Source organism: Rana temporaria, chromosome 12 (genome assembly GCF_905171775.1).
Source record: "Rana temporaria chromosome 12, aRanTem1.1, whole genome shotgun sequence".
NCBI classification, from domain to species: domain Eukaryota; kingdom Metazoa; phylum Chordata; class Amphibia; order Anura; family Ranidae; genus Rana; species Rana temporaria.
The window spans coordinates 93,152,768-93,296,946 of record NC_053500.1 but is presented as its reverse complement, the minus strand read 5'-3'; the positions used below and the strand labels follow the sequence as shown (position 1 = coordinate 93,296,946).

The window sequence follows — 144,179 nt, the reverse complement described above, 5'->3', positions numbered from 1 at the left end:
AACTTACCTAAGATAGATGCTCAAGTAACCGCAAAAATGGAGGAGCCTATAACTGAGGAGGAGGTTAGCCTAGCCCTAAAAAACTCAGCTAAGGGGAAAAGCCCAGGTCCAGATGGCTTCACGACCTTTTATTTGCAAAAGTTCGGTACCATTTTGATACCTAGACTCTGCAACTACTTTAATGGGTTGGGGGCTGAATATGAGATGAGTCGGGAGGCATTGGAAGCAACAATCACAGTTATAAAAAAAGAGGGAAAAGACAATACACTATGCTCAGGCTTCCCGCCCATCTCATTATTAAATGCAGATACAAAATTGTATGCTAAGATTTTGGCCGAACGCATGAAGGGGCTAATGACAACTATAGTACATCCTGACCAGGTGGGCTTTATACCTGGCAGAGAGGGTAAGGACAATGGGGTCAGGGCTCTCCTCCTCCTTCGGCAAATTAAAGAAGTGGGTCCCCCAGTCTACTCCTGTCAGTGGACGCTGAAAAAGTGTTTGACAGGGTAGACTGGGGGCTCATGATTCAAACGTTAGAAAATATAGGCATAGGCCCGAGGATGGTGAGGCGGATTAAAACTCTGTACCACCACCCATGTGCTAGGATTAAAATCAATGGGTCTTTATCCACTCCCCTAGAGATGAGGAATGGGACTAGGCAGGGGTGCCCCCTGTCCCCTCTCCTATTCGTTCTTTTGCTGGAACCCCTTCTGGCAATGATACGTAACAATTCTGAGATTTTGGGAGCCAAAGTTGGAGAAGAAGAGCACAAATTGGCCGCCTTCGCGGACGATATCCTATTCTTTATAAGTAGCCCCAGAAATACACTCCCGATTCTAATGGCAGATATTATACAGTATGGTGAGGTCTCAAATTTTAAAATGAACGTATTCAAGACGGAGATTCTGAATGTCAATATTTCTAAGGCGGAAAAACGATACCTTCAAATGACATTCAATTTTTCCTGTAAAAAAGAAATAAATTATCTCGGCATAAAACTCGTAAACTCTCTAAAGAAAATGTATAGAGTAAACTATATCCCCCTGTTAAACTAAATTAAACGAGAAATTAAAACTATTTATTTTCGGCCAATTTCATGGTTCGGTAGGATTAATGTTGTAAAAATGGTCTTAATCCCAAAAATAATTTATAAATTTCAAATGGTCCCAGTAGCATTGCCACAGACGTATATTAAAATATTAAACTCCCTTCTGATGAATTACATCTGGAAAAACAAAAAACAGAGGATTTCTGCTTAAGTATTAAAACAGAATAAGAAAATGGGTGGACTGGCGGTCCCAGATATCAGTAAATATTATGTTGCAACGGTCCTCGCACGGGTAATAGAGTGGGCCAAAGAAAATCCAGACAAAAGATGGGTGAATATTGAATGCGCACTTGCAAGGGCACAATTGGGGCGAATAATTTGGAACCCACCACAACATAGAACCTTAGACACTTCGGCACATGAAATAACATTTAATGCACTACGGGTCTGGGATAGATTACACAAACAATTAAAATCAAAATGTAATTCCCCACTAATGGACCTCAAAGACAATGAATATTTTGCACCCGGGACTGAAGGGGTGGGAGGGAATTGGATTAAAAATAGAATTCAAGTTAGGGATATAATACAAAAGGGTAAGATATTGACATCACGAGATTAAAGTAAAGATAGAATCCATGAGGCTGGATGAATGGAGATATATGCAGTTGGCGCTTTTTATTAAGCGCCTACCGCTACCTCTTCGACCATGTGAGGAATATACACCGATTGAAAAACTCTGCACTACTGATAGCTCTAAAGGTAACATCTCCAAAATTTACAGGTGTCTGTTTAATAGGGAAGAGTTAGAGATCACAAAATACATCCTAAAATGGGAAAGAGAATTGGAAGCACCCAGAGGAAAAACGTCAGTAACAAGAATAATAAAAATGACTCATACCTCTGCAATAGACGTAAGGACTGCCGAGATGAATTTTAAATGCTTAACGGGGTGGTACGCTACCCCAGACAAAATCAGCAAATATAGAGAAGGGCAGCAGACTGTTGGAGAGGGTGTACAGTAAGGGGGACAATGGCTCACCTATGGTGGGACTGCCCGGTAATTAAAAACTACTGGAAACAAATTCTGCCACTGATTAAGGTAATAACTAAGAAAGAGATAATAGAAGACCCATGGGTAGTTCTGTTCCATGGGGGGGAAGATAGTATAAAAGCATATAAAAGATCTCTGACTCCCCATCTACTTAACGCAGCCAAACGTCTGATACCAAAAAAGTGGAGGGAAGCAGAAAGCCCACAAGTGTGGGAGTGGTTGGAGTCTGTGGAGGATACCTACAGGAGGGGAGGAGTGGAAGGATGGGGCGGACGAGGAAAACGTTGACCACAGGGGCAAATGGGCAAATTGGATAGAGTTCAAAAAAACTAGGGGATTAATGGAAAATCTGAGGGAGATATAGAAAGTTCAAGTAGCATCTGGGATAAATTAGTAAAGTGGAGTCACGAGATGGTGGGGCGGGGGGAACGTTGGGCTTAATTTATGTATTCCCTTATTTTCTTGTTTGGTCGTAAAATTAAATTTACTCTCTATAAAAATAGATTATATATACTTAAAAACAAAAAAAAAAAGAATAGCATGAAAAACATATACAAAGGAACCATATACCCGCAGATGATGCTAAAACTTCTTCGGAGACGATGGGGGACCATCCTCCATGAGAAAGTCACCAAGAAAGTTATTGACTGAGCGGAAGAAAAAAAAAAAAAGAATCATCTGTATCCCTTCAGCCTCCAATCTGTGGAGCAGGTGAGGAAGCAACTTCAATGGGGGAAAGGCATAAATTAGCCGATACTGACCCCATGGGGCCACCAACGTGTCCGACGCATCTGCCCAGGGATCTCTGGACCTGGCCACAAACCGACACTTTGCGGTTGAGGCGAGAGGCAAGATCCACGTCCGGTGTGCCCCACCTCCTGCAAAGGAGTTGAAACACCTCCGGATGCAAAGACCATTCCCCCTGGTCCAGCATCTGGCGACTCAGGTAGTCTGCCTGCCAGTTTTCTACGCCCGGAATGTAGACGGCCGACATGCTTCTTTCCGCCCACCCTAGGATGTGAGCGACCTCTGACGCTGCAGCCGAGCTCCGTGTTCCCCCGATAGTTGACATGGGCCACTGCCGTGGCGTCATCAGACTGGATCCTGATTGGGCGACCTTGCAACCTCCTCGACCACGAGGAGAGGCATAGCCTGATCACCCTAAGTTCCAGGACATTGATTGGCAGACGGGATTCTTCTTGAGTTCATCGACCCTGGGCCGACTGGACACCCCCAGACTCCCCCCCAACCGATGAGGCCGGCGTCAGTCATAATCACCATCCACTGTAAGGAAAGAAATTAATTCCTGGACCGAAAGAGCCAGGGATCTCAGCCACCAATTCAGAGAGACTGACTAGGTGGCTTACCTGAATCTGACGATCCAAAGACAATGGAGATTTGTTCCATTTGGACAGAATCTCCTTCTGCAATACTCGTGTGGAACTGGGCATACGGCACTGCCTCGAAGGAGGCTACCATCAGACCCAGGACTCGCATGCAAAAAAACGGACAGACGACCATTTACGGGATGCCAACAGCTTCACCGCAGACTGAAGAGTCTGCAATTTTTCCAGGGGAAGAGACTCTCGCCTCCGAGGAATCCAGAATCAACCCTAGGTACTCCAAATGCTGAGTCGGTACCAGGACCGACTTCTGAATGCTCAACACCCAAGTCTTGGCGGGTCTGGCTGGCTATAGACACATTCACCTCTAATTCTGAGCCAGAAGCTGCTCTCAGAATTAGATCATCTAAGTAGCCCACGATGGCAATGCCTCGCTGTCTCAGCAAAGCTATGATCAGTGCGAGCACCTTGGTGAAAACCCTTGGTGCTGACGCTAGTCCAAAAGGAAGGGCCACAAACTGATAGTGGTCCTCCATCGCAAAGCGCCAAAACCTCTGGTGACTTGCGCAAATTAGGACATGCAAGTATGCGCCCTTGATGTCCAAGGGCGCCAGAAAGTCCCCCGGATGGAGCGCAGCCACCACTGAGCGAATGGATTCCATGCGGAACTTCCTTACGCTCACAAAGGCATTCAGGGCTTTGAGGTCCAAGATTGGACGCACCCCGTTCTTCGGGACCACAGATTAGAATAAAATCCCTTAAAACCTCTCGTCCTGTGGAACAGGTAAAATTACCCCGCAACTTAGCAAGTCTTGCACTGCCCCCAATAGAGCAGACCGATGAGCCGGAAGGAGAGGGAGACTTGAGGGAAAGAATCTGTTTGGTGGATCAAAAAAAAAATATCTTGTATACCAAATAGACCACCTCGCAGACCCACTGGTCAGAGAGCAGGGAGGTCCAACGAGCTGTTAACCTGCATAGCCGTCCCCACCCATGAGTTGGGCAGGGGCAAAACTTCATGCAGTGGCGTGTTTGGATGCTGGTTTGTTCGTCTTACGCAACCAGGGACATTTCTGTCCCCCAGCTGAGCCTTTGTCGGCCTGGGAGGGTTTATCCGTAGACCCTGACTGACAAAAATACCCGTTCTGAGTGGGAAACGAAAGACCCGGCGTACGGCGTGGCTCCTTCTTTTTGGTGGACTGAGGGAGGAGAGTGCTCTTACCCCAGTGACATCCTTAATAATGTTGTCCAGCGAGGTACCAAAAAGCCTCCCACCCTTGAAGGGTAAATCTGCCAGGGCTTTCTTGGATGCTTGGTCAGCAGACCAGTATTTCAGCCAAATCACGCGGCGTAAAACCACCGCCAAAACAGAGGCTCTGGATATCAAGGGGGCGGCATACAATGTAGCATCACAGACATATACAAGGCCCTGGACCAACTGGTCGGCCAGTCTAATAAACTCGGGAGGGAGCTGGTGCTCCTCCAGTCTGGTGCAATTCAGTGAGTGTCTGAGACACCAAGGTTGCAGCCACAATAGGCCGCAATGCAGACCCCAGTATGGTAAACATGGAGCGGGTCAGCGCCTCGGACCTCTTATCAGTATGGTCCTTGAATGCAGGGGGTCCCTTCTATAGGGAGAGTGGTCACCTTATTTAACCGGGCGGTCAACCACCGGAGAAGCCCATTTATTCAAAAGGCTGTCCTCAAAAGGGGTAACGGACCGCTAGGTGCCGAGGAACCACAAAGGACTTCTGCGGATTTTCCCATTCCTTTTCAATGAACTAGTCAATAAAAGGACACATAAGCAAAAACCTTCACAGATCGTTCCGACTTGCGAGACCCAAAAAAGACTGAACCCTCAGTGGATGCCTCAGCTGAACTATCCAGCTTAAGAGAGTCCCTTACAGCACTAATGATCACGCTGACAAGTGCACTGTCCTGTACTGACCCAAGTGAGGAGTCTTCCTCACAAGGAAGGTCCTGGTCCACATCCTGACAACCCAGAACCGGGGTCCTGTGCCGTAGTCAGGCCCGGGTCTGAGTCAGCATTCCCCAGGAGATGGCGGGGGAAGGGGGCACTTTGTAAATGTTTCCAAAACTGCCGACAAAGTGTCCATGGGAACCGCATGTGCAGGGGCACCAGCTGCCATGTTTAGGAAAGAAGGGCCAGATACTGACTCCATAACCACAGACCGCTCTCAGGGACCTATTCAAGATCTGAAAAAGCCCACCCTCCCTGCTGCGCTGACCAGGGGGGTTACCCCGGGGACTCACCTACCCATGAAGAGACTGCTCAGCGCCGCTGCCCGCCCTCTGTACACAGCGTGTGCTGTGAGGAAAAAGCTGTGAGGTAAAAAGTCTGAAGAGATATGTGCTGCGCGCCGTTCAGAAGCCAGCACTAGAGGCCAAAACCCCACACAAAATTGCCACCGGATGCCTCAGAGATAACAGAACACGGCCACAGTAAAATGGCCGACCGCAATAACAAGCTGCGCCATAGCGCGACAACAAAATGACCGCCAATGGGAATTTTCAATGCAAACAGCAGACTGCAAAAAATGGTGGCGAAACGCCGCAATGTCGATGAGAAGGCTGCAAGGGAGCCTCCCCAAGGCAAAGCACACCCCCACAGCTAAAAATGGGCCCAGACACCGCACAGTCCCCCAGTGGGAAAAGGAGCCCGCCCCACAGGTCCACCCCGGTAGCAGCGGTAGAGCAGCAGAGGGAAACGTGAGAGCAGGGAAAGGGAGGATATGAGGACCCCCTAACCCCAGCCGTACTGACCCGCAGAGGTAGGAAGGACTGTACTTACCCATCCATGCGAGGACCCGCTGGGGAATTCCTGACAGGCATACAACCACGTTGGAGTAGCTGTCAGCTGGTCCACTGAGTGAGACAACACCACAGCCCAGTCATGTGTGGACCCTGGAGCAAAAATCCCACCGGCCACCCCAGGAGAAGGTCGTGGCAGACACAGCCCTTGGCTATGGTGTGCTCACGCTCGCTGGCCGGACTGAGGAGACTACAAGGATCTATATACCCAGCCGGCAGTTGATAGAAGAGGCAGGGAATAGGGTTATGTCCGGAGGGACCGCCCCATGGGCAGGGCTGTTCAACTCTGTTAAAGTAACATGTATTTAAATATCCAACCTGTTCTTGTGTGTATGGTATCTCGCGCCAATAAATTAAAATTAATTTATATGTAGTGTTAAGCTGCTACCCAGTAATAATCAGATGATTATGCAGTGAGAAAATATATGGAAATGGGTGCGCTAATTATTAAATGTGATACATACTTGAAAACAATCAACAAATATATATAAAACACCTGTAATTACTAAAACTAAAGTAAAAAAGTCCTATAATACTGAGCTGTGTTGCAGTGATGAGTTGCTCAGGTTGCTGTGCCAAACAAATTAAAAAACTGTGATAATAAAACCAAGTACTATTAATATATATTGGCATTCAAGTGAAAGTCTATTTTCCAAATAAATCCTCAAGTGATGGAGAGAATTTGCATGCTGTTGGATCAGATAAAGTGCTGCGTGCTGTATATTCAAATAGAGTGATGTTTCCACCTTCACCTTTAAACTATCACCAAAAGTGAATGAATTGGATGGCTTCTTACCAGATGGTAATGTCCCTTACTTTGATACCAAAAAAGGGAACATTACAGCTTGTAACAGGATCACCTGTAAAGTTAGTGCCGTCCTGGCAGTAATGCTTGCGATGTTCATTAAGTGCCCGATTTATGCATGTAAAACAGAAGTGATGCCAAACATAGTGTAATATGTTTTTTATTTGAGTAAAAAGTATGCAGAGGGAGCCAAGTGGCCGCCTACCGTTTAAGGTGCCTTGAACCCGGCACTGGGGCTAACTCGCATTGTAACGATTGGGATCCTGGACGCTGTATGCCGCGCTCGTTGCCCGGGCGTGCGTTCCACCTCAGCAGTGTTGAGAACCAGCGGTACAGGAAGTGACGATGTGCGTGCGTGGTTAGGTACCGCCCCGACGTACGTTTCGTTGTAAACGTCTTCAGGAGGCGTTTACAACAAAACGTACGTCGGGGCGGTACCTAACCACGCACGCACATCGTCACTTCCTGTACCGCTGGTTCTCAACACTGCTGAGGTGGAACGCACGCCCGGGCAACGAGCGCGGCATACAGCGTCCAGGATCCCAATCGTTACAACGCGAGTTAGCCCCAGTGCCGGGTTCAAGGCACCTTAAACGGTATGCGGCCACTTGGCTCCCTCTGCATACTTTTTACTCAAATAAAAAACATATTACACTATGTTTGGCATCACTTCTGTTTTACATGCATAAATCGGGCACTTAATGAACATCGCAAGCATTACTGCCAGGACGGCACTAACTTTACAGGTGATCCTGTTACAAGCTGTAATGTTCCCTTTTTTGGTATCAAAGTAAGGGACATTACCATCTGGTAAGAAGCCATCCAATTCATTCACTTTTGGTGATAGTTTAAAGGTGAAGGTGGAAACATCACTCTATTTGAATATACAGCACGCAGCACTTTATCTGATCCAACAGCATGCAAATTCTCTCCATCACTTGAGGATTTATTTGGAAAAAAGACTGTCACTTGAATGCCAATATATATTAATAGGACTTGGTTTTATTATCACAGTTTTTTAATTTGTTTGGCACAGCAACCTGAGCAACTCATCACTGCAACACAGCTCAGTATTATAGGACTTTTTTACTTTAGCTTTAGTAATTACAGGTGTTTTATATATATTTGTTTATTGATTGTTTTCAAGTATGTATCACATTTAATAATTAGCGCACCCATTTCCATACATCCAACCTGTTCTGCCTAGTCCTCTCCTATGAACAGGAACATAACCACTTGTCATGACTTGAGAAGGCTGTGTCTGTCATGGACGATGAGAGAAATACGTTTATTGTATTTTTTGGCTGTGAGCATTGTGGGCTTTGCATATCGTCTTTTTATATACAGTCTTTGATTGTCAGATTGATCACCTGTTTGCCACTACCTACCATCTCTTTCCACCATGGCTGAATATGGGGGAAGAGTGGGACAGCCCAATGACCAAAAAACGGCCAAAGACTATGACACCAATGAATTAATTGAATCCAAGACCAAGTTTGCCTTTTTAAATCTGACACATACAGTACAGAAAAAGGCCTCACTTTTTTGGAATATTAAATCGTTCGAGGACTATCAAAAGAATGACAATCCATTTGGATGTCGGGTTCAGATTTTTTCCACCTTTGAGAAAAATCGAACCCGAATTCAAAGTCGCATGGGAGAAAATACTCAAGCACTGCTCATCCGAACTAATGAATCTATTCATGAGTATCGCAGGAGAATCACAGAGCTTGATATTAAAATTGATACCCTAAATCTCCAACTCAAAATTTAAAACACATGCCCTCCATGACGAGCTGGAAACCCAATTAAGAGAAAGATTTTAGAAATTGAACAAGAATTTTTTAATTAAAAAAAGGATAAGAAATTCTTCAGGGATAAAAAGGCGGAGCAGGCCTACAGGTGGATTGATGGGTATCGAACATCCAATAGTAAATCCACTGCTCCTCAATGGGTTAATACCCAAGGAAAGACATCTAAAAATACTAGCATTCCAAAAGCTTCACAACCTTGGAGTTCATTTTGAAGCATAACTTTTCTTCATTTGACAATTCCCACTACACCCAGGTGCAGGGCGTCACCATGGGCACATGCTGTGCACCCGCGTACGCCAATCTGTACCTGCTGGGAGTGGGAAAGACTATTGTTTACGGATACTGTTGCATGTAGCTACACCAGGCATACCAAAGCCTGGTATCGCTACATAGACGATGTCATGATATGGGACGGCCCCATCACATCCTTGTCAAAGTTTTTGGACTACATTAACTCCAACAATACATTTAATCTCCAAATTACAATGATCTATGAAACATCCACTATTTCCTTTCTGGATTTAACCAATCACCAAAACTGCTGATGGTTCTTTCCAGAGTGAATTATTTAGAAAGCCCACAGCAGGCAACACCATTCTGGAAGCAAGCCTTACTGTCCTCCATCCCTTTTGATCAATACATTAGGGCCAGACTAAATTGTTCCAGCGATGCTCTCTGACAAAGAAGCTGGCATACTCCGCCTGAGACTACTCGAATGGTGTACTCAAAAAAAAAAAAAAAAAAAAAAAAGCACATAAGAGGGCCAGGAACAAGTGAAAAAAAAAAAAAACAATTGGAGAATCCTCTCCTACACGTGTGATTACTAGATATTGCCAACACAGACAAATCAGAAAAATACTACAGAAATATTAGCATCTATTAAATATGGACACTACCCTAGCACCATATGTATCTACACAACCTCTTATCACATACCAACAAGCATCTTTTTTATGAGATAAACTCGCACACAGTGAATTTCAAACCAACAGACGTGACCGCAATAGACTGACTGGCACCTTTAGATGTGGCAATTGCAACTATTACCAATATATGGACATCATTGCCGAACAGTTCAGATCTAGATATCTAGTGATTTGCCGCAAATAGGGCATAGTTTATTTGATGCAATGCGAATGTGGGTGTTATTGGCAAAACCAAAACTAGCCTTTTGGCAAAGAATCTATCGTCACATTGTTAGCATTAATAAAAAAAAGGACCCCAATCTCCCTATTGGTCGACATTGCCGTATAGTACACCCTGATAGTACTCCCAGGGTGCGCTTTTTGGCTTTGGACCATATTTCCTCCAGTCCGAGTTGGCGACTTCAATAAAGCACTCTTAGAGTGAATGGAGGTGGATTTTTCACCTCAATGCGGCATTTAATTTTAACCACTTGACCACTGGGCACTTAAACACCCTTAACCACTTCCATACCAGGCACTTAGGTAGCTTCCTGCCCAAGTCAATTTTCAGCTTTCTGCGCTGTCGCACTTTGAATGACAATTGCGCGGTCATGCTACGATGTACCCAAACATTTTGTTTATCATTTTGTTCCCACAAATAGAGCTTTCTTTTGCTGGTATTTGATAACCTCTGCGATTTTTATTTTTTGCACAACTAAAAAAAAACACGTAAATTTTTTTTTTTTTTCTGTTAATTATTTTGTAAATAAGTAGGTTTCTTTAATTACGGGCACCGATGAGGTGGCACTGATATGCGTCACTGATGGGAACTCATAGGCGGCACTGATGGGCACATATGGGTGGCACTGATAGGTGGGCACTGGGCATGGATGGGCACTCAGAAGTGGCACTGATGGAAACTGAGGGGTGGCACTGATGGACACACAGGTGGCACTTGTTTATTTACAATTTTTCCAATCAGTGCCCATTTGTGGGCACTAATTGGCATCTATTGTGCATATTTTTTACATGTGGATGGCCATGGGGGATGTACCTGGCCCTCCACATGTTTCCTCCAATCCCTGGTGGTCCTGGCGGCTTCCCTGTGGTCTAGTGTGGGCAACCGAGGGGGCTGCGCTGATAAACAATCAGCGTGAACCCCCCCCCGTCAGGAGAGCCACCGATCGGCTCTCCTCTACTCGCGTCTATCAGGGATAGATGATCGGCTCTTCCTGTTTACATCTTGATCACTTCCCGGACGTCAATTGTCCATTTCCCAGTGGACGCCTTGTACGCCTCCACGCCTTGGTGGAGCCAAGGACTCTGACGTCATAACACTCCAGCTGGTCTGGCGTGAGCCGCCGCTGGTAGTCTGTTTTTAGATTTGTTATCTTTTTTGGATGTCAGTAACCCGCCTTATTCAAATAAAGGGTATCTGTGTTTTTGATACTGCACCATGAAGTTCTTCTCTTTTTTATTATAACCCTAACTGCTCACTGAACGCCCCTTTCACTGTCCTGAGAGGAGACGGTGGATGTGCACTATAGATCCAGCTGATACAAGGGAGTGTTCGGTGTCCCATGGAGAGGTGAAAAGGACTTTCTGCTGTGGATCAACTTCCATGTTATGGAGCCGGGTGAACCAATCCCTGTGTGCTGAGCTCGTATGATCTCCGTAATAGAGGTCCATCTGAGTCGGTAAGCAGCCATTTATCTACCTTATTTGATGGAAGCATAATACTGAAGATTCATATCCCTGCTCCTGTGTTTGTTTGAATACCTGCAGGTTTTTTGCTACATCTTTTTTGCTACTTTCTGGACAAATTGTTATTTGTTACATAGTTACATAGTTAGTCAGGTTGAAAAAAGACACAAGTCCATCCAGTTCAACCACAAAAAAAAAAAAAACAGTAAAATCCTATACACCCAACTCCATACCCACAGTTGATCCAGAGCAGTGTTTCTCAATTCCAGTCCTCAGGCCCCCCCCAACAGGTCAGGTTTTCAAGATTTCCATTATTTTGCACAGGTCATTTGATCAGTTTCACTGCCTTAGTAATCACCACAGCCTTTTCATCTGAGGGAAATCCTGAAAACCTGACCTGTTGGGGGGGCCTGAGGACTGGAATTGAGAAACACTGATCCAGAGGAAGGCAAAAAACCCCAGCAGAGCATGATCCAATTTGCTACAGCAGGGGAAAAAATTCCTTTCCGATCCCCCGAGAGGCAATCGGATTTACCCTGGATCAACTTTACCTACAAATCTTAGTACTCAGTTATATTCTGTACATTTACTTTTTGGACTCCTGTGTTTTTTTCTGTTTGGACTTAAATGACCACACAGGATTTTTGCTGAAGGGGTGCGGCTTTTGTCATTTTATTTACATTGCTGCTTGCCTCCATTATTCATTGTATTGAGATCATATTTACATGAACATTCCTATATATGATTAAGTTTATATATTTTTTTTTAACAGAAAGATGTTTTTATTAACAAAACAGCATTACAAGATATGCATTAGTCGACAATCAGATTTGCATATAAATGGTGACAGTCAGAAACAAGCAATTTCAGCGTTTGCAGATTATAAAACAAAAGGGAAATCAAAAAAAGGGCAAATAATAAAAGTAAAGTAAACAAACGAGGTGCAAGTTCATAGCTCTCCCACCCCAGAACACCCCAACCATAAACTACCAGGCGCAGACCCCATCGGAGTCGTCCTCAGAGTACACTAGGGCAAATGACCGTCGCCCCTGCGCCAAATCCTCATATCCAACCAGAACGTGTAAGTAACTCAGCAGCCGATCGAAGTGGGTGGCGTCCCGGGAGAGAGGGGGGGGGCAACGGCCCCCATGCCAGGGGGGGGTGGAGTCCATCTCTAGTCCCCCCAGCCCCGCGCATCTACTCAAGCCGACCAGACCTTATCATACTTAGCAGGGCACTGCCTACTCTCATACGTGAGTTTGTAAAGGGGCAAAGCCGAGTCCACCGCCTTCCTCCAGGAGCCAAGGGTGGGGGGTCCCACCGACTTCCACCGTAGCAGTATCTTCCTCCTAGCATAAAACAGTGAGTATGTAATACATAGCTTAGTATACCGGTCTCCCTCGACCTCACCCAAATGACTCAGAAGGAGCACCATGGGATCCAACGGCACCCTGGTCCCTCCTATGTCGCTAAGCCTCTCTGCCACCCCCGCCCAGTACGGCCGAAGCTTCGGGCAGTCCCAAACCATGTGCCAGAAGGTCCCCACCTCGACCCCACACCTGGGACTGTTCGGATCCAGATGTGGGTATATGTTGGCAATTCTATGAGGGGTGAAGTAGGCCCTATGTAGGAACTTGAGCTGGAGGAACCTGTCTTTAGCTGGTATCATGGACAGGATGTAGGTGGAGACACATTCCTCCCATTCCTCCTCCCCCAAAGCTGGAATGTCCCCCCTCCATTTATCCATTACCCGGGTGAGTTTAACTTCATGGCCCACCGTCAGATACATATACAGAGTGGAAAGGGGCTTCCCCATTGCGCTCAACATCAACAGTCGCTCAATTGAGTCAGGTTCCAGGGTCAGCGCGTCTGGGAATTGGGCCCTCATCGCATGCCTCAGCTGATAGTATTTAAACTCGAGGGAATTAGGGAGGGAGTACTGTCGTCTCAGCTCTTGAAATGGCTGGATCCTACCATCTGCTATGACATGTTTGAGGGTGGTGATCCCGCGTCTGGCCCACTGTGAGGGTTCAGGCAGATCGCAGAGATGAGGCAGGGTGGGATTACCTCACAATGGGGTGTGTGGAGAGATACAATTTGGTTTAGAGTAAATAGCTCTGGCCGCTGCCACACTCTAACAGTCGTCTTCATGGACCCCGTCAGAGGATGAGGGGCACCGGGACCCCTGTACACCAGATAAGTCAATCCAGCATATGACCCCAGTATGGCCGCCTCAAGTCTCACCGCCGGGTTCTGTCTGGGCGAACCACCAGCGCACCGTAACTAGGACAGCCGCCCAGTAATACAACAGAAAATTTGGGAGAGCCAGCCCACCCCCCGATAAGGGGAGATATAGTATCTGTCTTGCCACCCTGGGTGGCCTCCCGGCCCAAATGAAAGAAGTCAGCACCCCCTCCAGTCGTCTAAAGAAGGATCTGGGGATGTGGGAAGGGGTATTGCGAAATAAATATAAGAACTTAGGGAGGAACACCATTTTGAGCAGGTTCACCCTGCCAACTGGGGTCAGTGGGAGGGTGCGCACCAGGCCGTGCATTTGTCAGCGAGATGAGAAAGGAGAGGCTGTACGTTCCCCTTGATATATTCCTGTGTGGCGTTACTAATCCGAATGCCTAGATATGTGAAGTCGTCCACCCACTGGAGGGGGGTTCCAGTATCTACTCTTGGAAGCGAGGGGTGCAATGGGAAGAGAACGGACTTACCCCAATTTATGCGGATTCCTGAGAACCGGCCGAATTCCTCAAATAGGTCAAGTGCTCTCCGTAGCGACTGAGAGGCATCTGCCAGATAAAGTAGGGTGTCGTCCGCATAAAGGGACACCTTCTCCTCTATATCCCCCACCGCTATGCCCTTGACCCCGGCCTCAGCCCTCAGGGCAATGGCGAGGGGCTCGACCGCCAGGGCGAAAAGTCCCGGCGATAGCGGACAGCCCTGGCGAGTGCCCCGGCCCAAGGGGAAAGTATCCGAGGAGGAGGCCATTCGTGCGGACCCTAGCCCTGGGATCAGCGTAAAGCATCCCAACCATGCCAGAAAATTTGGCCAGAGGGCCGAACCGCCCAAGTACACCCCACAGGAACTCCCACTCCACCGAGTCGAAGGCTTTTTCGGCGTCTAGGGACGCCACTACCCCCGCCGACTCTGGCCCCAACCCTGTCCATATGTGTGAAAAGCCTTCTAATGTTAATGTCCGTTCCCCACCCCGGCATGAACCCCGTTTGGTCTGGATGTACCAAAGCAGTTATGACTGTGTTTAGTCTCCTGGCCAAGACTTTGACCAGGAATTTCGCATCAACGTTTATCAGTGAGATGGGGCAATATGAGGAGCACAAGGTCGGGTCCTTACCTGGTTTAGGGATCACCACCACCACTGCCTCACCCAGGGAAAGCGGGAGCTCCCGCACCCTCTGCGCCTCTGTTAACATACCAACCATTTTGTCCGTCAATTCCTCAGAGTATTGTTTGTAAAATTCAACCAGTATACCGCCGGGGCCCGGCGACTTACCCGATTAGAGGGTCTTAAGAGCTTTCAAGAGTTCGTCAGCAGGTAATGGGGGCATTGAGCAGCTCGCGGTATTTAGTGGTCAGAACTGGGATGTCAATGGGATCTAGATAGGAGGCCAGGTCATCACTAGAGTACCCAGCCCTGGAGCTGTAGAGGTTTTTATAGAAGGAGACGAAGCAGTCGTTTATCTCGTCAGGGGCATACAGTAGGGGTCCCCATATGCAGGGCACGCACATCCCCCCGGATTGTTCCTGTAACAACCAGGCCAGTAGCTTCCCGGATCTCTCCCCCTGCTCGATTATACGCTGCGATTGGGCGAGTAAACGTTTTTGGGTGAGAGAGGTGCAAATTCGCACCACCTCCTCCGTCAGGGACTGAAGTACGTCATAGTCACAGGGATCCCTGGAACGGACATATTGCACTTCCTGCAGAGCTGCCCTCCCCTCTGCTCCCACCAAGTCAGCCCTCCTTTCCCTCCGGACCCTAGCTATTATTGATTGATACCGACCCCACGTGTACGATTTAAAGGCATCCCATACCGACAATGGTCCGGCCGAGCCGGGATTGACCGCCCAGTATTCCTGTAGCGCTTCCCTAAAGTGACCATCCACCGCCTCGTCCGACACCCAAAACCTGGACAGCCTCCATAAAACTGTGCCCGGGGCCGAGGAGAGCTCCACCGTCAGGAGAAGCGGCGCATGGTCTAAAATGCCCCTAGGGAGAATCCTAATGTCCTGAACCTTAGGCAATGCCAGGCCCCCCAGGTACGCCAGATCTATTCTAGAGAAGGACCTATGAGATGCAGAGTGACAGGTGTAAGCTCTGGAGTGAGGATTCCTCCAGCGCCACACGTCCGTCAAACCATACAGTTCCGCCCACTCCACCAGACCAGAGTGGAAAGGTCCACTCTGGGACATCCTGTCCATGCTCTGGTCCGGGACCATGTTAAAGTCTCCCATTATGACCAAGTTATCGCTAGCAAAATTAGCTAATTCCGAGGTGATCCGGTGTAGAAGAGAGATCGATGCAGGAGGGGGCAGATAGACCCCTGCTATAACCAACCTCATGGACCTGATCTGTGCATGAATTATGACATACCTGCCATCCGAGTCAAGTGTCAAGTTGAGCAGCCTAAAGGGAAGGGACTTGTGCACCAGGATGCTAACTCCCCTGGCAAAGTTTGAATAGGTGGAGTGATAGTGATGTCCTATCCAGGGTTTTTTCAGGGCCAGCCTTCTACTACCCATCAGGTGGGTCTCCTGGAGGATACAAATATGTGGGCTGTGGGCCCTAATGAATTGAAATACCAGCGACCTTTTCGTTGGAGAATTTGGACCCCTAGTGTTCCATGACAGTATGTTAAGAGCCGACATACCTGCAGCTGGGGGGAATTATCTCAGGATGAAAAAAGGGCGCCCACCCTCTGAGACCGCTCTCTTGACTCGGAAGGGACAGCCAAAACATATACCCGACACTGACTTACGTAATGCATATTCAGAACCTACTTGCAAGACACTTTTTTGGAGAAAACAAAAATAAAACACAAACCATCCCCAACACGGGAACCCTCCCCTCCCACCCCACCCAACCCCTTAAAACTGAGGCAGGTTTCCATCGCAAAACCAAAAAACAGCTCGCCGGCTGCAAAGGGCGGTCCTGTGCAAGAGCCGCTCCCAACCCCTCACAAGTGAGGGTCAAGGAGTGAGTTGCGCTATGTCCTCCTGGCTGTAGCATCCGCCGGGATATATCTTAGACTGTCGGGAACAAAAAAAATAGTAACAATTCAAAAAAGTATATGTAAATTAAGGTTCCCTCCAGTAAGAAAGGGGAATAAGTAAACCATCAACTCGTAAGGATTGCAGGCCTGTCTATCAGATCCTTGGGCGACAGGAAGCCGCAGCTGCACAAGTCTCCTGGTTCGTCTAACCAGGGGCACCATCATAATGTGGGGAGTACCTGGGCTCTAAGGACGGGGCCCAGTGCATAATAAAGGTCGTCAGTGGGTACTCATGGCTCAAGCTCTTGGATGATGATCATGAGGCAGGGACTCCAGCCAGGCAGAAGCGTCTCTCGGGGAAGTGAAGAAGCGGGTTGTCTCACCATCCTGGACTCTCAGGCGGGCTGGAAAGAGAACGCTGTAGCGGATGTTGCGAGCCCTCAACGTCACCTTCACATGATCAAACGATTTCCTCAATTTCTGCGTTTCTATAGAGTAGTCAGGGAAGATCATTAATTTGTTGTTCTGGAACCTCAAATCCCCGACCGCCCTAGATGCACGGAGGACCTCATCTCTGTCCCGGAAGTTGAGGAGTTTGAGGATAAGTGTGCAGGGAGGAGCTCCCGGAGGGCCAGGCCTGGGTGGGATCCTGGGAGCCCGTTCCACCGTACAGGTGTGCATCAGGCAAAAGGTTGCGTAGCATGTCCTCTACAAAGGACGTCGGATTATTGCCCTCTGCCAGGCCAACTATGCGCAGGTTGTTGCGTCTATTTCTGCTCTCTGCATCCTCAGCTCTATACTCCAGGGCTTTGACCTTAGTTTGAAGCGAGTGAAGTGCCGCACTGTGTTCCGCGACTATATCCTCTGCGTTGCTGACTCTGTTCAGTCTCTGTCACCCTGGACCTGAGCTTGTCCATGTCCTGTCTGATAAGGCCAACATCCATTTGCACTGCCTCTATTTTAGCCGTGAGTGTGGATTGACACATGGCTATAGCCGCCATAACTTCTGCCAGCCACGGGGGCCTCTCTCCTTCAGCTTCCATTGGGCCCATCTGTGACGCCCTGTGCTGGCTGCGAGTGGCCCGAGGGGTAGCCAGGGGCTCCGGCGTCAGCTGGGGGGACTCTGGAATTTGTATTTTTTTCCCCTTACCACCCTTACTTGATCCTGACCGGTCGCGCCTCATTCAGGTGTCTCTGCATCCGCAATGGAGGCCTCCGGACGCCCCGGCTCCGTGTTCCCTGTCCCGAGTGGGGGTCCAATTCCAGAGACACGCTGGTGAGAGGCAGCCGTGGAGGGGGGAAAAGCAGAGTCCAGCAGGCAGTACTCCCGGGTACACACAGCAGTAGTACCCCCCAGGTGTGGAGACACCAAGGCCGCAGCTCCCAGTGAGGGGGGGGAGCCGGATCAGGGGGTAGGCAGAGGCAACTAGCAGTCTTTCTGGGGAGCCCCCCAGTGAACGCTCCACCGCCGGGTCCGCCTGTGTGCTGGGCGGAATCGTGGCCACCGGGGGTCCACGAGTTGAAATCGCGGCCTCGTTCAGGCCTAGTTCAAGTCCCGTGAGGAAGAGCAGGAGCGGGCGGGGAGCACATCCGCGGCGACCCCCTGGATCCGGATCAGCGACCAAGGGTGTCAGGACTTGTGCGGGGCGGGATCGTGGCTACCGAAGGTCCGCGAGCGGAAATCGAGGTTGCGGCCTAGTGCAGATCCCGTGAGGGAGGGCCGTAGCGGGAGGCGAGTACACCAGCGATGGTCCCCTGGAGCCGGATAGGTGATCAAGGACGTCGGGGCCCCCTCGCCAGAGCAGGATGGGATCGCTGGAGGCCTGGAGCAGGCCGGAGCCGCGCACCACGCGGGAGGGCCGGGCCGGGAGAAGACTGTATGGCTCCCCCTGCAGCAGATCCGAAGAGGAAGGATCCGCCAACCGGCTCCCCAGGTCCACACCGCCGCAGGGTATCACCAGCAGGCAGCAGAGCAGCAGTCCAGTGCCGATGGCTCGGATACAAGAGCGGATGCCGGCGGAGCTCAGAGGTTAGCTTCTGCTCACAGCGCCATCTTGGACACGCCCCCCAAGTTTATATATTTACTCACTTATTATTCACACATTTTTTTATTCGCAGATTATGCGACTTTTTAGTTGCCGATTCATGTTTTTTTTTTAGGTTGCGCATTATTTTTTTACCTTTTAAACAATTATTTTTAGTTCACTATTCTAACCAATATATAATTGCAGCACCTGGTCATATATATTTTTTGTCACATTATAGTATTGTGTTCTAGCAGGAACATATTTTTGGTGGAATTTATTTGCACTCTGTGGCACTATTATACAACTCCCTTTTGGGGCTAGCTTGGATCAACTCCATTTTACACATATCTTTGGTAAAAAAAAAAGGGGGGGGGGGGTAATTGCAGACTACTGCGCAGGGGGGGGTAATTGCAGACTACTGCGCAGGGGGGGGTAATTGCAGACTACTGCGCAGGGGGGGGTAATTGCAGACTACTGCGCAGGGGGGTGGTAATTGCAGACTACTGCACGGGGGGGTGGTAATTGCAGACTACTGCACGGGGGGTGGTAATTGCAGACATGGCTGAGCAGGGATGGCTGGATTTGTGACGGAAACAGTCACAGATCCAGCCACAGCGCTGCTGAGACCCGCTCTCTCCTCACACTGGTACAGAGAGAGGAGGGAGGAACCGGCGTCAAATGACGCCATTTTGTTAAAATGTGATCGCTCCGTCATTGGCAATTTACCGCAATCCGTGATGCGCGGGGTCCTCTGTACCCCATCGGTCACCGACACTCCCGTGTGCGCGACCCAGGGGGAGGACGTCCATAGACGTCAAATAGTTTGGTTTCTCAGACCGGCTAAAAGAATATTATATATTTTACTTAGAAGCAGACAGTTTGTTTGCGGGGATACTTCTCAAACCAATGCCCGTGGGATAGAATGAGAACAAGGCACTACCGTTGTATTTTAATTGACAGATGTTTTCCCAAGTTACAGACTTATACCATAGTTGCACAAACTCCTATAGATTACACAGAGTAATATATGCATTTCTTTCCTTTAATTTTGACGATTGTGACGTACAGCTAGCACAAAAGCAAAAAAATAGGATTTTTGTACTCGCCGTAAAATCAATTTCTCTGAGTTCATGGACGGACACAGCAGCATTGACCTTAGGGTTATATACCTTCCTTTCAGGAGAGACTTAGGCAGAAAAAACAGCACTTCAAGTGTTAAAACACTTTTCAGTACAGCACCTCCCAGGGGCGGGTCCCCTGCGTACATCCCACTCTCTGCACATGCAGCCCCAGTTCATAAACAAGCAGTACAAACAAAGGAGGGGTGGGTGCTGTGTCCGTCCATGAACTCAGAGAAATGGATTTTACGAGTACAAAAATCCTATTTTCTCTTCCGTTCATGGACGGACACAGCAGCATTGACCTTAGGGACGTCCCTAAGCAGTGTCCAAAAATTTCGAGGGGTGGGAAAAAAACACAGCAAACCAAGCTTCACCCAAAACAAACCAGAGTTCCTCTTCAACCTTAAACTGCCGCCTGTAAACCTTGCGGCCAAAGGAGGCATCCGAAGATGCACTCACATCCACCTTGTAAAACTTAGAGAAGGTGTGGATTGACAACCAGGTCGCTGCCTTACACACCTGTAACACAGACGCTTTATGGCGGAAAGCCCAAGAGGCACCAATCCCCCTGGTCGAATGCGCCATAACCTGAAAGGGAGGCGCCCGCCCCTTTAGGGCATAAGCCTGGAGCACGACCTGTCTGATCCACTTAGAAATGGTGGCCGACGAGACCGCCAGACCTTTCTTAGGACCAGTTACCGACACGAACAGTGAGTCCGACTTTCGAAACGGAGCCGTAGCAGACAAATACACCCGTAGGGCCCGAACCATTTTCAAGGAATGCAAAGTGGCCTCCTTCAGGTTTTTCGGCCGAGGACATAAGGATGGCAAAACAATGTCCTCATTAATGTGAAAAGCCGAAACAACCTTTGGAAGGAATGATGGCTGCGGCCGCAGCACCACCTTATCCTTGTGGATAACCAAGTAAGGAGCATGCAGGACAAGGCCGCCAGTTCAGATACCCGTCTGACCGAGGTAATTGCCACCAGAAAAACCACCTTCTGGGACCGAGTCAACAAGGGAATCTTCCGAATGTCTTCAAACGGAGCCTCTTGAAACAACGAAAGGACTAAATTCAAGTCCCATGGAGGCAGTGGAGGGCGCACAGGAGGGGCAACATGCCGAACCCCCTGCACAAACGTACGCACCAGAAAGTCCGCTGCCAAGGGTCGCTGAAAGTAAATAGTGTTGAGCGGAATACGCCATATTAGATTTCGCGATATATCACGAATATATAGACGAATATTCGTGAAATATTCGCTAAAATCGAATATTCGTGATATTTTATCCAAAAAAAAATGTTTGCGAAATTTCGCTAATGCGAAATTGATTGCGAAATTCTCATCCGCGCGAAGAACACGCGAAAACGGAGATCATTTCCTGGATCTTTGCCAGTCGATTTTCGGATCGCTATTTTGTGCTGCCCAGCGAAGCGAAGATGGTGGGGAGTAACTTTTCATCCAGTGAGGAAAAACTGCTGATTAGTGTAAGTAATTTCACCACTGTTATTTCATTATCTTTAACTGCATTTTAGACTAGTTTAAAAGTTAGGATATAAGATCAGATATTAGTATTTCCCAAACAGTGTGTCTCCAGCTGTTGCAAAACTACAACTCCCAGCATGCCTGGACAGCTGCAGACACCCTGGTTGGTAAATGTGTATTTAGGCACTTTCCTTGCTATTTAGCATAATTAACATGTTGTGGACATCAGGGTCCTTAAGGCCCAAGGACAACCGAATACATATTGCCCTCTAGATGTTGCAGAACTACAACTTCCAGCATGCCTGGGCATGCTGGGACTTCTAGTTTTGCAAGTTCTGCAGGCCCACATTTTTCAGACCACTATACACGGGTCTATAAACTGTGGCACTCTAGATGCAGCAAAAGTAAAATTCTTAGCATGCACTGACAGACCATGCCTGATGGGAGTAGTAGTTTTGCAACAGCTGGAGGCGCACTGGTCTTGAAACCCTGAGTTAGGTAACAAACTCGCAGTGTTTTGCAACCATTGTGCCTCCAGCTGTTGCAAAACTACAACTCCCTGCATGCAACTGGCTGCAATAACCCCTCTCCCCCAATGTGAATGTACAGGGTACATTCACATGGGCTGGGGCTTACAGTGTGCTTCTAGCTGAAGCAAATTTGTCGCTGCAGCTCAAACCCTCAACGGGAAACTACTGTGAACCCCACGCCCCTCTGACTGTACCATAAAAACACTACACCACACTAAATAAAAATAAAAAAACACAACATATACACATACCCCTACATAGCTCCCCTCCCCTCCACAATAAAAAAGAAAAACGGAGCCTACAGCTGTTGCAAAACAACTCCAGTATTACAGCCATTGACTGTACAGGCATGCTGGGAGTTAAAGTATAATTGTGGTACAGCTGGTGACGGTGAGCTACATGGTGTATCAGAGCATGCTGGTAGTTGTAGTTTTTAAATAACATCAACTCCATTATTTATTCAAAATTAATTCATCAAAAAGTCAAAAGAAAAACATATTATTGTTCATATATAAAGATAGGGATGAAAAACAATAATCTATTGTACAGGCCCAGTACAAGGGTCAAAAAATAATTATAGCGGTCAGATGAATAGCAACTCATTTCTCCCCTATACGTGTATCCTGTGATGTTACTCATATATACATAATTATGCAAATTATAATGGCTGCTATATTTATGCAAAAAAGGTGGCGACCAAAATGGCAAGATATAAAATCTGTCATTTTACCCCTGTCAGTGATTAATAAGGCGAGAATGCTTCCAATTGTTGAATACCATACATTTACGTCATATATCCATAAGGGTTTAAACAAAAGTATTATAATATACTTTGTTCATCTTGCAGAGGTTCCTGCAACAGGGATATGATCAAATCCGGAGCCAGCAGGACAAAAAAAAATAGTCTGCTCCCTATTACGTAAAGTTCATGGCCGCACACATGACCACATGGCCATCCTAAAAAAGTGGTCTGAGCTAAAGAGGCGCCACATGGCCCAGGTCAGACAGATCCGAGATGAATTTCATCCAGGTAAGTTATTGGTGACAGTTATGTAAGGTCATATGTAATTAACCTTAGGGCAGATGTTGTTAACCCAGACGCCATGTTGTGGTAACATATATCACCACCCAAGGTATTCATAGTACTGTTGAAAAAAGACATAGGACAGCAGACAGGAACACTTATTAACTATAATTAAACTAAATAAACAAGACACACCATTATTGGACTAATACTGGCCGAGGCTGCTTTATTATTGGATTTCAGACATATATTTTAAATAAATACTTTAATAACTTAAAAAACAGCCTAGTCACTACAGATCAGGCTGTACATAAATATATTCCAACTTTAAAATGTATCCAACAACAACTAAACTAAACAGATTTGTCCCCCTTAGTATAATTTAAATATTTTTTTTTAAAACAAAGGTTACCATCCCACATAATTAGCAGCCGCGACAAAAAGAAAAGAAAAAGGGGGGGGGGGGTTGGGGAACACCACAGTCCTGTCTACTGATGCGACAGAGCAAGGCTGACGGAACCCTACTTATATACCCCTAACACTGGATTTTTCCAGAACCAACTGGTACCAGGCCCACAGGCCTAAAAAGTGCGGGAAAAGCACGTGTAGGCCACGTGATCACCTCGTGCTCACCAAAAAAACAAGTTTTCCAGCTAACTAGGCCACGTGAGGACCAGCTTACACCTAAAGAGCCCTATTAGGTTCCCAAAAGGGGAACTTGAAACCGTCACTACTAATTTTATTAAGTCCTGCCGCTTTCCCATGAGAAAAGGGGGAATTGAAACCTTCTCCCCCTTTTCTATCATTATTCCATCAAGTTAAACCATGGAATTAAAGTGGTGGTGTGGTGGGTTAAAGGGGAAGGGGTGGTATTTTATAACTCAATTACCACTAAATTCCTGTGCTAGGCGTGGGGTTATCATAGTAATCCCGTGTACTCCATCAGGCCCTTTTTTTAACATGAGATCGTCAGAATAATACAAAGGAAACACAAACAGCTCATTTTACCATGGGGGCAGCCCAGCTCACACTCAGTCCCCTGTAGTGCCAGCAAGACCCTTTAATATAACATTATCCCATTGGTTAACTGTCTATATAAATAAATTTGTATTCATATACAATACAGCAGAGTACACAGAATTTGCATACGTTATTAGAAATCATTTTTACATATATAAACATTGTGTTATTATAGGAGCTCCTCTACCATCTGTGCGCCCCAAGCGCACAAGGCGACAGGCCGCAGAGGAGGAGGAGCAGGAGGAGGATGCACAGGAGGAGCAGGAGGAGGATGCACAGGAGGAGAGGGATGAGGAGCAGCCAGGGCCCTCCCAGTGTTTACCACCCCCAGCTCCTGTTGAGGAGCAAGAGGAGGAGCTGCAAACCCCCCCCCCAAACTCCTGGTGAATCGGGTGATGGAGAAGAGGAGCAGGAGGATGAGACGGTTCCTGTGAGCCCCAGGCAGGAGGGTAAATATGTGCACAAAGATTAATAACATTTCAACAATAAGATGTAGATATAAAAATGGACAGCATTTAAAGCGCATCCATCAGATTTCAGAATAATATGGTATTTATGATAGAAGTATATGTGCTAGACAGATAACAATTGTATAGACATGATAATGATTGTTTAATAAGCAACATAAATATTTTATTTATTTGGTAACGGTCTTTGAAATCCTAATTTTTTTTTCTTATATCCTAACAGTTTTCAAAAAGATGGAAGAAAACCACAGTCTCATCCAGAGGACCAATGACAAAATCCTCTCAAATCGCCGGAAAATGCGGATATTAGACCTCCAAAACCAACAGCTGGAGCAACAGCAGAGGAAGAATTTGGACGCGATGGCGGAGCTTGACAAGCTCATGCAAAAATATATGTAAATTTTTTTTCTTGTTATAAAATTTTTTATTCTTTTAAAATGTTTCCTTTCTTATTGAGATTGTTAGGTTTTTCAACACATCTAACACATCAACATCAACACATCTAACTTCATAATAACCAAAAACATTTTATACTATTATTTTATTTAACACAAACCTAAGACAAACTAAAATACACGGACACAGACACTACTAACACAAACTAAACTGTTGAAAAATTACTATAACAAAAGCTACAATATATATATATATATATATATATATATATATATATATAGATATAGAGAGAGAGCGAGAAAGAGAGAGAGAGTGCTGATTTGCTCTTGCAGACAGGCTAATGGTTGCAGTATAAAGGCCGCAAACCAGGGTTTAACATAAAGTTCAGTGTTTTAGTCACACTTGCTGTTACGATCCGGTCTGGTAGCTTGTAGCGGAGGCTGTTGGTGGATCCGCTGTGCCAGAGAGGTCATGAAGCATTACTCTATTACTACATGAAGGCAGCAGCAGTCGTATTAAAATATAATGTAATTATCACACAGGCAACATTTACAAGCAGTAGTGGTAATAGTACTAGATAGCATCTAAACACTTGGGCAAGACTTGACAGCAGCAGTAGTGGTAATAGTAGTTTATAGTGGCAAATAACTTGTGACATAGGTGTCGTGAGCAGCAGCAGTAGTAGTAATAGTAGACAATATAGTGTCAAATCACTCGGGAAAGAGGTGCCATGAACAGCAGCAGCAGCAGTGGTAATAGTATATAGTGGCAAATAACTTGTGACATAGGTGTCGTGAGCAGCAGCAGTAGTAGTAATAGTAGACAATATAGTGTCAAATCACTCGGGCAAGAGGTGCCATGAACAGCAGCAGCAGCAGTGGTAATAGTAGTATATAGTGGCAAATAACTTGTGACATAGGTGTCGTGACTGAGCAGCAGCAGTAGTAGTAATAGTAGACAATATAGTGTCAAATCACTCGGGCAAGAGGTGCCATGAACAGCAGCAGCAGCAGTGGTAATAGTAGTATATAGTGGCAAATAACTTGTGACATAGGTGTCGTGACTGAGCAGCAGCAGTAGTAGTAATAGTAGACAATATAGTGTCAAATCACTCGGGAAAGAGGTGCCATGAACAACAGCAGCAGTGGTAATAGTAGTATATAGTGGCAAATAACTCGTGACATAGGTGTCGTGACTGAGCAGCAGCAGTAGTAGTAATAGTAGACAATATAGTGTCAAATCACTCGTGAAAGAGGTGCCATGAACAGCAGCAGCAGTGGTAATAGTAGTATATAGTGGCAAATAACTCGTGACATAGGTTTCGTGACTGAGCAGCAGCAGTAGTAATAGTAGACAATATAGTGTCAAATCACTCGGGCAAGAGGTGCCATGAACAGCAGCAGTGGTAAGAGTAATAAAAATGGCAAATCACTCGGGCAAGAGGTGCCATCAGCAGCAGCAGCGGTAAGAGTAATAAAAATGGAAAATCACTCGGGCAAGAGGTGCCATCAGCAGCAGCAGCGGTAAGAGTAATAAAAATGGCAAAACACTCGGGCAAGAGGAGCCAGCAGCAGCAGCGGTAAGAGTAATAAAAATGGCAAATAGCTCGGGCAAGAGGTGCCATCAGCAGCAGCAGCAGTAATAGAAAGTGGCAAATCACTCGGACAAAAGGTGACAGCAGCAGTATGAGTAATATATCGGTACATAATCACTCAGCCTTTTGGCATTAGCAGTAGGAGCCCATATCGTGGCAAAATTACAAAAGCTTGAAGTTGCAGTAGCATGGTGATAAAATTTGAAAAGCAGAATGACACAGGCCTTAAGTAGCTGTAGCCTGACTATACCATAGTGCCTCATAATTTAAAAGTTTGATTAACGTTATTTCTATGCTATACGTGACTTTTTAAATTCATGATGAGCAATTACTTTTCAAAATAATGTGGCAGCAGCATCAGGACTCCTTATAGTGGCTTAATGACACAGCATGGAAATATTTATGCCCTTAACACTACCTGCCCACTATGCGTTTCAAAGGTAAATAAATCAAAGAGGGAATGAATGACAAGGGACCCTTCAGCGCCCTGAACTGACGGCGGGTGCCAGAAAGTCACCGCCGATCCAGGACTCATTCATCTTGATGAATGTGAGTCTGTCTACGGAGTCTGTGGACAGACGGGTCCTCTTGTCCGTGACCACCCCACCTGCCGCGCTGAATGTCCGCTCAGATAGTACGCTGGAGGGGGGGCAAGACAATAACTCCAGCGCATACTGAGCGAGCTCGCGGCAGGTGTCCAATCTGGCAACCCAGTACTCCAACTCCATGGGGTCGTCGGTGCTCATACTGTCAGAAGCACCGACGGACCCCATGTAGTCTGCCACCATGTGGGCCAGCCGCTGGTGGTGACTGCTGCTGGTACTGGGTCACTCAGATTGGAAGAACATCCTCATCTCACCCATTAGGTCCCCTGCTCGGCTGCTGCTGGGTGCAGCCACCTGCTGGGTGAGATGAGGGGGGACAACTGGAGGCCGGGGAGTTGCCTGCTCCAACCGGCTGACTATGCGTGCCTGCAGTTCCTCCGGCTGGCTGGGAGGAACTGCTCCAGTTTCCCCTTGCATCTTGGATCTAAAAGGGTGGCCATCCAAAATTCATCCCCCTCCTTGATAGTCTTAACCCGGGTGGTCCCTCCTGAGGCATCTCAGCATGTGGGCAGCCATGGGGAAGAGCACAGCCCGCTGTGACTCCTCATGGCTGCCCGGGTCCATGACGTCTGACCTCATGCTGGAGGCGCTGCTGCTCGCGCTCAGAGATGCCCAACCCCCGGACTATCGGTACCCCCAACACCGGCTCTCCCTCCTGACCAGGCCCTGACTCCAGGACGTCACCAGTAACCTCCTCCTCATCATCATCATCCTCCTCCTCCTGGGCCTGGTCTTGGTGGAGCAGTGTTGCCTCCTCCTGCTCCACCAAGGCACTCTCCCCAGCTTCGAGCAGGCGATCTAGTGCCCTGTCCAGCAGGAACACTATAGGAATCACGTCATTGAGGCCGACATGCTCCCTGCTCACCATCTCGGTCGCCTGCTTGAAAGGGGCCAACACATGGCAGGACCTGGTGTATCTGCCCCCACTCCGCACTGGTAATGTACGGGAGTGTTTGTGATGGCCCGGCAGTGCCTTGCTCCAGCAGGTATTCCTTCACCGCCCTTCGCTGCTCCCACAACCTCTCCAGCATGTGGAGGGTGGAGTTCCACCACGTCACACTGTCCACAATCAGCCTGTGAAGGGGCAGGCTGTTGTCCCGCTGCAACTTGGACAGGGACGCGGTAGCGATTGGGGAGCGCCTGAAGTGGCTGGCAATCCTACGTACCCTTAGCACAATGTCACTCAACCCGGGATAGGTGCGCAGGAACTTCTGCACCACGAGGTTGAGGACATGTGCCAGACAGGGCACGTGGGTCAGACTGCCAGCCTGGAGGGCGGAGAGTAGGTTGCTGCCGTTGTCACAGACAACCATACCTGCCTGGAGCCTTCGGGGTGTCAGCCACTTCTGGACCTGAGCCTGAAGTGCGGTCAGCACTTCTTTTCCAGTGTGTCTTCCGGTCCCCAAAACTAACAAGCTGGAGCACGGCCTGACAGCGCACGTGCCCCACACTTGAGTAGCTACGGGGGCGCTTGCTGGGAGGCTCAGCAGCTGCGAAGACAGTGGCTTGAGGGAGACCAGCAGTTCTCCCCTGGACACCCCGGGGCGGCACCACAAAATCTGATGCCGCCGATCCCTCCCCGGCGCCTCGGAGGGAAACCCAATGGGCCGTGAAGCTGATGTACCGGCCCTGCCCATGCCTGCTGGTCCAGCCATCCATTGTGAGATGCACCCTATCGCTGACAGTGTGATCCAGCGACAGGGTTACATTCTGCACAATGTGCTGGTGTAGGGCAGGGACACCAGTCCTGGCAAAGAAATGGCGGCTGGGGACACGCCATTGGGGTTGGGCCTGCTCCAACATCTGCCTGAAGGGGTTGCAGTCAACAATGTTGAAGGGAAGCAGATGTTGGGCAATAACCCTTGCCAGGAGCCCATTGAGGGAACGCACACGTCGGTCTCCAGGGGGGAAGGGAGTGGTGCGTTCGAAGGCGTCGGAAAGCGACGCCTGGCGCCGGACGGCAGTGCAGGACACAGAAGAGGAGGGTGCTGTGGAAGTAGAGGTCTGGCTGCCGGTACCAGTACCTCTACTAGAGGGAGCGGGGGGCATGACCTGCTGGGAACAGATGAAGCTGTGGCAGGGGCTGCTGTACCCTGCTCACTTGTGGTGGTGGCGCTGCTACCACCACCACGCTTCATCTGGTCATACTCCCGCCAGTGGTTGATTCGCAGGTGCTGGTTCAGAGCTGTGGTACCCACCCGAGCCAAGCACTTCCCTCTCTTCACCCTGGCACGACAGATATGGCAGATGGCTATGGTCTGGTTATCTGCTACCAGGGTGAAGTAGGCCCAGACAGGTGACTTCAGCCCAAAAACACCAGCACCACTTGGAAGGGATGTCTCTGGGATACTGACAGCAGGTACCCCATCCTCCTCCTCCATCATCCCTTCAAAAAGGTCCTGACCATCAGGACAGAACTGGATGTCTGCCTGATGCAGGGCCTCCCCCAAGATATCCCTCTCACTGTCGCTGTCAAACAGTAAGAGGCTGGACTCTTGGGGGCTGGGGGTGGGTCCTAAAGGCACCGGTGTACTGGTGGTGCTACTGGGAGTCGGGACTGACGACTCAGTGGCACTGCTGTGCCCCATATACTCCAACACTACTGGAGCCTGAGAAGGCAATATCGGGCGGCTGCCCGAGGGAAAAAACTTGCGGATGAGGCGGACTCCCCTTCCACCTGATCCTCTACCACTAGTAGGGGCGCGAGAGGTACCCCGTGCTGGCAGCGACCCAGCACTGGGAGTAATACCCCTACCCCTGCTGCCACGGCCACGTATGCTGCTCATACTTGATGATGTGGGGGGGGTAAACTTTATTGGAGGGGGGGAAATGTGAGAAAGGAGTGTTTGTTTTTTTAGCAAGACAGGCACGCAGACAAAGACGCAGACAAAGACGCAGACAGCTACTAAACTAGAATAAAACTACTACACCTAAAACTTTTTTGGGGTTTTTTTTTTTTTAGACTGAAGGACGCAGACAAGGATGAGGACTACAAATACTAAACTAATATGCACTAAACACTAACTCTACTTACACAAACTTATATGACTAAACTAAAAAAAAAAATTTTTATACACAAAACACAGACTAAACACACACTAAACTAAGCTACCTTAAAGAAATGTACACTTACACTAACTACACAGAAATCTATCTAACACTAAGCTACACTAACCAGGACAAAACAACACAACACAAGTCTGAGCTTTTAGAAAAGCTGTTGGGTCTTTTGCTTTGAAAAAAGCAGTTTAGAAGCAGGAAACTCAGAACTGAAAGCACTATAGGAAGCACAATGCTCTAAGATCGCACAGAAACACTCCACTCTCTCTAGCTACCTTGTGAATCTGCACTGAAATACTGCTGGGAGTGATCTTATATACTGGTCGTGCAGGCAGGTTCCTATTAGTTGCTATGGAGGTTGCTAACCTCCGACAACTGTGGTAGGAGAACTCTGATGCAAAAGAAGGGCGGAGAAAGTATTCGCGAATATTCGTCAACATAAAATCGTACCAGCAATGCTTTTAGACGTCGATGGAGATCACTAGGATGTGATCTGTTTTAAAAATAAATTTGAAAAAATACGAATATTCGTAATAGCGAATTTTGGCCGCGATATTCAAGTTATTCGCGAATACTCGAATATGCCATATTTGTAACGAATATTCGCAATGCGAATATTCTTGAGCAACACTAAAAATAAACAGTTAGAGCCGAAATCTGACTCTTAGCCTGATCCACTCCATGCTGTAAGAACAGCAGAATCCGGGACATCACGTATGTACGGGGTGCCATTTCATCTCCTCACACAGAGATGTAGGCCTTCCACGTACGATGGTAGACTTCTGTGCTCGCAGCATGGTAGAGACCACCGAGCCCGACAGGCCTCGATCCTTCAGCACCTGGCTCTCAACAGCCACGCCGTTAAAGCCAGGGACTGTAAAGCAGGGTGAAAGATTGGACCCTATGACAGCAGATCTTCTCTCGGGGTAGGCGCCAAGGGACGTCTGCCACCAGACGCACCAGGACCAGGGACGGCACGGCCAATCCGGGGCGATTAGGATTGTTGGTATCCCCTCGGTTTCCACTCTGCGCAGCAGGCGAGGAAGAAGCTTCAGAGGAGGGAAGGCGTAGATTAGGAGATAGTGACCCCATGGTGCGTCCGCCCACGAACCGTGACACCTTCCGATTGAGACGGGACGCCAGAAGGTCCATGTCTGGAGTGCCCCATTTTTGGCACAGGCTCTGAAAAACCTCCAGGTGTAGCGACCATTCTCCTTGGTCTAGCGTTTGGCAACTTAGGTAGTTGGCTTGCCAGTTCAGCACCCCCAGAATGTACACGACCGACAGAGCCGGAACGTACCTTTCGGCCCACCGGAGGATGTGCGTGACTTCCGTCGCTGCAGCCGAGCTCCGTGCGCCCCCTGGATGATTGACATACGCCGCGGCGTTGTCGGACTGGATCCTGACCGGTCGGTCCTGTAGACCCGGAGACCACTTGGAGAGACACACCTTGATCGCTCGGAGCTCCAGTACATTGATTGGTAGGCGGGACTCCTCCTGAGTCCAGCGCCCCTGGGCTGACTGATAACCACCCAGCCGGAGAGGCTGGCATCCATCGTGACCACTGTCCAATGTCACGACAGAAACTATTTGCCAGTCCGAAGTACCGGAGATCTCAGCCACCACACCAGGGATGACTTGACCAGTCGACTCACCCGAATCTGGTAATCCAGAGACGAAGGCAGCTTGTCCCAACGTGACAGAATCTTTTTGCAACGCTCGAGTGTGAAATTAGGCATACAGCACTGCCTCGAAAGAGGCCACCATCAGACCCAGCACTCTGGGTCGCCAAACGCTGCACCGCAGACTGCAACGTCTGTAGTTTTTCCGTTGGGAGGAAAGCTCTCGCCTCTGAGGAATCCAGGACTAACCCCAGGTATTCCAGCCGCTGAGACGGTACCAGTACTGACTTCTGGGTATTCAATAGGCAACCGAATTTCTCGGAGGGTCTGACAGGTGATAGACATGTCCTAATTCTGAGCTTGAAGAAGCTCTCAGAAGGTTGTCCAGGTATCCCACGATAGCGATCCCGCGCTGCCTCAGCAGGGCCAGAATCGGAGCGAGCACCTTGGTGAAAAACCGTGGTGCCGAAGCCAGACCGAACGGGAGGGCCACAAATTGAAAGTGGTGTCCTCAGACCGCAAAACGCAGAAATTACTGGTGTTCCGCACATATGGGGATATGCAAATATGTGTCCTGGATATCCAAGAATGCTAGAAAATCCCCCTGATGGAGCGCTGCCACTACTGAGCGAATTGACTCCATCCTGAATTTTTGTACTTTGACAAAGCAATTGAGGGCCTTGAGGTCCAGGATTGGACGGACCCCTTCCTTCTTGGGGACTACAAACAGATTGGACCAAAACCCCTGAAACCGTTCCGTTGAGGGAACCGGTAAAACCACTCCCCTGACCAGCAGGTCCTGGACAGCCTCTGACAAATCCTTCCGGCGATCTGGAGGAAGTCTGAGGTTGGAGGGAAAACAAATCTGTTTGGTGGACAAGAGAGAAAATCTATCTTGTACCTCGAGGAAACTACTTCGCAAACCCAACGGTCGGAAAGAAGAGACCTCCACCGAGCCGCGAAGTCGGCCCCCCACCCAAGATGCGAGCGGGGCAGGCCTTCAAGCAGAGGCAGGCTTGTCCGCAGGCTTGTGGTACCAGGGGTGCTTTTGTCCTTCAGCAGGCGCCTTAGCACCCTGAAAACGTTTTCCTGCCGCACTTGGCGGGCGAAAAAAAACGCCTGGGGGTAGTAAAGGAGGGCCCTTGCTTCCGGCGAGGCTCCTTACCCTTTCCAGATTGCGGGAGCAGAGTGCTCTTACCGCCTGTGGCATCCTTTATGTCATCCAGGGACGCCCCAAAAAGCCATTCACCCTTAAAGGGTAAGTCCAGGGCCGACTCACAGACAAACTTTAGGCCCTGCACCAATTGGTCGGCCAGGTCTCAGAGACATTCTGTGCCTCCAGCTCCTGCAGCAAGGACTTTGCCCGTTCTGTAAGTGTCTGCGACACCAGAGCCCCGGCCAAAACCGGTCTCACTGCTGACCCCCACCACTGTGAACATGGAGCGGCCACAGCCTCAGTTCTCCTATCTACGGAGTCCTTAAAAGCGGGAGCCCCTTCCACAGGTAACGTGGTAGCCTTGTTCAGTCTGGACACAAGGGGGTCCACTGACAGAGGAGATACCCGTTTGAGGATTTCCTAAAAAAGTGGGTAACGGACCGAAAAAAGTATTTTGGAACAGCCAAAAACTTTCTGCGGCTGATCCCATTCCTTGTACAACAATTTGTCCAGATATGGAACACAAGGAAACACTTTTGGGTTCCGCAAGCCACTCCGCACCGCGAAAGGGACCGGCGTGTCTGATGCCTCCGCCAAATCCTTTTCCGTTTCTGAGTATCCCGCACCGCAGTGATAAGAGCTCCAACAAATTCCTTATGCTTTGACCCTGAAGCAGAGTCATCCTCACTGTCTGTGTGGGCTAATCCTGCATCATCTGACATGACGGAACGAGGGCCAGACGCAGAAGCAGGGCCTGATTCTGTGTCGGAGACATCCCCAGAAGAAGGCAGAGGGAGGGGGCGCTTTTTACCCCCTTCTGGCCACTCGCCGCTTCAATCCTGGCAACAAACGCCTCAAGGACTGCCGTCATAGCATCCACCGAGGCCGCAGGAACAGGGGCACTAAGGGTCAACTCCGGCATGCTTGGGGTAGAAGCTTCCGGTTCGGACTCCATGCTGACCCACCGTATATGCCGCCCTTGAACTGCAAGGCAGGACCCACAGGTCACCCTCCCTGCCGCAACAGAGAGCAGGGGACTCCCCAGAGGACTTACCACCCCACCAGGCTGTAGCGCTACTGAGAAGCTGAGAATGCGGTCCATGCTGTACCGTCCCTCAGGAAGAGTGCTGAGAGCTTTTTGGCGCAGTTATTCTGGTCACTAGAGGTCAAAACTTTTCCAAGCTGGCCACCGACATGCAAAAAAACAGCATGCGGACTACAAGAAAATGGCCACTGAGTCAATAGAGGCGCGTCAGCGGCAAAATGGCGGCCATACACGTGTGTTTTTTTTTTAAATACAGTGACAAACAGCAGAACACAGTAAAAGCACCAGGCCCCCCCAGCGCACACAGCATCACACCAGACAGAAAAATAGCACCCCACAGCAGCGCAGCCCCCTGGTAGAAACGGAGCCCCCAGGGACCCCACACTCATGGCCGCCACCCAGAAAAACGGGGAAGAAGGGAGAGGAAGGGAGATAGGAAAGCAGGGTGAATCCTCAGTCGACCTCCCCAGGAATGCACCAGCCGAAACACCATGCCAAGGCAAGAGGATACTAATTACCCATCCTGCGACCACCGGCTGGAGGCATTCCAGACAGAACCAAAGTCCGCTTGCGGCATAGCTGTCGGCCCGGCACACTGACACAGGCATAGAGACCGGTCATATGTGTGCCCTGGAGCATGCCGCTCACCGGCCACCCCTGGAGCACGGGGAATGTCGTGGACGGCCCAGCGCATAGCTAAAGGCCGGCACACGCTCGATGGCCAAACATAGGGGGGACTAAAAGGATCGAGGATTCACCCTGTCACCCAGTCGGCAGTTGATTGTAGATCCCAGGATCCAAAAAAAAATGCAGGAAAAATAAAATATAAGTGAAAAAAAATCGCCTAAAAACCTCCAGAGCACATGGGCCCTGAGGAGCCATGTCTTCTAACGTTAGGCAGAAAAAAACTGAGGCTGCATGTGCAGAGAGTGGGATGTACCTGGGGGACCCGCCCCCTGGGAGGTGCTGTACTGAAAGAAGTGTTTTAACACTTGAAGTGCTGTTTTTTCTGCCTAAGTCTCTCCTGAAAGGAAGGTATATAACCCGAAGGTCAATGCTGCTGTGTCCGTCCATGAACGAAAGAGAAATAGGATTTTTTCACTCACCGTAAAATCCATTTCTCTGAATTCACACAGCAGCATCTTGACCTTAGGGCATTATCCTCCTGTTAGGAGATTGACTAGACAGAAAAACAGAATGTTAAGTGTTAAAACACATCCACAGTACAGTACAGTACCGCCCAGGGGACGGTCCTCCTGGGTACATTCCCTTCTCCCTGCATCTGCAGCCTCAGTTCGTCAAAAAGCCGAAGAAAGGAGGGGTGGGTGCTGTGTCCGTCCATGAACTCAGAGAAATGGATTTTACGGTGAGTACAGAAATCCTATTTTCTCTTCCGTTCATGGACCGACACAGCAGCATCTTGACCTTAGGGATGTCCCCAAGCAGTGTCAAAAACAAACAAGGGGTGGGAAAACACAGAGCAGCAAACAAACTTCACCCCAAACAAAAACAGAGCTCTTCAATGGAGGAGGTGCAACCTTAACCACTTCCATACAGGGCACTTATACACCTTTCCGCCCAGACCAATTTTTAGCTTTCAGTGCTGTTGCACTTTGAATGACAACTGCGTGGTCATGCGACACTGTACCCAAACAAAATTTTTATCATTTTATTCCCACAAATAGAGCGTTCTTTTGGTGGCATTTGTTCACCTCTGCGATTTTTATTTTCTGCAAAAAAAATAAAAAAAATGACCGAAAATTTTGAAAAAAAAATACGTTTTTTTGGTCTGTTATAAAACATTGTAGATAAGTACGTTTTCTCCTTCACTGATAAGCACTGATGGTACTGCACTGATGGGCACCGATAAGGTGGCACCGATAGGCGGCACTAACGTATGCGTTTTACTAATGGATGTCAATCAGTGCCAAACAATGCCTGCCAGTGATGCCCATTGTGGGCACTGATTGACATCCATTGTGGGCACTGATTGGAATCCATTATTTGCAATTGTCATCCCTGGTGGTCTAGGGTGGCATACCTGCGTTTTGCATCCATGGTGGACTAGTGGCATCCCTGGTGGTCCAGAGTGGGCATCCTCGGGGAGGCTGTGCTGATAATCGATCAGCACAAACCCCCCCTGTCAGAGGAGCAGCCGATCGGCTCTCCTCTACTCACCAATGACAGACGCGAGTGAGGAAAAGACGATTACCGGCTTTTCCTGTTTACATCGTGATTGGACACGGCTGATCACGTGGTAAAGAGTCTCCGTTGGAGACTCTTTACCAAGATCGGTGTTGCGGGGTATCAGACTGACACTCTGTAACAACGATCGCCGTGATGAACGCCCCCGGGGGCGCGCAGAGGCTCAATATCCTGAGGACGTCATATGACGTCCACTCAGAAAATTGAACCCACTTTGCCGACGTCTTTTTGCATAAGGCGGGCGGCAAGTGGTTTAACAGCCACCTGCAAAACCTTGCGGCCGAAGGATGCATCCGAAGATGCACTCACATCCACCTTGTAATATTTGGAGAAAGTGTGGACAGACGACCAGGTCGCCGCCTTACACACCTGGGAAACAGACACTTGATGGCGGAAAGCCCAAGAGTCACCAATTGCCCTGGTCGAATGCACCGTAACCGGGAAGGGAGGTGCCCACCCCTTTAGAGCATAGGCCTGAAGCACGACCTGCCTGATCCACCTACAAATGGTGGCAGAGGAGACCGCCAGACCAATCTTAGGACCAGTCACCGACACGAACAGTGAATCCGACCTCCGGAACGGAGCCGTCGCAGACAGGTACACCGTAGGGCTCGGACGACATCCAAGGAATGCAACGCAGCATCTTTGGGATTCGCTGGCCGAGGACACAAGAATGGAAGAACAATGTCCTCATTGTGAAACAATGTCCTCAGGTGAAAAGCCAAAACAACCATAGGAAGGAAAGACTGCTGTGGAAGCAGCACCACCTTATCCTTGTGGATGACTAAATAGGGAGCCTTGCAAGACCAGGCCGCCAATTCAGAAACCTGTCTGATCTATGTAATTGCCACCAAAAAAAAAACACCTTCTGGGAAAGAGTCAATAAGGGAATCTTCCTAATATTCTCAAACGGGAGCTTCTGAAACAGCAAAATCCTGGAAATCAAATATACACGTGGAAGCCACGTCATCTCCTCACAGAGATGTAAACCTTCCACGTACGATGGTAAATATTCCGGGAAGTCGACTTCCGCGCCCGCAGAATGGTAGAGCTCACCGAGTCCGACAGACCTCAGTCCCTTAGCACCTGGCTTTCAATAGCCAAGCAGGATGAAATATGGGACCTTGTGACAGAAGGTCCTCTCGCAGTGGCAAGCGCCAAGGAACATCTGCCACCAGACGCACCAGATCTGCGTACCAGGGACAAGGCCAATCTGGGGCAATTGGGATCATCGGAATCCCCTCGGCCTCCACCCTGCGGAGCAGACGGGGAAGAAGCTTCAGAGGCAGAAAGGCATAGATTAGCCGGTATTGACCCCACAGCGCCACCAACGCATCCGCCCACGGGTCTTTTGACCTGGCCACGAACCTGAACATCTTCCGGTTGAGCCGCGACGCGAAGAGATCCACGTCTGGCGCGCCCCATTTGAGACAAAGACTCTGAAACACGTCCGGGTGTAGCAAACACTCTCCTTGGTCCAGTGTTTGGCAACTTAGGTAGTCCGCCTGCCAGTTCTGTACACCCGGAATGTACACGGCCGACAGCGTGGCGTTGTCAGACTAGATCCTGACTGGCTGGCCTTGCAGTCTTAGAGACCACTTGGAGAGGCACAGACTGATCGCCCAAGGCTCCAGAACATTGATCGGCCGGTGGGATTCTTCCCGAGTCCAGCGCCCCTGGGCCCACTAAACTCCCCACACTCCGCCCAGCCAGTGAGGCTTGCGTCCGTCGTGACCACCGTCCACTGACACGGAAGAAACGGAGACGTCAGCCACCACACTAAGGAGGACCTGACCAGGCGGCTCACCCGGATTTGACAATCCGGAGATGACGGGCACTTGTCCCAACGCGGCAGAATTTCTTTCTGTAACACGAGTGTGAAATTGGGCATATGGAACTGCCTCGAAGGACGCCACCATGAGCCCCAGGATTCGCATGCAAAAGCAGAGCGACGACCATTTTTAGGTTGTCAACCGCTGCAACGCAGCATTAGTAATTTCTCCATGGGAAGAAAAAGGATTTTTGTACTGACCGTAAAATTAAACGCAAACCAAGCTTCACCCCAAACAAACCAGAGTTCCTCAATGGAGGAACTTCAACCTTAAAACTGCCGCCTGTAAAACCTTGCGGCCAAAGGAGGCATCCGAAGATGCACTCACATCCACCATGTAAAATTTTGAGAAGGTGTGGATTGACGACCAGGTCGCCGCCTTACATACCTGTAAGACAGAGGCACCAATCGCCCTGGTCGAATACGCCGTAACCTGAAAGGGAGGCGCCCGCCCCTTTAGGGCATAGGCCTGGAGCACGACCGGTCTGATCCACCTAGAAATGGTGGCCGACGAGACCGCCAGACCTTTCTTAGGACCAGTCACTGACACGAACAGGGAGTCCGACTTCCGAAACGGAGCCGTAGCAGACAAGTACACCCGTAGGGCCTGAACCACGTCCAAGGAATGCAAAGTGGCCTCATTCGGGTTTTTCGGCCGAGGATATAAGGATGGCAAAACAATGTGCTCATTAATGTAAAAAAGCCGAAACAACCTTTGGAAGGAATGATGGCTGCGGCCACAGCACCACTTTATCCTCATAGATGACCAAGGAGCCTTGCAAAACAAGGCCGCCAGTTCAGATACCCATCTGACCGAAGTAATTGCCACCAGAAAAAACCACCTTCTGGGACAGAGTCAACAAAGGAATATTCTGAATGTCCTCAAACGGAGCTTCTTGGAGCACCGAAATAACTAAATTCAAGTCCCATGGAGGCAGTGGAGGACACACAGGAGGGGCCACATGCCGGACCCCCTGCACAAATGTACGCATCAAGGAATACGGCGCCAAGGGTCGCTGAAAGTAAACAGCTAGAGCCAAGATCTGACTCCTAACCGTACTTAAGGCGAGAGCCTGATCCACTCCACGCTGTAAAAACAGCAGAATCCGGGACATCACATATGTACGGGAGTGCCACTTCATCTCTTCACACAGAGATGTAGGCCTTCCATTGTAAATCTTTTGTGAAGTGGACTTCCGTGCTCGTAGCATGGTAGAGAGATCACCGAGCCCGAAGCTGCAGAGGAGGGAAGGCGTATATTAGGCAATAGTGACCCCAAGGCGCCAACGCGTCTGACGCGTCCGCCCGCGGGTCCCTCGACCTGGTCACGAATCGTGACACCTTACGATTGAGACGGGACGCTAGAAGGTCCACGTCTGGAGTGCCCCATTTTTGGCACAGGCTCTGAAACACTTCCGGGTGTAGCGACCATTCTCCTTGGTCTAGCTTTGGGCGACTTAGGTAATCGGCTTGCCAGTTCAGCACCCCCAGACTGTACACCGTCGACAGCCGGGACATAACTTTCGGCCCACCGGAGGATGTGCGCGACTTCCGTCGCTGCAGCCGAGCTTCGTGTGCCCCCCTGATGATTGACGTATGCCACGGCCGTGGCGTTGTCAGACTGGATCCTGACCAGTCGGCTTTGTAGACCCAGAGACCACTTGAAGAGACAACTTGATCGCTCAGAGCTCCAGTACATTGATTGGAAGGCGGGACTCCTGAGTCCAGCGCCCCTGGGCTGACACCCCAGACAGCCCCCTAGCCGGAGAGGCTGGCATCAGTCGTGATCACTATCCAATGACACGGCAGAAACGATTTTCCGTTTCGAAGTACCGGAGATGTCAGCCACCACACTAGGGAGGACTTGACCAGTCGACTCACCCGAATCTGGTAATCCAGACACGAAAAAAATTGTTCCATTGTGACAGAATCTCTTTCTGCAACACTCGAGTGTGGAATTGGGCATACGGAACTGCCTCGAAAGAGGCCACCATCAGACCCAGCACCCTCATGCAAAATCGAAGCGACGCCCATCTCTGGGTCGCTAACCGCTGCACTGCAGAGTCTGCAGTTTTTCGAATTGGGAGAAAAACATCGCCTCTGAGGAATCCAGGACCAATCCCAGATATTCCAGCCGCTGAGACGGTACCAGTACCGACTTCTGGATATTCAGCAGCCAACCGAATTCTCAGAGGGTCTGACAGGTGATAGACACATCCTCTTCTGAGCTTGCGGAAGCTCTCAGAAGAAGGTCGTCCAGGTATCCCACGATAGCGATCCCGTGCTGCCGTAGCAGGGCCAGAATCGGGGCGAGCACCTTGGTGAAAACCCTTGGTGCTGAGGCCAGGCCGAACTGGAGGGCCACAAATTGAAAGTGGTCCTCCCCGACCACAAAGCGCAGAAACCTCTGGTGTTTTGCGCATATTGGAATATGCAGGTACGCGTCCTTGATATCCAAAAACGCTAGGAAATCCCCCTGATGGAGCGCTGCCATTACTGAGCGAATAGACTCCATCCTGAATCTTTGCACTTTGATAAAGCAATTGAGGGCCTTGAGGTCCAGGATTGGACGGACCCAATCCTTCTTGGGGACTACAAACAGATTGGAGTAAAACCCCTGAAACTGTTCTGTTGAGGGAACCAGCACAATCACTTCCCTGACCAGCAGATCCTGGACAGCCCCTGACTGATCCTTTAGGCGACCCGGAGGAAGCCGGAGGTTGGAGGGAAAAAATCTGTTTGGTGGACAAGAGAGAAACGCTCTTGTACCCCGAGGAAACTACTTCGCAAACCCAACGGTCGGAAAGAAGAGACCTCCACCAAGCCACGAAGCCGGCCCCCCACCCTAGATGCAGGCGGGGCAGACCTTCATGTGGAGGCAGGCTTGTTGGGCTTGCGGAACTAGGGGCGCTTTTGCCCTTCAGTGGACGTCTTAGCACCCTGAAAACGTTATCCTGCCGCGCTTGGCGGGGGAAAAAACACTTGGGGGTAGTAAAAGAGGGTCCTTGCTTGCGGCGAGGCTCTTTACCCTTCCCAGATTGCGGGAGCAGAGTGCTCTTACCGCCTGTGGCATCTTTTATGATGTCATCCAGGGACGCCCCAAAAAGCCATTCACCCTTAACCACTTAAGGACCGGACCAATAGGCTGCATTAAAGACCCAAGGTGTTTTTACAATTTGTCACTGCGCTGCTTTACCTGGTAATTGCGCGGTCATGCAATGTTGTACCAAAACGAAATTTGCGTCCTTTTCTTCCCACAAATAAAGCTCTTTTGATGGCATTTGATTGCCTATGCGATTTTTATTTTTTGCAAAAACGGAAAAAGACCGAAAATTTTGAAAAAAAATGATTTTTCTTATAACAAAAAGTAAAAAATATCTTATAAACTAAATTTTAGTCAAACATTTAGGCCAAAATGTATTCAGCCACATGTCTTTAGTAAAAAAAAAAAAAAAAAAAAATCGCAATAAGCGTATATTTATTGGTTTTCGCAAAAGTTATAGCGTCTACAAACTAGGGTACATTTCTGGAATTTACACAGCTTTTATTTTATGACTGCCTATCTCATTTCTTGAGGTGCTAAAATGGCAGGGCAGTACAAAACCCCCCCAAATGACCCCATTTTGGAAAGTAGACAATGCATCAGGCTGTTCAACGGTAGAGGAGGGTGGAATGGATGAGGGTGAAGTTCACCCTGCTGGACAAGAAATTTCCAAGCTAAAGCTGAAGCTCTCATCGTGGGAGGGAGTGAATTGGAGACAAGTGTACCATGTGGGACCCCCAGAATCCAGTCGCGAAGGTTGTTGTGTATAATCAATGTGGATTCCAGCTGTCCCCATAAGGTAAGGGGGAGTGGCTGGAACCAATCCCTAAGCTGAGTGAGAATTGAAGCCCAGTAGTATTCTTTAAAATCTATGGACCCTGCACCTCCCGCAGATTTATTTTTGGTGAGAAGTTGTTTTGCGCAGCGGGGTTTCTTACCTTGCCACAATAGCTTATTCAGGGTAGTCTGTAGAGAATGGAAGTAGGACGCTGGGATGGGGAGTGTCCGGAATACAGTAGTTGAGGCAGGTGCATCATTTTGAATGCTGCGAGCCTGCCAGACCATGAGAGTTCATGTTTGGCTAGGTCAGTGGTGTCTTATAGGTGTAGTTGACAAAAATGCTAAGGTATACACACCAAATGCAAAGCTGGTGTATAGTTTAGGCAGGAAACAAACTGTCCACAATGGTGCCCAGTGGTAATGACTTAGTCAAATTCTTGACACCAAGCTGATAAGCGTGATGACGAACCTGTAGGGAACCTCTCCTATGAGCTGCACTGACTTCGGACTTGATAGAACAGTGGACCAACATCAGAAGAATACATGGCTCCCCAAATCATCACGGACTGTAAAATTGTCACACTGGACCTCATGCAACTTGGATTCTGTGCCTCTCCACTCTTCCTCCAGACTCTGGGACCTCAATTTCCAAATGAAATACAAAATTTACTTTCAGCCGAAGAGAGGGCTTTGGATCACTGATCAACAGTCCAGTCCTTTCTTTTTAGCCCATCTGACGTGGTCTACGGTTCAGGGGTGACTTGACACAAGGATCGCAACAATTGTAGCCCATGTCCTGTATACGCGTGCGGTTCTTGAAGCACCGACATTCACAAGGCATAGACTATGGTTAACCCCCCCCCCCCAAATTCCTGAATGACCTTTGCTTCACAATCCTCTCAAGGCTGCAGTTATTCCTGTTGCTTGTGCACCTTTTTCTACCACACTTTATATTAATATGCTTGACACAGCACTCTGAGCCAGCTTCTTTAGCAATGTCCTTTTGTGACATAACCTCCTTGGCGTCAATGACTCTTCTGGACAACTGTGAAGTCAGCAGTCTTCCCCATAATTGTGTAACCCAATTAACCAGACCATTTAAAGGCTCAAGAAACCTTTACAGGCGTTTTGCATTAATTGGCTGATGAGCATGGACAACACGAGTCTACAATATTGAACTTTCACAATATTCTGATTTGCTGAGATACAGAAGTTTTCACTAGCTGTAAATCAGAATAAAAAGTAAAATAAACTTTAACTTTATGCTCAGAACCAATGGTAAAATCAACCAACAATAGCAGAAGTTGACCAAAGGGGGTGGTAAAGAGCAGAAAAAACACGTGATGTTGGGAAAGTTTGCAGAAAAGTCCTGCCGTGTGTGTATGCTAGGAGTGTGCCCGGCCAACTCCCTTCAAACAAAAATTCACAGAAAAGTTTGTTTGAAGTTCGATCGTGTGTATGAGGCTTAAGATGACATAACCAAGGAGGATCTGTACAGAAACTATACCTGAAGACACTTTCACCTGATCTCCAGCAACTGCTTATAGATTAAGCCTGGGTCCTCGTTACCTATGGAGATCATGAACCCACCAACATGAGTCAAGTAACTTTTAAGCATATATTTCTACTGTTTAGACCAGGGGTGCCCAACCACTGGCCCACGGAGCCCTCTGATGTGGCCCGCGACCTCCTTTTCTCTGATGGATTAGAATACTGTTATTAAAGGTCATTACTAAAATCACAGTGTATATATGGGCACATCTGTTCTGCAGTGGTTACTGGGCTGCTTTCAAAACTGATCTGCAGATGTAGAGCAGTGCACCTGCAGGTTACCTGCACTGAGCCATAGACTTCTGTTATTACCTGCGAGTTTGGTGAGCTTTCTGAAAGTGCACCAAACCTGCAGAATATAATAGAAGTCTATTGCAAAGTGCAGGAAAGCCAAAGGGTACATTGTGTTACACCCACGGTGCCGGTAAACCACAGTTCAGTGTGAAATCAGCCTTGAGCCCCTTTCACAAGGTCAGTCCGACCCAATTAGAGAGTGTCCATTCACCTCTAAGGAGTGGCAGATGTAAACCGACTTGTGTCCTACCTCCAATCTGCAAATAAAAAAAAAAAAAGTTTAGTGGGCATGTGCAGAGCGGACACGGACCTGCCAACCGCCCGCTCATGACCAGTTACAGAGTCACTTACATGGCCCTCATGCTTCAAAAGGTTGGGCACCCCTGGTTTAGACCCTAGTTTGCTACAATTTTATAGGAAAATAATAAGACCGGTAGATATAAATACAGCAAACAAAATGCTACCTACTTCCTAGCAAATAATCCGTTTGTATGTACAGCATTTGTGTAGTTAATGCACATTAATACACTGCAGGTCTGAGCTTTCTTGCTTATAACACAAAGTAACCTTAATAGACTAAAGAAACATCTGGAACCTAGATTGTAGACTTGGGAGATGGGGAGGGTGAAGTCATAAATGCCAGATATTTGTAACAGCGCGGCGAGAAAGGACACTGTGCCCACACATACAGGCTTGCCCCCCCCCCCTCTCACCCCAATATTAGGGTGGGAAATTACCAGTTACACTTACCGGTAGCTGGATTTCTACGATGTCTTACAGGACGGCACGCTGAGAGTAGACTGTTTCCTGTCAGGTGGCCAATCAAAAAAAGAGGTTAAAAGGCCCCACCCCTCCTGTGTGCCTCAGTTTGTAGATAAGTAACCGCTATTAGAACACGGGCTAAAAGAGACCCATAAACAATTCCGGATAGCAGTAAAAAGGGAGGGAAGTAGGCCTGCCGTCCTGTAAGACATCGTAGAAATCCAGCTACCGGTAAGTGTAACTGGTAATTTCTCCCTCGTCTTCCAGGACGGCACGCTGAGAGAAAAACAAGTAGTCCTCGGGCCTACCTTAGGGCGGGACCACCGTCTGTAGGACCTTTCTACCAAACATCAGATCTTGCGGTGACAGTAGTTCGACTCTGTAATGTCTGAGGAACGTATTCTGGCTTGACCAGGTCGCCGCTTTACATATCTGTTCTATGGAAGCTCCAGCTCTCTCTGCCCAGGAGGTTGCCAGTGATCGAGTGGAATGGGCCTTGATAACAGGAACTGGCCTACCCGCTAGGGTGTAGGATAAAGAAATAGCCTGTCTAATCCATCTGGATATTGAAGCCTTTGTTGCTTGCTGACCCTTTTTCTGACCAGAAAAATTAACCAAAAGATGAGGGGAATTTCTAAACTCACTTACCCTCTCTAAATAAATCAAAAGACAACGTCTTACGTCCAAGCAATGAAAAGTAGCTTCCTTCTCATTTTTGGGATCTGCGCAAAATGAAGGGAGGATTACCTCCTGGGATCTGTGGAATTTAGTTGCCACTTTAGGCAGGTACAGAGGATCCTGACTCAGTACCACCCTGTCTTCAAAAACTCGAAGAAAGGGTTCCTTATTGGAAAAGGCATGTATGTCTCCAACTCTTTTGGCAGACGTGATAGCCAACAAAAAAGTAAATTTAAATGAAAGTAACTTAATAGGAATACTATCTATAGGTTCGAATGGCGCCTTAGATAGCTGATTCAAGACTAGGGAGAGGTCCCAGGGGGGAACTCTAGACACTTGTATAGGAGAGAGTCTGTCCCTAGCTGTCAGAAACCTCCTGATAAGAGGATCCCCAGAAAAGCTCCTGTCCAAAAAATAGGACAAGGCCGCAACTTGGACTCTTAAGGTCTTAGTGGCTAAACCTAGGTCCACCCCATCCTGGAGGAAATCCAGGATGGAGGGGGTTTCAGGGCAGGAGATCTGTTTCGCGGAGCACCAACGCGAAAAGACCCCCCAGATTCTCGCATAGATGAGTCTGGTGACTTTCTTGCGGCTAGCCAACAGGGTGTCTATCACCTTTTCCGAACAGCCTCTCTGCTGCAGGTTCCACCTCTCAAGAGCCATGCCGTCAGGCTGAAGAACTCTGGATTCGGATGAGAGACTGGCCCTTGCCGCAGAAGACCCGCTCGGAGAGGGAGAGGAAGCGGAGGAGCTAGAGCCCAATGTTTCAGGGTGGGAAACCAGGACCTCTTGGGCCACCAAGGTGCAATTAAAATCAGGTTGGTGTCTGAGGCGTTCAATTTTTGCAGAACCCTTGGAATGAGATTCAAGGGGGGAAAGGCGTAGGCCAACCGGAACCTCCAGGGCTGAGCCAACGCATCCACCCCCCAGTGAACCCTGCTCTAGGGAGAGGGAAAAGAACCTGTTGACCTTTTTGTTCCCCTTGCACGCAAAGAGGTCTACTTCTGGATGACCGAGCTGTTGGCAAATCCAGCTGAAGGTCTCCGGGCATAACTCCCATTCCCCCTGAAGGATGGGCTGGCGGCTCAGAAAGTCGGCCTCCAGATTGAGGGTCCCCCTTATATGGACTGCTAGAAGAGAGGGCACCCTCTGTTCTACCCAACTCAGGATCCTCAGGGAGAGGGCTAGGAGAGAGTGAGACCTGGTGCCTCCTTGCCGGTTGAGAAAGGCGACCGTAGTCGCATTGTCGGAGAGAACTAGGACCTCTCGGCCCCGAATTCTCTCCTCGAAGGCTTCCAGAGCCTCCCCAACCGCCAATAACTCCCGGTAGTTGGAGGAAGCCCGTCTTTGCTGGTGATTCCAGGAGCCCTGGGCTCGAAGTTCCTCCGAATGGGCTCCCCACCCCCAGCTGCTGGCGTCTGTGGTGACTCTGATCGGGTTGGACTGACTCCACAGACGACTCTTTAGAAGATTCTGGGGACACAGCCACCACTCTAAGGTGTCCTTTACTGGAACTGGGATAGTAACCCGGGTATCCAGGGAATCTTCCGTTCCATCCCAAGAGGAGAGAAGGAAGGCCTGCAGGGGTCGTGAGTGAAGTTGGGCCCAAGGAACTGCCGGGATGCATGAAGTCATCCGTCCCAACAACCTCATGATCTCTCTGAAGGAGGAATCTACTGTTGCTACTAGGGACCTGACCGCTGTCATAAGTCTCTGGGCCTTGTCTGGGGGTAAGACAAGCTTTTTCTCTAGGGAGTCTATGAGAAACCCCAGATACATCTTCCTTTGTTCTGGAAGAAGAGAGGACTTTTCTTTGTTTACTATCCAACCCAGGGATTCCAGAGTGGATATGACAGTGGCCAGGTCCGCGAGGAGCTGGTCCCGGCTCAGGTTGAAGAGCAACAGGTCGTCTAAATAAGGGACGAGGGAGATCCCTTTTGAGTGCAGAAAAGCCATCACCTCGGCCAGGACCTTCGTAAACACCCTCGGACTGGAGGCCAGTCCGAAGGGGAGGGCAGAGAACTGCCAGTGTTGAATTCCCTGGGCGAGGGCGAATCTGAGGAATCTCTGGTGATTTGGACAAATCGGGACGTGAAGGTAAGCGTCCCTCAAGTCTATTGTTATCATGAACATGCCCTCTAACAAGAGTCCCCTGAGACTGTAAACATTCTCCATACGAAATTTTTTGTATTGAAGATGGATGTTGAGGGGTCTCAAGTTGATGATCAATCTGTACTTCCCGGATGGTTTGGGAACTACAAAAATATGGGAGTATACTCCCTGACCCTCTTGATTTGGAGGGACTGGGACTATGACCCCCTGTTGTGCCAGATTGGCAACGTTCTGGGAAAGGCCCGCAGCCTTGAGGGGGTCGCTTGGTAAGTAGGTGACGAGAAAGGTTGGGGGAGGATACTGTCGAAACTCCAGCCTGTAACCATCCTTGATGATTTGAAGGACATGAGGACTTTGGGTTATGCTCTCCCAAACGGGAAGAAACCTGGAGAGCCTGCCCCCCACCCTCTCGTCACATGGGATCCTTTCCGTCCAGCTTGGGGCTAGAAAAAAGGATCCCACTTTTGGGTTTATCTTTGCCAAAACCCCAGCGCCTGTTGGGCGCCGCTTTCTTCCTCGGTGGAGGATTTTTTCTTTGGTTGGAATGAAAAAACTTCCCCCTATTAGCCCTAGGCCTAGAGGGAAACTCTCTTTCGGATGATATCTTTAAGGGATTGATGCACCGGGATAGTTTTAGACTGGGGTTTAATTAAGCCTAAATACATCCTGTCCTGGGCTGAAACTTGCTCAGTAGTATGCTGGATCTGCTCAGAGGCATAAACAGCCGTGAGGAGACCCTCCATGTCGTCAGCGGAAAATATATATTTTCCTGACCTGGCATCCTCATCCTCTTCCGCCAGGCCCTGGAACAGAAAGGCTTGCCATAATCTGTAGGGAGTTTATCACTAAAATTGCCACATTTTTTAACTTTCTTAGGGGGTTTAGTGGATTTACTGGTTTCCCCCTGGGCAGAAGGGTCCTCTCCTAAAACAGAGTAGAGAGGAAAGGCCCATTAAGCAAAATATTCAGCTGAATACAACAGGGGGGGGAGGGCCCCAGTGCAGTAAATTCCCCCAAAACAAATGGTGGACTCCTGTGCAGCAAAGAGATGCTCATCCTCCATGATGAGCGCCAAGCCCTTCTCTCTCCCCGGCTGCTGTGACTGTTCTCTCTGCAGTCTGCAGAGCAAATGCGGCGTCTGATCCGGTGGAGGCCGCCATCTTGGTATGCGGGGGGCAGAGTGACGTCACAACGCCGTGCGCGTCATCAACAAGCGCCAGGAAGCGACGGCGCCGCTCGGAACGGCGCCAGCCCAGCCGCACCATGCTCTGCAGAGGAAGAAGCCTCAAAATAAGGTAGGCGTGGGGGGAGAGAGGAATGGCCACGCTGGAGCACTAGGGAAGCCCAGCACACCTAGGAGGCTCCAGAATCCAGGGGGGTACTCTTCTAGGAAAGTACCTTCAACCCCCCTGGAGCATAAAAGAAGGGACACCCCCCGGGAAGGTGCCAGGCACCTTTAACTGGACCCAGAGGCACACCGTACCACCAGCCCCAGGCCTTAGGTCAGGAAGAAAAATAAAAAAAAGTTTCGCTGAAAGGGAAACACAATCAGAACTGAGGCACACAGGAGGGGTGGGGCCTTTTAACCTCTTTTTTGATTGTGTTTCCCGTCAGGTGGCCAGTCTACTCTCAGCGTGCCTTCCTGGAAGACGAGGGAGAAATATATGCTCCAGCTCATTGGCTAGAGACAGGTGTGCATCTGAATGTTTGCACACGACTCAATTTGTTTTTATCTGTCAACAGTGTTTAGGGTGTATGTATCTACCCTGCATTTCAATTTCATCCATACTTCTACATGTATGCCCTCAACAACTCTCATGCGTCAGCCAAGTCTGTGCATTTCTGCCATCATAAGATCAAGATGTGTCAATGAGTAGGAGAACGGGGGGCAATGCATGAGTCATTAAAGCCGAACATAGCGAAATGTCAGGGGGAGGAGCCACAACATGGCGCCGAGTGAGGAATGGAGGAGTAGCACGAGGCGGTGAGCTCCTGTATGCTCCTCCAGGCAGAATGTATTTAGAGAGCTAAAACTCTCAAATAGGAATTAGCCCACGCCACATTTAGAATCCATCTGACCTACCTGACTGGTGACCACGTCCGGCCAGAGAGCCGGACTGGATGGAGAAAAATGGGGGATCATTTTCTTGCAAAGGCTCCTGGGAGTGAGTGACGGCGGTGCCGAGGACGCTCACGTGCTACGGAGCGAGGGGGAAGCCAAGACGCTGCTTCCACAGTGGGAGGAGCCGGAGACACGAGTTGGAGCAGAGTGGGGCTTGGTCGGACAGAGCCAGTAAACGGAGGAATGGCGGGTTGTAAAACATTGAAATACATGCAATGAGAACTGTTTACAGACAAAGGAAGTGAGGGAAAGTCGAGGAAAAGATGGAGGAATGCTGGTGGATTAGTACTAAAAGCCACCTAAAACGATTGAATGAACATATATCCCTGAACCTCCTTCCCTGCTTAAACTGCAGAGCTATACGTGTCTTAACCTGCATGCCTTTCGGTGCATTCGCTTGTAGACCTATATACCTGCCTGCATTCCAGGTATAGACATTTGTATGCGTATTTAAATACTGATATACTTTCCCTATACATTTTTCAAGAGCCATCTGTGCATGGGACATGTACAAGCAAGTGCATATTTTGACGCTGGGACTGAATATAGGACCCCAAGTAACAACCTCAGTTATCAATTTAAATAATAGAACCAATTCCGCCTTATGGACTGACCGTATATGCACATGTGAAGTGATATATGTACATTACACTGGTATAGATAGAAGTGCTCCCCCTTTTTTTTTTTTTGACTGGTACCGCAGATCAGCAGGTTTGTGCACCTGTATATCCGTAGGAGTTATTGCATGGTCCATTTGAAAAAAACAGAGTAGCCGATTTACCCATAAAAAAATAAAACAGACTGGCCTTTCAAATATATTCATATACCCAAAGTTGAACTTGTATATGCATTTGAATGTAAGTTGAAACAGAGGGCATCAGCGGAATGTTCACACGCCGTCGTGCAGCCAAGCAACCATCAGGTGGTGGGAAAAGTCAGGCAAACGGGCTTAGAGCCCGTACAAAACATGGACCAAGGTGGTACAATAAAAAGGATATCGGTGCAAGAGGGGATAAAAAAGGGCTCCCCTGATCCAAAAGGTGAAGTGAAAGTGGCAGGGTGGGACCCCCTAGCCCAGGGACATGGAGGGGGTGGACTAGGGAGAGGAAATACAACACCCGGTCGAGGGCAATCCCCTTAAAACCCAAAAGCAAAGTAGTAGGACACCTGGAGCAGATTCCAGAGGTGCAGGAGGGGTCAATAGGCTTAGTGACCGGGGGCTGGTTACCCCAGAAGAGGAGCAAGTAGGGGAAAGTCTGAGCCCGAGAAGATGAAAGTATCTTTGGAGAAGGGACAAATATAAAATGTAATAATGATCTGGAACCAATAATGGAGGTGCTACAGGGGTAACATCCATAAAGAAACTGAAGTCTACTAACCCCCAGGAGGAAGGCCACAATAAGGATACCACCACTGAAATAACTAGTGGGCAAATAGATTTGAGAGTGGACTGGGACTTGAGAACATATAAAGGAATTACCAAAAGAACCAAAGAATGATATGTTACTCATAAGCGCTGTAGAGTCATCTTGTAAACAGGCGGTGGAAGAGAATAAGTGGGAGATTAGGGGCACAGAGCGGAAGAATGGGAGATGGACCAAGAGGACACTAGACAGGCAGTAATTGATATTCAAGATATGACAAAACGTGAAGAAGTGTTGAATTGTATGTTGGACCAAATGGACAATTATGAGTATCGAGAGCAAAGGCAAAATATACGCATAAGGGGTCTACCTGAGACAGAGCAACGAAATGAACTTCAATCACTAGTTAGGTTATTTCAGTGAATCCTGGGGTCATTTGCACAAGAAAAGATTGAAATAGAGTACATCGTGCGCTCTTTCCAGCCCCTCAAAATGCAGAAATACCAAGGGATGTAATCTGCAGAATGCATAGATACCCTGTAAAAGAAGCCATCATGAGAGCACGAGAGGGGATTGGAACTGAATTTGAGGGGGCACAAATTGCACCATTCCCAGATCTATCACGTAGAACACTTATGCAGCGAAGAATGATTAAACCCCTGTTGTAAGCATTAAGGGCAGTTGATGTGAAATATCGTTGGGGGTACCCCTTTCAGATCACAGCGACAAGAAATGGGAAGACAAACTCCAAAACAAAGATGATTTGCAATATTCTATAGATGTATTAGGCCTTGTACTCACGAGCAGACATGTCCGATGAAACCGGTCCGCGGACTGTTTTCATCGGACATGTCTGCCCGGGGACTTCTGTTCGATGGCTGTACACACCATCGAACAGAAGTCCGCGCGTAAACAATACGCAGGGCGTGTCCGCGGTGTCGCCGCGTCGATGACAATGACAATGACGCGGCGACGTGGGCGGGCCTGCCTTTTAAATGGCGGGCGGCCGGACATGTACGGTAGGTCTGTACAGACAACCGTACATGTCCGGGCGGAGGTTTCCAGCGGACTGTTTTAAAGCAAGTCCAGGAAACAGTTGTCCGCTGGAAACCTGTCCGATCCGCCCGAAAATGGTCCGCTCGGGCCTACACACGGCCAAACATGTCTGCTGAAACTGGTCCGCGGACCAGTTTCAGCAGACATGTTCGGTCGTGTGTAAGGGGCCTTAGAGTTACCGCAGGTGGACTTGGAGATTAAAGAGTCAAGGGTCACCCATGCAAAGACCAGGACGGTGGCAACAAGTGTCAGTTAGGGATAAATAGGAGAAGTAGAGAAAAGGCATTAGAGATATATTTTGGTAGGGGGAGGGGGTGTTAGTTTTAGTCTCATAAGTATTTTGGAAGGATGAGGGGATGGGAGGGATTGAGGGGAGGGGATTTGGAGTTTTTTCCTTCCATCCCCCCCCCCCTTTGCCTGTTTTTGTTTTTTTGGGGGGATATTTGATGGCCATCTCTGATGTAAACGTCAAAAGTAAAAATGCAGATGGTTAAAAGATACAAGGGCATGGGCTTAATTAAAAAAAAAAAAAAGGAAACAATGAAAAAAGAAAAAAGAAAAAAAAAAGAGAAGGGAGAAAAAAAAAAAAAGCCTGGGGAGCAGGCTCTCCCTCTTTAGGTAGGTGCCGAGGTAAGGGACTTGGTTCTCCGTTAAGGAGTGGAGGGGGTGGAGAGTCCAGATATGGATGCAAGGCCCTGACCGGACACGACACCCTTCTAGAGTGTTAACCATATGTGTATGTGTATATATATATATTTATATGTTATGTGGCGTCTCCTCTCTCTCGCCCGTGGTCTTGCTCCAATCCCTGTTCTCTTGCCCCTTCAGGGACTAGGAAGATGGCAGATAAAATGAAAATAATATCTTACAATGTAAGAGGCCTTTGTTCAGGTAGCAAGAGGGGCCCGTCTCTGGCACGAACTGCGCGCTTGGGGGCGGAGACGCACTTTGCGCCAGAGTCAATCCCTTGTATGCCCCTTTCTTTATACAACCAGTGGTTTCATGCTCCCTCACCCATTTCTGGGGCAAGAGGAGTCACAATGGCAATACACAATGTCCTTTAATACCTATATAAATACAAAAGGACCTTGAAGGTCGGTATCTTTGTTAAAGGGAAGATTCAGGGCCAGTGCTATACCATAGCAACCATTTATGCCCCAAATAGTCAAACTTAAGTTTCTAATTAGAACCCTAGATAAGGTGGTCTATTAATCTTGGGGGGAGATTTTAATATTACCATGGATTCAAGTTTAGATACCTCATCTGGGAGGAGGCGTTAAGATGTGTTAAACGGCACCTCCGTTCCTAACACTTGGTTGACAGTTGGAGGGTGTTACATGAGCAGGACAGAGATTATAGTTATTTCTCCAAGATGCATAATGTGTATTCAAGGATTGATATGTTGATGATTGACCAATATTATTTATTTGAGTCTAGTGGACTCTGACTGACTATCGAGTCAATCACCATATCTGATCATGCCCCAATAAGTTTGGGGGTGAGACCAGTAGTGGTCGAGAGCAGGGAAAGAACCTAGAGATTAAATGAAGCGATATTGTATGATAAGCAAAATGCAGAATCCCTGTCCAGCACACATTGGCCTCATATTTTGAGATTAATATGTCAGATGGGGTGTCAGATCAAGTGGTATGGGAGGCCCATAAGGCAGTTATGAGAGGGGAGCTAATCTCAATGGGATCACATATTAACCACTTAACCCCCGGACCATATTGCTGCCCAAAGACCAGAGCACTTTTTGCGATTCAGGACTGCGTCGCTTTAACTGACAATTGCGCGGTCGTGCGACGTGGCTCCCAAACAAAATTGGCGTCCTTTTTTCCCCACAAATAGAGCTTTCTTTTGGTGGTATTTGATCACCTCTGCAGTTTTTATTTTTTGCGCTATAAACAAAAATAGAGCCACAATTTTGAAAAAAGTGATTTTTTACTTTTTGCTATAATAAATATCCCCCAAAAATATATAAAACATTTTTTTTCCTCAGTTTAGGACGATACGTATTCTTCTACATATTTTTCGTAAAAAAAAAAAAATCACAATAAGCGTTTGATTGGTTTGCGCAAAAAGTTATAGCGTTTACAAAATAAGGGGTATTTTTATTAATATATATTTTTTTACTAGTAATGGCGGCGATCAGCGTTTTTTTCGGTACTGCGACATTATGGCGGACACTTCGGACACTTTTGACACATTTTTGGGACCATTTGCATTTTTATAGCGATCAGTGCTATAAAAATACATTGGATTACTATAAAAATGCCACTGGCAGTGAAGGGGTTAACACTAGGGGGCGGGGAAGGGGTTAAGTATGTCCCTGGGTTGGTTCTTACTGTGGGGGGGGGGGGTGGCCTCACTAGGGGAAACACTGATCTTCTGTTCATACATTGTAGGGGGATCAGCATTTCCCCCCGACAGGACCGGGAGCTGTGTGTTTACACACACAGCTCCCGGTCCCCGCTCTGTAACGAGCAATCGCGGGTGCCCCGCGGCGATCGCGCCCGCCGGGCACCCGCATGGGAGTCACGGACAAGCGGGGGCCGCGTGCGCCTCCGGCAGCGCGCATGCGCCCCTAGTGGCCGCAAACAGAGCCGATGTAGTAGGACGGGCTCTCGCCCAGGAGAGCCAACCTGCCGCCGTAGAATGACGGCGGCTGGCCGTCAAGTAGTTAAAAGAGACAGAAGGAAATGGTAGCACTTTTAGAGGAGATACATAAAATAGAAAGTAAACATAAAGCCCATTTAAAGCCAGGAAATGCGCAAAATTTAGAGAAGCTACAGGCAGATCTTAAAACAGCTCATAGATCGAAAAGTTCAAAATAAAAACAGATACTTTGCCCTTCGCTTTTATGAGCAGGGAAATGAGTGGGAGGTTAATGGCAAGACAATTAACCTCTTTACCACCGGGCTTGTTTTTCAGATTCGGTGTTTACGAGACTAAAACAGTTTTTTTTGCTAGAAAATTACTTAAAACCCCCAAACATTATATATATATATTTTTTCTAACACCCTAGAGAATAAAATGTCAGTCATTGCAATACTTTTTGTCACACCGTATTTGCGCAGCGGTCTTACAAGCGCACTTTTTTTTGGAAAAAAATCACTTTTTTTAATTAAAAAAGACAATAAATTTGGCCCAATTTTTTTACATATTGTGCAAGATAATGTTACGCCAAGTAAAATGATACCCAACATGTCACGCTTAAAAATTGCACCCGCTCATGGCATGACGTCAAACTTTTACCCTTAAAAATCTCGATAGGCGACGTTTAAAAAATTCTACAGGTTGCATTTTTTGAGTTACAGAGGAGGTCTAGGGCTAGAATTATTGCTCTCGCTCTAACGATCGCGGCGATCTTCATATGCGGGCGCTACTCGCGTATGCGTTCGCTTCTGTGCGCGAGCTCGACGGGGCGCTTTAAAAAATTTTTTTTTTTTTGTTTTATTTATTTTTATTTAGTTAATTTTTTACACTGAAATAAAAAAACTTTATCACTTTTATTCCTATTACAAGGAATGTAAACATCCGTTGTAATAGAAAAAAGCATGACAGGTCCTCTTAAATATAAGATCTGGGGTCAAAAAGACCTCAGATCTTATATTTAAAACTTAAATGCAAAAAAAAAAAAATTGAAACTGTCATTTTTTCAAATGACAAAAAAAAATGTTGCTTTAAGACGCTGGGCGGGACTGACGTTTTAACGTCACTTCCGCCCAGCAGAGCTATGGGGACGGGTGAAGGACATTTTTCCTTCACTCGCAACCCCAGTCACTTGCCGAACGGACCCGATCGCCTCCGCCGCTACCGACGGCTCCGGTAAGCGGCGGAGGGCGGCGGGACCCTCTCCCGCCACCGATAACGGCGATCTCGCGGCAAATCCGCCGCGGAGACCGCCGTTATCGTGTACACCACCGCCCACTGAAAAGATGGATACCTCGGTTGTGGCAGCAGCTGCTGCCGTTACCGAGATATCCATCTTTAAAAACAGGACGTCTTTTGGACATGGGGCGGTGGTCAAGAGGTTAAACAGCAGGAGGCACACCACGTACACATACATTTCGCCAATTGCAAAACAATTGGCGTCATATATATGCTACGATGTGATTGCGGCTGCTTTTATATAGGCAAAACAAAAAACTACAATTCTGGCAACGTGCCTATAAACACATCAGGAGTATAAAGAAAAATGATCCAGAGCTCCCCCTGGGACAACATACACAATTGGTACATGCAGGCAAATTTCCCAACATAAAATTTCTCATTTTGTATCGTGTCCACCCCAACCCCAGAGGAGGGGACTGGAACAAAGTCCTCCTTCAGCTGGAGCTGCGGTGGATCTATACATTACGGGCAACGCTGCCCCCTGGACTCAACGAAGCAGTATGCTTCAAACCCTTCTTAGAGGGATTTTCCTCTGGGGGGATGGAGAAATAAGCTATACAACACTACTGCATTTCTAATATGACTTGTCCCCCTATATTTCCATCTCGGGTACACCCAATCATACCACATTGGGTAAAACATGCACTTCAATCATAAAATATGAATGTAAATTATGTATTTTACTAGTTTACCATGTTCATAAATGTTTATATCATACGATCAAAAACCATACAAAAATGTCTGACATGTTTGATATATCCCAATTGTGTTATGGTATGGTTATCATTTGATCCTTCCTTCCCCGCTTCTTTCTCTCCTTTCCCCTCCATGGTTTCATTTCCATCTATGTCTCCCAACAATAACCCTCATTCTGCGCTAATAACATTGGTTCTAATTTTTACATATATTCTCCGCAGTCATATCAAGAGCTACCACTAGAGGGCGCTTTATGACTGGCGTTATATACAATATACTACACCCTTTATTTTTACAATTTAGGCCTGTATCCACTTCTCTTCCCAGGCAGTGCTGCCCGACACATTTTGCCGCCCACATAATTATGGGGCGGCATTTGATGGCTATCCAGCGGTTACATCTCAGTCTGGCCGCCATCTTGCTCCTCTTGGTGCGCATGCTCAGTGCACACGAGGAGCCTTTGTGTCGGTGGGCCCTGGTGTGACGCGTCATTCCGCCGCGCGCACATGCGCGGGACGGCTGGCTGACGCTTACACAGAGCCCAGGGATTCACTCTCCCTGTCAGCCCATACCCTCCCCTTTAGCCGTACGAGCACAGCTGCAATTCATTGCGGTGTGCGTCGTTGATTGGCGGGAGGAGGGTAGATATACAAAGGAAGCGAGTCAGTCATTTGTGGTCCAGCTGAGGTTTGGACAACATGACTGCTCCCTTCCACTGATCTCCTGCAAGGTAAAAAATTCCTCTTCTCTACTTACCACCATTATAATATTACTATTTTTTATAACTTGCCTAGCAATTTTTGCATGTATGGAGAAAAACAAAACAAACACCCCCCTTCCCCCCCCACCTTTTTTCTCTGTCTGACTAGTGTCCTATTTAAGAGAGGCTTTTGCATAAATGGTCCATCTAATATGTTCCAGTCCTGGCTGGGAGCATTCATTTACCAGGTGCGCCACCTGGTGGCAATTTCTAAATACTGCATCCGATGGCATAACACTAATGATTTTAACAATCATAGATGCAATTATTTTTGTAAATTACATATGGTCATCCTTTATGCATTATACCCTCAATATATTTACTCATTAAATTCATTGCTCCATATATGTAAATTTTGAAGCAACATACTTATCCTACGTCAGACAATTAAAACGATACATTAATTTAATTTTTTCAGCCTTTTCAAGCCCTAAATCTATCTTGCCAACTGGAAATCCATGGCAACATTTATGACATTATATATATTTTTATAAACAATTTTCCCCAACCAAGCAACTACAGTATATTACATACCATCTCTACAGGGCCCAGTGGAATTTGGCTCCAGCAGCACTACATTTGGGAGATCCAGGCCATACACTAGGGGACTCAATTACCAATCCCCTTCTAAATTGTTTACACCAATGAACCTAGACCAGAATGCAGCTCATACAGCTTTGGTTTTAATTACATGATCGGAATGACTGATTCACGGTACAGCTTCTTCAGCTGTGAGTAATAAAATCATAATATTTTCTATTTCTGTAAATAAATGCTATGTGATCCATATTGATCATTCATTATACACATTATAGTTTAACGATTGGTCCTTCGCTATACCCCTGAAGAAAGCGACATCTCTCAGAAACGTCATGATAACTTGAAGAATCATACTGTAGAGTGCAACCTTGTAATTTTGAATGTATCTGTACAACAACTCATGTCCACTCTAGATCATGTTTATGTTTTTATCAATTTTTTTCTATATTTCTAAATAAATGTTATACAATATAATTATTTTACTACAATACTCTTCACTTTGTGAATTATAATTTTGTGCCTTAAAAGTCCAGTCAGGGGACCCAATTTTCTTCTCATAATTAAATGCAGGGTACAAACAGATAGTAGACTCCCAAGCAATAGCAGCTGAATGTCATCATTTTTATATAACATAGACCCGGTTTTGGGGGGTTGATAGGGAGGGACAGGATCCGGAAATATCTGGAGGCTTCAGGGCTGCAAGCGATACCAACTGCAGCCCTGGAGGAAATGGAAAAGCCCATCTCCATAGGAGTTAGGGTAGAGTGATATCAGTTGCAGCACAGGGTAAAAGCCCAGGACCGGACAGTTTCACCAATATGTACTACAAAAAGTTTGCCTCTATACTCCTGACGCCCCTTTGTAGGTATCTATTTCCAATCCATTGCCACCAGAGGCCTTAATGGCATATGTGGTGAAAGATTAGGTACAGCGCAAAGCCAATACATGTGAAAATTAAGGTACTACCAAAAATGAAATTAAATGAATAGTGTTAATCAAGCACTATAAATGTACCACTACCTGCCGTGATTGACTGAATATATATATATATATATATATATATATATATATATATATATATATATATATATATATATATATATATTATATATATATATATATATATATATATAAACAAAAACTATTAAAGTACTGCTACCAAATTTAAACAGTATTAAGCAAACTACTGCAAGCCGTGATCATCACGCCCTTCCATACGAACTGACCTATGAAAAGGAACCAAAGAGGACGCCGAGATACTGTTTACATACTGCATCATATCAGGCGCCTTTTACATCGAATCCCTGTAAGTGCATTACTTATTTTATATTAAAAATTGTATCGCAAATCTACACTATGGGCCCCTTTCTCTCTTTTGTGTTGGAGACATCCATCAACATACATTGATTGATTGCATCTGACCCGAGCCAGCTCCAGCATATAGTAGTTTGGGTGACTTAAAATACCCTGTGCCTAGTCTGACCGCCTCATTGTGGTCAGCACGTCTGGTAAGGAGACTACAATTTCTGACACTCGGTGGAAGGTGGTGCCATTCTCATAATATATTACCCACTATAAGAAGATTTTTGGAGTTCACTCTTTACAAATGTTTTTATATAATTGGGACTACTCTATGGACTTTCACTAATATCTTTGAGTTAATGATATATTTTTATTTTTCATTTTATATTTTTTTTCACGGTTGGTCAATATTAGATGGTCACAATTTGTCATATCTATATGAATCACAGCCATTCACAGCTTGCAGTAGTTTGCTGAATACTGTTCATTTATTTAAATTTGGTAGCAGTACTTTAATATATCGTTATATATAAATATATATATATATATATATATATATATATATATATATATATATATATATAAAATCTCACAGTCAATCACGGCAGGAAGTGGTTCATTTATAGTGCTTGATTAACACTATTTATTAATTTAATTTCGTTTTTGGTAGTAGTACCTTAATTTTCTTTTTTTCCCTTCATTTCCCAGTATTTTAATGTGCCCATGTACTCAGGATGAATCTGTTTGTTGTACTGTACAATGGAAATTCATAGCGCATGTCCTGCTACAATATTTTAGGAGTTGCCGCAGGCCCATGAACAGGATCCCCCTTAGCGGTTTGTTAATTGGTTATGATTCCATATCTGGAATAGAATAACTAGGAGGCACATGAAAGGACCGAACCAAATGGACGTTCTTGTCTGACTTTCATACCAGAATTTGAGGAACTCCCAGACTTCGGTGAACACATTGACAATTGAACTCCCTATTTTGTGGACAAAGTCTTTTTTAGGTTTGTTGAAGTTGTTTTTGTGCTTTATAGGAAAAGCACAGACGCACAGGATCATAAGAGATAGTAAAAGCAGAGCTTTCATTTTTGTGTTTTTACTCCTTGCCAGGCACCCTTTAGATGAGCTGTATTGAGGAACTAAACCCTCCTCTCCTTCACAGCCAGGAAGCTGCCATCTTAGCCCAGTACCTTAATTTTCACATGTATTGGCTTTGCACTGTACCTCATCTTTCACCATATTTTTCAAAATATATGTATCTATATTTTTTGGTACCAGCAGCATTTCCAGTTTCTGGTTTAGCGCAGTGTTTTACAATTTTTTTCTAGTTCTAAATGGCATACGTGCCTGTCCTCCCGAAAGCAGGGAAGGACCCTCAGTGCTGTGCCAATTACAGGTCCATCTCCCTCCTGAACTCCGACGTCAAGTTCCTGTCTAAAATTCTAGCTGAGGCTACAAGATCATATTGTTAAATTGATTCACGTGAATCAAACCGGATTTATGAAATGTGGAAAGGAGAAAAAAAACTGTTAATCTTGGAAAAAAAAAAAAATGAGCAGCTACATAAACAATGTGACAAAATTGGATGAAATAGTGGAAAAATATGTAGCGCTAATATAAACACCAAGAGCCCATTCACACCTAGGCGTTTTGTCGCCTGTAGTGTGACGCCCGCTGCCGCCCCGACACGCCAGAGGGATGATGTAACATTGCCCTCTATGGAGATGGTTCACATCTCCACGCCGAACGCCTGCCACCTGAAAAAAAGTCCCGGACCTTTTTTTTCAGGCGTCTTTCGGCATAGGAGATGTGAACCATCTCCATAGAGGGGGTGAGGCTGCATTCACAATTGCGGTACAAAACTCCGCTATTTGCGGGACAAAACGCCGCGATTTAGTACGCCGAGGTGTGAATGCAGCCTTAAAGGGGAAAAAGTGAAAAATCGTGGATCAATGGAACTGTGCCACAGTGACGTATAAATAAGTGTCCATCAATTCGGGATTTTCCTAGCTATCATGACGGAAAATCTGAGTTCTATGATGACAGGAGGCGAATATCTTGCATTAATCTTTCTTTTTAATGCCCATAGCAGAAAACATAACATTTGTTTCTTTAAAATTAGAAAAAACTTCATGGAACTACAATACCCAGCTGCCCCGTGGACCCCTCCCCCATGTCATAGTCTCTATATAAGGGGCTGTCTGGGTCTCCTCCTCCTCTTTCTTCGTGCGATGCTGGCAAAATCACGGAACCTCACGTAACCTTGCCGCAGTGGACAACTCGTTCAACTGTGATCGGGGAATCCTCCTCCGACGCTGGAAGCAGGCCAACCGGGCCACGTCGACAACACCTGGTGGATGTTCATACGGTCAGAACTGCGTTCAACTGGAACAAAAACAGAATAACCGTCATACGGGAACTCCAGAATATTTTCCTATCTTCCGAACAGGCGTAGACTCCACCCATCAATAACGAGAAAAGATATCGTGATAGGGTGGGAAGATATTCGCCTCCTGTCATCATATAACTCAGATTTTCCGTCATGATAGCTAGGAAAATCCAGTTTTATATTTTAGACAGGAGGCTTCATATCTTGCATGTTTAAAGCTAACATACATTGTATGATACATGCAACATAATGTTAAAGTATTGAAGAAGAGACATGACTTTGAGGTCGGAAATAATACTGTCGAAAAGTCGTTTCTGAAGACCAGTCCGCTGCTAGTAGGAGGTCTGAAAGGGAACCGCCTGATGTGACCACCTTAGTAGCCATGGCCCCTCTGGTGGAATGAGCTCCGAAGAGCGAGATGTCGATCCCGGCCATTTCCATGGCCGTTCTCGCCCATCTGGCCAGTGATGCTGAAGAAACTGGAAGGTGGGGTTTCACATAAGAAACCAGTAATTGGGTAAGAGCGGGCGACCTCAGGGTTGCAGTCCGATGTTCATATTGCTGTAAACATCGAACCACGCAGATGTGTGGATGATCAGGAAAAAAGGGATAGAACACTGTCTGGATTCCTGTTTTCGTCCGACGAACCAGAGAACCATACTCCTGGCGAGAATTGGCGCCGGGATATGTCCAGAGCCCTAACATCTGAGACCCTCTTAATGGAAATAAGACATAAAAGGGTAGAAAGTTTGACAGAGTTTCTTCAGGGAAAGGACGTCATTGTCCCCCCAAGAAGTGAAGAGTTGTAGAACCCGGGAGACATCCCATGTGGATTGATATCTAGGCCGGGGAGGTCGCTTGAATCTCACCCCCCGTAGAAGTCTACAAACCAGAGGGTGTTTACCCACAGGTGCCGCATCAACCGGACAGTGATAGGCCGATATGGCGGACCTGTAGACATTCAGAGAGCTATAGGATCTACCCGTCTCGTACGCGTCTGCCAAATAGTTCACGACAGCTGATACAGGTGCATGAACGGCATCAATTTGCCGTTGATCACACCAACGAACCCATAGAGTCCAGGCAGATCTGTACGCCGACCTAGTCCCCGGGGCCCAGGCCAGGGCGAGGAGATCTCTAGCTGATTGTGAAAAACTGATATCAGTGGTTCCGAACCCGAGACCAACCACGCTAAAAGTGGAAGGTTGCCCTCCAGCAGTAATGGGTGGCAACCCATGGACGCGTTTGATAGGAGATGAGGTGAGAAGGGGGAGCAATCAGGGATAATCGATTGACATTCCCAGTAGAAGGGGAAACCACGGTTGCGTCGGCCACCAGGGGGTGACTAACACCACCGTCGCCCCTTGAGTTACTACCTGAAGAAGGGTTCTGGTGATCATATTGAACGGAGGGAACGCATAATGCGTCCCTCGCGTCCAGATTTGTTGGAATGCATCGACTGCCAATGCCTCCGGGTCCGGCCTCCAGCTGTAAAAGCGGGGTAGTTGCCGGTTGAGGCGGGAGGCGAAAAGGTCCGTATGAAAGGGACCCCACATTGTTTGTATGGTCAGGAAGACTGAACGATCCAGCGTCCAGTCGCTGGAGTCCGTCAGATAGCGAGAGTTCCAATCTGCGACTGTGTTGGAAATCCCGGGGAGGTATTCCGCTACCGGGGTGGTATTTATTGAAAGACAAAATTGCCAGAATTCTGACGCGATGTCCGCTAATATCTTGGATTTTGTGCCCCCTAAGCGGTTGACATATTGAACCGCTGCTATGTTGTCCATGCGGAAGAGCACGCATCTGTTGGAAGTATGGGGAAGAAAACTTTTGATCGCAAAATATGCTGCCAAAAGTTCCAAGGCATTTATATGGAGACGAGCTTCCTCCACTGACCATTTCCCCCCGGTGGTAATTTGTCCGCACCGAGCACCCCAACCTTGGCGACTCGCATCGGATTCTATGATCACATCTGGGTAAGAATTGAAAATTGTTCTGCCGTTCCATTCCACTGTGTGGCGGAGCCACCACAGCAATTCCTCCACTGCGTCCGAGTCTAACGGGACTTCGTCTGCGTATCGCAGCCCCTGGCGCAGATGGAGTGCTTTTAGTCTCTGTAGAGCGCGATAGTGTAAGGGTGCTGGGAATATTGCTTGGATAGAGGCCGATAGAAGGCCTACTATGCGAGCAATCAACCGCAGGGATACCAGCCCTTTGCGCAACATGGCTCTGATTTCCTTGCGAATCAGAGCCAGTTTCGCCTTCGGTAACAGAAGCATAGCCTGTTTGGTGTCCACCAGAAACCCCAAGAATTCCATCTCTTGAGATGATTCTAGGACGGATTTCTTGTAGTTGATGAGGAACCCGAGTTCTCTCAACAAGGACACTGCCCATTGGCTGTGAAGGGCCGCTTGTGTTCTGGAACGTGCCATGATCAGCATGTCGTCCAGATAGAGGATTAGTCGTACACCCCTGCTCCTCAGAGCGGCTACTACTGGTTTGAGTAGTTTGGTGAAGCACCAAGGGGCTGATGACAATCCGAATGGAAGGCAGGTGAACTGCCACATTCGGTCCCGCCACAGAAATCTTAGGAAAGACAGATTCCTTGTGCATAGGGACCGTAAGGTATGCGTCTTTTAAATCTATTTTTATTAGCCAGTCTCCCGGCCACAGGAGGTCTCGTAACAGGTGAATACCTTCCATCTTGAAATGGCGGTAGGCCACATGTTGGTTGAGTTCTCTCAGGTTTATGACGGGGCGATAGCCGCCGTCTTTCTTCTTTACTAGAAAGATGTTGCTGACAAAGCCAGGTGAGAGGGGATCTACCTCCTGAACCGCCCCTTTGGACAGAAGTTCCTTGAGTTCTTCGTCTATTAGTTCTACGTTTTGAGTAGAAAAATGAATAGGGGGGGGGGTATGACATTCAGGGTCGGGAGAGACACGAACTCTATCCGGTAACCCGTTACCGTCGAGAGGATCCATGCGTCCGCCGAGATCGTGGACCAGACGTGGGGAAAATACATTAGCCTTCCCCCCACCTGTGTGTGTGGAATCGTATGTAGAAATAAACTCACCGGTCGGTGGTCTTGATCTGGGGAATCCACGTCCTCCGCGTCCTCTCCAGGGGCGTCCGCGGGAGGGAAGAAGGGTGGTGGTTGAGCCATAGGCATGGCGTACGGTTGTGGAGCAGGAGCATACTGCTGGTTTGGTCTTGAATAGGGCCTGTATGGAGCAGTGCGGCCGGTAGATCGCCCTCTGCCTCTACTGGCCTTGCCAAAAACCTTGCCAGGTTGTGATTTCCGTAGCGAGGTCTGTGCCTTGTCTAGGCTTGAAAATAAGCTGACAAATTTATTTATGTTCTTTATTAGGTCATCTCCGAACAGAAGGCCATCGGCGGATGGTCCTGGTTCGTTCTCAGCGAGATGGCTGAGTTGGGGATCCAACTTCATCAGTATGGAGCGGCGGCGCTCCACTGAGCAAGTCGTGTTGGTGGTGCCCAGTAGGCATATAGCACGCTGAGCCCAGCCTCTAAGCTGTGTCAGATCAACAGGTTGGGCTGCTGACGCCGCCTGTTCGGACAAATTTAAAATTTTTGTGAGCGGACCAAGGAGGTCCAATATGCGGTCCTGAATAACTTTAAAGGACCGCTCGATGCCTTTTTTAGCGTACTTCCCGGATCTCGTGAGATACTTGAGTAATACCGGGTCTATCTCTGGGGTGATAGCCACCTTGCTTGCCACATGAGGCCTGGGGCATTCCGCCCGCAATTTATTGCGGTTCACCCTATCCAAAGACCGTCTGGTCCATAATTCTAGATACTGGGCCACATGAGGTAGTGGGGTCCAGTCCCCCGAACGAGGGTGTGAGATTTCGTCCGGGTTAAATAGGGATTGACCCTGGGCATCTAAGACGGCATTTTGCGACACCTCAGTGTTGGTTTCCGCCGTAAACCCCGCCTCCTCTTCATCACTTATGTCTGAGTCAGAGGTCTCGGCGTTGTCAGACATCTCAGATTCGTCTTCAGACGTGTCAAATGAATTTGGTTTGATGCGTCTGGCGGATCTTTGCCCTTTTATAATCTCCTTGGGGCCCAAGGGTCGCATATGGTCTGGCCTGTGTGAGGCCTGGCAGGTCTGGTCGGATCCTGCCTGGGGCACATTATAAACTTCCCCTGCCGGGGAGTCGAGGTGCACTGACAAGTGTTTTAGCTTTTGGGACACCTTACCCTTAGTAGGGGGGCAGCCCGAGGTGGATGGCACCGGTAATTGGAGTTTTGCATTAGCTGTCAGCGCTGCTTGAATTGATTTTGAAATCAGTTCCTGTATTTGGGTTGTGGATAGCAGATGCGAAGCATCCACATCCACCACCTCATTGACCAATCCCTCATTATTTGCCATTCTTAAACTAGGCTGTATATATATATATATATATATATATATATATATATATATATATATATATATATATATATATATATATATATATATATATTTCTTATATACTGTTTTTGGGGAAAAAGATAAGCCTGTCAGGGATAAATCACTGACACTTATCCAGGCTATTTGGTAATAGGCAGGGAGGGGGGGTTAGGTCACTCTGGTCCCGGGTAAGTATAGCCAGGGAACGGTGAGCCGAATTGTATCCCCCCAAGCTATTACTAAAAATACCTGACCGAGGGATTGTTTAAAATGCAGGCTGTCCTGTCCACCAGCGCGCTCCTGTGCTCTCCGACCGTACAGTGAGAGTCAGGACCGACGGCGCGCTGTTAGCAACTCCTCGGCCGTAATCTCACGGATTACGGCCGGGAGTGTTCTGATAGGACGCCTGACGGTGCAGAGGCGTGCCGATAGGACGCGCGTCGCTCGGCCACGCCCCCGTGCAGGAGAAAGCCCGCGAAGCGCGGTGTGAGTGAGGGAGAGGTGGAGGGGAAGAGGGCCATGTACCAATGGCGTCTGACTAAGCCTGTGGGTCAGTCAGGTTAGTACACGGATCGGAATAGCGGGATTACCGCGCCATTCCGGTACCTGCAAACAGAATTACATTTTGCAAACAACATTTACAATACAATACCATTTAAAGAATTAAATAAGTAACAAATCAATAATAATATAGCATAAACAAATAGTACTTATCTTCTTGCCATGAGCAGAAAGAAAGAGGAGGAGGAGACCCAGACAGCCCCTTATATAGAGACTATGACATGGGGGAGGGGTCCACGGGGCAGCTGGGTATTGTAGTTCCATGAAGTTTTTTCTAATTTTAAAGAAACAAATGTTATGTTTTCTGCTATGGGCATTAAAAAGAAAGATTAATGCAAGATATGAAGCCTCCTGTCTGATATATAATTGATAATTAAAACACCCAATACATGACATCCATCAGCAAAAGCATGTGACCACATCAACCGTCATGAAGGAGACATTTTGCACGGCTAAACAGGAGTAGATGGAATATTCTTACCAGATACTGTGGATCTGCTTGTCAGCGACAACCGATCATGAACGCAAGGAAGACTCAACTCGAATCTGCTCAGCTGAACGAGGGCCGGATGGAAGACTCCACACATAATATCCAGAAAAATGGCTGTAGTCCTAGACTGGAACCTCACCCTGGATGGATTCGCTCAGACTCAAATACAGATGGAAGGTCTGCTTATTCCAAAGCGACAATCGGTAGTAGAAAAGTGGTATCCACTCAGATAAGGGGCACAATCGTGGAGTGTGAAAAAAACTTTTGTCCAAGCAGGTCATGCAGAAGAAAAAAAACAAAAAAAACAAAAAAAAAAATGCTCCGGATGGTGCTACACCTGCTCCCCATATTGCTTTTATCCATTGTTTTATGCTTTCAGTGATCACTTTTATGTTTATCTGGTTTTATTACAATAAAACCTCATCTTTTTTTATCTGCACCATCCGGAGCATTGTTTTTTTTCTTTCTCCTGCATGACCTGCTTGGACAAAAGTTTTCACATTCCGCGATTGTGCCCCTTATCCTCTGAGTGGATACCACATTTCTACTACCGATTGCCGCTTTGGAATAAGCAGACCTTACATCTCTGTATTCGATTCTGAGTGAATCCATCCAGGGTGAGGTTCCAGTCTAGGACTACAGCCATTTTTCTGGATATCCTGTGTGGGGTCTTCCATCCGGCCCTCGTTCAGCTGAGCAGATTCGAATTGAGTCTTTCCATGCGTTCATGATCTGTTGTCGCTGACAAGCAGATCCACCGTATCTGGTAAGAGTATTCCATATACTCCTGTTTAGCCGTGCAGAATGTCCCCTTCATGACAGTTGATGTGGTCACATGCTTTTGCTGATGGACTCATGTATTGGGCGTTTTAATTATCAATTGGACACTTATTTATACGTCACTGTGGCACAATTCCATTGACCCACGATTTTTCCCCTTTAAGTGTTTATATTAGCGCTACATATTTTTCCAGGATTTATGAAAGGCCAGAGATAATACAATATGGGCCCTTCATGTATTACATTGGATGCATAAAGGCCCAAATCAGATTCCGGCGGTAGTGATTTCAATGGATGCCGAGAAAGCCTTCGATAGAGTAGGATGGGGATTTGTGGTCGGAGTTCTGAGGGAGATGGGCCTGAGGGAAAGAATGATGGGATGGGTGATGGCATTGTATGCAGACCCCAGAGCAAGGGTCAAAGTTAATGGTAGGCCATCAAGATTTTGAAATGAGGAATGGGACTAGGCAGGGGTGCCCATTGTCCCCATTGGTTCCAATACCACAGTAAATAGCATTCTGGTGAGAGATTAGAGGGAATAGGGAGATTAAAGGGATAGTTATAGGATTAATGGAACACAAGATATCCCCATATGCGGATGATCTATTGTTGTATCTTTCCTTACCTCAAGAGTCCCTGACGGAATGGATGAGAGCGATAGACAGGTTTGGTTGTATCTCTAATTTTAAAATAGAGAAAAATCGGTATTGATGCCGAATCAGGTGCCCTTGGGGATGAGGAAAAAGTTACAAAGATCCTTTCCCTTTGTATGGCGTTTGAACTCCATATTTTATCTGGGGACACATAACCCCAGATGTCAACCACCTATACGATTTAAATCAGGCATGTCCAAAGTCCGGCCCGGGGGCCCAAATGCGCCCCCCTGTTGATTTAATGTGGCCCCCCTGGGGATTTGGATATACATATTTTTTGTGGCCCCCAAAAGATATACTGTATTTATTGGCGCTGCCTTGGAGGGGACAGGACAAGCGCCGTCACATTACAAGAAGAGAATCTGTTTACTCAGCAGCGTCTCTGTTGCAAGTCCTGTCTCCTGGGATGCCAATGGACGACTGTTCTGTCTATCATAGGAGGCGGGACTTTGTATTAAAGAGGCCACAGAGTAAACAAGAGATTCTCCTGCTTGGAATCTGTCAGCACTCGTCCCGTCCCCTCCCTCTGCCCTCCAAGGCTGCAGATGGGCATCGATCAGGCTGCATTCGTTGCAATGGTAAGCCTGTGCGGGTTATACACCGATTAAATATGGTATATACAAATAACACCCCCAAGCTCATCCTTAGTCCTAAATAGCGCTCATCTCTTCACCACACACAGCCACAAAGGCAAGATAATTCTTGTTGAGCAGTGTATTCGTGCTCAGACGAACACACTTAGACCAAATTTCAATGGTTCAAAGAATGTCAGGCAAAATAGTCGGCCCTCACACATGTTCAGTTCATCAAATCTGGCCCCCTTTGAAAAAAGTTTGGACACCCCTGATTTAAATGATGTACCCCTGCTCTCATCAATACTAAAGGGCCTTACAGAAATGGAGAAGCCATACTTTGACGTGGTTTGGGAGAGTAAGCGCCCTTAAAATGCAGTGCAATTCCTAGGCTTATCTATGTCCTCCACACTATCCCTATAACTCTCCCACAAATATTTTTTAAACAAATAAGTAAAGTTTTCAGGACTTTTGTCGGGGGGGGGGATAAACGTCTTGTCGGAATATGTTTCACCATTAACTATGTTATCCATTTGGGATAGAATGAATAAGACAGGAAAGTTTGCCCCTCCAATATCGCCTATAACCCCTCTGGAGGGTTTCCCATGGTTCCCCCCAGGGGAAGGGAAGTTTAGAGGGTTGGGGAAGGGAGGGAGAGGAGAATTGTGCAGGGGTGGCCCCACAAGGGAAAATTTCTCTCCTTGGGAGATTTGGTTCAAAAGCTTGGGGAGACATCAATAGTGGACTGGAAATACCGGCAGTTGACAGACCTATTTAATAAATGGAATCATCAAATTAGATGCGTAAACTCTATGACTACTTTTGAGGAACGGTGTGTTAACCCTCTGGAACCGGGCCATATGTTATCTCGGATGTATAGATTGGTCCAGAGTGCTCAAAATAAGACTCCATATTATATCCGTGAATGGGATTTGGGCTACAATTTTACAGCAGAGCAATCAAAGAGGTTGATCGATATAACACACCATTCCTCAATAAGCTCTTATATACAAGAGATGTCTTATAAGTTTTTGACTAGATCGTATCATACACCGACTATTGGACCAGATTTATCCATCGACGGACGCCAATTGTTGGAGGGGGTGTAACCAAAGAGGTTAATTTCTTCATATATGGTGGCATTGTCCCAAGATTATGATATTCTGGGATGAGATATCCCCTTTGATGAAAAAAAAATTGACATTAAGATTTATTGAACCATCGCCATTACATTTCCTGTTTCATGGGATGTCATCATCCATTAAGTTTTATAAAATAAGTGTTACACCACACTTGTTAAATGCAGCAAAGGCATTGATACCTAGATTTTGGAAGCAATCCAGAGTCCCCAACATAATAGAAATGTGAGGTGGAGAGGATAACGGAAGCAGAGAGATGGGTACATACGGTTAAAGCGGTGGTTCACCCTCCATAACAACATTTTAGCATAAAATTAGGCATAGTAGCGTGAGCTACAGTATGCCTGTATTTATTTTTTTACCTGGTACTCACTGTGCAATCGTATATTGAAGATTCCGACTCCCCGCGGGGAATGGGCGTTCCTATCCAGAGGGAAGGTGATTGACGGCCGGCTCTGGCACGTCACGCTCCCCGAAGACAGCCGGAGTAGGTCTCGGCTCTTCACGGCGCCTGCGCACAGACTATGCGCAGGCGCCGTGAAGAGCCAAGTCCTATTTCGGCTATTTCCGGAGAAGCGTGACGTGCCAGAGCCGGCCGTCAATCAACTTCCCTCTGGATAGGAACGCCCATTCCCCGTGGGGAGTCAGAATCTTCAATATACGATTGCACAGTGAGTACCGGGCTAAAAAAAATAAACAGGCATACTGTAGCTCGCGCTACAATGCCTAATTTTATGCTAGAGGAAAAAAAAAAATTTTTATAGGGTGAACCCCCGCTTTAAGGACCAGCAGGACAAATTCAAAGATATATGGGCGGGATGGATATATTATTCTCCTGAAAAAAGGGTGGATTTGTCCTGGGCTGTGTGGTCTAGGGGGGCGGGGAGGGAGACATTTTGGTCCCCCCCCATGGGGGCACCAGAGGATTAAGCGCACGGAAAGAAAAAGGGTTTCGATTATTTTTTTTTCTCTTTTCCACAACACAAAATGATTCTGGATAATTTGCACAGTAGAGCGGGAGAACAAATTAAAACTAGTCAACGCCTTATGAAGAATGAGGGTGGGGTTACATTTTTTTTAAAATCTTTTTAGCCCCTCTTAAGATTTTGGTTGGATGGGGCCATGAGAATGGGAAGTGGGGATTCAAAGATATTAAGTCACAAAACAAAATTAAAGGGTCACTAAAGGAATTTTTTTTTTTTTAGCTAAATAGCTTCCTTTAACTTACTGCAGTCCTGGTTTCATGTGCTCGTTGTTCGTTTTTGCTTTGAAGTAGCTGTAATTCTGCTGTGATCTCCACACTTCCTGGTTGCCCGTTTCCTTATAACCATGGTACTGGGAGATTTTCACGGTGGTCCAAGCTGTCATTACTGTGTGTCAAACTCCTCAGAACCAATCAGATTAATTTTAAAAACAAAACACTGCCCTGGATTTGTTTGTTTTTGTTCTGTGAGTCTTGCCGACTCACCTCTCACCCGGAACTTCGCGTATGTACCTTTAAAACCGAAAGTGAAACTAGAGGCACATTATGATAGATTAAATTCAATTTTTAATAAATTTTAAAAGGAATTAGTTAACTTTTATGTCTCTATACCCAATAAACAGTCATTTCAGCAAAAAATGTTTTCCTTTAGTGACCCTTTAATCTTTTCATATTTTTCTACAAGGTGTTAAGCCCCTATTTGAAAAAAAAAAAAAAAAAAAAAAAAAAATTCTTCTTGTGTGGTATGGAGCCATAAGGTGGTGGGGTCTAAAGAGTTAAGGGTCACGAAATAGGGAGCTATTAAGCCCCCCCCCTTTTTTTTCTCCCTTTCTCTCCTGCAGATGGAGGGTTGATTTAAGGGGAGGGAAGGAAGAGAAAAAAAAAGGGGGGGTAGTGAATTTGGTTTGGTGTATTTCTATGTACACTAGACCACTGTGTCTGGTGTTTTTTTCAGTTTTTTAATTGTTTCATTTTTATTGTATATGTTGTAATTTGTCATAATAAAGAAAAGTAGCAATTATTAAAGCCGAACATGTGCAGAAACGAGTAGATTGTGATCTGAAGGGGAGCACAGAGGGGCAAGTGTACAGCAAGGAGAGCAGCTAGTGTGTAAGCATGTTCCCCAAGTATAGAGCTGAATGGGTCCTTATCCAGTACTTTTCTATTCCATCTATAAAAAAAAACACTTGTTTACGTACAAAGTAAACGACAAGCAGGTTTATTTTTTGAAAAGTTTATTGGTATACCACAAGAACAGTGCTTTAGAACCGCAGCTTCTGGAAGAACCACTTGTTTTTGCCCGTCTTGTACCTGTAGATGTAAATAGTATGGTTAGTTTTATCAATTCAAAGTAAACCACTTGTCCAGTTTCTCAAAAGTAGAATTCAGTCAAGTACAGGCCCCTAAACTGTTCTGTATTTTTCTTGTAACGCTTAAACATTGTTCTGCTACAATATAAAACAAAAATAGTGAAGTTTCTGGCCTTCTTTCACTATCCCGGTGCTCAGGAATTCTCAAGATTCAAATAACAGTGCAGTGACACACTGCACTTCTCCTCTCAGCAAGCCATCACAAAGGCTTGTGATACACACCAGCACCCTCCATTTACGACTGAGGAAGGCACAGAAGCAAGGATTGGGTCAGGTAATGTGATGCCTTAAGTCAACCTGACAATTGGAGATTCAGAGAGCCAGTCTGGGAGATCGAGTGCAGTACTGCTATGGGAGAGGAGTGAATATACTGCTAGTCAGTGCCTACCAAACTCAGCTGTGTGGTTGAGTACAAACCCGAAAGGGCGTGTGATACACTACTGTGGAAGCTGTCTGGATTGAAGAGCACCATATAGTTTAGAAGCACTACTGTGGACATTTGGATATATTCCTTCAATTTTATACTTCTTATGAACTACACTATAAGGAAATATTGGTCACACTGAGTGGAGTGACAATTAGCGCTGCTTTAGTAAACCACAGGACTTGAATAGACTTGTTAATTTACTATTTTGTTTTACATTGTTCTGCTACAGCCAATTTTTTTTTCTTCTGCACACATACGATAAAATGTACACTCATAATGCATTTAAGACATTCAGCCTAGGTTCACTATTACAGTTCCGGTTCCAGCATCTCACACTGCCCTCTGAACCACTGCAGGTGTCAATACATTGTTAATGACACCCAGATCGGTTCACAGTTCGCACTGCGAACTGTAAACTTGCACAGGAATCGGATCAAACGGGTGAGAACACCGATTTGAACACCCGATTCCAAGTGGGCTGTCGTCCATGGACGGACACACAGCCTCCTTAAATCTTGACTTGTGGGTTATGTTCCGTCTATTAGGAGAGGACTAGGCAGACATGCTAGATATTTAAATACATGCAACTTTAACAGAGTTGAACAGCCCCGCCCAGGGTCATAACCCCTCACCCTGCAGCTCAGTTCTTCAAAAATTAGTACAAACTTAAGAGGGGTGGGTGCCGTGTCCGTCCAGAGAAAATAATTTTACGGCGAGTACAAAAAAAAAAAAAATAGGATTTTTCTACTCACCGTAAAATCCATTTCTCTGAGTTCATAGACGGACACAGCCTTCATTGACATTAGGGTTATGCTTCTTCCTACCAGGAGATTTAGGCAGAATTTAACAGCACTTAAAGTGTTAAAACCTTTCATTTGTGCCGCTCCTCCCAGGCATAACCCACACCCTGCTCTAGGAGCCTCAGTCCGTAACAAGCAGTACAAACCAAGGAGGGGTGGGTGCTGTGTCCGTCTATGAACTCGGAGAAATTGATTTTACGGTGAGTACAAAAATCCTATTTTCTCTTCCGTTCATAGACGGACACAGCCTTCATTGACATTAGGGATGTCCCCAAGCAGTGTCAAAGAATCGAGGGGTGGGAAAGTAACACAGCAAACCAGGTTACACCCCAAACAAAAACCGGAGTTGCTCAACGGAGAAACTCCAACCATAAACTGCCGCACGCAACACCTGCGGCTGAGGAAGGCATCAAAAGATGCACCCACATCCACCTCTTAAGACTTTGAAACAGCGTGGATTGACGACCAGGATGCATCCTAACACCGATGTAACACAGAGGCAAGATGCCGGAGAGCCCAAGAGGCCCCGATCGCCCTGGTCGAATGCGCCATAACCGAAAGGGGGGCGCATGCCCCTTCAGGGCATAGGCCTGAAGCACAATCCGTCGGAACCACCTAGGAATGGTGGCCGACGAGACTGCCAGGCCCTCTTGTAGGGCCAGCCACCGACACGAACAGTGAGCCCGACTTCCGGAACGGAACTAACATATAAGTACACTCGTAGGGCCGGAACCACATCCAGAGGATGCAAAGTGGCCTCCTCCTGGCATTTCGGCCGAGGACATAAGGATGGAAGAACAATGTCCACCTCAATGTGAAAAGCCGAAACGACCTTAGGGAGAAAAAAAACGGCTGCGGCCGCAGCACCACCTCATCCATACGGATGACCAAGTAGGGAGCCTTGCAAGACAAGGCCGCCAGATCAGACAGACACGTCTGACCGAGGTAATTGCTACCAGAAATAAAATCACCTTTTGTGACAAACAAAAAACCTCCCGAATGTCCTCAAAGGGAGCATCCCGAAGCACTGAAAGGACTAAATTCAAGTCCCATGGGGGTAATGGAGGGCACACCGGAGGGGCCACCTGCCAGACCCCCTTACCCAACGTACGCACCCAGGAGTGCAATGCCAAGGGTCGCTGCAACTAAAAAACAGCCAGAGCAGAAGTCTGGCTCCGAACCGTACTTAAGGCGAGAGCCTGAACCACTCCCTGCTGCAAAGACAGCAGAATCCTGTACACAACGCATGTACGAGAGTGCCAGTTCATTCATCTCCCCACACACAGAGATGTAGGCCTTCCATGTATGGGGAAAAAAAACCTACGCGAGGTAGACCTCCGTGCACGCAGCAAGGTAGAGACCACCGAGCCCAATAGGCCTCGGTCCTTAAGCCCCTGGTTCTCAGCCGCGCCGCTAAGGCCGGTGGCTGTGAAACAGGGTGGAAGATCGGACCCTGTAACAGAAGATCAATTCCCAGGGGAAGACGCTAGGGGGCGTCTGCCACCAGACGCATTAGGCCTGCGTACCAGAAGCGACGCGGGCAATCAGAACTGATAGAATCCCTACAGCTTCCACTCAGCGCAGCAGGCGAGGAAGAAGCTTCCGAGGAGGGAAGGTGTAAATTAGGCGATAGTGACCCCAAGGAGCCACCAACGCACCTGACGCGTCCGCCCACGGGTGCCCCACTTTCGGCACAGACCTCGAAACACCTGAGGGTGGAGAGACCACTCCTTGGTCCAATGCAGTGCGACTTAGGTAGTCGGCTAGCCAATTCCGTATTCCCGAAGGATGTGCACAACCCCCGTCGCTGCAACAGAACTCTGTGTGCCTCCCTGATGATCCACCTACGCCGTGGCGTCACCGGACAGGATCCTGACCTGTCTGCCCTGTAGATCCAGGGACCACCTGGCAAGGCAAAGCTTGATTGCTCGGAGCTCCAGAACGTTGATCAGTAGGCAGGACTCCGAGTCCAGTGCCCCTGGGCTGATTGGGCGCCCCTCCCCAACCGGAGAGGCTGGCATCCGTCGTGACCACTGTCCAGTGGCCTGCAGAAAAAACAACTTTTCGGCCCGAAGCACCGGAAACGCCAGCCATCACACCAGGGGAGACATGATCAGATGACTCAAATGAATCCGATATTCCAGAGATGACGGAAGCTAGTCCCATCGTGACAGCAATTCCCTCCGTAGTACCCTGGCGTGGAATTGGACATACGGAACCACCTCGAACGAGGCCACCAACGTACCCAGAACCTTCCTGCAGAATCGCAGAGATGACCGTTCCTGGGTTGGCAACTGCTGCACAGCAGACAGCAGTCTCTGAAGTTTCTCTGTTAGGAGAAAAACACTCCCGCCCTGGCGGAATCCAGTACTAGTCCCAGGTAACACGTGATAGACACGGCTCCACCAATGCAGAGCTCGAAGGAGAATGTCGGCCAGACATCCCATGATAACAAAACCCCCGCTGTCACAGCCGCCCCAGTATCGGGACGAGCACCTTGGCGAAAACCCGCCGAATGGGAAGGACAACAATTAAAATGGTCCCCCCCGACCGCAAAGCATAGAAACTCTGATGCTTTGAGGATACGCGAACATGTAGGTACGCGTTCACGACATCCAAGGATGCCAGAAAAAAAATCCCCCTGATGGAGTGCCGCTACTACCAAGCGAATCGACACCACCTGAAAGTTTGCACCTTGACAAAACAAACGAGGGACTTGAGGCCCAGGATTGACCGGGCCCCATCCTCCGTGGGGACACAAACAGAATGGAGTAAAACCCCTGAGACCGTTCCAACGAGGGAACCGACACAATCACTCCCCTGACCAGAAGAACCTGGACAGCCCCCGACAGAGCCAACCGGCGAACCGGAGGAGGCCGGAGGGAAAAAACCTGTTTGGCAGACAAGAGAGAAACTCAAACTTGTACCCCAAGGAAACCACTTTGCAACCCCAACAGTCGGAGAGGAGAGACCTCCACCGAGCCATGAATGTGCGAAGCCAGTCTCCCACACGAGACACGGGCAGGAGCAGACCTACAGGCGGAAGCAGGTACGTCCGCAGACTTGTTAGGCAAGCGGTATCAGGTGCGCTGCTACCCCGCGGCGGGGGTTTAAGCACTATGTAGACCTACCTCCACCGCACAGGGCAGGCGAAAAAACGCTCAGAGGTAGTCGAGGGTCCTTGCGCAGGGCAAGGTCCCAACCCCTTCCCAGACTGTGGGAACAGCATGTGCCTACCACACGTGGCATCCACAATGATGCCATCCAGGGAAGTCCCAAAAAGGACCATTCACCCTTAAAGGCCATCACCAAGGCCTCCTTAGAGGACTAGTCCACAGACCAGCTCTTCAGCCACACAAGGCGGCGCAGAACCCTGCATAGACGGAAGCTCTGGAACGTATCCATGGCCGCCTCGCAGAGAAAATTCAGACCCTGAACCATCGTTCAGCCAGGTCCTTGTTCCAGCTCCTGCAGCAGGAGCTTCGCCCTTTCAGTCGGGGCCTGACCAGGGCCCCGGCCAAAGCCGGCCTCACCGCCCAACCCACCACCGTGAATAGGGAGCGGGCCACGGCCTCCACTCTCCTATCAGCGGGATCCTGAAATGCAGAAGCCCCTTCCACAGGCAACATGGTGGTCTTGCACAGTCTGGACATAGGGGGTCCACTGGCGGAGGGGGTCCACTGGCGGAGGGGAGACCTATTTTTTTTTTTTTTAAATCCCCCCTCAAGGGGGTAACGGGTTGCAAAGTTTGACAAACTTTTTGCGGTGCATCCCCTTCCTTGCATAACATATTGTCCAAATAAGGAACACAAGGAACACTTCAGCGGTGCGTGGCGGCCTGCGGATACTGACACAGTGGTGTCTCCACCACATCCTCAATTTTTAGAGTCTCACGCACCGCAGAAAAAACAAGAGCTAACAATTCTTGCTGACACTGCAGCAGACATCCTCACTATCCATGTGGGTCAAGCCCGCAGCCTCTGACATACCAGAACCAGATTCCATGTCAGAGACATCCCCAGAAGCAGGCTCAGGGAGGGGGCACTTTTTTACCCCCCATCCGGGCACTAGCTGCTTCAAACCTGGCAAGAAAAACCAGGATAGCCAACATAAACAGATGTGGCAGGGGAAGGGGCGCTAAGGGTTAACTCAGGCCTAGTGTAGAGGGAGACCTGGCTCAGGTTCCATAGCGCCAGTGCCAACACCCCCCCTGCAAGGCAGGACAAAAAAATCCCCACTGGTCACCTCCTGGCAGCTAATGGAGAGCATGGGGGCCTCTGGTACTCACCCCATCCAGTGCAGCGCGGTCCGAGAAGGACAAGGTGTGTAGAGAAGCCGTGCAGCGCTGTGTCTGTTCTCCCCTGAGACACATCCTCTGTTTGCAGCGCCAAAAGCCGCCACACGAGACAGACGAAAAAGCAAGATGGCCGCCGAATGCTGAAAAAAACAGCACAAGAAAATGGCCGCCGGGCTATATAAGGCTAGGCTCCGGCAAAATGGCCGCCAATGACGCAGATTTAAAGACAGTGACACAGCAACTGTCACACAGAAAAAACACCTCACAGCACACTGCAAAGGCCCAGAAGTGAACACCACAGCCCCCTGCAGTGACACACACACAGCCCCTGCAACACCCGGGCCCAGTGACATGAGCCCCAGAAAAAAAAAAAAACTCACAGCCGTCACTCAAAAGGGAAGGAGGGAGAGGAATAAGGGAGAGAGGAAAGCAAGGAAAAAACCCTCAGTCGACCTCCCAAGGGAAACATTCCAGCCAAACCACTTACCTGAGTAAGAGGCCACTACTTACCCGTCCTGCGACTACCCGGCTGGAAGTATCCCAGACAGAACCAACGTTTGTGAACGGCATGGCTGTCGGCCAGACACAATGTGACAAAGCCATAAAAGACCGGTCATATGTGTGCCCTAGAACCGAAGTTCCCCGGCCGCCCCTGGAGCAACGTCCCAAAGCTAGACTAAGGGCTGGCACACGCTCGAAGGCCGAACCTGGGGGGACTACAAGGGTCGAGGAGCCAGCCTGTCACCCAGTCGGCTGTTGATAGAAGAATCACAGGATTAAAAAAAATGCAGGAACAAAAAATAATAAAAGCGAGAAAAATCGCAAGAAAAAAAAACTCCAGAGTACAGGGACTCCAGAGAGCCTGACTCTCCTGTCGTTAGGCAGAAAAAGACTGAGGCTCCTAGAGCAGGGTGTGGGTTATACCTGGGGGAGCCACACCCCCTGGGAGGAGCGGCACAAAGGAAAGGTTTTAACACTTTAAGTGCTGTTAAATTCTGCCTAAATCTCCTGGTAGGAAGCAGCATAACCCTAATGTCAATGAAGGCTGTGTCCATCTATGAACGGAAGAGAAAATCCTATTTTCTCTTTTCACCCATGGACGGGGACAGAGCCTCATAAAAATTTTGCCTTGTAGGACGTCCAAGCAGTGTAAAAAAAAAAAAAAAAAAAAAAAAAAAAAAAGTGGGAACAGCATTAAAAACTAACTTTACCTCAAACAGAGCTCCTCAACTGAGTAGTTTCAACCTCAAACAGCCGCCTGCAAAACCTTGCGGCCAAGGCAAGCATCCAAAGATGCACATCAACTTTTTAAAATTGAGAAAGTGTGAACGGACAACCAAGTCGCCACTAAACACGCCTGAGACACAGATGCATTTCATCGGAAGCCCTGGACGCACCAATTGTCCTGGTCGAATGCGCCGTAACAGGAAAGGAAGGCACCCGCCCCTAAGGGCATAGGCCTGGGTGACAGTGCCTGATCTGAGAAACGGTGACCGATGGGGCCGCCAGGCCTTTCTGTGGACCAGTCAGCGAAACAAACAGCAAGTATGACCTCCGGAACGGAGCAGTAGCAGACAGGTACATGAGGCCCAGGACACTCATGCAGAAACGGAGACACGACCATTTGCGGGATGTTGACAACCTCGCTGCAATCTGGAGCATCTGCAACTTCTCCAGAGGAAGAAAAACTCTCGCCTCTGAGGAATCCAGAATCAACCCCAGGTATTCCAGGCGCTAAGTCGATATCAACCCCAACTTCTGGAGGTTCAGCACCCAGCCAAATTCTCGGAGACCGACTGGTCATAGACATGTCCTTCAAATCTGAGCTTGAAACAGCTCTCAGAAGATAGTCTAAGTAGCCTACGATAGCAATGCCTCGGAGTCTCAGCAAAGCCAGAATCGGGGGGAGAGCACCTTTGTGAAAACTCTTGGTTCCGGCGCTAGACCAAAGGGGAGAGCCACAAATTGATAGTGGTATTCCTGACCACAAAACGCAGGAACCTCTTATGTCTGACGCAGATGGGGACATGCAAGTATGCGCCCTTGATATCCAAGGATGCCAGAAAGTCCCCTGGATGGAGCGCAGCGACCACCGAGCGAACCCATTCCATCCTGAATTTCCGAACCCTCACAAGGCATTGAGGGCCTTGAGGTCTAGGATTGGACGAACTCCATCCTCCTTTGGGAGCATGAACACATATGAGGAATCCCTGAAACCTTTCCAGCAGCGGTACAGGTATGATTACCTCAGTAAGTCCTGTACTGCCCCCCTCAGGGCATTCCGACAAGCCCGAAGGAGAGGAAGATTTGAGGGAAAGAATCTGGTGGACTAGAAGGAAACTCTATCTTGTACTCGGAGGTGACCACTTTGCAAACCCACTGGTTGGAAGGCAGGGAGCTCCACCGAGCTGCAAACTCGCGAGGACGTCCCCCCACCCAAGAATCGGGCGGGGGCATAACTTCATGCGGTAGCAGACTTGTCTGCGGGCTTGGTTTACTTGCTCACCCCGGGAGGCTTCTGTCCCCCAGCTCGACCCTTGTCAGCTTGGGAGGGTCTGCCAGTGGGCCCTGACTGACAAAAATACCGCTTTTGTGCAGAAAAGGAGGGCCACGTTTTATGGCGCGGCTCCTTACTTTTAGTGGACTGAGGGAGAAGTGTGCTCTTCCCTCCAGTGACAACCTTAATATGTCCTCCAGCAAGGCACCAAAGGTAAATCCGTCAGCCTTCCTGGAAGCTCGGTCCGCGGACCAGCATTTTAGCCATATCAGGCGGCACAAAACCACCGCAGATACAGAGGTCATGGAGATTAAAGGGGCCACATCACAGATATACACAAGGCCCTGCACAGCCTGACAGCCAGTGTCACATTCTGTGGGGAGCCGATGCTCCTCTCACTGCCTGGTGCAACATTTTAGCCCATTCAGTGAGACACACCAAAGTTGCAGCCATTATTGGCCACAATGCTGACCCCCAACATAGTTAACATGGAATAACTCACCGCTTCGGAAATCCTATCAGCAGGGTCCTTAAAAGCAGGGGTCCCCTCTACCGGAATAGTGGTTACCTTGTGCAACCTCGATACCCGGGGGGGCGGGGGGTTGGAGCGAAGTCCATAATTTCAAAAGGCTCTCTTCGAATGGGTAATAGGCCACTATGCGCTGAGGGTCCACAAAGGACCTCTACCGCCATTCCCATCCCTCATCTGTGAACTTGTCACAAAAAGTTTCATAAGAAAATACCTTAACAGCGCGGGTCGGTTTGTGAGACCCAAAAAATGGGCCGACCCCTCAGTGGATGTTCCAGCTGTATCCTCCAGCTTAAGGGTGACTGCACTGATAAGTGCACCCACGAGTGCTCCGCATTCACTGACACTCCAGAACAGGGGGTCCTGTGCTGCAGCCAGGCCCAAGTCTGAGCATTCCCCAAGAGATTGCGCTTTTTACTCCCCCTTACGCCCACACGCGGCTTCCACCCTGGCAACAAACGACTCCAAGACCACAGACGAAGTGTCCATGGGAACTGCAGGTGCACCGGTTGCCGCCTCTTTAATGTCTGGGGAAGAAACGTCAGCTGACTCACCGACAGCCTTAGGGACCAAGTCAAGGCACTTTGCACACAAAAAAAATGTGGCACTGACCAGGGGGTGGTTTTACCCAGGGAACTCACCACCCAGCAAGAAACTGCTCAGTGCCGCCATTCGCTCTGCCCACACACACACACACACACAGCGTGACCGAGGTGCTATTCGCGCTGTACAGGAAGCCATCTAGCACTAGAGGCCAAGCCATACAGAGAATAACCACTCCAAAATGGCCGCCGGGTGCCTCAGAAAAAGGGTGTGGGCTACTAGAAAATGGCCACCCGCCAGGAAGACCTGTGCCACAGCACGGTCACGACAAAATGGCCGCCAAATGGGAAATTTCAATGTTGGGAAAAAACAAACAACAACACACACGGAAAGGAGGGGGACAGAGGGAGAGGAAACCCAGGACAGGAGACCCCCAGCTGTTCTGACCTGTCTAAACAGGAGGAACTTTACTTGCCTGTCCATGCTCGGACTTGCTAGTGCGTTCCTGACAGACCCACAGCTGAGAAGTGTGTCGGCCATGGTTCACTGTGACCGAGACAACAGCAGCCCAGTCATATGTGAACCCCGGAGCACAGAGCTCACCAGCCACCCCTGGAGCAAATAGCTATGCGCTGGGTCGGCCACGACATGCCCTAAGGTCTGCTCACGCTTGATGGCCAGACTAGGGAGGTTACAAGGATCTATATTATCCAGCCCGTCAGTTGATAGTAGATCTCGGGATCAAGAAATAAAAGTAAAAAACTTTCTTCAGGACTCTGGGCCCAAAGGGAGCCAGGTCCTTCTCTACTAGGCAGGAAAAAAAAAAAACTGAGCTGCTGGCTTCAGGGTGAGGGGTTATGACCGGAGGGACCGCCCCCTGGGTGGGGCTGTTCAACTCTGTTAAAGTTACACGTATTTAAATATCTAACATGTCTGCCTAGTCCTCTAATAGACGGAACACAACCCACAAGTCAAGATTTAAAGGAGGCGGTGTCTGTCCATTGACAAATAAAAAAATTACCAACAGACATTAATACCAAACACAATTCAAACTACAGTACTAATAAAAGATCCATAGTATTAAAAAAAATAATAAAAAAAAATCATGAACAGATTAACAGGCAAACTACCAAATACACTACTGGGGTGGCGTTAGAGAATGAACACCACAATACCAACAAACTATAAAAATAGCACAAAATACTGATTCTAAAAACAAATCAGAATTAAATCTTCACCTCCAGCCTTCAAAAGAAAAAGATTTTATATCTTGATCTCCCCAGGCAAAAATGATTTTCTGTGGTGCATTTTGGGTGCAACAATGTCAGTGTTAGACGTCGGACGATATTCGGCCATTTTGGAGAAATCGGCTGATTATCCAAATCAGGCCGATATTTGACATTGCCCGAATCTGTGTCAGCAGTGTGAAGAAGGGAGGAGGAACATGGGGTACCTCCTCCCTTCTCCACGCTGTCTGCAGAGCAGCCGTGGTGTGTAAAAAGGAGGGAGGGAGAGGCTGTCATTAGCAAGGTCCGATGTTGGGGTGGGCAGGATCCAGCTATCCAACACCAGCCAATTGGCTGAGATCTGGGCAGACCGCTACATGTATGTGGCCCCGCCCCTTTAACAGCCCGATCATTGGCTGGAAAGCGGGCCCACCCACCCTGGGTCCCGCCCACCTCCGACATCACGCTGAATCTGTGAGCTCCTCTCTCCCTAGTTTCACTGCGCTTCATTATTGGCTGTGAAGCCTGCCAGTGCCAACCAGTGGCACCTGCAAAAAAAAAGGCCTAAAATATCAGCCACAAAAATCGGCATCCCCGATTTCTAAATATCAGCATCGGCCAGAGAAAAACCCATATCGGTTGACCTTTAGTGTTAATCTCGTCAACTAAAAACGTTTGTCATAATTTGTCAGTGGCTTTTTTACAGTGAAAAAAACTAAACTAAAAGTAAAGCACATTTTCTTCAACTGATCAAGCCAGCCGCCTGCCTCTTCTGGCCCTCGGACAGCACTGCCAGCAAAGTATTAGGAAAAAATCATTGCCAGCCCCTTCCCCCTATACTGCTCCTTCTCCCGTGTCACTCATTGTAAGCTGAAGCTTCCAACCTCAATAGCTTTGTTCTTGTTGGCCGCTCTCCTCCTCCGAGTGTTGCTTTAGATTGGAGGAGAGCAGTCGCATGAATCTTCAGATGAGAGCAGCCATGTGACCAGGTCCATGCAAGAACAAAGCTATGAGGGAAATTTAGAGACCGATTTACAATGAGTGACACAGGAGCTGTGTATGAGAAAGGGCTGGCAGTGATTAATACTTAACTTTAGAGTACGCTGGCAGTGCTGTCACAGGATGGGGGCTGTGTACTGTGCAGAGGGGGGGGGGGGGGGGTGCTGTGTACCGTGCAGAGGGGGGGCGGGGCTGTGTACGGTGCACATTCAATTTTAGTTAACTAAAATGGTTATATATTTTGACTAAAATGTACTGGAGATTTAGTCGACTAAAATACAATGACTACAAATGGGACTAAAAAAGACAAAACACTTTCAGAAGACTAAAACTAAATTGAAATTTGCTGCCAAAATCAACACTGGCTGATGGTACCCAGCGTATTGTGGAATAGGTGGGAGGAGTGTCCAAGATAGAACGCAACTTGAACATTCTCTTAAACACCAAGGTAAAAGACTCCAATTACAATTCAACATCAAAGAAAAGAAAAAAGGGAGAGAGAACTGTCCCCTGTGGAACCCCAATATTGCTGATCACCCCATCTAACAGTCTTGCAAACGCACATACTGCCATCTTCCTGTCAGGTAATCTAAAATCCATGACACAAAGGAAACCTCAACAACTTTTATTTCTGCTAGCTTCTCGCTTAAAAGATCCAGCCTGATAGTATTAAAAGCACTGGATAAGTCAAAACACACAACCCTCACAGTGCTTGCCGATTTATCCAGGTGTGCATATAAGCGATTTACCATGAAAATGATAGCATCCTCAGCAGCCAGACTTGGCCGGTATGCAAACTGCAAAGAGTCTCAACATTTACTAACCATGGGTCATAACTGATATACAAGATATCAGAGGTCGACCGATATGGGTTTTTCTCTGGCCGATGCCGATATTTGGAAATCGGGGCGGGCGATTGGCCGATATATAATGCCGATTTTTGCGGCCGATATTTCAGGGCGATTTTTTTTCCCCTTCATCTCAGAAAATCTAGGGTGGAGAGGTGGGTATTGTTTAGGGTGGTGGGGGGGAGGAGGTTATTGTTTAGGGTGGAGTGAAGCCTGTTAGTGCCCACCGGTATAGCCCATCAGTATCAATTAGTGCCCACTAGTTCAGCGCCTGTCAGTACAGCTCGCTATTGCCCCCCAAACAGTACAGCTCGCCATTGTCATTCACTGCCAGTCTGCCACCTCATCAGTGCCCACAAGCAAGCGCTCCCAGCTCCATTTAGTCCTCTGCCCTCGCCTGGCCAAAAAAAAGCTCCATTCGTCCCGACATGCCGCGCCTCTGCCTACAAACCCCAGAATGCAGCGCAGCGAGTAACAGCCAATCGGCGGCCGCCGTCTTTCTCCACTGGGGGGGGGGGGGGGGGAAAGAAAAAAAAGTCAGACAGCGGCTGCGATAGCAGTCGTTTAGAATAGACGGTGGGCAGGGATTTTCAGCCAGCACACATCCGCGTCTGATCCCTCACTCACAATCAGCCTTTTGTGCATAATAATCGGCTGATGGCGATTTCTTTAAAAACGTGATAGATCGGTCGACCTCTACAAGATGTGGACTTTTCAGTCAAGTCAAAATTGCTTTTAATTGTATTTTACAGTACACAGGCTTGATTTATAAAACCTGGGCGGTCCACAAGCAACAGCAAGGAAAACTAAATCTGGAGAAATGGGCCTGTTAGCACAGTTTTGTCATCTCGTCACACCAGGAATGTGCATCTGCAGGGGGCACATCTGCTGCTGGGATTCGGTCTAAAAGTGGGGGTATTTCTACAAGTGGGAGCATTCCTGACTGCAGCATTTCATAATTGGTCCTTGCTGCTGCAATTCCACCCCCAACTGAAATACTCAAAACCGCTTTCCTTATGAGTGCATTACTCTGGTATGTTCTTTCTGCTTAACCATCTGTAGACCTGTCCACATTGTGACACTTTATTTTCTCCATAAAATTATGGCCTGTCCTCATATTCACAATGCTGTCCTCTTGCAAGTGTTTCTAAACTGAAAAACATGCTGTGTTTAGCCAGCCATCCTTTATGAACTCCTCGGAAAGCACCCACCCTGATCCCCAATGGTATAAAACTAAAGCCTCTTCATGCTACATTTGCAAGGGGGGGGGGGGGGGGACACATTTGCTGCTGGGGTCATTTCTAAAAGTGGGAGCACTTCAGTGAATGCACGTAGTGAAAGTACACAAGAAAATGCATTGAAAACCCACCACAGACAGAAGGTGACCTTGTTTACCCCATTCAGCTCTCCCCCACTGCTTCCAACAGTTGTGTCTCTCCCTAAACTTTCCATCACCCCTCTTCTCCACCCCACAGCCAACTCCCTCACTCCTGTCCACTCATTGCTGCACTCACCACCTCCTGCCAATTCAAAAGCCACATGCTAATCAAACCTCCAGGACGCTGGGGCATGTCTGTTCATATACATGGCACTTCCAACATTACCTTCCTCACCCTTCTGCTTCTCCTAACCTCTGGAGATACATCCCCAAACCCTGGAACTTCATCACTTAACTGTACCCAAGGCATCCATCAGCACTGACAACAGCCACAATCCACATAGTTTAGTTTTCACTCCCCAACGATCAGACTACTCTTGCGCACTTTGGAATGCCCGCTCTGTCAACTCTTTACTTGCCATTACGGAAATCTGACACTGCGTCTTCTGCTGCCCTCTCCCATGGTGGCCTTCTCTGGACTCTCTCCCAGAACTCGCCGCAACATCTTTCACATTATGCAAAAAAACTGTTACTCTTTTTAACCATGAATGCTGCTGCCAGGCTCATTCATCTTACCAACCACTCAGCGTCTGCTACTGCTCAGTCTTTAAAACTGGCTCCTTTAAGATGCCAGGAATCCAGGAAGTGATGTCACAACGTCGCTTGAAGTGTAACTAGATACGAAACCCGAACGAAGCATCAGCTTTGTTTGAGTCTTCGGACCAGCTGGCAGACGTGCCAGCTAGTTGCTTGGGCCTCCCAGAGGGGCGGGAGAGCCCAGGTGACCTGGGGGCTGAGATGGCCCCTCCCGCAGCTTGAAACAGCCAAGCGGCTGCTGAGCCACATTGGTAGTTATTGCAATGAAGCCGACCGTCCACTGTAAAGAGCCTGCCCTTAAGGCAATATCACTATCTTGCAACCAATACCGATTTTTTGGAAATGGAGATACCGGCCTGCAATAAAAATCGGCCTTATCGGATAATTGAACAATCCCTAGTCTAAACCCAGGGGGATCAGCCATTTGTAGAAGAGGCTCTTCAGAATTTGTGGACTTTCAACCTCAGCTATGCCGGGTCTTATCCAAAAAGACCAGAGGACATATCAAATTCGAATTGCAATATTTTGGCCCAAAAGGGCATGGTTTTCTCCAATGTAACAGAAAGATTGTTCTTCTGGATTTTGCGTCCCAGTCGGAATCTGCCTTGGGGACCAGTCCTCCACCCCAATCCTACAATTCTGAGCCCGGCTTTCTGAGTCAGAGACCCAGAAATCTTAAAAGGTCTGAGTAAAATACTTTAACCACTGAGCACTTAACCCCCTACCTAACCAGATCAATTTTTAGCGCTCACGTTTTGAATGGTAAGTACAGATATTACTGGACAAAATTTATACTGTTACATATCTTTGAAGTTTCCTTTTTTGCTGTGCTGATCACATGCGATGTCTGTGCAATGCAAGTTCAGCCTTGCACAGACATCGCATGTGATAGCACAGCAAAAAAAGAAACTTAAAAAACTCACCATGCCTCTTACTAAATACCTTGATACTTTTCAAAAAGGGGTATCCATACTTTCCTGGTTGCTTTCTCAAGAAATGCGATGGGCCGTATGGCTGAACTCATTGGATTTTCATGAAAAAAGGTGCAGGAACGTTTTGCCCCCTCACACTGGAATTGGATCGCATGGGTGTTCACACTTATGCGATGCGATTCCTGTTAGAATTCACAGTTTGTGCTGCGATCTGCAAAAAAACTGATCTGATTAACTTTGTATTGACACCCGCAGCGGTTTGCAAAGGGCAGTGTGAACTGCCTGCGAGGGAGATACGATGCAGGTACCAGCACTGAAATTGCGCTGGTTCCCACATCGCAATAGTGTGAACCCATTAAATACATTTAATGTAAGCGGCATCAATATTTTTCAATACCAACCTTTCCTCAAATTTTACTTTGGCTTCCCTTCTGGCTTTCCGTTTCAGAGCTGGGTCCCTGAAAACATCCTTGTTCACCACAGCTTTGTCAAGAGGGATATCAACAGAGTATCTAGAAGAAAAATAAATATTGCAGAATTAAATCCAATATAAAAAAAAAAAAAAAAAATCAGCATTATGTAGTAGTATAAAATCTGCGTAGTGATTAACCACTTGCCACCCCACTCATGCCGATATACTGCAGCAGGGCAGCACAGGCAGGCACAGCCACATATGTGACAGCCTTTTCTGGGTTAGAAGCACACGATTGGTCGTGCAGCACGCACCCCCTGTGACTATTGTGTCCACCGGACACAGCGGATTACGGTTACCAGTATCTGGGTATTATGAAATCGCTATGACAGGTCATAGCGATCACAGTATAATTTAAAACAATCATGAATGGCTCTCCATTCATGAACAGCTTGGTTACTGTTGTGACCTGTGAAAGGCACTGTAAACCACTCCAGCTGGGGCACCTGAGGGAACTTTCTGGCCCACAAGGTTCCCCAACAGTAGACCACCTCCGACTTTGAGTCGGTGGGGCTTGGTTGATTTGAGGAGGGTTAAAGGGGTTGTAAAGGTAAAACATGTTTTCCCTAAATAGCTTCCTTTACCTTAGTGCAGTCCTCCACTTACCTCATCCTTCTATTTTGCTTTTAAAATGTTTTTATTTCTTCTGAGAAATCCTCACTTCCTGTTCTGTCTAAACACAGAAATGTGACACTTTCTCCCTGGTGTGGAGAAAGCCTCTTGAGGGGGCGAGCAGGAGTGTCAGGACACTCTACTTGGCAGATAGAGAAAAGGAGCTGTGTGTTAGTGGGCATCCTGACACTCCTGCTCACCCCCGGAAGAGGCTTTCTCCACACCAGGGAGAAAGCCTTGCATTACTGTGTGTAGTTACAGACAGAAGAACAGGAAGTGAGGATTTCTCAGAAGAAATGACATTTAAAAGCAAAATCGAAGGATGAGGCAAGTGAAGGAGGACTGCATTAAGGTAAAGGAAGCAATTTAGGGAAAAATAATTTTAACTTTACAACCCCCCTTTAATAAGATATCCCCAACCCCTGTGCCCAGTCCAATGCATTTTGGGACAGCTATCCCTGTCCTGCTGCTTTTGGACACGAGAAAAAAACACACACACACACACACACACACACACACACACAATCGTTTACTGTCCGTGAACGCCGCCTTATCTGCCATGAGACCTGAACAAAAGACTATTCCCTGAAATGGGCAGACTGTAAAGGCGGAGCATAGATGCAGAAACCCGTCCATGTTTTTAGCCACAGGGATCTTGCAGAATTTACTAAAATAGAGGATCTGGCAGCCAACTTTAAAAATTCTGAGGCTACGTTTCTGCTGTTGCGACTTGAGTGCAGCTTTGATCCAACTTTATTGCCTCTGAATCGGGGTTGCATCAGGGTAGTGCTGGGACCTTTTAAGTCGTTGCAACTTTGAGTCGCATAGTTCGAAACGGTGCCATTGAAGTCAATGGCCCGTGACTTGTCATGCAACTTTGTGTCCAGGGTTGCATGGCGTGTCGAACTAGTGGAAACTGAACCTAATGGTTATAATGACCTGCTGGAAGTTTAGCCCTTATTTGTTTATGTGGCTGTATGAATTGGGAGGCTTTTACCTGACCTTTACCTTGTACGAGACAATCTTCATGTGCCTCAAAAGCAAATGATTTTAGGAGTTTGCTGCCTGGAAGTTCCAGTCAAAAGGGGTGAAGGAAGAAAATAGGATTTTTTGTACTCACCGTAAAATCCATTTCTCTTTCGTTCATAGACAGACACAGCCTTCTTTGACATTAGGGTTATGCTTCTTCCTACCAGGAGAAGCATAACCCTAATGTCAAAGAAGGCCGTGTCCGTCTATGAACGAAAGAATAGGATTTTTGTACTCACCGTAAAATCCATTTCTCTGAGTTCATGGACGGACACAGCAGCATTGACCTTAGGGTTATTTACCTTCACTTTAGGAGAGGACTAGGCAGAACAAAAAAACAGCACTTTAAGTGTTAAAACACTTCTCAGTACAGCACCTCCCAGGTACATCCCACTCTCTGGAAGCATCCAGCCTCAGTTCGTAGACAAGCAGTACAAAAAAGGGAAGGGAGTCACCGCTCCAGGTGGATCTTTAGCAGACAATTAGAGGAACCTCCCAGGAGTCCAAGGTGCTGGCAATGCACTATGCAAACATGGAAATCGATGGATAGCCGCACTCCGGATAAACTTGAGGAAGTTGTCTATTGATAAAAGTAAGACATGTACATCCAAAGATACAGTCACATAAGGGGACAGCTGACGAGTTTCGCGCACAATTAGAGCTTAGTCATGGCCCATGACTAAGCACTAATTGTGTGCAAAACGCGTCGGCTGTCCCCTTATGTGACTATCTTTGGATGTACATGTCTTACTTTTATCAATAAAGACAACTTCCTCAAGTTTATCCGGAGTGCGGCTGTCCATCGATTTCCATGTTTTTCACAAACAGATGGGTGGGTGCTGTGTCCGTCCATGAACTCAGAAATGGATTTTACGGTGAGTACAAAATCCTATTTTCTCTTCCGTTCATGGACGGACACCGCAGCATTGACCTTAGGGACGTCCCTAAGCAGTGTCAATTTTTTTTCCGAGGGGTGGGGAAAAAAAACACAGCAAACCAAGCTTCGCCCCAAACAAATTAGAGTTCCTCAACGGAGGAAACTTCAACCTTAAACTGCCGCCTGTAAAACCTTGCGGCCAAAGAAGGCATCCGAAGACAGACGCTTGATGACGGAAAGCCCAAGAGGCACCAATTGCCCTGGTCGAATGCACTGTGACCTGAAAGGGAGGCGCCCGCCCCTTTAGGGCATAGGCCTGGAGCACGACCTGTCTGATCCACCTAGAAATGGTGGCCGACGAGACCGCCAGGCCTTTTTTAGGACCAGTCACCGACACGAACAGTGAGTCTGACCTCCGAAACGGAGCCTGATCCACTCCATGCAGTAAAAACAGCAGAATCCGGGACACCACTTCATCTCTTCACACAGAGATGTAGGCCTTCCACGTACGATGGTAAATCTTACTTGAAGTGGACTTTCGTGCTCGTAGCATGGTAGAAATCACCGAGCCCGACAGGCTTTGCTCCTTCAACACCTGGCTCTCAACAGCCACACTGTCAAAGCCAGCGACTGTAAAGCAGGGTGAAAAAGATAGGACCCTGCGACAGAAGGTCTTCTCTCAGGGGTAGACGCCAGGGAACGCCTGCCACCAGACGCACCAGGGACGGCGCGGCCAATCCAGGGCGATGGTATCCCCTCGGCTGCCACCCTGCGCAGCAGGCGAGGAAGAAGTTGCAGAGGAGGGAAAGCTTACATCAGGCAATAGTGACTCCAAGGCGCCACCAGCGCGTCCGCCCAAGGGTCCCTCGATCTGGTCACAAATCGTGACACCTTCCGATTGAGACGGGACGCTAGAAGGTCCACGTCTGGAGTGCCTCATTTTTGGCACGGAGTTTGAAACACTTCCGGGTGTAGCGACCATTCTCCTTGGTCTAGTCTTTGGCAACTTAGTCGGCTTGCCAATTCAGCACCCCCGGAATGTACACCGCCGACAGAGCTGGAACTTCCGTCGCTGCAGCCGGTGCATTGCCACGAAATGAGATTTGCCATGGAATGAGATGGTCCGCCTCCATCACATCCTATTGGATCACTCCTGTCACGTGACATATTTAAACGTCAAGTATTGACGCAAACATCAGTCTCAGCTAGGCTATCATAGGGAGAGGATCTCCTCTCCCTGTGATCGCTGAAGCTGCACGGAGCTGGTGTGTGTTGGTATTCAGTGACAGGCAGAGCCCGGGGACACTGTACACTAGTTACCAGGCAGCTTCTGCCTGTGATTGGCTGTGCGGAGGTCACAGTGGAGGAGTGGGCGGGCCCGGTGTGTGGAGCTCAGCTGTGAGGCTGCTGAGGGGAGGGAGCTGGGACAATAACAGCAGCATAGAGAGCGGAGTGTACAGAGCAGTGTGTCCGCTCTCCTTCACTCATGAGCACAGCCCGGTGCATTGCCACGAAATGAGAGCTCCGTGCAGCTTCAGCTATCACAGGGAGAGGAGATCCTCTCCCTATGATAGCCTAGCTGAGACTGATGTTTGCGTCGATACTTGACGTTTAAATATGTCACGTGACAGGAGTGAGCCAATAGGATGTGATGAGGCGGACCATCTCATTCCATGGCAAATCTCATTTCGTGGCAATGCACCGGGCTTTGTGTGCCCCCCTGATGATTGACGTATGCCACAGCCGTGGTGTCGGACTGGAATCTGATCGGTCGGCCTTGCAGACCCAGAGACCACTTGAAGAGACAACTTGATCGCCCGGAGCTCCAGTACATTGAATGGAAGGCGGGACTCCCGAGTCCAGCGCCCCTGGGCTGACTGGACAGCCCCCCCCCAGCCAGAGAGGCTGGCATCCGTCGCAATCACTGTCCATTGACACGGCAGAAACGATTTCCAGGTCCGTAGTACCGGAGATGTCAGCCACCACACTAGGGAGGACTTGGCCAGTCGACCCGAATCTGGCAATCCAGAGAGGAAGGAAGCTTGTTCCAACCAGGGCTGTGGAATCGGTAGATAAAGGTTCCGACTCAGTTTTTTGTACTCCGACTCCTCTGTATTAATATGCAAATGTATTTTATACATTCCTTGAAGGAAAGAAAGGCAACATACATGTCATTACCACAGGAGTTTTTATAGCCTTAGCTGAATGACAGCAGTTTTTCCAATGGTTTACAGCTTCAGTCTTGAACTATTGACCCTTCACTTATACAAGTGTCTCTAGTTCTGCAAAAAAAACATTTACTTAATCCCTCATCAGTGAGAGACTAGGTTACCCATGGGCGCTGCGTTCCCTGTAACAGAACACAAAACTATGGAAAGGAAGTATTGCCGCTCCTAATTGTGCGTTGCGTGCCATATAGTGAAGCACATGAAAAGCATGCTTCTTCACGGTCACTTAACGTGTTCGTTTTGCGGTTACGTGAGGCACTGCATGCATTGGTTTTCTTACAGTAGTCATTAGTTATAACTTTTTGTGAATTGGGACATTTAAACTTGCTTTTTTAATTCCAATCTAAATTTAGTAGGAGTCGGTGCATTGTTTGCCGACTCCAGGTACCCAAAATCTCCTCCGACTCCACAGCACTGGTTCCAACGTGACAGAACCTCTCTTTCTGTAACACTCGAGTGTGGAATTGGGCATACGGAACTGCCTCGAAAGAGGCCACCATCAGACCCAGCACTCATGCAAAAGCGAAGAGACGCCCATTTCTGGGTCGCCAACCGCTGCACCGCAGAGTCTGCAGTTTTTCCGCTGGGAGGAAAACTCTCGCCTCAGAGGAATCCAGGACCAACCCCAGGTATTCCAGCCGCTGAGACGGTACCAGTACTGACTTCTGGATATTCAGCAGCCAACCGAATTCTCGGAGGGTCTGACAGGTGATAGACACATCCTCTTCTGAGCTTGAGGAAGCTCTCAGAAGAGGATCGTCCAGGTATCCCACGCTTCCGCAGCAGGGCCAGAATCGGGGCGAGCACCTTCGTGAAAACCTGTGGTGCAGAAGCCAGGCCGAACGGGAGAGCCACAAATTGAAAATGGTCCTCACCGACCGCAAAGTGCAGAAACCTCTGGTGTTTTGCGCATACGGGGATATGCAGGTACGCATCCTTGATATCCAGGGATGCTAGGAAATCCCCCTGATGGAGCGCTGCTATTACTGAGCGAATCGACTCCATCCTGAATTTTTGCGCTTTGACAAAGCAATTAAGGGCCTTGAGGTCCAGGACCTGACGGACCCCATCCTTCTTGGGGACTACAAACAGATTGGAGTAAAACCCCTGAAACCGTTCAGTTGAGGGAACCAGTACAACCACCCCCCTGATCAGCAGATCCTGGACAGCTCCCGACAGGGCCTTCAGGCGATCCGGAGGTTGGAGGAAAAAAAAAAAAAATCTGCTGGACAAGAGAAACTCTTGTACCCCGAGGAAACTACTTTGCAAACCAAACGGTCGAAAAGAGACCTCCAACGAGCGGCAAATTCGTGAAGCTGGCTCCCCACCCGGGATGTGGGCAGGGGCAAACCTTCATGCGGAGGCAGGCTTGTCGGGTTTGCGGTACCAGGGGCGCTTTTGCCCTTCAGTGGACGTCTTAGCGACCTGGAAACGTTTTCCTGTCGCACTTAGCGGGCGAAAAAAACGCTTGGGGGTAGTAAATGAGGGCTCTTGCCTACGGCGAGGCTCCTTACCCTTTCCAGATTGCGGGAGCAGAGTGCTCTTACCGCCTGTGGCATCTTTTATGATGTCATCCAAGGACACCCCAAAAAGCAGTTTGCCCTTAAAGGGCAAGTCCACCAGGGACTTTAGAGGACTGGTCCACAGACTAACACTTTAGCCACACAAGGCGGCATAGTACCACCGCGGAGGCCATGGAGAGCAAGGGGAGCGTATCCAGGGCCGACTCGCAGACAAATTTCAGACCTTGCACCAACTGGTCAGCCAGGTCCACGCAGGTCTCAGAAGCATTCTGCGCCTCCAGCTCCTGCACCAGGGACTTGGCCTGTTCGGTAAGTGTCAGTGACACCAGAGCCCCGGCCAAAACCGGTCTCACCGCCGACCCCACCACTGTGAATAAGGAGCGGGCCACAGCCTCAGCTCTCCTATCTGCGGGGTCCTTAAAAGTGGGAGCCCCTTCCACAGGCAACGTGGTGGCCTTGTTCAGCCTGGACACTGTAGGGTCCACTGACGGAGGAGATACCCGTTTGAGGAGGACCCGTTTGGAGGATTTCCAAAAAAAGTGGGTAACGGACCGCAAAGTATTTTAGTACAGCAAAAGCTTTCGGCGGCCGATTACATTACTTGTATAACAAGTCGTCCAGATACGGAACACAAGGAAACACTTGTGCGGGGTGGCTTGCGGAACCCAAAAGGGACCGGCATGTCTGATGCCTCCGCCAAATCCTCCAGTTTCATCCCGCACCGCAGTGATAAGAGCTCCAACAAATTCCTTATCCTGCTTTGACCCAGAAGCAGAGTCATCCTCACTGTCCACGTGGCCAAGTCTGCATCATCTGACATGACAGAACCAGGGTCAAATGCAGAAGCAGCACCGGATTCTGCGTCAAAGACATACCCAGAAGCATGCTCAGGGAGGGGGCGCTTTTTACCCCCTTCTGGCCACTTGATGCTTCAATCCTGGCAACAAACACCTCCAGGACTGCCGTCATAGCATCCAACGAGGCCGCAGGGGCACTAAGGGTTAACTCTGGCATGGTTGGGGAAGAAGCCTCACGTGAGGGCCCTTGTGGTTCAGACTCCATGCTGTCCCACTTAAAAAATGCCACCTTCATACTGCAGATAAAAAAAAAAGGGGGGCCCACCGGCCACCCTCCTGGCTGAAACAGAGAACAGGGGACCACCGGGGACTCACCACCCAGAACCAAGCTGTACCGCTGTGCAGAGTTGAGTGCTGTCTCGTTTCCTCAGGAAGAAAAAAAAAAAAAAACTGTGGTGTTGGCGCCGTTATTCCAGGCACTAGAGGCCAAAACATTTCTAAAAATGGCCACCGACATGCAGAAAAACAGCATGCGGGCTACAAGAAAATGGCCGCCGACATATATGGAGCCGCGGCTCCGGCAAAATGGAGCCCATACACGTGTAAAACACAGTGACAAACAGCAGACACTACCTCACAATAAACCAACACAGCACCAGTACAGTAAAAAATACAGTACCCCACAGCAGCAGAGCCCCCCCCTCCCGGTGGACCCCCCACCTCACAGCCGCAAACCCAGAAACGGGGAAGGAGGGAGAGGAAAGGGAGAGGAAAGCAGGGCAGACCCTCAGTCGACCTCCCAAAGAATGCACCAGCCGAAAAAACCCTGCCAAGGCAAGGGAATACTACTTACCCATCCTGAAACCACCGGCTGGAGTCATTCCAGACAGCACCAACATCCGCTTGCGGCATGGCTGTCAGCCCGGCACACTGACACGGCCATAGAGACCGGTCATATATGTGCCCTGGAACGTGTAGTTCACCAGACTCCCCTGGAGCAACGGGGCATGTCGTGGACGGCCTAGCTAAAGACAGGCACACGCTTGATGGCCGAACATGGGGGACTACAAGGATCAAGATCCAGCCTGTCACCCAGTCGACAATTGACAGAAGATCCCAGGATCCAAAAATGCAGGAACAAAAACAAATAAAGTCAGAAAAAAAAATCTCAAGAGCACATGGGCTCCAGAAAGGCCATGCTCTCCTGACGCTAGGCAGTTTAAAACTGAGGCTGGATGCTTCCAGAGAGTGGGATGTACCCGGGGACACGCCCCCTGGGAGGTGCTGTACTGAGAGAAGTGTTCTTAAAGTGCTGTTTTTTGTTCTGCCTAGTCTCTCCTAGAGCGAAGGTACATAACCCTAAGGTCAATGCTGCTGTGTCCATTAACGGAAGAGAAAAAAAAAAAAAAAAAGACTCAAAATTCCCGACAACGTCGGTGGCTGCTTTCACGCCAATAGAGGTAGAGTCCCAAGCTCTACTGAGCAGGATAGACCCTCTTACCCCCTTGGGTCTTTGAGAGCCCCCATATCAAAAGGGGGTGTCCGATTTCTTCAAAATGTTAGTGGCGCATCCAAGGCCAGAACCTTGCTCTAGGGCTGGGTCATATCTTCAAAGAGAAACAAGAATTACTACCCGTTAACTAATTTTCCAGGACGGCTTAGAGAGATACGCTCCTCCCACCTAGCACAGGAAACACATGATCCACATTATAAAAAGACAGCCCACAGGCAGTAATAACGAAAGCATAAATAAAAAACTCCTATTAGTGCAACTAGTTTAGGATTACAGTACAGACCAAAAGTTGACACCTTTTCATTCAAAGAGTTTTATTTATTTTCATGACTATGAAAATTGTAGATTCACACTGCAGGCATCAAAACTATGAATTAACACATGTGGAATTATACCTAACAAAAAAGAGGAGACTGTGTGAATCAGGCCATCATGGTAGAATATCTGCTAGGAAACCACTGCTAAAGAAAGGAAACAAAGCAGAAGAGACTGGTTTGGGCTAAAGAACACAAGGAATGGACATTAGACCAGTGGAAATCTGTGCTTTGGTCTGATGAGTCCAAACTTGAGATCTTTGGTTCCAACCCCCGGGTCTTTGCGCGACGCAGAAAAGGTGAATGGATGGACTCTACATGGCTGGTTCCCACCGTGAAGCATGGAGGAGGAGGTGTGGTGGTGCTTTGCTGGTGACACTGTTGGGAATTTATTCAAAATTGAAGGCATACAGAACCAGCATGGCTACCACAGCATCTTGCAGCGGCATGCTATTCCATCCATCAGGACAATAACCCCAAACACGCCTCCAGGCTGTGCAAGGGCTATTTGACCAAGGAGAGTGATGGGGTGCTGCGCCAGGTGACTACCTCTTGAAGCTCATCAAGAGAATGCCAAGAGTGTGCAAACCAGTAAAGCAAATGGTGGCTACTTTGAAAAACCTAGAATATGAAATATTTTCAGTTTCACACTTTTTTGTTATGTATAATTCCACATGTGTTAATACATAGTTTGGAAGCCTTCAGTGTGAATCTACAATTGTCATAGTCATGAAAATAAAGAAAACTCTTTTAATGAGAAGGTGTGTCCAAACTTTTGGTCTGTACTGTACATCATTAGACTTATAAACAAGGGGAGGGAACTGACACTGTCCTGGAAGATTCCTGGAAAATGAGTCAACATGGAATAACTCTTGTTTTCCCCAAGTCATCTTCCAGGATGGCTTACAGAGGACCGACTAGAACTACCTGATCAGGGTGGGACCACAGCTTTAAGCACCTACCTCCCAACAGCTGGTTTCTGGTTAGAGAACAGGCCCGGTTGGTAAGGTTTATGAAGGTTTGGAAGCTGGACCCGGATGCGGTCTTAAAGACCAGGGAAAAAGAACCACTAACATTTCCAGCCCCTGCTGTGTGTGAATGAGCTTCAATGTTTTTCCAGGGGAAACAGCAATGATGCCTGGCAGGCTTCCATTATTGCATATTTCAATCACCCTGTGATAGTAATTTGACGTCTACTTGCCTTTATCTGGGCTACAGAACAAGCAAAACTAGAAGTTGATCTCCCATCTATACATATCATCCTACTCAATGTTCATTCAATGAGATACCTACCCATGGACATTTAGATAATAGGCCCCATTAATTATCCAGCAAGATTTCTGCCCCGATGCTAGATATATCCATCGCCAAAATGCATATGCCCATACTGATGACCTGTCTCCCCTCTGAATGCTGGCATGGCAGCCATCAGTGTCTGGAAAGGAACTGGGTAAAAATGATCCTGGCAACTTCATGAATGACAGGAGCTCTGCCCAAAGTTGGAAGTCTCAGTTCATAAGGCACATTGTGATGCTGGTGGTAGGTTATGCAGATCACTACTCCAGAAGATTGAGCCTGTAGTAGTAACAGAAGATTTACTTTGACTTGCTACAGCTTGCTTCTGAAAGGAAGGCTGGAAAAGAAAGATGTTTTTAAACATATACAAAGTACTGAACCTAAAACATACCCAGTCAGGTATAGGAATCAGCTATAGCAAGATGTGAACCCCGCATCTACAGGCCATATTTCTGTCCATTAGTGCGGCTGCAAACATCCACAGCAACTAGTGCCCAAAGAGGACATCCTCCAAAGGGTAACCACCTTGTGGCCATCTAACAAAATTAAAGCAGGTGTCATGGTGGAACCAAAGTACATAGTGTAGCTTTGCAAATCGGATGAAGTCTGCTGTAATACTCCTGGGAAGTTTGAGGTCCACCAACTGTTTTCCTGAACGCGCTTCCTCCCTGGTGTCCGTTGATGGCACCAGGGAATACCCACAAAACCACCCTATAGCTGTCCATTAAGGGGGGTCTACAGCATAGCAAGCTGTATACTGTCCTGGCTTACCAACCTAGTTTACCTGCCTCAGACATGTACCCCTCCACCCATCTGGGAGGTAGTCAGGGATTCTCTGGATGCCTCTGCTACAGCCATGCAGTACTCCATTCAAAAGATTTGGGGAAGCCATTGGCCATGATCCATCTTTTAAAGTGACTTGTCATAGGGAGCAGACTCTAGGATAACATCCGTCTTCCAGGAAGTCTCCCATGGCTGCACTGACCTTCAGAGTACTTCACCTGTAGGCTATGGCTGCTCCCCTCATATACCCATACCCAGTCAGGTATAGGAATCAGCTATAGCAAGATGTGAACCCCCACATCTACAGGCCATATTCCTGCCCATTAGTGCTGTTGCAAACATCCACAGCAACCAGTACCCAAAGAGGACATCATCCTAAGGGTAACCACCTTGTAGCCATCTACCAAAATTAAAGCAGGTGTCATGGTGGAACATTGCATGCTGAACGCAAGGGATTTGATCCTCTGCTGAATGAATACTCGGCAGTGTATATATGCAAAAGACAAAATACCCTGGCAAGGTCTCAGCGACCAGAGATTTTCTTTAAGACATTTACACACCTGCTGTCTATGAACATTAATGCACGAAGGCTGGGTTCACACCTGTGCGGTGCAAATTCCAGCTCTTCTCTGCAAAGATAACAGAGCCGTTTATCAGTTAGTCTGCGTTATAGCTGCAGATTTGCTGACCTGGGGGAGGAGGTACGCAGGGAGAGAATTCCTGTTCAGAGCTGAACACATCTGCGAACCAGATGTGATCCCATAGAACAGTGATCTCCAAACTGTGGCCCTGGGGCTGGATGTGACCCTTTGCTTGCCTCTATCCGGCTTTTAGGGCACCATTCCATTCACAACTAACAATAATGATGGGGCACTATTCCACGCACTGACACCAAGGATGGGGCGCTATTCCTCCCACTAATATCAACCATAGGGCACTAGTCCTTCCACTAAAACCCAATGATGGGGCGTGGTTCACTTCCTTTGACACTTGGGCATTTTCTACTGCCAATGGCCATAGTCCGGCCCCCCTAAAGTTTGAAGGACAATAAACTGGCCATTTGTGTAGAAAGTTTGGAGACCCCTGCCACAATTCGCACGGCAGTGTCCAGAAAACACACACGCTTTCTGGGCAGTGCGAACGCATCACACATATGCGAACCAGCCTTATTAAAATCAATGCATTTTAAAATGTTATGCGAATTGGATGCAGTGTAAGCCGCAACCAATTTGCATAGGTGTGAACGGGGCCCAAGACAAATTATTGAAGATTGTCTCGTACAAGGTAAAGGTCAGGTAAAAGCCTCCCAATTCATACAGCCACATATACAAATAAGGGCTAAACCTCCAGCTGGTCATTATAACCATTAGGTTCAGTTTCCACTAGTGCGATACGCCATGCAACCCTGGACACAAAGTTGCATTACAAGTCACGGCCCATTGATTTCAATGGCACCCGTTCCAATCTATGCAACTCAAAGTTGCAACAACCTAGAAAAGGTTCTCAGCACTACCCCGATGCAATCCCGAACCAGAGGCTGTAAAGTTGGATCAAAGCTGCACTCCAGTGTTTTAACACTTAAAGTGCGTTTTTTTCTGCCTAGTCTCTCCTGAAAGGAAGGTATATAACCCTAAGGTCAATGCTGCTGTGTCCGTCCATGAACAGAAGAGAAATAAAAGTTTTCCAAACTTTCACATAGATTCTTTGTGACCAACTTGCGGCTGTCCAGGATAGTTTGAATAACTTTCTCTGAACACCCTTTCAGCCTCCAGGCCGTAAAACGGAAGGTCTGAGGGCTTGGATGCAACACTGGTCCCTGATGGAGAAGATCCTTCCGATCTGGTAGGGGCCAGAGAAGATCCACAGAGAGGGTCTTCAGAGAGGAAAACAAATTCCTCCTGGTCCACCAGGGGGCAATCAGAACCACTTCTGCTCAATCCTGAATAATTTTCCAAACTAACAGAGGTAAGAGGGGAAAAGGAGGGAAAGCGTAGGCCAGAGCGAAATCCCACGGGAAGGAGAGAGCATCCGTCCCCAAGGACCCCGTCTCTCTCCAGTGAGAAAAAACGCTGGCAGTTTTCTGTTGAGACTGGAGGCAAAAAAGTATCACTGCAGGAAGACCCCATCTTGGCACAATCTCCCGGAACGTGCCTTGATGTAGCTCCCAACAGCTGGAACCGATACCCACAGGAATCAAAAAATTTAATAAATCTCCAGGACCAATGGTCCCCACCAGGAGCCAGGTCTTTCTACACTAGGCAGATTAAAACTGAGCTGCTGGATGCAGTGTGAGGGGTTATAGCCAGTAGGACCTCCCCCTAGGCAGTACTGTGCAGTTTTGCTGTTCAACATGTTCTGCCTAGTCTTCTCCTAAAGGCGGCGATATAACACCCGAGGATTAAAGTGCTGTGTCAGTCAATGAATAAAAGAAAAAATATTTTAAGTAACAGACGGCATGGATTCATGAAAGACAGAAGTTACCAAACAAATCCTATTTCTTTTTAGGTGAGCAAAACAAATAAAAGTGTCTGTGGACGTAGTATATTTAGTTATTGCAAAAGCGTTTGACAATTCCCCAAACACAGCTAATGTGCAAGGCAAATGGGTAAAGGGAGTTACCGCTCCAGGTGGGTATGCTTAGCAATCAATGTCTTCTCAGGAGACCAAGGGTGCCGGCAATGCACGAAGCAAGTAGTAGAGAAATTGAATGGACAGCCACACTCCAAAAACTAAATTTTGATGGTTGTCTTTATTGTAAAACGAATAAATAGCACTACAAAAAAACAGCAAAAAGATGGGGATAGCAGCCTACGCGTTTCACACTATCAGTTAGTGCTTAAAGCGGGAGTTCACCCGAGAAAAAAAAAAAAAAAAGCATGAATCTAATGTTAAAATTTGTCAAGGGGAATCGGGTAGTTTTTTTTTAAAAACAAAGCCGTACTTACCATTTTAGAGAGCGATCTTCTCCGCCACTTCCGGGTATGGTCTTCGGGACTGGGCATTCCTATTTGATTGACAGTCTTCCGACAGGCTTCTGACGGTCGCATACATCGCGTCACGAGTAGCCGAAAGAAGCCGAACGTCGGTGCAGGTCTATACGCCTGCGCACCGACGTTCGACTACTTTTGGAAAATCGTGACGCGATAGATGCGACCGTCGGAAGCCTGTCAATCAAATAGGAACGCCCATACCCAGAAGCGGCGGAGAAGATCGCTGTCTAAAACGGTAAGTACTGCTTCGATTTAAAAAAAACTACACGATTCCCCTTGACAAAATGAGCATGAATCTAATGTTAAAAATTAACATTTCCGGGTGAATCTCCACTTTAATCATGTGTAAGGCAAAGTCTACAGGCTTGGAAAAAATAAATAAATCGGTATGTAAATTTATAGAAAACTGGTTAAAAAGACCGAACTCACAAGTGAAACACGCGGCCCGGGCTCAGTTTTTGGAGTCTATACCGCAGGCTGCCCCCTAATCCACTCATGGCCATAATCAAAAGTACTGACCCCCGCAAACCAACATCGGCCTTCTACAGTATGCTTTCTACCCCTGCTTCCACCAGGTTGGCATATAAGCTCAAACCTAGATGGGAAAGGGTGATAGGCCCCTTGGAGGATGAGGAATAGGAGGAGGCTCTAGAATTCTGCAAGGCTGTCTCACCCAAGCTCTGACAGATTGACTCAAATTTACATGATCCATCAGGCATATCTCACCCCCCATGACATCCAGAGGCATAATGGGATTTGTAGTTTTGCAACAGCTGGAGGTCCGCTAATTGCATATCCCTGGTTTAGGAGATATCCCCCTGTATCTGCATGTGCGGAAGACATCGGTACTGAAACAATGGCACGTCGTGGACTGTGCCGTTTCCAGGGAATCAGAGCCGTAGTCCGCAGCCCTGGAAGGAAAAGGGGCACGACGGAGAACAAGGGGGAAAGCATAACCTCACTATGAAGATCACTACGTACCTGGTTGGCATGAGGTGGTTGTAGTTGTACACCTTCACGAATGACTTGATCTTGGAACGCTTGGCAATTCTCTTCTTGCCCATAGTGGCAGTCACCTTACGAGGATAGCGATCAATGCCAGCAACCAGGGCGTGGCTGTACTGTCGGTCAGAGGTGCCATCATCAATGTTCTGTTTAAGAGAACAGGACAATTGATCAAAATGCTGTCTCAAAAGCTTCCTGTATTAAATGTCACAAATCTCTATACAGTTGCTCCATAGACCGTTATAGGTTTTTGTCATGATCCCACGAGTTACATCTGCCAAGAATGAGCATCAAAAACCCTGCATCCATTACCTCCATCCCAATGACAACAGGTGGAATGTGTCAGGTAAGCAGAGTAAGGCCGGGTTCACACTAGTCCGACAAACGCTCCGACATTGGGAGCTCATGTCGCATGACGTGTGAAAATGAATGTTTCCCTATGGGAGCCAAGCGACTTTGCAAATGCTCCCTGTACTACTTTGGTCAGACTTTGATCCTACTTCAATGATATTCAATGGAGTGAAGTAGGATCAAAGTCGGATTGCAGTCTTGCACGCTCCGACTTTGGCATGCGACTTGTACTCTCCTGATCTTGAGGGGGAACTCTACGCCAAATTTTAACAAAAAAACGGCATGGGTTCCCCTCCAAGAGCATCCCAGGCCCATGGGTCTGGGGCGGATTCAAAGGGGAACCCCCTACGCTGAAAAAAACGGCGTGGGGGTTTCCACAAAATCCATACCAGACCCGTATCCAAGCAGCAGCCCGGCCGGTCAGGTAAGGGGGTGGGGACGAGCGAGCGCCCCCCCCCCTTAACCGTGCCAGGCTGCATGCCCTCAACAAGGGGAGGCAAGTGCTCTGGGGCAGGGGGGCGCGCTGCGGCGCCCCCCACCCCAAAGCACCCTGCACCCATGTTGAGGACAGGGCCTCTTCCCAACAACCCTGGCCGTTGGTTGTGGGGGTTTGTGGGCGGAGGGCTTATCGGAATCTGGGAGCCCCCTTTAACAAGCGGGCCCCCAGATACCCCCCCCACCATAGGTGAATGAGTATGTGGTACATCGTACCCCTACCCATTCACCGGGAGGAAAAGTGTAAAAAAATAAATAAACACTACACAGGTTTTTAAAATATTTTATTAGTCAGCTCCCGGGGTCTTCCTGCTGACTTCGGGTGTCTTCTGTCTTCTCCACTCTCTCCTGCTCTCCCCAGTTCCTCCGTCGTCTGAAAGACGGAGGAAGCCCGGGCTGGCCGCTGCTGCTAGTAAAAGAGCTACAAAGAAGATAGCAGCGGCGGCGCAGCCCGGCAGAAGGCACCGGAGAGCGGGAGAAGAACCGGGGAGAGCAGAAGAGAGCGGAGAAGACAGAAGACCCCCGAAGTCAGAAGGAAGACCCCCGGAGCCGACTAATAAAATATTTTAAAAACCTGTGTAGTGCGTTTATTTTTTTGACACTTTTCCTCCCGGTGAATGGGTAGGGGTATGATGTACCCCATACTCATTTGCCTAGGGTGGGGGGCCGGTATCTAGGGAGGCCCCTTATTAAAGAGGGCTCCCAGATTCCGATAAGCCCCCCGCAGAACCCCGACAACCAACGGCCAGGGTTATCGGGAAGCGCGCCCCCCTGCCCCAGAGCACTTCCCTCCCCATGTTGAGGGCATGCGGCCTGGCACGGTTAAGGAGGGGCGCTCGCTCATTTCCACCCCCTTTCCTGACCGGCCGGGCTGCTGCTTGGATACTGGTCTTGTATGGATTTTGGAGGAACCCCACGCCGTTTTTTCGGCGTAGGGGCTTCCCCTTTAAATCTGCACCAGACCCATGGGCCTGGTATGCTCTTGGAGGGAAACCCATGCCGTTTTTTTTTTGTTAAAATTCCCCCTCAAGATTCATATCAAACACAGTGCCTGATATTGGCAGGGATCCAAGTCGGACTTAAAGTCCAGGGCAAAGTCGGATCAAAGTAGCATCCTGTTCATGAAAATCGGATGGATGTAGAACCAATGTAGGATAAATGTAGGATCAGTGTAGGACCAATGTCGCAGAGCAAAGTAGGATGAAAGTCGTGTAGTATAGTGTGAACCCAGCCTAAACGGCATCCACAAGTCCGAAAGATTGATGGTGTAGTGATGGGATGGATAGCACACCATCTACTAAAAATTGGCATTTAAAAAAAAAAAAAAAAAAAAAAGAATAGGATTTTTGTACTCACCATAAAATCCTTTTCTCTTCCGTTCATGGACGGACACAGCAGCAGCAATCTTGACAAAGTGGGTATTAGCCTTCACTAGGCAGAAAACTTGTTAGAAAGTGTTAAACACATCAAACATACAGTACCGCACAGGGGGCGGCCCCTTTGGGTACACAACCCCCCTCCCTGCATCTCGCAGCTTAGTTTGCCAAAAAGCAGTACAAACAAAATGGAGGGGTGGGTACCGTGTCCATCCATGAACTCAGAAAAGGATTTTACGGTGAGTACAAAAATCCTATTTTATCTTCTGTTCATGGACGGACACAGCAGCATTAAAACAAACTTCCCCCAAAACAGAGCTCCTCAACTGAGGAGTTGCAACCTTAACCACTTAACCCCCGGACCATATTGCTGGTCAAAGACCAGAGCACCTTTTGCAATTCGGCAGTGTCGCTTTAACTGACAATTGCGCTGTCCTGCAACGTGGCTCCCAAACAAAATTGGCGTCCTTTCCCCCCCCCCCCGCAAATAGAGCTTTCTTTTGGTGGCATTTGATCACCTATGCGGTTTTTAGTTTTTGCGCTATAAACAAAAATAGAGTGACAATTTTGAAAAAAATGATTTTTTACTTTTTGCTATAATAAATATCCCCCAAAAATATATATAAAAATTTTTTATTTATTTTTCAGTTTAGGCCGATACGTATTCTACATATTTTTTGTAAAAAAAAAAAAAAATGCAATAAGCGTTTGGTTTGCACAAAAGTAATAGCGTTTACAAAATAGGGGGTATTTTTATGAATATTTTTTTTTTTTACTAGTAATGGCGGCGATCAGCGATTTTTTTTTTCGGTACTGCGACATTATGGCGGACACTTCAGACACTTGACACATTTTTGGGACCATTGGCATTTTTATAGCCATCAGTGCTATAAAAAATGCATTGGATTACTATAAAAATGCCACTGGCAGTGAAGTGATAAACATTAGGGGGCAGGGGTTAAGCATGTTCCCTGGGTGTTCTAACTGGGGGGGGGGGTGGCCTCACTAGGGGAAATGACTGATCTTCTGTTCATACATTGTATAAAACAGAAGACCAGCATTTCTCTCCCTGACAGGACCGGGAGCTGTGCTTTTACACACAGCTCCTCGTCCTCTCTGCAACGAGCGATCGCTTGTGCACGGCAGCGATCCCGCCACGGGGGGCGAGCGCGCCTCCCGCAGTGCGCACGCGCCCTTAGTGGCATGCGCGAGAGCCGACGTATAGCTACGGGCTCTCGCGCAGGGGAGCCGACCTGCCGCCGTATAACTGCAGCGGCTGGTCGGCGAGCAGTTATAAATAAAAAAAACTTTTTTTGCTGAAATTACAGTTTACCTGGTATAGAGACATAGTTAACCGATTCCTTTTAAAAATAGATTAAAATCAAATCATATAAAATTTACCTGTAGTTTGTAGTTTCGTTTTTGCATGTTTCCTGCTGTACAGAGCCAATACAGGGCAGTGATGGTTTGGAAAACGAAACCGATTGGTGCTGTGGGGTTTTAGACACACAGTAATCACACCTCCTTGATTAGTGACCACAGAGCGAAAGCTCCCAGTACTGTGGTTATCAGGAAACAGACAACCAGGAAGTGTGGAGATCAGAGAAGAATTACAGCAACTTGAGAGCAAAAACGATTAAAAACGTCCTTTACAAACACTTTAAGGACCGCCCAACGCCGATATACGTCGGCAAAATGACACGGCTGGGCACATGGACATATATAAACTGAGGGAAAACTTTTTTTTGGGGGATATTTGTTTTAGCAAATAGTAAAAAATATTGATTTTTTTAATTTGTCGCCCTATTTTTGTTTATAGCGCAGAAAAAAAAAAAAAAAAAAAAACACGCAGAGGTTATCAAATACCCCCAAAAGAACGCTGTATTTGTAGAAAAAAAATTAACACGCATATTTTGTTTGGGAGCCACGTCGCACGACCGTGCAATTGTCAGTTAAAGCAACGCAATGCCGAATCGCAAAAAGGGGCAAGGTCCTTAACCTGAATTTTGGTCCAGGTCTTAAGTGGTTAAACAGCAGCCTGCTCTTTGCTGCCCACCTCAAGACCGACGCTGCAGCCAAGCTTATTCCTCCTTGATGGTTCACATACGCCACCGCCGTGGCGTTCGACTGGATCCTGACTGGGCGCCCCTGTAACCTCTAAATAAACCTGAAGAGGCAAAGCCCGATCGCCCGAAGTTCCAGGACATTGATCGGCAGGCGGGATTCCTCCGGAGTCCAGCGACCTCGGGCTGACTAAACACCCCAGACTCCCCAAACAGCAAGGATGACGTCCGTTGTGACTTTTTTTTTTTTTTTACTGGATGAACGACTTCCCGGACAGATGTGCCGGTGATGTCAGCCACCAAACCAGGGAAGTCTCGACTAGGTAGCTAACCCTGATCTGACAATCCAGGGACGATAGGCACTTATCCCATCTGGACAAAATTTCCTTCTGCAACACTAGTGAGATTGAGCATACGGAACCGCCTTTGAAGGAGGCTACCATGAGACCCAGGACTCGCATGCGGGGCGATGACCATCTTTGGGATGTCAACTGGCGCACTGCAGCCCGAAGGGTCTACAACTTTTCTACAGGGAGGAATCCAGAACTAACCCCAGATATACTAGGGCGTTGAATCGGCACCAAGACTGACTTCTGAATGTTGAGCACCCAACCAAAGTCGGAAGGTTCTGACAGGTTATAGACGCACTCCTCCAATTCTGAGTTTGAAGTGGCCCTCAGAAGAAGATCGTCCAACTAGCCCACGATATCGATGCCATGCTGTCTCAGCAGGACCAGAATCGGGGCAAGCACCTTGATGAACACCCTCTGTGCCAGGCCAAAAGGGACAGCCACAATCGGATAGTGGTCCTCCGACCGCAAAGCACACAAACCTCCGATGCCTGGTGCATATGGGAACATGCAAGTATGCGTCCTTGATGTCCAAGGACGCCAGAAAGTCCCCCGGATGGAGAGCAGCAACAGAGCGAACCGACTACATCAGAAACCTTTGTACCTTCACAAAAGCAATTGAGGTCCAGGATTGGACAAACCCCATCCTTCTTTGGTACTATAAACAGATTTGAGTAAAACCCCTGAAACCGGTAGGGACAGGAATGATCACCCAGTGTGCCAGCAGATCCTAAACCGCCCCAAACATGGATACCCGATAAGTTGAAGAAAAAAAAAAACAAAAAAAAAAAACTCTTGTACCCTGAGCAAATTACTTTGCAAACCCACCGGTCGGACAGCAGAGACATCCACTGAGGCGCAAATTCACAAAGCCATTCCCCCACCCGAGAGACGGGCGGGGGCAGACCTTCATGCGGACGCAGATTTGTCCGCAGGCTTGCAAAACCAGGGATGCTTCTGTCTCAGCAGGCGCTTTACCAGCCTGGGATAGTTAACCTGCCACGCTGGGCGGATGGAAAAAAACGATTGTGCACGGTGAAGGAGGGCCCTTGCGTGGCGCTCCTTACCCTTTTTGGATTGTGGGAGCAGCATGCCCTTACCTCCTGTGGCATCCAGAGATGCTCCAAAAGTCTGTCGCCCTTAAAGGGCAAATCCCATCAGGGCCTTCTTGGAAGATTGGTCCGCAGACCAACACTTAAGCCAGATCAGACGGCGCAACACCACTGCATAGACTGAGGCTCAGCCTTCCTGTCCGCAGGGTCCTTGAAAGCAAGAGCCCCTTCTGCCGGAATCGTGGTTACCATATTCAATCTGGACACAGGGGCGTCCACTATTGGAGAGGCCCATCTTTTCAGGACACTCCTCAAAGGGGTAACCATTAAATTTTTAGGGACCGAAAAAACTTCTGCAGCTTGTCTAGATAAGAGACAAGGAAACACCCTAGCAGTGCGGGTCAGCTAACGGACCCATCTTCACTGTACGACCAGTCTCGGTCCGCATCCTCAGATACGTCGGAACCAGGTCCATGAGCCGTATCTGGGCCCAGCTCCGCATCCAAATTGTCCACATAAGATGGTGGGGGAAGGGGGTGCTTTTTACCCCCCCCCCCCCCCCTTTCACCTTGGCAACAAAGGCCTCCAGGATCGCCGACATAGCGTCCACCGATATACCTAGGTGAAGAGGCACCAGTTGCCAACTCAGGTGCTTCAGGGGGAGAGGCGTCTGCTTCTGACACCATGCTGACCCACGCACCCAACACCCACAGGGACTCCAGGCATGGAAACCGCCCACCCTCCTAGCTGTCACAGAAACAAGGCCCCCCCTCAGGGCTCACCACCCTAGAACGGTCACCGCACAGCGGCCGTCCACCTCTCACCCGAGGTGATTCTTCCACAGTCACCCGTGTCAGTCTGAGCCTCAGCAGCGTGTGCCTGTTGATTCGCGCCGGTTAAAAGCACAATAGAAGCCAAAAACTACCACAAAATGGCCACCGAGCAGCTGTACTGTAAAACGGTGTGAACGACAAGCAAATGGCCGCCGACCGCATGGAGGGAGAACACAGGTATGCAAAATTATTAATGGCAGTCCACTAGCACCCCAGGAAGCGGGCCAGCAGTGCAGTTCCCCGCCCCAGATGAAGCCCTCCTGGTAGACCCCCGGCCCCCTGCAGCTAGCCTAGCTCTCAGAGCCCAGGGAGGAGGGAAGGGAGGGAGAGAAGAAAGGAAGGGTGAACACCGGCCCCACCCCCCGCTCGACCTCCCCAGGAATGCTTCGCTATATCTGGGATCCAGCCTGTCACCTAGTCGGCAGTTGATAGAAGATCAGAAGATCACAGGAACAAAAAGCAGAAGGAAAAAAAAAAAAAAAAAGTACAATAGAAAAAACTCCAGGAACATGGCAGAAAAAAACTGAGCTGTGAGATGCAGGGAAGAGGGGTGGTACCCAGAGGTAAACACCCCCTAGGCAGTACTGTATAATGTTTGATGTGTAACACTAGGTTTTCTGCCTAGTCACTCCTAAATGAAGGCCAATACCCACTTTGTCAAGATTACTGTCGTGTCCATCCATGAACGGAAGAGAATTTTTTTGGACCAAATCAGATTTTGTTAAGGAGCTATTGTCACAAACCCTTGTGAGGCAAGCAGAGTAGTCTCCCACTAAATGAGGAATATACATGTGCCTGTCACAGGGATGTGAAGACATCCTGGTAAAGGAAGCCAAGCCACACATCAGGAAATAATGGTGTAAGCTAGGGTTGTCCCGATACCACTTTAAGACCGAGTACAAGTACCGATACTTTTTTCAAGTACTCGCCGATACTTTTTTTTAATCTCATGTGACAACAGCACGTGTCAGTAGTTTTTTTTTTTTCTCTTTAACAATGTTTTTAATTTTTTACAATATTTTTTTTAATTTATAATGCTTTAGGGGGGGGGGGGGACCGTGTCAGTGTCTTATTTTTTTATTATTTTCTACAATAATTTTTTATTCTTTATTTTATTTTTTTCAGCCCTGTTAGGGGGGGGGGGGGGGGGGCTTTGGCGAGATATCAGGGGTCTTAACAGACCTCTGACATCTCCCCTTTGAGACAGAGAAAGGGACTAGGGACACATGTTCCCCAGTCCCTTTCTCAGCAGCATCAGCTGCGCTGAAAATGAATGGAGTGAAGACAGCGTCTTCTCTTCATTCATAAACTGAAACATTGTAATCACAGTTTACGATGTTCCAGTTATGTGAATGGACCGAGTCAGTGATCACTGACTGTCCATTTGGAACAGTAAGGAGCTGGATTTACCGGCTCCTACCCCGCTCTCCATCCTGACAGTTCCAGGGGGTGGAGGAGCACGGAAGGGGAGAGAAACACGGCGGGAATACACAATATAGCGGTGATTGGTGCCTGTAACTTCCCAATGCACTGATCACCCCTGACAGTACAAGTATCGTGTGAAGCATCGGAAGCATTTGCCCGAGTACAAGTACTCGGGCAAATGCTTGGTATCGGTACCGATATTAGTATCGGGACAACCCTAGTGTAAGCATCAGAAAAGGACACGGGATAACTGAAAACAAGCCTCAAATTTGTCACAAATGAATAGCAAAAAAGTTACATATTGCACATGAAAACCTGAAATTATATATACCTTTACAATGACAGCTTTGCGGCCTGCATAGCGTCCTGCTAAAACAAGGACAACTTTCCCTGGTTTCATGAACTTGCCCATCTCTGTGGAAAGATTTAAATGTTATACAAGGCATTCCAATGAAATTGATTCTCTTCATAAAAACAATCTTGACAGGAAATACAAATTTTCTCTTCCAACATACATATTTCCCCTGAAAGCCAGTGCGAAACGTCGGTATTCTCCTGTTCCTATTGCTGTGATCTGCTGTGTTCTTGCTGTTGATTTGAATAAAGACAACCCGTTTGGTTTGGAGTGCGGCTGTCCATCCCTCATCTTTATACCAATATTTGCCTTAGTGCATTGCCTGCACCCTTGGAGTCCTATATTTGTGAAACGACCCTACAATAGACCTACCTTGAGCGGTGATCTTCTCTCTCATACATATTTCCCCAATGTAAATGGCTGCTTTGCGTTTTTTTTTTTTTTTTAAATAAAACTGTATTCACATGTTGAGAGCTGGTATAAAAACTGAAGCAATTACACACGGCACCATGTATTAGTTCTAGGAAAGGTTGATGCTAGCAGATAAGTGACTGAATGTACCTTAAAGCGGAGTTCCACCCTATTTTACAACTTCTTTGCATTCGTTTTTACACTGCCCCCTTAAATACATTTGGGATGTTTTGTTTTTGTCTTTTAAAAACTCACGTTTTTATCTGTGAGTGTCTTATTCCCCCGCCGCGGCGGAATGGCCGCATCCAGCGCTGCTATGCCTCCTGGGATATGTGTGTTATCATCCCCAGGCTGGGCTGAACATCGCAGCCGTGGATGAACATCTCGGGGGGCGGGAGGGAGGGCAGTGCCACCCATATAGGTGGTGTCCTTCCTCTTCTCCCTCTCCAACTCCTCCCCCGTCCTAGCTCCTCCACCCGTCCTAGCACCGCCCCCGTCCTAGCTCCTCCACCCACCACCCGCCCATCTGCAGTCTGTCTCCGATGCACGGAGATACAGATCATCAGGCAGACAGAGCGAATCTCTGTCTGATAGATCTGTATGTGATAGCACCGAGCATAGTACAGCCCCGCCTCCCTGTACAGCCCCGCCTCCCTGTACATAGAAACAGAGCTCTGCACTGTGTGTTACAAGTCTAGTGCAGGGAGGCGGGGCTGTACTATGATCAGTGTACTCACATACAGACCAATCAGAGATCCGCTCTGTATGCCTGATCATCTGTACCTCCCCCCACTCTGCACTGGGCACTAACGTCGTCGCATCACTAACGTCGCATCACTAACGTCGCATCACTAACGTCGCATCACTAACGTCGCATCACTAACATCGCATCACTAACATCGCATCACTAACATCGCATCACTAACATCGCATCACTAACATCGCATCACTAACATCGCATCACTAACATCGCATCACTAACAAAATGAATTTATTGACAGTGCACATGTCTGGTATATGTATACACACACCACATATATAACAAGATATATATATATAATCTTGTTATGTAGATATATCTGCACAGGAACAAATTATTTATTATATTTACTGGTTCCTGGAAGGGGGAGGGGAGGAGAGGTTTGCTTTGCATAGATAAGGGGCGGTAACTTTCTCTGACACTCCCGTTGCTATTGAAACCTGATCTGAAACCATTACACTGCTTGTACAGCACTGAGCATGTGCGAGGCTGAAATCCAGGAAGTCATACAGTCTGGCTTCATGATGCCCACACTTAAGATGGCCCCAGTCAATTTCTGTTTTATAAAGTGTCTAAATGCTGTAACAACCTAACAAAACGGACCTTAGTTTACAGACTAACTGTAGTAGAATACATTCAGCTTGTGTATTACAGGGGTATTTATATTTAAAAAGTTTTTTTTTTTTTCAATTTGTGGCCGGAACTCCGCTTTAAACGGTCTAGTGAGCGAGAGATCTACAATTTGTCGCAAGGACACAGATCGAGAAAATCCTGAGATATCCAAATTAGGCTGATAAAACACTGACCGCCAACCTCTGCCAGCAGAGTGTGGAGAATTCTCTTCCCTTCTCCACACTGTTGGCAGAGCAGCGGCACGGTGTGTGAAACTGTAGGGAGATAGGAGCTGTCACAATTGAGGTTGAATGTCAGGGGTGGGCGTGACCCAGCTATCCAACACCTGCCGATGGGATCTGGGCGGGCCGCTACGTGTATGCAGCCCCACCCCTTAAACAGCCCAATTCTTGGCTGGATAGCTGCTGGGTCTTGCCCACCTCCAACATCACGCTCCTCTATCCATACAGTTTCACACACTGCGGCGCTGCAGAGAGCGTTCAGTTTGTTACACCATCGGCTGTGAAACCTGCCAATGTCAACCAGTGGCAACGGCCCAAAAAAAAAAAAAAAAATGATCGGCCTAAAATACCGGCATCATACATTGTACGCCCGTTTTCTAAGTAATCGGCACAAACAGTGAATCTGAACTCCGAAAGGGAGCAGTAGCCAACAGATACACCCGCAGAGCCCGGACCATGTCCAAGGAATGCAAAGCAACCTCTTTTGGATGCGACGGCCGAGGACACAAGGATGGAAGCACAATGTCCTCATTCAGATGAAACCTTAGGAAGAAACGAGGGCTGTGGGCGTAGCACCGCCTTATCCTTGTGGAGGATCAGATAGGGAGACTTGCAAGACAAGGCCGCCAACTCCAAAACCCTCCTGGCAGATGTAATAGCCACCAGAAAGGCCACTTTCTGAGAGAGTGACAATAGGGGGATTTCCCTAAAGTTTTCCAACAGCGGTTTCTGAAGTACAGAGAGCACCAGATTCAAATCCCATGGAGGCAGTGGTGGTCAAACCGGAGGGGTCACATGTTGAACCCCCTGCACAAACTTACTTGCCAATAAATGAGTCGCCAAGGGACGCAAAAAAAAAAAAGCCCCAGGGATGCTTCTGTCCCTCCGGACACCTTGTCGGTCTGGAAGCGCTTACTTGCCGACCCGGGCAGACGAAAAAAAAAAAAACGCTTCCGATTGAAAAAGGAGGGCCCCGGCCTACAGCGTGGCTCCTTACCTTTTCTGGACTGTGGGAGCAACGTACCTTTTCTGGACTGTGGGAGCAACGTACCTTTTCTGGACTGTGGGAGCAACGTACCTTTTCTGGACTGTGGGAGCAACGTACCTTTTCTGGACTGTGGGAGCAACGTACCTTTTCTGGACTGTGGGAGCAACGTACCTTTTCTGGACTGTGGGAGCAACGTACCTTTTCTGGACTGTGGGAGCAACGTACCTTTTCTGGACTGTGGGAGCAACGTACCTTTTCTGGACTGTGGGAGCAACGTACCTTTTCTGGACTGTGGGAGCAACGTACCTTTTCTGGACTGTGGGAGCAACGTACTCTTACCCTCAGTAACACTTAATAATTGTCATCCAGCGAGGCTCCAAAGAGCCCATCACCCGGAAAAAGCAAATCTGCCGGAGTCTTCTTAGATGCGGACCAGCATTTTAGCCAAATCGGGAGACGCAACACCACAGCAGATACCAAGGCTCTAGAATGCAAGGGGGCTGTATCCAAGGCCGCATCGCAGACATCCTTAAGGCCATGCACCAACTGGTCTGCCAGTTCCATGCAGATCGGGAGGCCTGTTGCTTTTCCAACTCGCGGTGCAACAATTTTTGACCATTCAGTAAGCGTCTGGGACACCAGGGCTGTAGCAAACACTGGCCGCAATGCTGACCCCACCACCGTAAACATGGATCGGGCAACCACCTCGGCCTTCCTATCAGCAGGGGTCCCCTCCACCGGAATCGTGTTTACTTTATTTAACCTGTATACCAGGGGGGTCCACAATCGGGGGAGATGTCCATTTTTTTTAAGAAATTCTCCTCAAAGGGGTAACGCACCACCATGTGAAAATGCATGCTGCGGATGTTACCATTCTTTGTAGATAGATTTATCAAAATATGTCAGGTAGGGAAACACCTTAGCTGTGCTGGCTGGCTTGGGAGACCCAAAAAGGGACGACACCTCTATAGATGCCCCCAGTCGTAGCATTTATTTTTAGGGCTGGAGCCAGAGGACAGGAAAGCAGTATACACAGTGAGGGAGCAGTCTGCACATTCAGACTCCCTCACTTGCCGACACTGACTGTCATTGTGGGCTTTTAAGATGTAATTGTCGCCTTTTGTTTCTATACTTTATAGCGCCAAAGGAGCTGTCATTTGGGCCCGCCTATAAATTAAACCAAAAGGCCCCTTTGTTTAGTGGCAGGTTTGAATGACAGCTCCTCGGCGATTTGAAGTATAGAAAAGAGCCAACAATTACATTTATAAGCCGATAATGACAGTTGGCATCGGAAAGTGAGGGAGAGCCCATCTGTGCAGACTGCTCTTCACCTGTCCTTGCACACACTGCTCCCCCCCACAGACCTGTCCCATATCTGTTATCAGAGAGGACCATTGGTCCAATTTGTGATGGCAATAAAATCAAAGAAATTGTAAAAATCTCAATCCAACCCCATCTCAACTTACATTTCCCCAATTCTATGTAAACAGTCCAGAGCTTTCAAGACATTCCTCAGTGGAGCGAGATAGAGAAGAGATGTAGTGCATCTCAGATCTCAAAGCCAACAACTACAGTAAAACCTTTAAGAGCGTTTTGCAAGACAAGCAACATTTAATACATTTTGACTTTATGTACAAGCAATGTCCTGATATACAAGTGGCGTCATGTCACAACAGAGTATACAAGAGAAGAGGCACCTCCAAGTGTAGCAATATGTTTACATTTAGCAACATTGCTACACTTAAGGCCCATACACACCATCGGACTTGACAATTGGTCAAACTTTTTCAATCGGACAAATGTTTGCTGTGAGAACAGACAAACTTTCCGGCAACAAATGTCCTACGTCGGCTAATCCAATCGTGCGTACACAAGTCCATCGGAATAAAGTCCAAAGTACAAACATGCATGCTCAGAACCAATGCTAAAGATCAGACAATAGCAGAAGTTGCCCGAAGGGTGGCGGTAAAGAGCAGAAAAACCATGTAGTACGTCTATTGCGTCACACGCACTGCTGTGTGTATGCATACCAAATTCACAGCCAACGCCCATTCAGAGCAAAATCCATGGAAAAGTCTGATCTTGTGTATGAGGCTTTAGAGACGACTCTTCTCTTTTATACGCTGTAGCTTCAGATGGATTTTACTTCTAATCCCTTTGTGGGAGACTTCCATTTGTGGATGGACATTTTAAAAAGTTACACAATCACATTGTTATAATCTTTTTATATGGACTATAAACTGAAAGACTTATGAATAAATGGTTGTGGAACAAATCACTTGAGTTTCCATTATTTCTTACGGGGAAATTTGCTTTAATATACAAGTGCTTTGGATAACAAGCATGTTTCTGGAACGAATTATGCTCCCAATCCAAGATTTTAGTGTACATTTAAAAACGGACCGACGGCAAGTAAGGGAGCCCGTCTGTGCAAACTGCCCCCTCACTACATATACTGCTTTCTGCCTTTCTCCACCACATTCTGTTTACACAGCTCTCCCCGTTTTTCAGCTCTGGGGACCGATCATGGGACTCCAGCGGCGATCGGGTCCGCGGGTCACGGAGCTTCAGACCGGGTCGCGGGAGCGCGCCTGCGACCCACGGCTAGGCACTTTAAGAGGACGTACCTGTACATGCTTGTGCCCAGCCGTGCCATTCCGCTGACGTATATGTGCAGGAGGCGGTCCTTAAAGCGGTGGTTCACCCTCCTTCACATCATTAGACCATTACAGTCGGCATCGTAGCGCGAGCTACGGTATGCCGGTCTTAAATTTTTAATCCCCGTACTCACTGTGCTATCGCTCATTGAAGAATCCGACTCCCGCGGGGAATGGGCGTGCCTATGGAGAGGGAGGATGATTGACGGCCGGCTCTGGCACGTCACGCTCCCCGAAGACAGCCGGAGTAGGTCTCGGCTCTTCACGGCGCCTGCGCACAGGCTATGCGCAGTCGCCGTGAATAGCCAAGCCTATTTCGGCTATTTCCGGAGAAGCGTGACGTGCCAGGGCCAGCCGTCAATCACCTTCTCTCACCATAGGAACGCCCATTCCCCGGAATCTTCAATGAGCCATAGCACAGTGAGTACGGGGATAAAAAATGTAAGACCGGCATACCGTAGCTCGCGCTACGATGCCGAATGTAATGGTCTAATAAAAAAAAAACATTTTTTTTTTTTTTTTAACAGGGTGAACCCCCGCTTTAAGTGGTTAAAGAGGTTGTAAAGGTTCGTCTCATTTTCTAAATAGGTTCCTTTAAGCTAGTGCATTGTTGGTTCACTTATCTTTTCCTTCCATTTACCTTCAAAATGTTTTTTTCTTTGTTTGAATTTCTCACTTCCTGTTTCTCCTGAGTAAGCTTTCCACCATCATCCGAGCGGTGGAAAGTCATTTAGAACAGCTTTCAGAAAAGAAATTCATACAAAGAAAACAAACATTTCGAAGGAAAATCGAAGGAAAAGGTAAGTGAATCAACAATGCACTAGCTTAAAGGAACCCTTTAAAAAATAAAAAGAATAAAAAAAAACATTTACAACCCCTTTAAGGGGAACTCCATGCCAATTTACAAACTGCATGGGTTTCCCCTCCAAGAGCATATGAGGCCATTTTGGTCTGGCATGGATTTTAAGGGGATGGTATGGATTTGGGGGTCCCCACAACCGTTTTTGCTGTGTGAGGGGTTCCCCTTAAAATCCATGCCAGGGGGGGTGTGGCCTGGACATGGCTGGGTGAGGACGCTTTTGCTTTGAGCTCCCGACCTGCTGAGCTTACTATGATCTGATTCTCATCCGAATACCTGGGGAATGTACTCAAAGCGCAGGAAAACAAGAGGGAAAGCAAAGTCAGTGAAACCAAGTGGCTCCGGAGGAGCTATAGACCAATTTCTGACTCAGCCGCCGTTCACCTCCTCCGATCCCAAGATGGCCGAACCACGTGGGGAGACGAGCACAGCCCATACCCAGGGGAGGCGGTCGGTGTCCCCGGCCGCATCGATGGAATCTGACCCCTACTCGGATGTCCCTGCCGCCCTGCAACCCCACCGATCACTACAAGGACCGGGGGAGACGCGGAGATGTGGGCACCCCTCCCTACCAAAGCCGATATAGAATCTATTATCAGCCGGCTGGAGACCCAGCACTGCAAGGACGTCCAGGAGGTGAGAGGAGAGATGGGCGTAATGAGCAAGAGGCTAACTGCCGGGGAGTCCTTGGTGACTGACCTGGAGAAGAGAGCGACGGCCCTGGAACATCATCAAGATGCCCACATAAGACGCCGCAACGATGCTACAAATGCACATGGAAGAAATGGACAGGAGCAGGAGAAATAATCTCCGCCTGTGGGGTCTCCCAGAGGCGACAGGACCCGAAGACCTAGCAGATACGGCCATCTTCCGCGGGCTCCCGGGCGACCCACTCCCTCTGGGGCTGGAATATGACTGTATACACCACGCGCTGGGGCCGAGATCGCAAGACCCTAACAGACCAAGAGACGTGAAATGTCGCCTCCACCACTACTCCCACAAGGAGTCGATCGCCCGCAAGGCCTTGGAAGCCGGGGTCGTGGACTTTGATGGAGCAGCCGTGAAGATCCTCTCCGATGTCTCCCGCGCTACACTGCAGAGACGAGGCACGCTCCGCCCTGTGCTAGAATTAGCCCGCCGGCATGATGCCACCTACCGCTGGGGATACCCGCTGTCGGTGCTGTTCAGGAGAGGCCACCGCTCCTTCACCCTCCGAGAGACCTGCCTGGTCTGTTTGAGTTCTTGGATGCAGATCCCGTCAGGCTCCCAAACTGGCTGATGTTCATCCCCTGATGTTCAGCCTGGATCACAGAGTCAACGCCGCAGATCGCAAGCTCCTACACCGGAGGGGTCACGCGAGTCATGATGTGCTCCCCTCCCTGTCCACCGGCTGTCGTTTGATCCCGTTTCCTGCCCCTGCACCCCTGCTCTGCCTCGGGTCTCTCCTGCCTGCTCTCCGCTGCTATACATTTCCTGATGCCGCGTGTGCCCTGTTGCTTTCCGTGGCCCCCCCCCAGCTCTGTGACCCCCCCCCCCCCCCCATGTGACCCACTGCCTCTTGTTTGTCACGCTGCTGCCCAGGGATATAGGACCTTCCCGTGTTCTAGACTACGGGTACTGGCCTCCCCCCCAGGCGGACATCGGGGAGACTCTTCAGGGGTGCGGGTCCCTGGTCTTCGTCCTCAGACTGGAGGGACCCATGTGCGGTTGCACATATAGCACGAACTACATTAGGACAGACCTCTTGTTGGGTGACAAACCTCCCCGTCTGCAGCAATTGGACATCACTACCCAGGTACAATAACTTTCATGATTTGTCTACCCATGGAGCAGCACACAATGGCCACATACACTGGGGGCTTGGGCCCCTTACGGGGGCGCTTTTACCTTTTGCCCTTGAGGCGGCTGTAATGGGAGTGGGTTGTCCTCCCCCTCTTTGGATCCGCCCTGGGCACCCTCGCTTGCCTAGCCCTGGGCTCTAGCTGACCTGGCTGCAAGCCTACTTCTCTGCCCCAAAGATTACACTGCCGTTGAATATGCCTGGATATGTTATGCTCCACTGTTTGTTTACGATTCATAATAATTGTTAAGAGATGTTTGGCTGATAACAGTTCATTGTTGCGGTGGGGCTGGTGGGTGTCGACCATGGGTGGGTGTTGCCTAGACATCAATTGCTGTGACATATGGTCGCAGCTGGGGACCGTGTGGCATTGGGTGGCGGATATCCCCTCCCCCCCTTTTTTGTCGGGGGGTGGCGATGGGGACTAGGTGGAGCGGCCTAGGAATACTTGTGGCTTTAGCTGGGCGGTATGGGTCGAGAGCTTCTGCTCGAGGCCGGTCCAGCTACACTCCCACATAGGCCTGCACACCCCTTGGCCGATTGTGCCGAATTGCGCTAACGCAAGTATACCGCTTGCCTTTAGTTGCCCCCCCCCCCCCGATCTGTGTCTTGTCATTTTATCCCTTATTTCCTCCCCCCCCGTTTGAGTATTCAGTTAGACGCGGGCTGAACACCTCCTCGTTGGGAGTTAGACATAAGACCCCTTTAATCGGTTACCTTTATCTCAACACCCCTGACCCCCCCCCCCCCTAATTTTATTGTTCCTCCCAGACCTCTTTTTTTCTTGGGCCTCCCCCCCTTTTTTTAGGAAGTCCCTCTCCCCCTACAACCCTGGTTGAGGATGGACAGTCTCACAGTGTACTCCATTAATGCGAAGGGCCTTAACACGCCAGAAAAGAGACACATGCTGATGAATGACCTAAGAAAAGCTTGAGTAGATGTAGCTTTCATCCAGGATACTCACTTTAGGGAAGATCGATTGCCAGTCCTCAAAAACAGATTCTTTCCCCTAACCTACCACTCCAACAAAACTAAGTCCAGAGGTACTTCCATTCTCCTGTCCAACAGTGTACAGTGGTCCCACCGTGATGCTCTGGTAGATGAGGGGCGTTTTACGTTCATTAAAGGCTCGGTGGGAGATGTGCAAATGACATTTGCTACCATCTACGCCCCGAACGACAGCCAAGACGCATTTGTACGTTGCACTCTTTCGAAATTGTTAAACTTTCAGGAAGGCCAACTTATTCTAGGAGGGGACTTCAATGTCCCACTGGCCCCTAATGTTGACACATCCTCTGTATCAATGAAAGCCCGTAAACGCATTGCCAAAGATGTCCACGAAGCACAGTTGATCGACATGTGGCGCCTCCAGCACTCGGGCGAGCGGGACTACACATTCTACTCCCCTCCCCACAGATTATACACAAGGATACACTACTTCCTAATACCACACACACAGTCAACTTCACGCTGTACAAGATTCCACTATAGGGCTTCGGACATGGTCAGACCACGCCCATACCACAGTGACATACAAGCTCTCCAACAACCCCTCTCAAAGGTCCCACTTTTGGCGGCTAAATGAAAGTCTCCTACAAATCCCTGAGGTTATGGAGGAGGTAAACAGGGAACTGAAATTCTATATCCAAACACGGCAGTGGACTGCACCCCGGGGGCGGTGTGGGAGACGCACAAGGCGGTCATTAGGGGATCTTTATAAAACACTGTGCGCGTATCAAAAGAGAAAAAGGAGAGCGGCTGACAAAACTCCTGGCCAATCTTCATGCTACAGAATCACAACACAAGACTGCCCCTGACCCCCTGGTAGAGGCTGAACTTGCCTCCCTTCGTAATGAGGTAAACAAGCTCCAAACTACAGGGCTAAAGCAGCACTACAAAAATGTCGCCTCATATCCTACGAATCTGGAAATAAATGCGGGCGGATCCTAGTCAGGGCAGTCAAAGATCTCAAAATGCAAACTTACGTTCCCCACATTAAAGCGGAGCTCCACCCTAAAGTGGAACTCACGCTTATCGGAACCCTCCCCCCTCTGGTGTCACATTTGACACCTTTCAGGGGGGTGCAGATACCTGTCTAAAGACAGGTATTTGCACCCACTTCCGGACACAGTTTCGGGTTTTCTGCGAGCAGAACATCACCTTCCGTCTTCCCCCCGTTGTGCTCTGGGAACACTCGGCTCCCAGAGCACAGCGGGAGCCAATCAGCGGCGCAGCGCAACTCACGCATGCGCCGTAGGGAACCGGGTAGTGAAGCCGGAGCTCTTCACTTCCTGGTTCCCTCACAGATGATGGTGGGGGAGCAGCAGAGTGACGAGCGATCGCTCATCCCCTGCTGCGGACGGCGGTGGACTCCAGGACAGGCAAGTGTCCTAATATTAAAAGTAGGCAGCTGCAGCATTTGTAGCTGCTGACTTTTAATATTTTTTTTAGTGGCACATCCGCTTTAAGACAACTACCGACGCGAAGGTCAGTTTGCCACATCAAATAGCTAAAACCTTTAAGGACTATTATGAAAATTTGTATAATATTCCGCCCCCCCCAGAACGCAACCTCTGAGGATTATCTAGCCTCTGCCCGACTCCCCGCGCTGCCGCCGGAAGCTATAGCCGAGCTTGACGCCCAGATCACATCAGATGACTTAGCATTGGCATTAAACTCCACTAAGACAGGCAAGGTCCCAGGGCCGGACGGCCTCACCTTACAGTATTGTAGTACATTGCTCCCCTACCTGGGCCCACATATGGCAGGGGTTGACAAATTTGCTTGGAATCTAGTAGCCAGCTAAAAAAGTTAGGAGCCAGAAAACGCGCCCCATCGAGCTTGTGCGCAGAAGCGAACACATACGTGAGCGGATGCGGATATGAAAACGGTGGTCAAACCACACGTGAGGTATCGCCGCGATTGGTAGAGCGAGAGCAATCATTCTAGCCCTAGACCTCCTCTAACTCAAAACATGCAACCTGTAGAGTTTTTTAAACGTCGCCTATGGAGATTTTAAAGGGTAAAAGTTTGTCGCCATTCCACAAGCGGACGTAATTTTGACGCGTGACATGTTGGGTATCAATTTACTCGGCGTAACATTATCTTTCATAATATAAAAAAAAAAAATGGGGATAACTTTACTGCTGTCATATTTTTTAATTAAAAAAGTGTAATTTTCTCCCAAAAAAAGTGCGCTTGTAAGACCGCTGCGCAAATACGGCGTGACAGAAAGTATTGCAACGATTGCCATTTTATTCTCTAGGGTGTTAGGATAAAAAATATATATAATGTTTGGGGGTTCTAATTAGAGGGAAGAAGATGGCAGTGAAAATAGTGAAAAATTACATTAGAATTGCTGTTTAACTTGTAATACCAACGGCTCACCACCAGATGGCACCAGCCCCTTCCAAGCCAAGTCGCCAGGACCCCATTTCTAGTCGCCATGGCGACCGGGATTTGTCGAGCCCTGCCATATGGTGTCCTACAACGCTCTAGGAAACACAGCGACCCTCTCCAGGGATACCCTTCTGGCACATATCACGGTTATTCTTAAGGAAGACAAAGACCCCACAGTATGCAGCAGCTACAGGCCAATTTCCCTCCCAAACACAGATCTAAAGTTGTTTACCAAGATTCTAGCGACTCGACTAGCCCGGAACGTCCAAACGTTAGTCCACCTGGATCAAGTGGGCTTCATCCCAACTAGAGAAGCTAGGGATAGTACAATCAAAGTGATGAATCTCATACATGCAGCCGGCGTGACCCACAAGCCATCTGTTTTTATAAACACCAACGCTGAAAAGGCCTTCGATAGGGTTAACTGGGATTATATGTTCTCAGTTCTGAGACATATTGGACTAGGGCAGTGATGGCGAACCTTGGCACCCCAGATGTTTTGGAACTACATTTCCCATGATGCTCAACTACACTGCAGAGTGCAAGAGCATCATGGGAAATGTAGTTCCAAAACATCTGGGGTGCCAAGGTTCGCCATCACTGGACTAGGGGGAAACAATGACTAGATGGATCGCTCAGATATACTCTACCCCTACCGCACAGGTTAAGGTTAACGGGATCCTATCTGACCCCCTCCCGATTACGAACGGGACTAGGCAAGGATGTCCGTTGTCACCCCTTCTTTTTGCCTTATCACTAGAGCCATTCCTATGTAAAAATCAGAAAAAACCCAGACATCCAAGGCCTGCAAGTGGGAGACACTCAATACAAGGTCTCTGCTTATGGGGATGACTTGCTTTTCTCCCTTACAAACCCATTGTTCTCCCTTCCCAGCCTCCTCCGGGAATTTGATACCTAAACATATCCAACCTTAAAATCAATTATACCAAGTCATAAGCCATGGGGGTAGGGATACCACGAACTGCTATGCAAACACTGCGCTCCAACTTTAATTTCAAATGGACGGAGACTGCCCTGAAATACTTGGGCACCTACGTTCCGGCTGATCTTAACCACTTGGGATCCGCCTGCTGTCAATTGACGGCTACAGTGCGGATCCCAATCTCCAAACTGCCGTCAATTGACGTCCGCCCCTTAGGGCGGTCCCCGCGTGCGCTCCGGGGAAAATCTGTGTTGGCCGTGTCCCTCGATCGATCTGTGCGGCCAATGAGAGATGATCTCATATGTAAACATATGAGATCATCTCTCATTGCCGTTTTACAGAGGCAGCGGTGCTGTCTCTGGAGAGGAGACCGATCTGTGTCTCTTGTACATAGAGACACAGATCGGTCACCCCCCCCCTCCACCTACAGTTAGAACACTATATAGGACACACATTTAACCCCTTCCTCACCCCCTAGTGTTAACCCCTTCAATGCCAGTCACATTTATACTGTAATTAGTGCATATTTATAGCACTGATCGCAGTATAAATGTGAATGGCGCCAAAAATGTGTCCGATGTGTCCGCCATAACGTCGCAGTCCCATTAAAAATCGCAGATCGCCGCCATTTCTAGTAAAAAAAAAATAATTAAAAAGTAATAATTCTGTCCCCTATTTTGTAAGCGCTATAACTTTTGCGCAAACCAGTCGCTTATTGCGATTTTTTTTTTTTTACCAAAAATATGTAGAAGAATACGTATCGGCCTAAACTGAGAAAAAAAAATGTTTTTTTTTTTTTTTTTAATTGGGATATTTATTATAGCAAGAAGTAAAAAATATTGTATTTTTTTCAAAATTGTCTCACTTTTTTGTTTATAGCGCAAAAAATAAAAACCGCACAGGCGATCAAATACCACCAAAAGAAAGCTCTACTTGTGGGGAAAAAAGGACGTCAATTTTGTTTGGGAGCCACGTCGCACGACCGCGCACTTGTTAGTTAAAGCGATGCAGTGCCGAAAGCTGAAATTTCACCTGGGCAGGAGGGGGGTATATGTGCCCAGTAAGCAAGTGGTTAAACGTACCTTTAACTTGAATTTTCCTCCTCTACTAATCAAGACCTGAACCTTACTCGACTCATGGCATAAGGGCCTCCACTCTTGGTTTGGCCGTTGCAACCTTATAAAGATGTGCAATTCTGCCCAAATACCTCTACTTACGGCAGGCACTCCCAATCTATGTTCCAGCAGCGTTTTTTAAACAAGTACACAGTCAGTTTTACAAATTTATATGGGCAAATAAGAAACCGAGGCTGCCCCCCGCCCTACTCTCCCTACCAAAACTTAATGGCGGCCTAGCGGTCCCAGATGTGAAGAAATACTACCAAGCTGTACAACTAGGAAGGATCATAGACTGGTGCCGCCATTCAGACCTGAAATTGAGGAGTGTCCATAAACAAGCCCAAACGCAAATACCCCTGCAGGGTGCTGTTTGGTGTTATGAACACCTCCTGGCAGGCGTCAAAAAACATCCATTAATAGGGACGACACTCCGCATAGGGGCATAAACTCATCACAGTCACTATCCACACCCACCTCCCCCCTATACCCTATTAAAGGGAACCCTAAATTCCCAACAGGACTAGATCCCCAGGTCAGGAATGTCTTTGAAGATATACACTGTACACAGGCGAGACTCTTCTTGGTGAATGACACTTGGCCCTCTTTAGAGACACTTAGAAACGAAACGGGCGCCTTTAAACTACCGTTTTGGACGGCGGTCCAACTTAGACACTTCCTCATGTCCATATCAAACCCGCAAGGTTTTAACAAACCCCTCTCCACCTTCGAGGTCCTCTGCTCAGAGGAGGAGGTGCTCCCGAGGACACTGTCCACAATGTATAATCTTCCGATTTCCCCAACAGAAAGCTCGCACCCGCCCTACCTGAGTAAATGGGAACGGGGCATAAACTGCAAATTCACTTTGAACCAGACCCAGCGTATCATGACATTTGCCCTGAAGACTGCAAACATGCTACAGGAGATGATCAGAGACTGCGGTCATGCTACAGGAGACGTCAGAGACTGCGGTCATGCTACAGGAGACGTCAGAGACTGCGGTCATGCTACAGGAGACGTCCGAGACTGCGGTCATGCTACAGGAGACGTCCGAGACTGCGGTCATGCTACAGGAGACGTCCGAGACTGCGGTCATGCTACAGCCTTTCTACTGATCTGATCGTAATCTTTATCAACATTATCCACCTATTTTTAGCACTAGTGTTTCTTGCGCTATGACATGAGGGCGAGGCGGGGCCCCTTGCGTAGTGAGCGCATAGAATCGGCCCTGGTTGGACACCCATTAAGTTCTATCTTAACGCAACACATGGCTACATGTGCAAAAACACCAGAGCGCCAAAGTGTGAATAAACCCCCCAATGCAGCGCTTAACTGATTTTTTAACCACTTCCTTACTGGGCACTTAAACCACCTTCCTGATCAGGGGACTTTTTGCGATTCGGCACTGCGTCGCTTTAACTGACAATTGCGCGGTCGTGCGATGTGGCTCCGAAACAAATTTGACGTCCTTTTTTTCCCCACAAATAGAGCTTTCTTTCGGTGGTATTTGATCACCTCTGCGGGTTTTATTTTTGCGCTATAAACAAAAATAGAGCGACAATTTAAAAAAAAAAACATTTTTTACTTGTTGCTAAAAAATAAATAGCTTAAATGTTTTTTTTTTTTTCTCAGTCTAGGCCGATACGTATTTTACATATTTTTGGTAAAAAAATAAAAAAAAAAGTTATAGCGCCTACAAAATAGGGGACAGAATTATTTTTTTTTTACTAGTAATGGCGGCGATCTGCGATTTTTATCGGTACTGCGACATTATGGCGGACACTTTTGACACATTTTTGGCACCATTCACACTGCGATCAGTGCTATAAATATGCACCAATTACTGTATAAATGTGACTGGCATTGAAGGGGTTAACACTAGGGGGTGAGGGAGGGGTTAAATGTGTACCTTAGTGAGTGTTACTAACTGTGGGGGAAGGGGGGTGACCGATCTGTGTTCCTATGTACAAGAGACACAGATCGGTCTCCTCTCTCCCTGACAGGACATGGATCTGTGTGTTTACACACACACACACAGATCCATGTCCTCTGCAGCAGCCGATCGCGGGAGCCTGGCGGACATCGCGGCCGCTAGGCACGCGTATCGGCATCCGAGTGATGCGGCGGGCTCACGTGCCCCCCAGTGGCCAGGAGGAGCGGAGGCCGTATAAAGACGGCCTCCCAGAGAAGTAAAACCACCCTGCGGCCGTACAAAGTCGTACGGCCGTCGGGAAGTGGTTAAAACGCAATTTTTGTGAAAAATTACTTTAATGAATAAAAAAAAACTAGCCAGTAAAGTTAGCCTTTTTTTTTTGTATAAATGTACAATTTTACGCTTTAAGAATCGTGATCTTCATTCTAAGCAAAAAAATCGTGATTCTCATTTTGGCCAGAATCGTGCAACACACACACACACACACACACGGCAGGGGGATTCCACAGACCCCTTTCGTTATAAAGCCCCCTCTGCACTCCCAGGAGACCCCCAGTGTCCTGGGAGATTCATGGAAATAGAGATAAGACTAATGGGGGTCCCCCCCCCCCTTCATCTTCCAGGACAGGTACTCAAGGATAAGCCAGCCTGAAGCACTTTACTTCCAAAGGAGAGGTCCTGACTGGCGAGCATCTGGACATGATGAATGCATGAGAGAAGGACCAGACAGCAGCTTTGGATACATCTTCCCATGATGCATCTGCTCTCTCTGCCCAGGATGCAGTAAAGAGTGAGCTCTAATTCTGGTAGAAGGGGGTTTGTCCTGATGATTTGTAGGCTTCACAAAAAGCTTCTCTAATCCATCTAGCAATGGAACCCCTGGATGCTTTGGAACCCTTTTTTAGGGCCACCAAGTGAAATTAGTTGGGAAGGTTTTCTAAACTCACTAATACTTCTAATTAATGCAGACATTTTTACATTCAGAAAATTAAATCTTTCCACCTCCAAATTCCAAAGGAGGCGAAAAAAAAAAAACACAGAACAACTGCTTCCTGGGATCCATGAAACCTGGACAAAACTGAGTAAATACAAAGGATCAGGACAAATTACTACTGTCCAAAATTCTTAGGAAAGGATCTTTACAAGAGAGGGACGCCAAATCAGAATCCTTCTCCTTAAAGTTATGGCTTAAAGCAGGGGTCGACAATCCCCGGGCGCCAGGTCGCAATTGCGACAAGAAATTGTGCCCTTGCGCCCGCCAGTTATTGAGGCCGCAGCTTTGCGACCTTCAAGGCCGCGGCCTCAATTACCGGCCGCCGCGATCACAGGATCCTGTGTCTCCGTGCGCCCCCCACCTCCCCCGCGTGATTGCGGTTGGCCGGCGACGGCCGGTAATTGAGGCCGCGGCTTTGCGGCCTTTTGAAGTCCCTCTGTGTCCTGTGAGCTGGCGCCATCTGGTGGTAGCCGTTGGCATTAAAATTTAAACAGCAATTCTAAAAAAAGTGTAATTTTTCACTATTTTCACTGCCATCTCCTTCCCTCTAATTAGAACCCCCTAACATTATATATATTTTTTATTCTAACACCCTAGAGAATAAAATGGCGATCGTTGCAATACTCTGTCACACCGTATTTGCGCAGCAGTCTTACAAGCGCACTTTTTTGGGAAAAAAGGTCTTATTTTTTTATTAAAAAATAAAACTGTAAAGTTATCACTTTTTTTTTTTTTTAATATTGTGAAAGATAATGTTACGCAGAGTAAATTGATACCCAACATGTCACGCTTCAAAATTGCGTCCGCTCGTGGAATGCCGACAAACTTTTACCCTTTAAAATATCCATAGGCGACGTTTAAAAAAATCTACAGGTTGCATGTTTTGAGTTAGAGGAGGTCTGGAGCTAGAATTATTGCTCTCGCTCCAACGATCGTGGCGATACCTCACGTGTGGTTTGACTACCGTTTACATATGCGGGAGCTACTGACGTATGCGTTCGCTTCTGTGCGCGAGCTCGTCGGGACGGGGCGCGTTTTCTGGCTCCTAGATTCCAAGCAAATTTGTCAAACCCTGGCTTAAAGAAAAGCCATTCTTAAAGTAGAGGTCCGGCAATTTTTTTTTATTAAAAACCAGAAGCTACAAATACTGCAGCTGCTGACTTAATATATGGACACTTGCCTGTCCAGGGCGCCCACGTTGGCAGCCGAAGCCAATCTGCCAGTCGGCTCTCGGCTACTGCCGCCATCCTTGGTAAGGGAATCAGGAAGTGAAGCCTTGCAGCTTGAAAGGTGCCAAATGTGACACCGGAGGGGGGGGGGGGGGGCTGTGCTGACAGCAAGCCCCTTTTCAGAATACAGGGAATAGAAAAAAGTTCACCTTACTATTTTGACAGTACACAAAAGTCTTCCAAACATTATCATAAATTTTCCTTGTGACCAATTTACGTCTGTCTAGAATTGTCTCAAGAACTCGAACTGAACATAATTTTAACTGTAGGATGAGCCACTCCAAGTCTGAGGGCCTGGATGGAGAAAATCCCTCCCCCCCCCCCCCCCCAGCAGTGGCCGGGGGGGGGGGGGGGGATCTCTACTGAAAGTGCTCAGTGCTCCTCTTGAGCCACCATAGGGAATCAGAAATAACTCTGCTTGTTCCTACATAATCTTCCGGACTACCAGAGGCAATAATGGAAATGGCGGAAAGGCGTAGGCAAGGGAAAAATTCAACAGGAAAGGGCGCATCTGTCTTTAACCACTTCCCGACCCCCGCATGTACATATACGTCCACAATATGGCACGTACAGGCATATGGGCGTACACGTACGTCCTCGCCTATTAGCGGGTGGGGGGTCCGATCGGGACCCCCCCCCGCTACATGCGGAGGTCGGGTCCGCTCGGGGAGCGATCCGGGACCACGGCGCGGCTATTTGTTTATAGCCGCTCCGTCGCGATCGCTCCCCGGAGCTGAAGAACGAGGAGAGCCGTGTGTAAACACGGCTTCCCCGTCCTTCACTATGGCGGCGCATCGATCGCGTCATTCCCTTTATAGGGAAGACACGATCGATGACGTCATTCCTACAGCCACACCCCCAAACAGTTGTAAACACATACTAGGTGCACCCTAACTCCTACAGCGCCACCTGTGGTTAACTCCCAAACTGCAACTGTCATTTTCACAATAAAGAATGCAATTTAAATGCATTTTTTGCTGTGAAAATGACAATGGTCCCAAAAATGTGTCAAAACTGTCCGAAGTGTCCGCCATAATGTCGCAGTCACGAAAAAAATTGCTGATCGCCGCCATTAGTAGTAAAAAAAAAATAAAAAATAAAAATGCAATAAAACTATCCCCTATTTTGTAAACACTATAAATTTTGCGCAAACCAATCGATAAACGCTTATTGCGATTTTTTTTACTAAAAATAGGTAGAAGAATACGTATCGGCCTAAACTGAGGAAAAAAAATGTTTTTATATATGTTTTTGGGGGATATTTATTACAGCAAAAAGTAAAAAATATTGCTTTTTTTTCAAAATTGTATTTTTGTTTATAGCGCAAAAACTAAAAACCGCAGATGTGATCAAATACCACCAAAAGAAAGCTCTATTTGTGGGGAAAAAAGGACGCCAATTTTGTTTGGGAGCCACGTCGCACGACCGCGCAATTGTCTGTTAAAGCGACGCAGTCCCGAACTGTAAAAACACCTTGGGTCTTTAGGCTGCATATTGGTCCGGGGCTTAAGTGGTTAAAGGACAGGGAGAAATAGGCAGGAAGCATCCTGTTGCAGGTGAATGCAAAAAGATCCACTTTGTGAACCCCCACCTTGAAATAATTTACTGGAAGGTGTAACGGGAGTCACTTTTGGGCACAGATTGAGCCAGGAAATAAGGGACATATGTTGGATTGTTTTAGCATGGGACAGTAATCCACAATATATTCCTTAACTACTTGCCGACCGCCCACCGTCGTTATACGTCATCACTTTGAAGATGGATATCTCGGTAACGGCAGCAGCTCCTGCCACAACCGAGATATTCATCTCTTCAGTGGGCGGTCCTGTCAGCGATAACGGCGGTCTTCGCCACGAGATCGCCGTTATCGGTGGCGGGAGAGGGGCCCCCCCTCCCGTGCCCTCCGCCGCTTACTGTAGCCGTCGGTAGCGCCGAAGGAGATCGGGGCCGTTCGGCAGCTGTGTGGGGTTGCGAGTGAAGAAAAAAAAAAAAGACAGTTTAAAATTTTTAATTTTTTTTTGCATTTAAGCCTAAATATGAGATCTGAGGTCTTTTTGACCCCAGATCTCATATTTAAGAGGACCTGTCATGCTTTTTTCTATTACAAGGGATGTTTACATTCCTTGTAATAGGAATAAACGTGATAATTTTTATTATTATTTCAGTCTTAAAAATTTTAAAATAAAAATAAATACGAAAACCCCCCAAAAAAAATTTTTTTTAAAGCGTCCCGACGAGCTCGCGCGTAGAAGCGAACGTATACGCGAGTAGCGCCCGCATATGAAAACGGTGTTCAAACCACACAAGTGAGGTATCGCCGCGATCGTTAGAGCGAGAGCAATAATTTTAGCCTTAGGCCTACTCGAACTTAAAAAATGCAACCTGTAGAATTTTTTTAAACGTCGCCTATCGAGATTTTTAAGGGTAAAAGTTTGACGCCATGCCACGAGCGGGCGCAACTTTTAAGCGTGACATGTTGGGTATCATTTTACTCGGCGTAACATTATCTTTCACAATATATAAAAAAATTGGGCCAAATTTATTGTTGTCTTGTTTAATTTAAAAAAGTGAATTTTTTTCCAAAAAAAGTGCGCTTGTAAGACCGCTGCGCAAATACGGCGTGACAAAAAGTATTGCAATGACTGCCATTTTATTCTCTAGGGTGTTAGGGAAAAAAATATATATAATGTTTGGGGGTTTTAAGTAATTTTCTAGCAAAAAAAAAATGTTTTAGTCTCGTAAACACCTACTCTGAAAAACAGGCCCGGGGCTAAAGTGGTTAATGTCTAGAAGAACTAATTACAACAGGCCAATAGGAGAGTGTCTCAATGTGGTACATAGACTGCTGAGGTGTTAATTGAGTCTGGCGCCCAAGATATTTCATTGTCTATTGTGCCAAGTCTGCCTCTCAAGAACCTTTCATTACGTATGCTAATGACACTGTATTGTGTGGAAGTTCTATTGATGATAGATATGTGTTGGCAGTCTGAAAGGTCAGATGTCTGACCTTTCAGGTGTAGTGGATAAGCATGTCAATTATGTTTACTAAAGGAATGTGTTTTATGTAGCAGGTGAGAATAACTTATCGCAGAGTCAGAACGTCTGGCTAATGATGAGTAATTAGCTCATCTGAATGTCATTATCTAACAGAATGTGTATTGAGCACCCATTGTGTCATGTTGTGGGTGGAGTTGAGTAATTGTCCATATTTGGCTTCTAACTGTATAAAAACCTGAAAGTTTACCATTAAAGTGGTCATTCGTTTTGTAACCAGACAGAGCTGTGTGTCTAGTTTCTGGGGGAAATCCAATGGGTCCTGTCTGCTGGATTGTGGAGTGTCGATAAGCTGTCTTGGGTGGAACGGAATATCGTAACGGTGTTAACCCCTGACCGTTACAGGTTTCTTAGTTCAGCTCCGAACTGCTGCAGCCGATACTCACTCTGCTCAGATAATCTGCCAGAACATTTGTCGTCCCACTGATGTGGACTGCCCTGATTAGTATTCCCCGACTCAATACTAAAAGACTGTCTGATAGAAGACTGAGTGTGGACCCCCCTGTTTGGAGATATGCCAGTTGTGGCATGGTCTGAAAAGCCCAACAGGTTCATCAAATGGTCCCTTGCTTCCAGAGCAACTAAAGCCTTCCCTACCGCTAAAAGTTCTGAGGTTTGAAGACTGGGCTGCCGTTTCTGGTTGCCAGGCTTCCTAAGCCTGTCAGTCCTCCGGTTGTGCGCCCCAACCCCACAGGCTGGCATCTGTAGTAATCTTTATCGGGGAATGCTGAGCCCAGTGCTTCCGTCCCTGCAGATATTCCGGCTGCAGGGAGGAAGATTTATGACCCAATTCAATGAGCCTTTTCGGCAAACCAAATGACTCAGAAGAAACTCCAACCCGTAACCTTGAACATTCACAGCATCTCCCCACAGGGATGTAGTCCCAAGGAAGAGGGCGAGCACACCGACTAACCCCCAGCCACAATGGCTCAGATAATGGGGGAAGCTTACAGAGGAACAGGAAGTGAGAAATTCAGACAAAGAAAACATTTAGAAGGGGGGGGTAAGTGAACCTATAATGCACTGGCTTAACTAGTTGCCGACCAGCCGCCGTCGTTTTACAGCGGCAGGTCAGCTCCCCTGCGCAAGAGCCCGTAGCTATACGTCTGCTCTCACGCAGGGCACTAGGGGCGCGTGCGCGCCGCCGGAAGGCACTCCCCCCGGACTCCCGTGCTCGTTGCAGAGCGAGGACCAGGAGCTGTGTGTGTAAACACACAGCTCCCGGTCCTGTCGGGGAGAGAAATGCTGATCTTCTGTTCATACAATGTATGAACAGAAGATCAGACCAGTCATTTCCCCATGTCAGTCCACCTCCCCTACAGTTCGAACACACCCAGGAACATACTTAACCCCTTCCCCGCCCCTTCACTGCCAGTGGCATTTTTATAGTAATCCAATGCATTTTTAAAGCACTGATCACTATAAAAATGCCAATGGTCCCAAAAATGTGTCAAAAGTGTCCGCCATAATGTCGCAGTACCGGGGAGAAAAAAAAAAAAAAAAGCTAATCGCCGCCATTACTAGTAAAAAAAAAAAAAAAAAAAAAAAAGCACCATAAAATACCCCCTATTTTGTAAACGCTATAACTTTTACGCAGACCAATAAACACTTATTGCGTTTTTTTTTTTACGAAAAATATGTAGAAGAGAATCGGCCTAAACTGAGAAAAAAAATTGTTTTTATATATTTTTGGGGGATATTCATTATAGCAAAAAAATATTCATTTTTTTCAGAATTGTCGCTCTATTTTTGTTTATAGCGCAAAAACTAAAAACCAAGGTGATCAAATACCACCAAAAGAAAGCTATTTTTGGGGGAAAAAGGACGCCAATTTTGTTTGGGAGCCACGGCGCACAACCGCGCAATTGTCAGTTAAAGCGACGCAGTGCCGAATCGCAAAAGTGCTTTGGTCGTTGACCAGCAATATGGTCCGGGGGTTAAGTGGTTAAAGAAACCTATTTAGAGAAGAAAAAAAAAAAAAAAAAAAAAAAAAAAAAACTTTACAACCCCCTTTAACTACTTGACCACCAGGCACGTAAACCCCCTTAATGACCAGACCAATTTTCAGCTTTCGGTGCCCTCACATTTTGAATGACAATAACTCAGTCATACAACACTGTAACCGAATGAAATTTTTGTCCTTTTTTCCCCACAAATAGAGCTTTCTTTTGGTGGCATTAGATCACCTCTGCGTTTATTTTTTTCGCTATAAATGAAAAAAAGAACGAAAATTTTGCAAAAAAGTAATTTTTCGGCATACATTTGGCCTAAAATGTATACTGCTACATATCTTTTGGTAAAAGAAAAAAATTTAGTCTGGGTGAAAGTTATAGGGTCTACAAGCTATGGTACCAATTACTGAAAATTGATTAATTTGATCACACCTGATGTACTGACAGCCTCTCATTTCTGGAGACCCTATAACATGCCAGAAAAAAGTACAAATACCACCCAAATGACCCCTTTTTGGAAAGAAAACATTCCAAGGTATTTAGAAAGAGGCATGGTGAGTTTTTTGAAGTTGTCATTTTTTCCCCCACAATTCTTTGCAAAATCAAGATTTTTTTTCCCCCCCCACAAAATTTTCATATTAGCAGGTTATTTCTCACACACAGCATATGCATACCACAAATTACACCCCAAAACACATTCTTCTATTCCTCCCGAGTATGGCGATACCATGTGTGAGACTTTTACATAGCGTGGCCACATAGAGAGGCCTAACATGCAGGGAGCACCATCAGGCGTTCTGGAACACCCAGACCAATTCTGACATTCCTCTCCTACATGGAAAAATCATCATTTGCTAGAAAATTGCATAGAACCCCAAAACATTATATATGCTTTTTTAGCAAAGACCCTAGAGAATACAATGGCGGTCGTTGCAACTTTTTAATCGCAGCAATTTTTCAAACACGTTTTTCTTGGAAATAAAGTTTTGTGCTTTAAAAACAAAACAAAAAAAAAAACATTAAAGTTAGCCGAATGTTTTTGCATAATATGAAAGATGAAGTTACGCCGAGTCAATAGATACCCAACATGTCACCCTTCAAAATTGCACACGCTTGTGGAATGGCGTCAAACTTCACTACTTAAAAATCCCCATAGGCGACGCTTTAAATATTTTTACTGGTTACATCTTTTTTGTTGGAGAAGAGGTCTAGGGCCAAAGTTATTGTTCTAACGTTCGCAACGATACCTCACGTGTGGTTTGAACACAGTTTTCATATGTGGGTGGGACTTACGCAGGGATCGACAAATCCCGGGCGCCAGGTCGCCATGGCGACTAGAAATAGTGTCCTGGCGACTTGGCTTGGAAGGTGGGCAAAAAAAAAAAAAAAAAAAAATCTTTTTTTTGTGAGCTGGTTCCATCTGGTGGTGAGCCGTTGGTATTACAAGTTATTACCACCAGATGTGAGCTGGCGCCATCTGGTGGTGGCCGTTGGTATTACAAGTTAAGCATTACAAGTTAAACAGCAATTCTAATGTCATTTTTCACTATTTTCACTGCCATCTTCTTCCCTCTAATTAGAACCCCCAAACATTATATATATTTTTTATCCTAACACCCTAGAGAATAAAATGGCGATCGTTGCAATACTTTGTCACGCCGTATTTGCGCAGCGGTCTTACAAGCGCACTTTTTTGGGAAAAAATTACACTTTTTTTAATTAAAAAATAAAACAGTAAAGTTATCCCCATTTTTTTTAATATTATGAAAGATAATGTTACGCCAAGTAAATTCATACCCAACATGTCATGCTTCAAAATTGCGTTTGAACACCGTTTACATATGCGGGCGCTGCTCACGTATGTGTTCGCTTCTGCACACAAGCTCGTCGGGACGGGGTGCTCTTTCTGGCTCCTAACTTTTTTTTAGCTGGCTCCTAGATTCCAAGCAAAATTTGTCAAACCCTGAGAACAGGAAGTATTGAATTAAAATTTACGGCAGTCCGATCAGCAAAATGTTCTTCCAGCTGAGGCTGTAATCACGTTTGTGTGAAGACTGACATCACAACCCCCTTTATATCACAATCCTGTTCTTACATCAGTGTCCCCTCACTTAATTTCTCCCTACAGAGCAGGGTTCTCAGGTCCTATTCACATCACACCCACCCTCCTCACAGTAGTGTACTGAATTCCCTTTACATAACACACCCCCTTTATTCACAGCCGTGTCCTCCGCCCCCTTGATGTCCTCTCTCCCCCCGTTGTATGCCCCTTCACACCACCTGCCTTCCCCAGCACCACTTCACATCACCGACCCCTTGCATCTCAACCCCCACAACAGTGCGATATGCTCTCCTCTAATCACCCTCCCCCCCCCCAAATCATATCACTTAACCTCCACAGCACTGCCCCTTAACATCCCAAATCCCATTTCCCCCAGTAGTGTGCTCTGCCCTCTTTACCCCCATAAAGCACTGCCCCCTCTCACATCACAACCCCACCTCTTTACAGCTCCCCACAGCACCAACCCCACTCTCCTCCCCACCACAGTAGTGTGCTCTGACCTTCACTATCCCACCTCGGACTGAATGGAGAGCTGGTAATAAGCAGAGTGCGGAAGGCACAGCTCTGCATTGGACGCAGGGCAGTGCTAGCCAATCACCTGCCAGTTAATATGAAATATAAACAGCACGCAGCTCCCGCTCAATGCAGAGCTGTGCCTCCCGAACTCAGCTTAGTGACCGCACTCTGCTTTTTACCATCCTGCCTCCTGCTGGGGGAATAAAAGCAGCTCCTAAATGGCACGACCCTGGTCCACCCTTTAGTGATGCATTCTGTAGAGCATTACACCAACGATCAGCAGATTATAGGTGTAATTCCAAGGACCTGCAGACTGTGCAGCTGTACAGGCAGGAACACTCAATGAACTACTTAGAGCGCTCTGGTAGCTCATCAAGAGCTACAAGCCGAAAAGATGCAAAAGATGTCGGTACTTGTAGTTTTCACCTCACAATATTTATTTATTTATTTTTTAAGATTGTGCCAGCAAGCAGAGAAGATAATCCCCTGCTTGCTGGCAAAATGGAGGTGGGGTGCCGTGATGGTACATCCAACACCAGGCAAACTTATCCTTTAACCACTGGGCACTTAAACCCCCTTAATAACCAGACCAATTTTCAGCTTTCAGTGCTCTCACAATTTGAATGACAATTACTCAGTCATACAACATTGTACCCAAATTAGATTTTCGTCCTTTTTTCACACAAATAGAGCTTTCTTTTGGTGGTATTTAATCACCGTTGGGTTTTTTATTTTTTGCGCTATAAGAGAAAAAAAGACTGAAAATTCTGTAAAAAATAATGAATTTCTTTAATAAAATTTAGCAAATTAATATTTTTCTTCATTCTTTTACATAATGTGAAAGATGAAGTTACGCTGAGTAAATAGATAGCCAACATGTCACCCACCCAACATGTCACCCTTCAAAATTGCACCAAACTTCGCTACTTAAAAATCCCCATAGGCGACGTTTTAAATATTTTTACTGGTTTTATGTTTTTAGTTACAGAGGAGGTCTAGGGCCAAAATTATTGCTCTCGCTTTAACGTTTGCAGCAATACCTCACATGTGTGGCTTGAACACTGTTTTCATATGTGGGCGGGACTTACATGTGCGTTCGCTTCTGCATGCGAGCACACGGGGACACTTTAACCACTTCCCGACGGCCGTACGAATATGTGCGGCCGCAGGGTGGTTCTAAATCTCTGACAGGACGCATATAAGCGTCCGTCCTGTTCTTCAAGGCCACTAGAAAGCGAGCGCCGCATTCCTGAGATACCGATGCGCGTGCCTGGCGGCTGCGATGTCCGCCAGGCAATCGGCGGTTACAGGGACAAGGATCTCTGTGTGTACACAAAAAAAAAAAAAAATATTATATATATAATTTTTTTTCTCCCATATGTGACACAAATATTCCCCAAGAATGTACATATAATCTTTGCGGTTGTTATACCTTTCTATTTGGTATGGGCACAGTTTATGATGTGAACCATACAAAATTATATTATATAGATTACGTGGAGTAATCTTAATTTAATACGCTCAAACCTGCAAATCAGTCTTCCTGGTAGTTGCGCGGCTTTTATCTGCAACATATAGATTATGGTTCCCAGGACTAGGTACGATTATGATACGGATACCCATTATTCATGACACCCGCCCAGGTCCGTCATGATTGGTTGCAATCAATGTGGCTTTAACATGTACTAAACACACAAGGTTTATTTGGCAGTCACATACACACACGTTTTTATTAAATAATTACTGTATTTCGCTCGCTCTGATCATTTACCAATGATCTCCCCATTCTATGTGGGTAATGCGAATTAAGCTTTATACATAATTAGTATTTATAGACATAGTTCTCTATTAAAGTGCAGTACGATTCGTTTCACATCCCCTTTGCAATCCCCAAACACAGCTGACGTCCGCCCCTCCTTCCGGTCGAAGTTGCACCTATCGCGGCCGGAACGATCGTACCCAATAGTTGTGGCTGATGGGGAATAAAAGGAAAGTGACAGCGCTGTGTAGCCACGCCCTCTGTCGAAGTCGGAAGTGACAAAACACGTCAGGGCGTGGCTACAACGGCGCAACAAGGAAACGAATTTGCGTTCCACAGCCACCCAGCCGGATCCAACCATCGATACCAGCATCACAGCACACGTGCGGCCTCTGGTGTACAAAGGACGGCGGTGACCCTATTGTTTTCCTTTTATGCTCATTCACAAGTGTTTATCCTGTACGGGCATGATTAGTGGGAATTTCTTTCTGACACATTGTGGGTTACTGGTTTAAGCATACTACACTATCATCTGTGTTTTGTTTCCTTTTTTCCATGAGCCCTCAATGAGATCAACCGTGGCAGTGTTATAAGGAATGTGGATGGTGTGCTTATATGGAAAAATAGCTGTCTTTTTTCCTGTTTTGTGGTAAGCCTGCACCCAGGAGGGGGGAGTTATCCACTAGTTGGGTGTATCCATAAGATTGGTATAGGGTGCACCAACACCTGTTATGTGAGCATCCAGCACATCACCTCACATTCTTATTTTAAGCTCTTTTATGGAGCTTTCTCTCACCACTTTTTAGCGCCGTTTTATCATCTGAACTTTCATTCTTTATATTTGATACTTTGTTTTATACTTTTAAATGGGTTTACCCATTTTATTTAAATAGCTGCTACTCGGATTTTTATCAATTTCATTCACTTATTGATATTTCCTTTATACATATTTACTGACACATCATTTTCTTCACTTGGGATCAAGTGATACATTGTTCTTTGGCGCCGGAAGTGCAATATAGGCCTAGTTTCTGCACCATATTTTTACTATTTATTATAGTAACAAGTAAAAAATATTGACTTTTTTCAAAATTGTCGCTATTTTTTTGTTTATAGCGCAAGAAATAAAAACCGCAGAGGTGATCAAATACCACCAAAAGAAAGCTATTTGTGGGGGGAAAAAGGACGCCAATTTTGTTTGGGTGCCACGTCGCACGACTGCGCAATTGTCAGTTAAAGCGACGCAGTGCCAGAAGCTGAAATTTCACCTGGTCAGGAAGGGGTATACGTGCCCAGTAAGGAAGTGGTTAAAAAATATATATATTTTATTGTTCTAGGCCACCCTTGTGTATTTTAGACACGTTTTACAGCAAAAAATAAAAAATTTTGATCACTTTTATTCCTATTTCAAGGAATGTAAACATCCCTTGTAATAGGAATATGGCATGACAAGTCCTCTTTACAGTGAGATGGGAGGTCAATAAGACCCCATATCTCACCTCTAGGCTAGGAAGCCTGAAAAAAAAAAAAAGAAAAAAAAAAAAAAAAAAAAAACACATCCTGGCTTTGATCGTAGCGTTGTCGGTAGAAGCAGGAGGGGGCAGAGCTTCGCGGGGGATTGCAGAGCTTCGCAGGGATGGATGGCTGGATCTGTGACTGCATTTGTCACAGATCAAGCCCACAGCACTGCTGCTGCCTCCGCTCTCTCCCCTCTCACACTGAACCGTTCGGTACAGAGAGGGGAAGGAGAAACCGGCGTCATCACATGTTTGTTTACAAGTGATCGCTTCGTCATTGGACGGAGCGATCACGTGGTAAACCGCCACTATCAGCGGCGATTTACCGTGTCCTATGGACCTGGCGGTCGCAGACATTCCCGTGTGCACGTCCCAGGGGGCGCATGATTCTGGGAGGACATCCTCCCTGAGTTAAGGAACTGCCTTGTAAACGTATTTTGTCTATAAGGCGGTGATTAACTGGTTAATAACAGTCCCTGTACAATTAAAAAAATCCACACTGATCTATGGAGCCCAGCATTGTCTCCCGTGCAGCCCAAGTTCTCTTCCACGCTGCCATCTTCAAACGCCTGTTCAGTGACATGATTGTTGCTTTCTGACACATGCATGCAAAGCACAGGATCCCACGCACTACAGATCTCTGCCAGGATTCTAAACCTGTTCTAGGCCACCCTTGTGTGAAGCTGTGGATGACAAACATTCCAGGAGGCATCAAGCAGCTGATCTCCATATCACCCTTCCCTGTGTAAAGAATCATGAAGTGGCAGGCTGCACCACTATAAAAGTGTGAGGGAGGGGGGGGGGATATATCCCCTCTCCTCCCAAAAAGTACAAAACTAGCTGCAATTTGGGGGTGGGGGGGCACACCGGTAAGAAGTTAGTTGGCAATGGGAGAAGGTTGGCATTGAAGTGGAAGCAAATCGGCCAAATTTAAAGGTTTTCAGATCTCAAGAGCACGCTGCCATAACTCGAAAGCATCACTTTCCTGAGGGAGGCTTAAAGGGGTTGTGTAAAGCTTTGTGTTTTTCACCTTAAAGGGGTTGTAAAGGAAAAAACAATTTACCCTAAATAGCTTCCTTTACCTTAGTGCAGTTCTCCACTTCCCTCATCCTTCGATTTTGCTTTTAAATGTCCTTATTTCTTCTGAGAAATGATCACTTCCTGTTTTTCTGTCTGTAACTCATCACCGTAATGCAAGGTTTTTTCCCTGGTGTGGAGAAAGCCTCTTGAGGGGGGAGGGGGCGAGCAGGCAAGTCAGGACACTCTACTTTGCAGATAGAGAAAGAGCTGTGTGTTAGTGACACTCCTGCTCGCCCACTCTCCCCTCAAGAGGCTTTCTCCACACCAGCAAGAAAGCCTCGCATTGCAGTGTTGAGTTAGACAGAAAAACAGGAAGTGAGCATTTCTCAGAGGAAATAAGGACATTTAAAAGCAAAATCGAAGGATGAGGTAAGTGAAGGAGGACTGCACTAAGGTAAAGGAAGCCATTTAGGGGGAAAAAAAATGTTTTCCTTTACAACCTCTTTAATGCCTCCTATGCATTAAGGCAGGGTTTGACAAATTTGCTTGGAATCTAGGATCCAGCTAAAAAAGTTAAAAGCCAGAAAACGCACCCCGTCCCGACGAGCTTGCGCGCAGAAGCGAACACATACGTGAGCAGCACCCGCATATGTAAACGGTGTTCAAACCACACATGTGAGGTATTGCCGCGATTGGTAGAGCAATAGCTATAATTCTAGCCCTAGACCTCCTCTAACTCAAAACATGCAACCTGTAGATTTTTTTTAAACGTCGCCTATGAAGATTTTAAAGGGTAAAAGTTTGTCGGCATTCCACGAGCGGACGCAATTTTGAAGCGTGACATGTTGGGCATGAATTTACTTGGCGTAACAATATCTTTCATAATATTTAAAAAAAAAAAAAAATGGGGATAACAATGAAGAGGCGGAGCCAAGTGATACACTTGGCTACGGCCGCCACCATCACACGTGAGCATGCTTACAAGCTAACCCCCTTGGGAGAGCGCTTCCCAGAAGGGGAGCCAAGACAGCCGCCAAGGGACCCCAGAAGATGAGGATAGGGGCTACGCTGTGCAAAACAAACTGCACAGTGGAGGCAAGTATGGTATGTTTGTTTTTTTAAATACCTTTACAACCCTTTCAACCAGAAGCTTCCAGAAGGTGATCCTGCCTTCTGAAAAATAATTTTCTCCCCACATTGAACAGCAGTTTTAACAGAACATGTCACAACTTGCATTTATGATAGAGCAGACATACAGATTTAGCTTTAGCCATAATAAACCTGTCCGTGTTTTTTTAACCACTTCAATACCGCACGCCGTCATATGACGTCCACAAAGGGGATCTCTTATCCCGGGTGGACGTCATATGATGTCCTGTACTTCGTGCAGTGATATCTGAATGATGCCTGCACCTAGGAGGCATCATTCAGATATTTTGTTCCAGCTGCGATCCTGCACACAATAAGAACGATCGTTCCGCCGCTTGATCATTCTTATCATCCGGTGCTTCTCCGGGCTCCCCCGTGCCATCGCGGGCCGGAGAGATGATCTCTGTCCGCCGGTTGTGAAGCATAGAGATGACTGGTGACCAGATGGTCACCAGTCATCTCTATGAACATCGGAGGCCCGGGCGCGATGTGATGACGTCACGCCCGGGTACCCGTAAGTAAAGAAACCGCAATTGCAGCTAGTAAGAATGAGATCTGAATTTTTTTTCACAATCTCATGCTTTCCAGCCTGGAGGAGAGATGTGGGGTCTTATTGACCCCGCATCTCTCCTTAAAGAGGACCTGTCACACACTATTCTATTACAAGGGATGTTTACATTCCTTGTAATAGGAATAAAAACGATCGAAAAAAACGTTTTTGTTTTTTTTTAAAGGGTAAATACATTAAAAAATAAAATTAAGACGCCCCTGTCCCCGGTAGCTCGCGGTCAGAAGCAAACACCCACGCAAGTCCCGCCCACATGTAAACGTCGATCAAACATCACATGTGAGGTGTCGCCGCGTGCGTTAGAGCGTGTGCAACAATTCTAGCACAAGACCTCCTCTGTCACTCTAAACTGGTAACCTGTAAAAAATTAAAGCGTCGCCTATGGATATTTAAGTAACGAAGTTTGACACCATTCCATGAGTGTGCACAATTTTAAAGCATGACATGTTAGGTATACATTTACTCGGCGTAACATCTAAAAAAATTGGGCTAACTTTTGTTATTTTTTAATTCATGAAACCATTTTTTTCTCCCAAAAAAGGGCATTTGAAAAATTATTGCGCAAATACCGTGCAAGATAAAAAGTTGCAATGACCGCCATTTTATTACCTAGGGTGTCAGCTAAAAAACAAAACAAAAAAAAAAAACAATGTTTGGGGGTTCTGAGTAAATTTCTAGCATGATTTGTACACGTAGGAGAGAAATGCCAGAATAGGCCCGGGATGGGTTTTAAAGCCCGGTATTGAAGTGGTTAAACTAGGGCTTACTTCCCCAATCAGGGGTGGATTGAACAAGAGGACACTAACTCGTTTGTCACAGCAGCAGAAGAGGCATTGTCCGTTTGACTACTTAGTAATGACAAGTTCCACAATAAAGTAAATGAAACAGATGAGCAGTGTAGGACTCTCCTACTAAACGCATCCAAACAAATCGTGCAGAAAGCGACGAAACTTTCACTATAGAATAGGCCACAGCGGCCATATAACAACATCTATGGATGGAACTCGCCTGACCAGAATACCAGACAACACCCCGTCCAGCTAACCCTAAAGAGAGATGGTGAATATGCGGGCACGGAAACAAAGAGGAATCCCTGCACTACGATATAGTCACGTTTCCAGCATTCAGCGATAACACAACACCCGTGATGGCCCCAGATTGCAAGGACAGCTCCAAGTACTCACTCGTTTCAACTCAATGGCCGCCCTGGAAAGAAAGGAAGTAGTTGCGACGCAGCAGCCCTTTCACGCCGTGCTTTTCATGACGTATTTCCTGTATGAAGGCTGACTAGCAGCCAGCTGGGATTCCTCTATGGCTGTGGGAGGACTGGTGTGAACGTCTTGTTGGTGGCAATTAGCGTGCTTGCATTCTAAGCTTTCATAGTTTGTGGAGATTTACACTTGATAATATATACTGATCAGCTTCACATCGTTATAGGAGTATTGTTATGGCAGATGTCAAATCTTTGGCTTGTGTAACAGCGTGAGTTTCTGAATTGCCAACATCTTTTAGTGGCGCGTCCAGCAAGCCATTGTGG

General features: G+C 47.6%; 1 protein-coding gene across 1 annotated transcript; it reads right to left on the bottom strand.

Moving 5' to 3' along the window:
• Window positions 1-72,099: 72,099 nt before the first annotated feature.
• On the bottom strand, window positions 72,100-143,925 carry RPL27 (ribosomal protein L27). Its single transcript, XM_040331869.1, has 5 exons — window positions 143,827-143,925; window positions 111,040-111,122; window positions 102,740-102,909; window positions 87,726-87,836; window positions 72,100-72,192 (listed from the first exon to the last, which is right to left on the bottom strand). The coding sequence occupies exons 2-5, from the start codon at window positions 111,118-111,120 to the stop codon at window positions 72,144-72,146; spliced, it is 411 nt and encodes a 136-aa protein (XP_040187803.1). The 5' UTR covers window positions 111,121-111,122; window positions 143,827-143,925; the 3' UTR covers window positions 72,100-72,143.
• Between the last annotated feature and the right edge of the window lie 254 nt (window positions 143,926-144,179).

Coding starts and splice junctions, on each gene's coding strand:
- RPL27 (XM_040331869.1), bottom strand. CDS start 111,120: ATGGGCAAGTTCATGAAACCAGGGAAAGTTGTCCTTGTTTTAGCAGGA. Junction 102,910..111,039: donor GCAAAGCTGTCATTGTAAAG/GTATATATAATT, acceptor TCTCTTAAACAG/AACATTGATGATGGCACCTC. Junction 72,193..87,725: donor AAAGTAAAATTTGAGGAAAG/GTTGGTATTGAA, acceptor TTACATCTACAG/GTACAAGACGGGCAAAAACA.